Below are 135058 nucleotides of genomic sequence, written 5' to 3'. Positions count from 1 at the left end.
GCATGATTCCAGTTAAATGAGGTATCTAAAGTAGTCAAATGCTAAGAATCAGAAAGTAGAATGGTAGTTGCCAGAGGTTGAGGGGAAGAGGACGAGCGGAGCTGTTGTTTTATGGAGTTTCAATTTTCCAAGACAAAAATTTCTAGAGATCTGTTGCATAACAATGTGCATAGAGTTAACACTTAAAAATGGTTAAGATGGTGGATTTTGTGTTACAATAAAAAAAAAGCCAGATACCTTAAAACAAACAAACAAAGCCCAGTGATTGTATTTGGATGGAGGGCAAGTGTTCTATCTTAGTTGTTCTAGAGCTGGGGCCAGAGCTCTCCAGCTTTCCACCTTATGAGATAGGACCCATGTCACTCTGCTGTGGGCCTCTTGGGGTGGGGAAACAGATGTTTCCCAGACAAGCCCCTGTCACCCCTGGGTGAGGAGCCCCAGGACAGCAGGAGACGTGTACTGCAGGAGAATTAGGCCCGGGTTCAAACCATGCTCTGCACTGGGTAGGTTATGAGTCCCCTAGCCTCGGTTTCCTCCTCTGCACCTGTGGATAACATCCACTTTGCAGTGTTGTGAGGATTAGACGGCTAGTCTTGTCAGTAAAGCACTCAATAAGTGGTAGCTATTTTGACTGTCACCCTCAGGCAGCTCTGGTTTGACTTTCAGGGCCTCTATTAGCAACTCAGACTCTCAGTGGTCCCAACAGGCAACTCTGGGGGAAGTTTCTGGGGACAAAACTTAATGAACTCACAAGGCTGGCATTGCATTCCAGAGCAACCAAAAACAGGCCAGTTATCTGAATGGGCCTTTGAAATCTATTATAAAGGTGAGCAATCATCCCTAAAAGAAACATCAGAGAAAGAGCTCTGGAAAGCATCATTCATATCAGAAGGGCGCTTGTACTGCCTATTCTATCCAACAGAAAGTTATTATATACACTTCAGGGTCTATTGAGAAATCCTGTGAGTGGGAAGTCCCTGGCCTCTTGTAAAAGAGAGAGAAATTGCAGTAACTAATTAGTGACTGATCACTTTACACATATCAGGCAATATGATTTAGAGAACATATTATTTAACCCAGACAATACATTAATTTTTTGAGGAAAGCAGCTTTCACAGTCTGAAATATATATTTTATGCCTCAAAGATCCTCTGCAGCAAGTGGATTGCAGTCCTGGACGGCACTGTTAATATTAAAAACAAACAAAAATGACTCCATTCAATCTAATTGTAATTATTCAGTGGTTGTGTTTAGAAGAGTCAGAGAAGTGGGCATTTAGAATCTCAAAACAAAAGTTCATAGACAAGGATTCATATCATAGAACAAGATAAGGATTGAAACATATGCTATCTTATTCTCTCTTAGATTAGATATTCACTGTCTACATGTTTGAATTTCAGCAGTGCCATGATAAACGTCTGAGTCAACATGGGCAAACAAAAGACAAACTAAGAACAGGATGGAAGACTCCTAGAAGAAAACAGATTCCAGCATGAAGAGCCCTTAGAGATCAGATTGCTTTTTCTTCCGTAGACATTGTGACCTGACATAAAAAAGGAAGAGACTGTGAATATGTCACTAGTTTCATATTTAGTCTGTGGGTTTTTTTCCTCCTCCTTTGCTAATTTATCCTTACTCAGCTGATCTATAGTGCCTCATTATTATTATTATTTTTTAAAGCTTCTTCTTTTTTTGGCGGGGGGTGGGGGGGGAGAGGGGCGGAGATTAGCCCTGAGCTAACATCCAATGCCAATCTTCCTCTTTTTGCTGAGGAAGATTGACCCTGGGCTAACATCCATGCCCATCTTCCTCTACTTTATATGGGACACCGCCACAGCATGGCTTGATAAGCAGTGCATTGGTACATGCCCAGGATCCGAACATGTGAACCCTGGCCGCCTGCAGCAGAGCTCGGGAACTTAACTGCTAGACCACCGGGCTCGCCCCCTCTAGTGCCTCATTATTAACCTGGCCTGGTGTACCAGTTAGAAACTATAACGGGAAAGCTGCTTATCTTAGGAATTTCAGTGTTGTCTTTTTGTCATGCAGAAGAAAGTAGCCCATACTTCCCTTTAACTTTACCTTTACCTTTAATGACATGAAAAAACAATAACACAGTTTCCAATTTCCAAGTCTGTTGCTGTTTGCAGAAAAAAGTATACATTTTCTTCTAGATTCTTTTCTTTAATGTGAATAAGGAAAAAAGCCAATGCAAATTAAAGGTAATTATCTTTGTTCCCATTTCCCAGATAGATAACTGTTAAGAATATTCTAGAAGGAGGTTTAGCATTCAATGAGAGGTTATACTAGAATTATGTTTTCTCAGTTTAAGAATTTTAACACACTTGTGTCCAGATTGGGTGTAAAGCATGTAAAAGTAATTTATTTCTAAAAATCAGGTATTGAAGGTAATGAATGATTAACTTAAAAATAGAGAAGATTCGAGGTTATCCTTATAATATCCCTGTCACACATTGGAATTTCTATATCTTTTAAGTGGAGGAAAAGGGGTAAAGTTACAGTCCATGAAATGTCATGTGCAAGTATAATACTGAAAATGTGACCTGTTCTGTGTTTTTTGGTGGAAAAAAGGCAGAAAACATTGTATTTTGTGATTTCTAAGGCTCCTAAGGTTGTATAATTCTGTTAGAAGCAATAAAAAAAGCTTTAAAGAAGGCTTGAATCAATAGCCTTTGAACTGTTTGATTACATTTGTATTTCTTGTCTTAAACCTGTGATTTGGAGACATCAATAGTTAACCATATTTGGCTGTTTACCAGTATAAAACAAAGCCATTGATCTCACAAATGGTTGATTGGCCTTATCCATTTCCTTGTAAAACTACATAGTTCAAACGAAAGATCAGGTTTTATCAATATGGCTTTTACTTTAATTCTATTTGGGTTTATGGGGTGTCACACTGCCACCCTGTGGAGATGAGGCTTTTCAGCTCTTTGAGAGGTCTTTTAATTATTAACTAGTACTCCACCTAAAAAATATGCAGGGCCATCAATTGTAACAAATGTCCCAATCCAGCGGGGGTTTTTGATAATGGGGGAGGCTATGCATGAGTGGAGGCAGAGGGTGTATGGGAAATCTCTGTACCTTCCACTTAATTTTGCTGTGAATCTAAAACTGCTCCAAAAAATAAATAAATTTTTAAAAACTGTCACACACAGAAAAAGCGGGCCAAATTGTGTGTGTGTGTGTGTGTGTGTGTGTGTGTGTGTGTGTATGTAGTAATTTTGAAATTAGTATACATGAAATTTCTAGGCCTTGTTCACCATGTAGGAATTAAAAGAATCATTGTTTCCTACTAAAATGAAAGTATGTAAAATGATAGTTACTGCATAAGCCAATTTTTGAAAATATAACTGTACCTTCACCAGAAACCACAAAACTCATCCCAGGAAGTGGGCTTTTCTAGAATTGCCTTCTGAGCTAAGTCTCAGTCTAGGATGACCAACTCTCCCGGTTTGCCTGGAACTAAAACTTTTCCCAGGACCAAGGACTTTCAGTGGTAAAAGTGGAGAAGTTCTGGGCAAACCAGGAAGAGTTGATCACCCTAAGAATGACATACGTATTGCTCTCTCGCCCAGGGATTTTAGTTTTCGTTGTTTCTAGTAATTTGTCACAGACTTACGGGAGATCACAGTAACCTCTTTAGGGGAAAAGGAAAGTCTGATGACTTGCAAGTAAATGGAGCCAATGTTATTAGCAGCATTGTTCATAATAGCCCCAGAATGGAAGCAGTCCAAAAGTCTGTCAGCTGTTGAGTAGATAAATCAAATGTGGTATATTCATATAATGAAATATTATTCAGCAATAAAAATGAATGTAGTGCTGACATGCTACAATGTGGGTAAACTTGAAGACATTATCCTAAGTGATAGAAGCCAGGCACAAAAGGCCACATGTATGACTCCATTTATATAAAATGTCCAGAATAGGCAAATCCATAGAGAAAGAAAGAAGATTAGTGGTTTCCAGGGGCTGGACTGAGGGGGAATGAGGAATGACTGTTAATGGGCAGGGGTTTCTTTTTTGGATGTTGAAAATGTTCTCAGATTAGATAGTGGTAATGATTGCACAACTCTGTAAATATACTAGAAGCCATTGAATAGCACACTTTAAGTGGGTGAAATGTGTGATATGTGAATCATATTTCAGTAAAGCTGTTTAAAAAAAAAAGTTAGGGGGCCGGCCTGGTGGTGTAGTGGTTAAGTTTGCGCGCTCTGCTTTGTTGGCCTGGGGTTCACGGGTTCAGATCCTGGGTATGGACCTACACTCTGTGTATCAAGCCGTGCTGTGGCAGGCGTCCCACATATAAAGTAGAGGGAGATGGGCATGGATGTTAGCCCAGGGCCAATCTTCCTCAGCAAAAAGAGGAGGATTCGCAACAGATGTTAGCTCAGGGCTGATCTTCCTCAAAAGTAAACAGATACCCGGTGTCATGCTTCCACTGCAGCAGATGTCAGCAAAAAGGACAGAGTAGAGTGGAAATATGTGAAAAACTAATTTATGTGTAAGTTTCCATGATTAACTCCTTTCAGGTCTGTCAACTGTGGGATCAATTAACTTGAAAATGATTTAAGAGGGTAAGGAAGCCATCAATTTCAGCTGCAACCTTTGCCTGTGTAGAGATTTGGAGACTTAGTGTCAGATACATCTGGCTGTGCCTCCTAGCTCCATCACTTAGCTGATCAAGCCTGTTTCTTCTCCTGAGAAACAGGTTTGATAACAGTGTTCACTGAGTTGCGTTGTAAGGAATAAAGGAGTGTGGGTCTTGAGGGAGCTGTTTGGCCTCCTGAGGCAGGATTATCGTGGCTGCCATTCGTGCACATCCTACTTTCTCTATTGTTGTCACCCCAGGTACTGACCAAGCGCTGAGTCTGGGTGAAGGAGGGAAAGCCTCCCCTCTCAGGCCACATGGGGCTTTTGTCCTTTGGAGGGTGGCTGTGGTCTGAGTATGTTGATGAGCTCCTCAGAGCTGCCACTCATCAAAAATTCAAATCAGCAGATTGTTCCTGGGAGAGCTTTCCAGCCCAAGCTCTCTGAGAGAGTCAGGGCCCCAGGGTGCCGTGGACTTCGAGCAGCTCCTGGGGCCGGATGATGGACAGGCTGTGATGTTCTCAAGAACTTTCTTCCTGAAGGACCTGCTGCTTTCTTCTTACACCATTTCTTCCTCCTTTGTCTTTGTTTCCTTCTGGCCAGCCACTAGGCATGATTTCATTTTATGATTCATACTGCCATCTTTTGCCTTATATTTAAAATGCACTCATTTCTCTAATACTCCAATGCTTGGGTGATTAACAAAGGTTTTATTTTAAGTTTTAGTAACAAGAGGTTTCAGTTGACTTCTTTTAGCTTGTTCCTATTTTTCTCAGTGTCGTCGTCGTCTTTACCTTGCTTCACTAGACGTGGGCTTCATGAGGCAGGAAGCCCGTCCTCTCAGGCACTAGCTGTCACAGGGCTGGCACACAGGATGTGCCTGTTGGATGCTCACTTGAGGTGAGGAAACTATTTAATAACAATGAGCCGTTGGGATAGGGGACAGAATTTGATGTAGTATTTGTCATGTTCTCCTGTTACTGCCTTTCCCCATTCTCTTGGATGTTTTGTTCCCTCAATATTCCTCTCATCCAAAGTCTCTGAGGTGGTGAATCTGTGGGAGGAATAAAACAGAATGTTTTTAAAGTGCCTTAGAATAGCCTTAACTCAGATGCTTCAGACTTGGCATTGCCGTACCGCTAATTTTTTGTTGTGCTTGAATCAGAGGAGTTCTTTGGGGTTGTAAGTGTTTGGGGAGTTTGGACAAGGCATTTCTGGAGAGGGGCTCTCCAGTGACAGAACCAGTCACAGTCTTAAACAGTCAGTCAGCTTCAGGAGGGAAAATGAGGAAGGGCTGCTGGCCACCACTGTCCATCCTGAGGTTCAGGGTGGGAGTGCGGGAGGCAGTGCCAAGTCTGGATCTGGTCCTGGTTACTTCTTCCACAGGTCGGAAGGAAATCATGTAGAACTCCTGCAAGGGCTCCAGGGAGTTCAAGAGATGACTGAGCCAAATCTCACAGAAGGATGAAGAAAGTTCAGCTGAGTAGATAACTGATCTAAGATCAAAGCAGCGGAGGAAACCTGCTGAACTTGTATTTCAAATAGGACTCATTTTTGGAATTTGTGATTGTATTTAACTTTGAAAAATCTCAGTGAAACTTAATTAGCATACCTTAAGGATAGTCTTTTCATAACAGTTAACACTAATAACTGATCAAACACTTTAAGAAAGCCTAAAACCACAGTGAATGGTTTTTTAATGTATTTATTTAATAAATATTTATTGAATAGTTATTAGCTTGAATCATATGAAACTCACATGTTTTAAGGTCAAGATCTTCAAATATCAGCATTTCACATGGTTGAACGCATTAGCTAAAATAATTGTTCAAGGAATCAGCGGTGAAAACTTTTCTACTCTCAAAGGATTCATAATCTAGTGTGGATTATAGCCTTTATACAAACAATTAAAGAGCAATCAACAAATAATTACAAGTGTGCCAACTATGAGCAAAAAGACCATGCAAGGAGCCACAGGACCACGTAATGAAGAAACCAAACCTAGTCTGAGGGGTCAGTGAAGGTACTCCTGGGGAAGTGATGTGAGAGATGGGGAGGATGAGTCAGATGGAGAAAGGAGTGGGTCTTCCAGGCAGTGGAGATTGATGGAGGAAGGCCCACTGGGGAGGGAAGGAACCAGAAGGTATTCTGGTTGGCTGGAGGGTGATGGAGGAGGAGAGCAGAGGGAGAGAAGCCGAGCAGGTGGGCTGAGGAGAGTCTTGTAAACCACATCAATTTTAGGGATTTTAGATATTGAACTGTTAACAGGTAAACTGAGGCATATTAAAAATTTTAAGAGTTTGAGCAAATATCGGTTTGAATGTGGCAGCACCAAACCAGAAGATGTTAGGAGCACTCCCCCAACAGCAGCTAGGGAAAAGACTTTTATAGAGAAGAGGTGGAAGCAAAGAAAGAAAATTATCTGATTAGCTATAACTTAAAGCCTCGTTGGCTGTTGTGATTGGTTACACTTAGGTTTCGACTTCTTAACCTTGAGGCATTTACAGGCTTAGGTTTTGGTTTGCTTGTGTAAGGCACCAAAGTATTAGAGCCATTTCGGTCTAATGGACTTCTTGTTTAATTAATGTAACATTTCTAAGGGAAATGAGAAGGCACCAAAGTGTTTTAAGCAGGGGAGCAATGAATATTTGCACTGTGTACTGGTGTAGAATTAGTTTCAGTAGACTGTATTGTTGACATTTCCTAGCACCGCAGTAAGGTCTGGACAGAACGAAGTGGCCTGCAACCCAGGTCTTGAGTGTGCAGAAAACTGTACACCTGTCCCTGTAGACGGAGTGTCCACTCCTGACGAGGGCAGTGCTTGTCCTGGTGAACAGGGGGGCGGCTCTCTTGCCACAGCTCTCACTGCTGGATGGCTTGAGATTCATTTTACAGGCTCTCTTGTTCCTTTGGGAAACTGACTATTCAGTTTCCCAGAGGAACAGATGGAAGTAGAGATTCAGAATGGAGGTGGCATAAGGAAGACATTATAGTTCTCTTGTAACACTTGAAATAAATGGCCTGGGTGGATCAGCTGTTGAGAGGTCCCCTCAAAACAATTGAGGCGGGATTTTGGAGTGAATATTTCAATGAAAATTCAAGGCAGATATAAAAGCGACTGAAAAAGCACAATAATGACAACAGTAGCTGATCTGCTTTGTTCTATCACACTACACATAAAACTGGAACACACAGCCATCTTGACTGCAGCCAGTGCACTGTGGTTGGCTATGACTTTAATATTTGGGACAAACCTCACTGGTAATTAACATCCCTGCGCTTAATGAGGCTTAATGAGGACCCATCCTTCTCATGTGGGCGGAATAAGCTACTAGAAAAAATATAGAGTTCTTTTTCTGATTTTTTGACATTAAAATTTTTCCCATATGATACCAATATTCATCACCCACAAACATTTTTGTATCACCTGCAAGGTTCCGGGCTTCATTTTTATCTGTTATTTTATATTCTTCTTGTTTTTATTATAATGTATCAATTTAGAAGCTTTTGACTAAGAATCAGAATAACAAATTGAAAATATCTTAACATAAACACGATCTCACTTGAAGTCTGGAAGTAGGTGGGCCTCATGTTAATTCAATTTTTCACTGATTTTTTATATTAAAATTTGTTATAGAATAAAATCCTAAATTTGCATGAATTTTAAAGCCAAAATTGGAGGCACAAAGAAAATTTGAGCTCATGAGCAGCTCGAAGCTCAAAACTCAAAGCCCAAGTTCAGAGATGGGCATCATCCCCACTTAAGTCATTAACTCTCGTTTGCTGTCAGGATTCTCCCAGGGAGAAGATTTAAAAACACAGGGCATGGTTATCTTGTGAACATGGTGGTCTTCACGATTAGAATAATCCAGTGAAGTCTAGTTATTTCACACATATTAAAGGGGTTTAGTTGGATCAACTTTTTACAATTCTAGAGATCGGGGAAGAACAGTCTGATTAGTTAAACAGATTGACCAGATGACATGACTTTAGGTAAATAATAAAACCCAAGTTCAAGATCATAAAGATAATTTTAGTTCCCAACAAACCAAAGTTTAGTATACTGCCCAAAACCTATTCATTCTTTGATCTCTTCTTGGTAACTCCTTTAATATATAGGTAGTATCGGGCCGGCCCCATGGCTTAGTGGTTAATTGCGCGCGCTCCGCTACTGGCGGCCCGGGGTTCGGATCCCGGGCACGCACTGATGCACCGCTTCTCCAGCCATGCTGAGGCTGCGTCCCACATACAGCAACTAGAAGGATGTGCAACTATGACATACAACTATCTACTGGGGCTTTAGGGGAACAAAAAGGAGGAGGATTGGCAATAGATGTTAATGCAGATCCAGTCTTCCTCAGCAAAAAAAAGAGGAGGATTAGTATGGATGTTAACTCAGGGCTGATCTTCCTCACACACACACACACAAATATATATATATAGGTAGTATATTTCATATATTCTGAGAAATAGCTGGTACAATGTAAATTTACTTAAGGAGTGTTACTATTACAACTCATAATAATATGCTTAAAATATTGTCATTACCCTTAAGAGCTTTATTCAAATCCAAAAACCGGGAAATGATTAGTTACAACAACAATTGGAATGCAATCTTCTGTAGTTCAGGGATTGTTTCTCTCCTGTGTTTGATTAATGATTTTTTGGGATGGGGTGGAGTGGGTTGAGACTTTAAATTGATAGTGCTAAATAAAATACATTTTCTCCTTAAAAGGAGCAGAACCATTCTAATTAGATATTCCAGTCCAAAAAAAAAAAGAAAAGAATGCTGATGACCCACTGAGAACATTACCTGGCTAAAGGCAGTTTAATGTCAATGTCAATGTTAAGGTTATGGACTTTAGAGCCAGATAAATTTGGATTTCAGTCCCAATTCTGCTACCTCCTACACGTGCGAATCCAAGAAACTTTTTAAACCTCCTTAGGCCTCAATTTTCTCAACTGTAAAATGGGTATGCTAATAATTATTTTACTGAATCTTAAGAGAATGGAACTAGATAACACACATAAACCATTTCTCAGTGCGTAGGACACAGTACCCATTAGGTGTGCGTTAAGAGAACAGGCCTTACGTCTGTTTCACAACAGCTGTGGTTCTGTGTCAATCCAAAACTCATGGGAGAAGAAAACGACTAGAACCATTCTGAATTATATGTATATTTCAAAACAGGGAAATTAAACTTTGATATATAAATATAAAAATTCAAATAGCGTATCTTCAAAAATCCAATTGCAGACTCTCTTTTCCTGAATGATTATCTATTTAATAGGAGCCCTGATTGAGGCCCCCAAAGCAGTTTACCTCCCTTTCACAGGCAGATAATGGGCATGCAAGCTTCCTTGACAACATCGCAGCTCTGCGCGGAGCTTCACTCACTAGGCTGTCTACTATTCATATTCTGACACCTGTGTTTTGAACGAATCTGCCCAGTTTTCCAAGCTCAGTCTTCGAAATGGCAAAGTAAATATTATATTGTCCTATTGTAGAGGGGTTTTGCAATCATTTTGCATTCTAAAATTTCTTTTTTTGTATCGAAAAATACCATTGGAAACTTTGTCTGAAATGTATGTTGCAATATTTGCAAGTGCAGATCAGGTGATTTAATAAAGAAATACAGCTCTTTGCTAAATCTGTTCTTCACACTTTCTGAACGTAAACAGTACTTCTGTTATCACAATAGCAATAAGAACTTTTAAAGGAAATCTCTTTGCTCTCAGGCATGATCTTTAAGTGGTCAAAGAGCTCTCGTTGAAAGCATGTGAAAGAGATTGAGAAACCTCTTTTTTTTTTTTTTTTTTTTTTGGTGAGGAAGATTGTTCCTGAGCTAACATCTGTTGCCATCTTCCGCTTTTTCTTGAGGAAGATTGTTGCTGAGCTAACATCTGCGCCAATCTTCCTCTATTTTGCATGTGGGACACCGCCACACCATGGCTTCCTGAGGGCTGCGTAGGTCCACACCCAGGATATGAACCTGCGAACCCTGGGCCACCAAAGCGGAGGGCATGAACCCAACCACTATGCCACTGGGCCAGCCCTGAGAAACTTTTTTACTAAGTATAAATAGCTAAAGAAAACAATGTTTGTGCAAATGTTTTTAATTTGTGAGCAGATAGCCTTGTTATATTAGCAAATACTGGTTTACTGTTCCAACTAAAATGACAATTTTATATCTCCTTTAATAATAAACAAAATTATATAGAGTTTACATAACACTATAATATCTAAATTAGCAACCTGCAGACTTAGTCCTCTACCCCAGCAAAGCTGTCCTTCTTTCTTTTTAGAACTTATTACCATATAATAACTTAGTCCATGTTTGGCTTGTTTATGTTTGTTTTGTCTTCCCCTGGCACCTACCCACATGAGGACAGGGATTTTTATCTGTTTGGTTCACAGTTGTCTTCAGAGTGCCTTGTATGAGCTTTGACAAATGGTAGACACTCAATAACTGTTGAATATTCGTTCAACAAATCATGATGATTATTTTAACCTTTGACCCGAACAACCTAAATATCTAAAATGATAAAACTCTTAAACACGTGAAGAAATTTATTAAGATTCAGTACGTGGGGTAGGTACTAAAACTTTGAGATTGAAGCTATTATTATCTCCATTGACAGATGAGGAAATTGAGGCAGACAAAACTTAAGGAACTCCTAAGGTCCCTTGGCTCGTAAGTGGAGCCAGGATTCGACGTAGGCTAATATGACAGTCCATGTTCTAACTACTGTACTGTTTCTAGGAGGCAGAAAAGTTGAGAGCTTTGGCGAGAGAGATCTGTTGTGGGGGATAAAGAGAAATAAAATGCGTTGAATCCTGATACCATGTCTACGACCTAATAAACTCTCTGTATGTGTTAAAACTCAAGAACCATTTCCTGATGTACCAAGAACCTCTCTTTACCAGTGCAATAATTTTTGAAGCAAAGAAATCTGAAAGATTCCCATTCTTCTCTTTCCCAGGTGAACTTGGACGTATTCTTGGAAAGAAATTTTTAAGTCTGAAGTCAGTATTCAAAGCTAATTGGTTTTGTGCTCAGATTAATTCGTTATAAATGGTAAACAATCAGAAATGATGTAATTAGTTATTAGTAGGGTTTCCTTTTTTTATTCCTTTTTTATTGGTTTCTTAGTATCTATAATAAGGCCAATGTTGGAGTTTTTCCCCTGTCACTCACAGTCTAATGATTACAAATATGATCACACATTTCTTAAATTGTGTGACTTCACTGAAAGATGAAAGTCCTGGGCTTGGTTCTCATGGGTCAAAGTTTCTGCCTCCTTCAGCTGCTCCCTTCTCCCATCAAGGTTCCTGCCTCAAGGAGCTCCATCTTTCCCTGCCCTCTGCCCACCATCTGTACAGGAAAGTTGCTTTGTTTTTTCCGCCTGTATATTTCATGCCTGGAGTAAGGATTTGGAACAGCAGCAATTCTGGCCCAAGAGAGTGGTGGTGGTGGTGTGCGTGGGCTGATCTGCAAGGTCATTGGTGATGCTATGCGATACTGTGGGATTCCTGGGCCTCAGCGCTTCAGGGTATGGAGAAACCGCATTAAGAACAAAGGTTGGGGGCTCTCTTGAGGGAGAACAGTGAAAGCCCTGTTGTAGCCTCTGGCTCCTCTCTATCTGGAGGCTGGGAGAAGAGGAAAAGATTCAGGTACCTGACTTTCCTTTGGAAAACCTCTTAACCTTATTACTAAAGCGGTTTTCACTTCAGGGCTAGCTTTAGGTCAAATGTTTAGATGGTCATCCAAAATCTGATCTCAATCTCTGGAAATATCTTCCATGAAGACGCAATGTCTTTTAGTCTACAATTAGATTTTTTTTTTTCCTGAGGAAGATTCGCCCTGAACTAACGTGTGCCAATCTGCCTCTACTTTGTATATGCCACAGCATGGCTGGTGAGTGGTGTAGGTCCACACCTGGGATCTGAACCTGTGAACCGGGGCCGCTGGAAGTCGAGTGCACTGAACTTAACCACTACGCCACAGGGCTGGCTCCAACAATTAGATTTCAAAGGCTCAAAAATTGCAAATGCTTGGGAGAATTAACAAATAAAAAGAAGTGCTTTTGTTAGGAATAGGAGTTAAGAAGGCCCTGGATGCCTGGAAGGAGTGATGGTAGGTCGTCTTAAATCTATAGACAGCAAGATCAGGACAAACCGTGGGGGTACCAGTATGGAGCACACAAGTGTTAGCCTTGGGGGCTAGTGGATCTGCCAGGAGAAAATTCAGCCAGGTGCCAGTGCAGGGGAACCAGGTGTTAAGAAGTAGATTATTTGTGAAGATACAAACTTAAGAGATGTCTAGCAGAAGTTTATGGAACTCCAGACTCCGGGCAGAAACTCAATAAATAGAAGTTAGTCACAAGTTTCAAGTGATTAATCCAGCAAAGTTGACTCAGTGCAGTCTTCATCTATGCATTGAGGGTGCCTTAAATTCTGGCCAGTGGTAGGATCAAGAGCCCAACGGGTGAGTCAGCTGTTGAGGGGTTCAGCTGAGAGAAGTTGGGGGACATGGGCACAGGGGGTCAGGGGATCAGGGGGCGACAGGGAAGGTGCTGTGAAATGCATATGAAGAAACTTCTCAAGACTAATGGAAGTAATACATTCTTATTGTGGTGTATGTCTCATAGACAATATGTGAAATACCGAAAAGTATCAAGAAACAGAAGGGTTTCTTTTTAAAAAAAAAATACCACTCGGAGAAAAATACTTAGGTATTTTTTCTGTTTTATTTTACATAGTTAAGACCAGTCTCAGAATACATTTCCAGTTTTATATGTCTTTCGACTCTTCATTGGGCTGATTTTTAATAACTGTTGAATAACTCATACAAAGAAGGAGCAGCCACTTAAAAGCCAGCCTTCTAGAACTTGATGCTTCTGAAAAACCGCCAGACGTGGAAGCAGCAGGGAAAAAGGCTCCAAACAACAGCAATAACAATAATTATAAAATAATAACAACGATAAAAATAAAATCCCCTGAGCACTCAGAGGTAAATAAATATTTGAGAAGAGCCAAAGAAAGACCCCAAATTATGCCTTTCCAGTGTGATTTCATCTTTCATTATGCCACGCAGAAAGCATTTTGTTTTTTTTCAAAGATTTTATTTATTTAATTTTTTCCCCCCAAAGCCCCAGTAGATAGTTGTATGTCATAGCTGCACATCCTTCTAGTTGCTGTATGTGGGACTCGGCCTCAGGATGGACGGAGAAGTGGTGCCTCAATGCGCACTGGGGATCTGAACCCGGGCCACCAGCATTGCAGCGCGTGCACTTAACCACCAAGCCACAGGGCCGGCCCGAAAGCATTTTGTTGATTGATCCCATTTCCATCCTTAGGCCTCAGGGAAGGAATGCAGAGAACAAGAATGTCCAATAACCCACTTTTGCATTTCGACCACCAAGATCCCAGGCTAACATAAAATTTTGATTTGATAATTATGTAGCACAAACAAATTGCAGACCAGAAACTGAACTTTGTGTTTTTAGCTTCTGTTCCTCTAGGCTGGGATCTTGGTTTTGAAACTCAAAAGCTGATTATTTAATATTTTCCTTCTTTGCATTCTGTGGAATCATCCGTTCTCTGAGGCATGAAGATGAGATTCTGGGTACGAGGAACTTGAACGGGGAATAATGGCCCCCCAGTTGATATTACCAAATATCCCACAAGAGAAATAATTATTGCCCTGGTGATGAGCAGTGTATCCATCTTTTGGCCAATTTCAAGGTTCAGTTGATATGCTGTGGGAGACCATGATCAGGCTTCTAGTGGGCCTGATAAGGCAGTAAGAGAAAATGACAGAGGTATGTGCTTGAGTAAGAATTTGCTTGCATGGCAAATTCTTAGGCATTGAATGTTGACATGGCCCCTCTCCAGCCTAATAGTATAAAAGGTCCTTGTTTGGGACTCCTTTTGACGACTGTAAAATTTCATTTCCCTGGAGTTATATGATGCTGATAGAGTACAACTGAGTTTGAGGATGTACATTTTATATTTTCAATAAATATAATTTCAGAACTCAAATATATTCGATCGTATCAAATCTATTCTGCTGCTAACCAATTGTAGAGTTTATTCAAATGAAGCAGGATTAGAATACGGGAACATTTTAGCTATTTCTCCTTTCACAATGCCACCTCACTGATTCAATCTATGAACCAGGCCATTGTTCCAGCATGTGATCTCTTTTTTTAAAAAATTATTTTATTGAGGTCATATTGGCTTATAACATTGTGTAAACTTCAGGTGTACATTATTCTATATCACTTTCTGTATAGACTGCATTGTGTTCACCACCAATAGTCTAGTTTTTGTCTGTCACTGTACATATCTGATCTCTTACTTGAAAATTTGATCCCATGAGAAAGTTGATTTATTGTAGGGGATTTTACAGGAGTTTCAGTCTTATATGTTAGGATAAAAATTTAACACATTTACCTAAAATGTTGTTAAAAGAATTTTGGAGGAACTTGTTTGGTCTGAATTCTTGTCACATATTTAGAGGATCCTATTCTAACTTGAGATAAATTTGGAGGCTTGTAAGTCCTGTACTATCAAATCCTAGTGCAGAATATTTTAAAAATTATTATTTTTCGAATCTGTAATATGTGCACATGGTACAAAATTCAGACATTACAAATGGGTAGTCAGTGAAGAATAAATCTTTCTTTTTCTCTCGTGAGGAGACAACCACAGTTGCCTGTAAACTTGACCCCCTCATCCATAGGGGCTTACTATACAGACAATCCTTGTTTTGCAAGGTAGTGCAGAATGGTAAAAATGACTGTGCAAGCTGAAACTGTACAAAGTGATCTTAATAATGAGTGGGAAAAATTATGATTGTTCCTTGCAATCTTCTTCTCATCCTACAACTGATTTCAGAGAGACTATCTTTTCTCTGCCTTGGCAAACTGCATACTCCTTTCTAAGTTTGGATCAGGCTCCAATATACCATGCTTTGCATTTTCAATGTCATGAAACATCTCCAAGAGGTCCTTTAATGTGAAGTTTTTTTTTGCCAACGTTACTTCCTCTGGAACATCTTCCTTTTCAATACAACTACTTTCCTCATTTACGTCAATAAATTTACCTTCACTAAGTTCCTCTTGCTGCATATCTAGAATCTGTTTAATGGTAGCAGTATCAACATTCTCGTGATCAGTTATTTCTTCTATAAGTCCATTCAAATTTTTTTCCTGTTGAGGTATAATTGACATATTGTATTAGTTTTAGGTGTACAACATAATGATTTGATATATGTATATATTATGGAATGATTAAAACAATAAGTTTAGTTAATGTCCATCACCACACATAGTTACAAATTTTTTTTCCTCATGGTGAGAAATTTTAAGATCTACTCTCTTAGCAACTTTCAATTATACAATGCAGTATTGTTAGCTATAGTCACCATGCTGTGCATTACATCCCCAGGACTTATTTATCTTATAACTGGAAGTTTGTATCTTTTGACCACCTTCACCCATGTCCCCCCCCCCAAGCCCACCAATCTTGGCAACCACCAATCTGTTCTTTGTATCTATGAGTTTGAGATTTTTTTAGATTCCACATATAAGTGATATCATACAGTATTTGTCTTTCCTTGTGTGACTTATTTCACTCAACATAATGTTCTCAAGTTCCATCCATGTTATTGAAAATGGCAATTTTTAATTGCCATTTTTATGGGTGAATAATATTCCATTGTCATGTGCCACATAATGATGTTTTGGTCAACGATGAACTGCATATATGACTACGGTCCCTTAAGGTTAGTACCATATAGCCTATGTGTGTAGTAGGTTATACCATCTAGGTTTATGTAAGTGTACTCTGTGATGTTCGCACAATGACAAAATCACTTAACGTGTTTCTCAGAATGTACTCCTGTTGTTAAGCAATGCATGACTGTATTACCTTTTCTTTATCCATTCATCCGTTGATGGACACTTAGGTAGTTTCCATGTCTTGGCTATTGTAAATAATGTTGCAATAAACATAGAGGAGCAGATATGGTTTCAAGTTAGTGTTTTTATTTCCTTTGGATAAATACCCGGAAGTGGGATTGCTAGATCATATGGTAGTTCTATTTTTAATTTTTTGAGTGACTTCCATACTGTTTCCCGCAGTGGCTGCACAAATTTATATTCCCACCAATGGTGCACAAGGATTCCCTTTTCTCCACATCCTTACCAACACCTGTTATTTCTTGTTTTTTTTGATAATAGCCTTTGTGATAGGTGTGAAGTGATATCTCATTGTGGTTTGGATTTGCATTTCACTGACGGTTAGTGATGTTGAGCATATTTTCATGTACTTGTATTATTGCCGTTTTAACAGGTGTGAGGTGATATATCATTGTGGTTTTGATTTGCATTTCATTGATAATTAGTGATTTTGAGCACATTTTCATGAATCTGTTGACCATTTGTATGTCTTAGTTGGAAAAATGTCTATTCAGTTTCTCTGCCCATTTTTTAATCGGATTGTTTGTTTTTTTGCTATTGAGTTATATGAGTTCTTTATATATTATGGATATTAACCATATATAACTTTTTAGTTTGATGTAGTCCCACTCATTTGTTTATGCTTTTGTTGCTTTTGCTTTTGGTATCAAATCCTCCACTTACATTTGATTCAAATTTCACTTCTAGTTTTATCACTTTTCATTTCTTTGCTGCATTTTTATCATTGTTGGCCACTTCCCTATTTCAATATCCATTTTTCTAATGTTATTTTGTAAAATGTGTTGTGGATTTACCACTGGGAGACAAGGAGGCAACACAACTACACACTTCGTTGTCTGTGCGAGAACTGAAAAACAGATGTTCAGAAAGTGACCAATTACTGACAGACTTTGAAAGGAGAGACGTGACTGGCTCTGATCTTGATGTGCATCTATTACTTATATCTGATTTGTGGGCTGCAGAGATAGTGGAGAGGTTTGTACTTAATGCAATTACTCACAGTTAATATATTGTGGTAAGTGAAATTTGAACGATGTTGTTTGGGGATGGGTATTATTTAACTAAACTGTGGTAACTGAAAATTTCTGCATTTCAGAACCATGCAAACAATGACTGCCTACACAGTGACAGATTGTATTCTTCAAAAGTGGTGCAACAATCTCTCCCCTCCTCCATGTTCTTCTAGAACCTTGCCATTCCCACATCAAGAAGTGGGGTCTACTTCCCCTCTCCTTGAATCTGAATAGTTTTGTGACTATCTGGTAACCAATGAAATGTGACAAAAGTAACTGCATGATTTCTAAGGCTGAATCATAAAGACAATACAGCTTAACCCTGGGACACTTTCACCAAAGCTTTAAGCCACCATGTAAGTAATCCAATTGCCTAGAGACCATCATGCTGTGAAGAAATCCAAACGAGCCCATGTGGAGAAATCATGTGGAGAAGAAATGTGAACAGATTGATCCAATATTACATTATTGGACTTTTAGGTAGTTTCCAATCTTTTGCTGATATAAATAATTTTGCCACAAATATCTTTGAACACCCCATTTTTCATGAATGGTTAAATTCCAAAAACCAGACTAAGCACAAAATCTTGAAATTGGAAGAATATTTCTTTTACATATCCCACTAATAAAGTTAGATCAAGTGAGATAAAAGAACGTACTTAGGTTTTCAAGGAAGTACTAAGTGGTCCATTGTGTTAGCGAAATAAAAGCTACAAATATTATTTCTGCTAATGAGGGAAAAGGCAATGGTAGCACAGTGAAGATAAATTTTATTGGGGTGAGAAAATCCCTTAGGCAAGGTAGTTTATGCTCTGCTTTAAGAGTGTATTTGATAGAAAGATGGCCGTATTCCTCTGACCAGGAAATCAGATAGCTGTGTATTCTTTTAGCTACATTCTTTAAAATGTAGAAAATGAACAAACAGCAAGTCAACAGTGGGGAATTTTTTCAAGAAAATGGTTTTAGGGGTCAATTCTGGAGTCAGTACCATTCATCTTCATGTTGTATACCAGCTTTCTCAACATTTACCAAAAGGTATTCAGCTCAAAACAAAACCTCATGCATGTGTTTCTCACAATGAGAGCCTTATGCCATTAAGTAAAGGTTGAGTTACATTAGCATAATTCATTTAAGAAGACAAGGAAATTTATTTGATACTTTAGATTGTCATAAGAAATAACACCAGCACAGAAATATCTGGCCTTAAAGAGTTAACCCTCAGCAATTTAAAAAGTAGGTCTTCAGAATGACTCACTTCTGCACCTTGCAGATCTCAAATTCTTTGTTTTAGGCTTCAGCTTAACTTTATCTTGATGCTAGGCTAATTGAAATTTGTACAGTATTTCCTTTTCCAGACAGCTACACTTGTACATATCTTAGGCCTCTATGGTGGTTAGTTTCAGCTCTCTGTCTCAATAGACCTGATAAGGCAATATTTTAGTTAATATGTAGTGAAGTTCTGAAAGCACTCTAACAAACTTCCTTGTCTTTAACTCACCCACAGAGTTAGTATTACTTTCAGCTTTATTTGCTTTTTAATCTTAAAATATGTATTTGGTTTCAAAGGGTTCTGTTTGTACTCTCTGCTGCATCGTTTGTTTTAGGCGCTTCTACTGTTCCGATAATTCTTTATTGTAATAGTACTACTGTTTGCTAAGGCATGGATGATCAAAACCCGATTTCCTGCGTTGCTGAACCAGCCTCAAAGAAATGAAGTGGTGGATGATCCACTGAAGTGTTCCGGTTTCAGACTGTGCACGTGTCACATGCTTGCTGAAATGCAATTTGTGTTTTCTACTTTACTTAATTTCCACGTGAAGCGCTCTTCTAAGACCTAACCCTTAGTCAGTGGGTGCCTCTGTTTATGGGAGTAAAAGGAAGCTAAGTTATGAAATAGCTGTCATGTGAATGTTACAAGCTATCTGGGATTCAGAAGTCTAAACTAAAAGGTCTAAATATCACTTTAAAAGGCAAAGACATTCTAACACTTCAAAACAAAAACAAAAAATCCACCAGCCACTCTTTCAACCGAAGTCATGAAACCCAAAGAATTCGTATAGCAAAATGGAGGAAATTAGAAGAACTGTCATCTAAAAATCCACCATTGGTGAAGTGATGAAGAACGTTTACTGGCTTATTCTGAAACTTGTCAGTTTTGCAACTCTTGGCTGCATATGGATTTCTGTGGTACAATGTACAGTTTTAAACAGCTGCCTAAAATCATGTGTAACAAACCTGGTAAGTTTTACTGGTCTAATGTTTGTCTTTGCCAGAACTAGAACATGTAGAATTCAGCTTGTTATAAATGATTGAATTATTTTCTCTTTATGAGAAGTTTTTTCATGAGAAATAGTAGCAGATAAGAAAGATTCTTCTTCCAAAATAAGTTAGAAGCATTTATAATTACGAAGATAGGGCAGAGCTATTTTATTTTTTTAAGATCTGCTCATAGATTTTTTTGGGGGGGAGGCCATGGGATTTGGGTAAAGGAGGCTTAAGTGGAATCAATTTTGCACTCTTTAAGAAATATCAATTCAAACTCATTTATTACAAAATCATTTATACTTGTCTTGAAGTATGAAATAGATTCAGCCACAGGGCAATGCCTGCTAGTTGCAGACAGCGGTACTATTTTTATTGTGAATGGAGGATTGTATTGGGAGGTGGATGACCCAAGGGAGCAGATGCAGGTGCCATATAATCAACATTTTATTTTAAAAGCAAGAGCAGTTTGTAAATTCCTTTATTTCTATCTGTGCATTTGTAATTTTTTCAGTAATGAATTTTTTGACATGGAAATTTATATTTTCCTTCTCATTTCTGGGTGTCATCCTTCCCATATGTATTGTTTTGTATCTTTTCAGTCGTTGTAACTTAGTTGTGCTTAAAACAGTCACTGAATCAACTTTAAAAACCAAATACATTCTAGCCAGGGAAAGGCACAGTCTTCTAAATACCAAGTAATAGTGTAATAGCTTATGTGTGACACTACTTATAGTCATACTTTTTAAGATAATAGAAGTACCAAATACAGTACTCATTATTATTCTAAAGTATTGGAGAAGTCTGTAGCAGATTAAAAAAGAAATTTACTTGTGATACACTCTTTTGGTTTAATTTAAATTATGGTTTAAAACACTACTTAGGCTTACTATGAATAGTGGCACTTTTTAAAGAAGTTTGGTATTTTACATAAATCTTTTCTGAAGACTTCATTGCCATTAATGTAGAATTGTAGGCTTTAGGTTTTTACAGTTGTGATCCAAGCTTAAAAATGGAAGAATGGGACTATTAAATGTTTTTTTCATTAAAAAATTTAAAAATGTTCTCTGATTCTAACAAGAATACATCTTCGTTGTAGAATATTTATAAGATAGAGAAGAAATAGAGAAGAATAAAGGGGAAAACCTTTTAATTCCACCACTATTAGACTCTGATTGTATTTTCCCTTCAAACATGTGTAAAATTTCACACAGTTGTGCACCCAGCTTTTTCATTTAACATTATATTGTGATTTTTTTTTTTTTTTTTTTTGTGAGGAGGATCAGCCCTGAGCTAAGATCCCCACCAATCTTCCTCTTTTTTTTATTTGCTGAGGAAGACTGGCCCTGGGCTAACATTCGTGCCCATCTTCCTCCACTTTATATGGGACGCCACCCCAGCATGGCCCAGCGGTGCATCAGTGCACAACTGGGATCCCAACCCAGGCGACTGCAGCGGACCGTGTGTGCTGAACCACTACGCCATGGGACCGGCCCCACCCCGAAGTTTTTATGGAAACAGGATCTTTAATATGTTTAGAATATTCCATCATAGGAATGTAAGACCATGATGTGTTTGTTAATTTCCCCTCTATCAAAACGGATGCTATTTGTTTCCATTCTTGTAGTCTCCATTTTATTTTATTTTAGTTTTGAGTTCAGATTAGTTTCATCTTATCTTCTTGTGTTGGCTCCTTGAGTTCAGGGGTTGGCAGTAGGAGTAGACAGTTTGTTTCTTTGTTGAGTTGCCTTCCGTTCACCACCTACAGAGAAAGGCACAGCTGATGTGGAGACGACTGCAATTGACACGGTCTGCCAATCCGACCAGTGACTGTAATAATGTTTTCCATCTGGGCCTCCCACATGGGGCTGGAGGGACAAAAGCCAGGTGAACGAACAATGAACGTAGCCATAGATCAGGAAAAAGGATATGTAAAGTGCTCAAGTTTATTATGCTGTTTGAATTTTTTTTCTGCACCATCCTTTTTAGCCTGGACATTGGCTGTGAAGGTCCTCTTTGATTTCACTGAGTGGTTCTTGATATTGAGGCATCTTTGCTTTTTAAAAAGAAACACAGAAGAGTCTTGTACAAAGGAATGTTAGAATTGCTGTCCAAAAATGCACAAATCATAGTTCTATGCCTGAGCAAGGGTATTTTATGTTAATTGAGGGATCTGTATTATGAGTTGAGTGTAATAACTGACTTAATATTTTTGAATTATATATGCCATGTGCTGCAGAGAACACAAAAGAATTAATGTTGTTCAGAACACTAGCATTGTGAGATCTTTTATGAAAAAGAAACAGAAGAGATTCATGGTCAAAAAATTTGTGGAAATGCTTTTTGCCATACCCTCTTTTTGTAGATCCATAGGGCACCATAGCATTTTATTGGCTTTGTTTAATCACAATTTTCTGATATTTTTGGCAACAAAACCCTTTTGGAGCAACAAATCCCAACAACTGGGGAACTAGTGTTGAGAAGTGCTCTGTTGGAAGTATCAATTCAATGAAAGACTATTATTTTTATTTTTCATTTTTTTGTGAGGAAGATCAGCCCTGAGCTAACATCCATGCTAATCCTCCTTTTTTTTTTTTTTTTTTGCTGAGGAAGACTGGCTCTGAGCTGACATCTATTGCCAATCCTCCTCCTTTTTTTCCCCAAAGCCCCGGTAGATAGTTGTATGTCATAGTTGCACATCCTTCTAGTTACTATATGTGGGACGAGGCCTCAGCATGGCCAGAGAAGCGGCGCGTTGGTGCGTGCCCGGGATCCGAACCCGGGCTGCCAGTAGTGGAGTGCGTGCACTTAACCGCTAAGCCACGGGGCCGGCCCTCAATAAAAAATTATTAGAAACAATAGAGTTCAGAAGGTTGTCCTGTTAAAAAATATATACAAACATCAGTACTTTTCTTGTATACCAATATGTAACTTTGTAACAAGATAATGGAACAAAACCATAATCCAAAAGTTTCATAAAATATCCAGAAATTAGGACAGTTTGTATTGGTGTAGGAATAGACAGGCCAGTAAGACAGAATACAGCCCCCAAATAAAAGTATGTACATAAAGGAGTGTGGAATATGATGAAGATGACAATTCAAATCAAAGCGGGGCTACCCATTCAGAATGAAAAATAACTCCTTCCTTCAGTAGGTGAATGGATAAATAAACTGTGGTACATCCAGACAATGGAATATTATTCAGACCTAAAAAGAGATGAGCTATTAAGCTATGAAAAGACATGGAAGAACCCCTAATGCATATTGCTAAGTGAAAGAAGCCAGTCTGAAAAGGCTACAAATTGTATGATTCCGACTATATGACACTGTGGAAAAGGCAAAACTATGGAGACAATGAAAAGATCAGTGTTTGACAGGGATGGGGCTGCGGGTGGGGAGATGAATAGGTAGAGCATGGAGGATTGTTAGAGCAGTGAAAATATTCCGTATGATGTTATAATGATGGATATATGTCATTATACCTTTGTCCAAACCCATAGAATGTACACCACCAAGAGTGAACCCTAACTTAAACTGTGGACTTTGGGTGATTATGATGTGTTGGTGTAGGTTCACCTTTAGTAAAAAATGTACTATTCTGGTGAGTGATGTTGATAATGGGGGAGGCTGTGCACATGTGGGGCAGGGGGTATATGGGAAATCTCTGCACCTTTGCTGTAAACCTAAAACTGCTCTAAAAAAATAAAGTCTTAAAAAATAGTTTAAAACAAAGGATTAAAAAAACCCAACTCCCTACATCACTACTGGATTCAAATAAATTCCAGGAGGTATTTAAAAAAAAGGTGTGATTTAAATACAAACAGACAAATAGCAAAAACAAAACAAGGCTTTGCCCCATAAAAATATTAGAATAAATTAGGGGTGAATATTTCTATAATCTTGGAGTGGGAATGTCTTAAGAAGCCTGATTCGAAAATCCATAGTCCTTAAAAGAAATTATTAATAAATTTGACTGCCTAGAAACTTAATCTATAAGACAATAAACAGAATACAATAAAAACAAAGCCAAAAAATGGAAAAAAGTATTACATATGATAAATAAAATTTTATGAACCCGTATATATATAAAAGTATTTAAAATAAGTAAAAAATAAGAAATATAAATGGCTAAAAAAGCATGTGGTAGATGTTCAACCTCACAGCAACCATAGAGTTGCACAATAAAAATGAATTATCAATTTTTCTTCTATCAGATGGGCAAAGATAAAGACATCATAGTTGGCAAAGTTTGGATAAGCTGGCGCTTTCATATACTTCTGGTTAGGATGTAAATTGATAGATTTCTAGAAAAAACTGGGTTAATAAAAATCAAAATTAAAAGGGAAACCTTTAACCCTGCACATCAAGAAATTTATCTGAAGAGATTATTGCATAGCTAACTAAAATATGTCTGCAAAAGGCTGTTTATAGCAAGTTTGCACTAATATTAATAATAGATTTCTAAGTGCCTGGCACTGTGCTCTAAAAATTAATACATTATTTAATGGAATCCTCACAGAACCTCATGAACTAAATATTATCCTACAGATGCCTCGGAAGAGAATACCAAGTTTAGACAGCACAGGTAACTTTTAAAATATTACATAGGGAGCAAGTGTCATCTGTGGGATTCAAATGCAGATCATTCTGCTCTGTTTCATTTATTAGGGGAGGAAGTAAAGAATGAAATTAGTTCCTGCTGTGGTGGGCAGGATAGAAAAGCTTGTGCCAAGAAGTAGGTGTTGGGTTAAGAGGATTTAAGATCCGGAACTGAGATTGTGTGTTTTAAGGAGATAATTGAAGCAGATAGAGCTAAAGTAAACCAGTGAGGATCCTAACTCTAAAGTTAGGAACGTGAATTTGGTGTAGATTACAGGAGGCAGCTGTGCTTTGGTTAGGAGCACAGGCTCTGCAGGCAAACCACTCCCTCCCCCCCCACCCCCCCCACCCCCCACTTCAAATCCTAACTCTTGGGCAATTTACTAAACCTCCCTGTGTCTCAGTTGTACAATGGAATTAATAATGATGCCTCCAACAGGGTTGTTGAGATGTTGAATGATATTTAGTGTAAAACACCTTGCAGAGTGCCTGGAACCTAGGAAACACTCACTAAGGAGGAGGAGGATAGAGAATGAATGGGGATTAGGGAAGAGTGTTGACAAAATCTACTGCATCAGAACCCCATGAGACCTGACTCATGAGGCTACCTTGCCCAAGACCACTTGATGGGCACTCCATTCAGCCTATTAAATTTAATCTTGAGAGCTGCCAACAGAAGGACTCAATACTGTTACAATGTGACTTTATGGTCATCAAGAAACATTTCTGTTGACTTATTGTTTAAAATGGAACACAAAAAACTACTCAGCTTTTATGAGCTAACATAGATTTTTTGAAGGGATAGGAAAAAATTCAATTGCAAATTCTCTATCTTACACTTGATTGTGTATGATTGTGGTTCAATCATATAAAGAGAATCAAAGCTTCATTTTGAACAAAATCATGGAAACAATGTACTATGAAGCACATCGTTGCACAATTAATCTAAAAATACAGTTCTTACTCTCTAAGTACTTATTATCTAAAAATAAAAACATATTAAGCATCCTTCTCCTTTCTCTACAAATATGAGTGATTAGGGAATGGAGTTTAGAAGAATCTTCACACATCAAATGAGAGGAAAAAAGGGCAACATTTGTTTTTTGGTTCATGTGTCTGATTATTTGTTGAGTAAAGCCCCACAATGCTAAGCCACTGGATGATGCTTCCAAGAGACAGAACTTCTGGAGCACTCCTAGGCAGTAGAACATCTTGAATTCATGGATTTATTCCTTTAGTATATATTTATTGAACATCTTTTTTGTGTGTGAGGAAGATCAGCCCTGAGCTAACATCCATGCCAATCCTCCTCTTTTTGCTGAGGAAGACTGGCCCTGGGCTAACATCCATGCCCATCTTCCTCCACTTTATATGGGACGCCACCACATCATGGCCTGACAAGCGGTGCGTCGTGCGCACCTGGATCCCAGCCCGGGCTGCCAACAGCGGAGCGCGCACACTTAACCGCTGTGCCGTGGGGCCGGCCCCTATTGAACATTTTTATTATCCATTAGACACTGTTCTAGGTGCCAGGATAGAGTGAAGAGAAAAATGGATGGTGCTTACAGAGAAAGGAGAGAGAGTGCTCAATGAGTTTAGTGATGAACATCTTTTCTTTTCCCTCTGAAAATCACGGGCTGTTCAGAATCCCGTAACAGATGCTTAAACCACCTCCTGAGCCCCTTTTGGATTTTCTCTCATCTCCTGGAACATATCTTGCTTGTAGTGCTGGGTCAGCCAAGGACAGATGGCATGCCCCTTGCTGGATTAATCACCTCTGTAATTCAATGGTTCAAATTCAGCAACTTTTAGGGGGAGGTTCTGAGCAGTACCAATTAGATTACTGGAAATATTCACTTAGTTTTCCTTTACTCATAATTCTAAGTCAATCAGTGAGGCAGGTTGATGATTAGATCGTATCTATGTAACACTGTTCAGGTTCATACCTGATTACCATAGCCCCAGTATTGCCATCCTTCGTAAACTTTTCTGTTTGTGAAGGACTCCACTCAAATAATGACCTGGGAAAGGATGAGCAATTTATAGATTTTTTTCCCTCAGTTCCCATTTCTTTTCTTTTCCCCCAGCACCAAAAATTCTTAAAATTTGTGAAAATTAAGAAATAAACAGTAATCTGATGTTTTACTATATGTAAAATTCTGCATTTGCATTTTTTTCTCTATTCTTAATAAGACTGCTTTAAAAAAAGAAAAGTCTGGGGGTGGATCCGGTGGGAAGTGGTTAAGTTTTTGCATGCTGCTTTGGTGGCCCGGGGTTGGCCAATTTGGATCCTGGGCACGGACCTACTCAGCCCTCATCAAGCCATGCTGAGGCAGCATCCCACATAGAAGAGCTACAACTCTACAACTATGATACACAAATATGTACTGGGGCTTTGGAGAGAAAAAAGAAAAAAGAGGAAGATTGGCAACAGATGTTAGCACAGGGCCAATCTTCCTCAAAAAAAAAAAGAAAGAAAGAAAGAAAGAAAAATCTGAATAATTGGTCTCTAATCTAGGAGTCCTTTGACTTGATTTAATACCGTGTGAGAATCTCTCCATTGTCCTTAACCACTTTTTATAGCCACACTCCCACTCCCACCTTTATCATTTCTGCAGAATTCTTGGACATTACATCTTATAATTTGCACTGGCATTATGTCTGATTTCATGACTGACTTAATGACTTTAAAGCATTTGGTTTCACTTTACAGTTAAAAACACTGAAGAGGCGACACTATTCCAGGAAGCTTTTTAAAAACAGGTGTGGCAGTTATGCTGAACATAGTGTTGGTAGCTGGTGTTTATTACCTCCTTCTTCATTTCAGGGCAGACAGCTTGACACGGGCACACCATATAATCTGAGTGAACCGGTGAGTAATCGCTTCTACTGTTAAGAACTTTCCAGTGTTTGCATTGATACAAAAGGGATAGTAGTCAGATTTTTATTACAAGAAGACTAATTCCTAAGTAAAATCTCATTTACTTGTCCCTGCTGGAGGAAGGTCAATTGAAAATCATGAAAAATATGAATTATAGAATATTCAAAAATGAAGTCAGGGCAAGCGTGTTGAAAGAGCACAGGACTGATCCAAGTCCATGATTTTGATTCTACATAGCTGTGTGGCTTTGGGCACATTAATTAATATTTCTGAGACTTAGTTTCATTATGTGTTGTCTGAAAGGGTTGGATTAGATTATCTCTAATGTTTCTTCTAACAATTACATTAAGGTTTTATTACTTTTCTGCACCTGTATCCATTTATTCAACAAATGTTCAGTGACTCAAAGTATGAACCAGGCACTGTGCCAGGTAATAGAGACTTAAGAATGAATAAAATAGGGTCTCCGTTTTAGAGGACTCTCAATCTTGTAGGAGAGACAGACACAGACATAAAACCATGGCCAGACAGCATCGTGAGAGCCAGAATAGTGGTGTGTGTCAGGGGCAAAGAGAATACACAAGAGGAAAAGCACCTCACTTGCCTGCACGGCTTTTGAACTAAAACTAGAAAGATGAAGAGTTTTCTAGAAGAACTAGAGGCAAAAGGATTCACCAGGAACCTTTGTGCCAAGACACAAAGATTTGAGGTAGCCCAACTTGCTCAGGAAAGTAAAAGTATTTCAGCTTGCTTGGAAAACAGAGTACGTGTGTGGAGGATGGGGAGGTAGAAGGCAAAGTTGGCAAGTTAGGCGGGCCCGCATTGTGGGGAGCTCTGTATACCATGTTGGTAATTTGGTTTCAATTACACACAGAGTTTTAGGTAAGAGAAAAGTGTCGTTAGATTTTGTCTTAAAAAGATCACTCCTAATGTGGAAACAAGAGCGGTCCCTCGTGAAGCTGTTGGCAAGTGGTGGTGGGCACAGAGGAAAAGCAGGGGCAGCGAGTGAGTGAGGAACCCGGGTGGATTTCAGTTAAGGAAGAGGTGAGTCAATAGGATGTGGTGATGGATTGTCCATGGGAGGTGAGTGGGATGAGAGAAGAAGATGCCCTGGGTCTTGGCTCCGGTAACTCAGAAGATTGAAGCATATTAATGGAAGACACAGGAGAAAGAGCAAATTGGAGGGTAGAAAGTGAGGAACTTAATGTTTCACATGTGAATTCGAGGTGCTTGTGGGGACTTAAACGGAGATGTCTAATGAGCAATTGGAAATCTGGGTCTGCAGCTCAGGAAGGAGCCTCAGCTGAAATTCAAATTTGGGGGCTATTGACATCTAGGGTGGCTGAAGCTGAGATGGTGGCTGAGCGCACTCTTGGAGAACTTGAAGGGAAGTGAGAAGGGAAAAAGCTGAGAATAGGACACAAATACAAAAGGGGTGGGAGAGGAAAAAAGAGACGGAAAAGAAGGAATTGAGAAGAAGGGGTAGGGGTTCCAGGTGTCGTCATGGCCTGTGGAATCACAGGCACAGACAAATCAAGTGAGGGAAGGAGAAATGGGTGGAATCTGCCCAATAGGAGGCCAGGGCAGCTTTGAGAGAAGGCTCAGGGCAGCTGTGGAGTGAAAGCCGGCTAGTGGGCAGCAGATTTCCCAACTGTCCACCTACTTAGGTTTTGATATGCTGCCTTCCGATGCAGTCCCTGGCTTTGAGCTTTGCTTGTCGCGTGAGGATTCCCCATGGATGCACGATACGCTCGATGCCAGGCTGTCCTGGACCTTACCTGCTGCCATACACCCAGTGGACAGTGTGCCCCCTGAAGGTCGGGGTCTCTGGGTTCTAGGCCTGCCCACCCCAGGCTGAACTCCACTCAGCAACCCCGCCGCCCTGCAGTGAACCATGCCAGGCCCTGCTCTGTGGGTACATATGACAGCTCTGCTGAGAATCCCAAAGGTCCTGATCCCTCTAAGGCCACAGACTCCTGGTAGATTTCTATTTCTAAAACATTTTTTGTGATTATGTTGTGCTTTCAGGTGACAAGAAAAAGTCACACTTCTTCAGTCACCATTGTCTCTTCTCGTCTCTTGCAGTGCATCCAAGGATGTCATTTATGGAACTCTGTAGATCAGGAAAGCTGTGCTTTCAAGTGTGTAAGTATTAATTATGTTTCTGTTTTGATACTAATGTTTCCCTCAAGAGAAAAGTTGTCTAAGAGGATTTCCATTTGAATTTCCATTGGCTTTCAATTAATTGGCTTGACTCTAAAGGAAAAGCGTGATAGACTGAGTAATACATAGTTATGGAAAAAAAATTGAGATCAACATTATTAATGCAACTGGAGACCAAGGGAGGTCAATGCAAACCATGGAACCCAGGGATGCCCAATGGCTCTGAACTATAAAGGCCTTTTAACAGAATGTTAGGTATTTGTTAAATTTCTTAGTCCTGCACTTCTCAAATTTTAACATGCAGTTATCTGGGGGTCTTGTTAAAATGCAGATTCTGATTCAGTAGGTCTTGGGTAGGACCTGGGCTTCTGCACTTGTCACAAGCTCCCAGGTGATGCGATGCTGGTGGTCTCCAAACCACACTTTGCATAGCAGAGCCCTAGATCATGTTCCAAGTTTCTCTAATCCAGAGGTCACAAACACCTAGGTTTAACCCACTTTATGTAGGAAATACTTCCCCCAATACTTTATTTTTCATTTTTAAATTATCTCGGCTTTGCCACTTAATGTGTGACCTAGTTAAGGTACCTAACCCTTTGGTACTTTACTTTCCTCATAATAAATTAGGATAATAATTGTCTCCCTCCTAAGAATGTGCCTGATACACTGGAATTACTCCGATCTCATGGATAAGAATTTTGTAATTTAAAAGTGGGCTACTTTGTTCAGGTTGTTCAAGTCAGAGATGAAATCAGTAAAGATCATGGTAACTTTGGGTAATATTTTCTATTAATGACTCAAATTATAGTGTTGAGATTTAAATAAGGACATTAACCTCTTCTCATAGCTTTTCTTGTATAGTGTGTCCTCACAGATCTCTATCATGGGAGTTCCTTACGCCCACTCTCTTGTTTGTAACTCTGTGCTTCATAGAATGGACGTTACCAAAATGTGGAGCAGATGCTATCTGGACTTTCAAACTATTATGCACACTAAAAACACTTTACCTCTCCTTGGTAGCACTCCTTACAAAGTGCAATTTAAATCATCATTTGTCTAGTTACGTGTTTAATATCTTTTGCTCTGACATGTCAGCTCCTCAGGGCAGGATGCTCTCTGTCCTGTTCACACTGTGTCCCCTGCACTGAACACAATGAGGGGCACATAGCAGATGCTCAGACGACACTTGCTGGCTGAATGAATGGGAAGTGACTTTTGTTGCTGGAAACAGTCCAGGATGCAGAGTGGACGCTGGAGCGGCCAGTGAGGGCGGGGGAACCGGCTGGCCTTTCCTAGCCAGAGCTATTGGTGGTTTTCATTTCAGGTTCTGTCTCCCCTGGGCATCTGCCAGCACCCCTTCATTCTCTCGTCTGGTCCATCATGGGTTACCTCTTAGTTGACTGAGATTTTCTAGTGGATGTCATGCTCCCCCGTTTTTCCAGTGCGGAAAACAATGTAATTTTTTACGGCTGTTTGTACAGTGGCCTTCCTGGACAGGAGGCCCAGTGCTGGGCTCCCTGGCTTTTCATTGGTGTTATTGGTTGTTTGTCAACTGGTGGGACAAGAAATTAATTTGGAAGAAATATATAGCTAAATGTCATTAAAATTATTTACAACTTTAAAGATTTTAAGTAATTTTACTCTCCTTTTTTTTTCTATGCAGAATGATACCTATGCAGCCATTTGTGAGGTGAGTTGACAATCACTTACAAAAAAGATGTCACCAACCCCCATGCCTTTAGCTCTTGTATTAAAAAGCTGTTTAGGAATGAAGAGACCTGAGTCATTCTCAGTGCACAGACACATTCTTCCTGGGAGTCCTATGACTCTAGAATATCCTAGGATATTCCTAGGATAACTTATCTCGGCTGATTTCATTTTCTTCCCCATAAAGCACGTACTCTCTCATTAAATACAACGCATTAAAACAGAACACTTTAGTTGCAATCTACTTCTTTATTCAACAAACTCCTTTGACAACATTTTGAAACAATTTTTTTTTTCCCTGCCATGATAAAAGGGACTTCATGCTAACTCTGGCCACCGGGGTCTCTTCTCACTTCTCGCCACCTGGTCCACTCCCCTGTGCCTGATCTTCTCTCCTTCAGAAAGACCTTAGGATTTCCGTCTTTTCCTACTCAGTCTTCTTCAACTAAACTCACCTGTCTTGGATTCCACGCCCTTCAGAATTCATTTTAGGTTATTTGACAGTAGGTATTTATGATGAAGCTACGTTATTTCTCAGTTTCAAATCTATGTTGTATTCTATCTAAATGTCCTTGAAACCAGAGAGCAGAACTATCTTATCTTGCCTGAGGAAGGAGTACAAATTATCATCCGTTAGTAAAATAGAAAAATTCCCTTTTAATAGAGGATAAAAATAAAAACCAAAAAATTAAATTGAAATATTTTCTCAATAGTCTGTGATTACTTTGTACCTGACTGAGTTTTCCTTGGGAGTGGATGGTGGTGGGGGTTGGCTAAGAAGAAATAAAACAGAGGGGAAAAGTTGCCGCATATGTAAATAGGCAAAGATCTTTCCTGATTGAGATTAAAAAATAAAACACAACTGCCTGAGAAAGCTTTTATGTCATTAGAGCAAAATTAGCCAAAAAAAATCTCTTCTTTGCTATTTATACTTTACTATTTCACACTTTAAAATATTACACTTTAAATAACATAGAACTAAACAGTAATACATGCTTTGTAGACACAGAGATAGATACATAGATATTTTTAACTCAGCTGCCTGCACCTTTAAGAAATCAAACTCTTCAACAATTAATGCTTCAACCTAGGAAGCTTGGAATTTTTGCACATGTTCCTTGGAGAAAATAGTCTTGGAAGTGATAGCTAAACAAAATATAACTTAGAAAATGACATCAGCAAGTGAGAGGGCTTATCCCTGATAATTTAAAACACAAATTAGATTATACTGTTCCTAAAAACTTTTTTATGGCTTTTCATTGCCTTTTGAGAAAAATTACAAACTACCAACATTTGCTGGCTCCTCTGCCTCATCTTGCCCCCCTCCCTTGTTCTCTGTGCCGGCTACACTGGCCTTTTCCTCTTTGAGTATACGAGGGGCATTCCTGACTCAAGGCTTTGGTCTTGCCCAGAGTTTGCAAGCCCAGCTCCTTCTAATCACTCGGGTCTTGTCTTGAGGGTCCTCTCTGCGTGGTTCTTCCTGATCACTCTAACTAAAGTAAGTCTTCTTCCTGCCTAGTTATGCCTTATGCCTTTGGCTTGTTTTATTTTCTTCATAGCACTTTTCATTATCTGAATGTATTTTATTTTTAAAATTTGTTACTCTGTTATTGTTCATTCCCTTCTAAGGGAATATAAATTCCATGAAGGCAGCAAACTTACCTGTCTTGCTAATGGCCATATCCTTAGAGCCTAAAACAGTGTTTCGTGCATAAAAGGTATCAATAAATACTTTTTGAATGACTGAATGATTTTTTAGGAAACGAAGCCACGATTCATATGGAGAGGCTGCACTAGGGACATTCCAGGAGGGTGGTGGGGTATGTCCTCCTTGTGTTACAGGAGTGGGAAAAGGCACTGAAAGCATATGTGCCAGTCTGGGAAACACAAGCGTGGAGCCAGAGGGACAATGATAAAGATGCTCTTACTACTATGGACAAAATGGGATTATGGATGCGAACAGAGACAGCAGGGTGATGTAGCCCCAGGAAGGATAAACTTGGCTTCTGCAGTGGGAATGGCAGCTCAATTGCCTGGAATATGCTGTATAAATGCCCCATTCAGGGGCTTGGGGTCCAGAGTCTGTGAATTCCTTAAATCCAACCACCTTTAGATTCTCTCTAGGCAACTCAAGCTTGAGAAACATTGTATAACTTCATTTGAAGTCCAATATTAGATTGGAAAGAGAGAGAGAGAGGCAGACAGATAGAGAGGAAAGGAAAACCTAGTCGATAGCTTTGCCTCCACTTGAGATAACATTTAAACTCCTTAGAGTACAAACTTCCAGTTATAAGATTAATGAGTTCAGAGGATCTAATGCACAGCATGGTGATTATAGCTAATGATATACATTATATACTTGAATGTTGCTAAAAGAGTTGATCTTAAATGTTCTCACCACAAAAAAGAAATGCTAATTATGTGATGTATGAAAGTGTTAGTCAGCTAATGCTAGAGTGGAAATCATTTTGCAATGTATAAATGTATCAAATCAACATGTACAACTTAAACTTACACAATATTTTATGTCAATTGTATCTCAATAAAGCTGAAAAAAAATACAAGCCTCACAAAAGTAAATAAAACACTTAAACTACTAGATAGATCAGAATTTTATTATCTATGTTCCCCTGAAAAAATGCAGGACAAATAAGCCCACAATTTCCCCAATAGTCAGGACTAGCTATATTTTCAAGTAAACATTATTCCATCTCCTTTCTTCTTTCTCAGTTTTCTTTCTTGAAAAACAAATCACACGTTACATGATAATTTTGCCGCCACTTGGTATATTTATTCTCTCCAGTTAATGAGCGTATTGAATGTATTTTACTGAGACCTGCAAAGAAGATGTGAAAAGTATACTAAACCCTTAAGTTAAATAATCCTGAGCCCAAAATGAGGTATTTAAATTAATCCTTAACTAAGCAAACCTGGGCTTATCGGGCTCCACTTCCTTTGAGTGCACAGATCAAACATTAGCCAGTATTTGCAAACAACAGCCCTTCTCTACCTGGGATGTTGCGGGCAAATGCATTGTGTTGTGGTTTCCACTATTCTTATGAGAAACAATAGCATGTTGTTTTAGGTATTATCATTATAAATTGAATGAGAGCAGGAAGATTGATCATGATTGCATTGTAGTTTTACAATGTGTGTCTTTTCTCCAAGGTTTTTTTTTTTTCTGTAACTAATGTTAATGCATCTGTTAAGAGTTGCAGGAGATTTGTGTCTCAGTCATCAAAATGTTTACTGTGTTTTCACTTAATGAGATAAAATGTTGATCATCACTAGGTTTCTGTAGACCTTAAAATTTAACATTGGTATTAAGATATCCACTAAAATATTCAGTTACTATAAAGTTTATAGTCAGTTTTTGCTTTTTCAAGGAAGGCATGGATATATGAAATAAATAGTCATCACTTCAGGCTAGAGTTTTAGATTATTAGCTCGCTAAACCTTTGACTAAGATGGCAAACAGAATTGCATTGTTGAGCTCAGTGTCTTTTCAGACTGGGGAGTGTCACCCATTAGAAGGTTATGAAATCAACTTAGTAAATAAACAGTCACAATAAACAAAATGAAATAGAATAGAATAGAATAGAATAGAATAGAATAGAATAGAATAGAATAGATCAGAACATATAAGATTGCACCACAGGTATGGGATTTCTTTTTGGGATGAAAATGCTCTCAAGTTAGATTGTAGTGATGATTGCACAATTCTGTGAGTATACTAAAAACCACTGAACTGTGTGCTTTAAATGGGTGGTTTTTATTGTATGTGAAATATATCTCAATAAAACTGTTAAAAAAGAAAAAAAAAGTAAGTACTCTTTCAAGAATCTTTTTTTTCCCCAACATGTATGTGTGTACTGAGTTGTTTTGTTAAATGTATTTGGAATTTGGGACAGGGTCAAAAAGTTTGAAAGGTGCTGTTCTAATCCTACTAGCAAATGGGGACTTTAAATATTACAGTTGAAATAATTGATATACAGGTACACCTATATATCAGGCATGCAGATTTCAAAATTTAATGGAAGCTTATCAGCGAAAGCAGTAGAAAGGCTGCACTGACTGGCATGCCACCTGTCTTCCCTAGCGAGAATCCTGTGAGGTCGGCTGCAGCAGTGCTGAAGGTGCATATGAAGAGGAAGTGCTAGGTAAGCAGACACATGCAACTCTTATTGAAAGTAATCTACAAAGCTCTGGAGGCCTGTGCTTGTGTAAGGACAATGAGCCATCTGTAAAATATCTAGACTTCTATATCTCAATATGATCTGTCTGTCATTACCTATCTATCTATCTATCCATCCATCCATCTATCATCTATCTATCTATCTATCTATCTATCTATCTATCTATCTATCTATCTATCTCAACAATTTCAAATGTTGAAGCCATTTTGATAGTCAGAGACTCAGCGAGACGCTTCTTTCAGAGCAAAACAGAAGAAACACAGCACATGACTGATGTTTAGAACTTGAAATTTTGTCCTCAGTTTGGTAAATGCCATCACTTCTATCTTAATGAGGGACAAATGTGAATCCTGAGCCAACTTGATGTCAGGAAATGCCACTGTTTTAATGAACTGAAAGTATAGCAATATTTTATTTAATGTGCATTTTATGATTGAGCTAACACTTATTCAATAGAATAGTTACTATAGGGATGACTCCCTACAAGACTCTGGGAAATTTGCAAAATGGATAGAAGCTATGTTTTTCAGTGGTAGAATCTGAGTAAGTAAGGAACTTGGCTGTCCATGTCTCCAGCTTCCTCTGCCTGATTTCAGAGCAAATTGCGTGTGTCTAAGTGGTTTAACCTAGTGTCTTAGTTATCTAGTGGTTTCTGAAGGACCAATGCTTTGATAAGTCTTAGCCTCGATGTTAGAAACTATCTTCCAGAATTCCCCGGGGTCTCCTCCCACTGAGAAATAGACAGTTCCCTCCAGACTGAGAGGTGATTGGCTCTGAAGTTGCAGTCCTTTGTTCAATGGCTTGCTCCTTGCTCTCAGAGGCTGATGGGATTTGGAAGGAGGATCTTGCCTTGCTGTCTTGATTTGCCTCTGCCCTTTAGTGTCCCACGAAAGACCTATTTCTGTGGAGAGGTAGTGATATTACATTTTTTTTTCCTTTTGTGTAGTGGGAGTTAGCTCTGGATAAAATGTACATTCTGTGGTTTCCAAACTGTGCACGAAGATGCCCCAGGGCATCACATCTACCTCGCAGGGAGGCATGGGCATTTTAAATATTGAGGGAAACCCAGAGATAGTCAACATCTGTAGGACACTGCTGGAACCAATAGCTGGAGGTAGTTCACAGTGTAAACAATGGATTGCACTACATTCCTTTCTATGACATCATATCTTTGCAATGCTGGGTTTTTTGGTGATTGCCGTGACAAAAAGCAAGTACCATGAGAAACTCAGTGTGGAAGAGGAAATGAGGATGGTGGTGCCCAACCTGATTACAATATTGGGGAAGTTCTGCAGTGCCCACTAGACAGAGATCCCATTGGTGTGCAATTATTTTTATTTAAGGATGAAATAAATATATAATTCTGTCTTTTATGTGTCTTTTTTTCCAAACATCTACTAAGTTGTTAGGACATGCCTACTTATTAAGTTATAATACTTATTTTTTTTTTTTTTTTAAAGATTTTATTTATTTTATTTTTTCCCCCCAAAGCCCCAGTGGATAGCCGTGTGTCGTAGCTGCACATCCTTCTAGTTGCTGCATGTGGGACTCGGCCTCAGGATGAACGGAGAAGTGGTGCCTCGATGCGCACCCGGGATCCGAACCCAGGCCGCCAGCATCGCAGCGCGCGCACTTAACCACCAAGCCACAGGGCCGGCCCTTAAGTTATAATACTTAATAAATGGAACTGTTAGGTAATTCTTTTGGTCCAGGGAGTCATGAAAAAATTACTGAGAAACTAAAGATGCCAGAGCTGAGAAAATTTGGGAAACTTTTATTTACGTCCTTTTCTTTCTTTTTTTTTTTAATGAGGAAGATCAGCCCTGAGCTAACATCTGCTTCCAATCCTCCTCTTTTTTTGCTGAGGAAGACTGGCCCTGGGCTAACATCTGTGCCCATCTTCCTCTACTTTATATGGGACGCCACCACAGCATGGCTTAACAAGTGGTGCGTCAGTGCACGCCTGGGATCCGAACCTGCGAACTCCCGGCCACTGCAGCGGAGCACGAGCACTTAACAACTGTGCCACCAGGCCGGCCCCTATTTACATCCTTTTCTTATAATCTAAAATTATACTACCAACTTTATACAATTCTGTTAGAATACATGTGTAATCAGTGCTTTATTTTAAATTTCTCATTGGCTCTGGATCAATGTCCATGCACCACTAACAAATGAGATGTACCAAGTCTAAATAAAGACATTTGTGCTTACAGATCATATCATTAGTTTGTTATAACGAATCATTTTGCCCACGCACCTGAGACTTTGTTTGTCTCTAACATACCTGGTACCTTGTCCATTTATCTGTGGGCCTGCTATTTTTCTATTTTAGATACTCTCCATGTTGCTTTTCCACATGGTAGGGAATGATAATAGCTAATAACATTTTATTGAAATAAAAATAGCTCTTATGTATCATTCATTTATGACTCATTAATTTATAAGTATGTAATTTAAGGTAATTAAATAATTCTAAGTAACTTATATGTGTTAGCTCTTTTTGTAGTTGGAGGTATAAATACTATTATTATCCCCATTTTACAAATGAGTAAAATGAGGTACAAAGTGTAAATATTTGCTGGGGGCTGCATAGCTAATAAGGGATGTAACTTGAATTTTAACCCAGCTATCTGATTCCAAAGCCTTTTCTTATTCTCTCTGCCATGTACTCAAAGTAGTAGGTAGCTCAGTTCAGCTTCTCTTTCTCATTTGGTTCACTCTTGTCTTGATATTTTAGAATAAACCTACTTTACCTCTGTTTTTCCATGTGCATCACCATGGCTTTGAAACATATATCTATATTTAGCTATGAAATTTACATTTACTTGTACTTACATAACTCTGATCCCTTCTGCTCAGTTCTCAACTTATATCTTTTCTGAAGCCTCCTGGTTCTTCTTCCTTGCTCTGCTGACAACTCCATCATTGGACTCCTCTTCAAGGTATCCAATAGCATATTTGCATCCCTGTCATTAAGCATCTTACATCATAAAAGAGGGGAAAAGTGGAACTGTGTTTTGCTTGTATGTTATAATTAGCCAAAAATGAACCAAAAATAGAAGAATCAGCAGAGAAGGGTTGTGCTAAGCCTCCCTGTGGGCTAGACCCTCAGATGACAATGGCCTTATTTTTTTCTGGGTCACAGAGTATTTTAATAGTATGGACTTTAATTCATTCAGATTCAGTGTCTATAGTAATCAGAATTGTGTCAATTTTTCTTTTCACCAGAAAGAGTGAGGTCATGGGAATTTGTATTTAACCATTTTAAGCTCCTTACAAAATTTACCATTTTTCTCAATCAGAGTAGTGATTCTTTTTCTATAAAAGAGAGCTTATCCTCTAAGATCAGGGACAAGGCAACGATGCCTGCTTTTGCTAATTCTGTTCAGCTTAGTACTGGAAGTCCTAGCCAGAGCAATTAGGCAAGAAAAAGGCATCCAAATTTGATGGATCCTATAAAAGGCATCCAAATTTGAAAGGAGTACGGAAAATTATCTTTGTTTGCAGATGATATGATCGTATATGCAGAAAACCCTAAAGATATCACAAAGAAATCTGTTAGAACTAATAAACAAATTCAGGCTAGGAGTGGGATACAAAGTCAACACTCAAAAATCAACTGCATTTCTACACATTGATGATGAACAATCTGAAAAGATTAAAAAAGCAATTATGTTTACAATAGCATCAAAAAGAATAAAATACTTAGGACTTATCAAGGAGGTGAAAGACTTGTAAAATGAAAACTACAAAACATTTCTGAAACAAATTGAAGAAAACATAAATAAATGGAAACACATCCCCTATTCATGGACCGAAAGACTTAATATTGTTAAGATGTCATACTACCAAAGTGATCTACAGATTTAAAGCTATCCCTATCAAAATTCCAAAGATGATTTTTGCAGAAATAGAAAGATCCATCCTAAAATTTATATGGAATCTTAAGGGCACCCAAATCCTGAAAAGAAGAACAAAGCTGGAAGACTCACACTCTGATTTCAAACCTACTACAAAGCTATAGTACTCAAAACAGTGTGGTACTGGTATAAAGACAGATAAATAGATCAATGGACTAGAATAGAGAGTCTGGAAATAAATCGTTACATGTATGGTTAAATGATTTTCATCAAGGGTGCCAAGACCATTCAATGGAGAAAAGACAGTCTTTTAAATAATTTGTGCTAGGAAAACTGGATATCAGCATGCAAAATAATGAAGTTAGACCCTTATATCATATCATATACAAAAATTAACTCAAAGTGAATCCATGACCTAAATGTAAGACCTAAAACTATAAAACTCTTAGAAGAAAACATAGGGCTGAAGCTTCACAACATTGAATTTGGCAGTGATTTCTTGCATATGACACCAAAGGCACAGGCAACAGAAGAAAAATAGACAAATTGGACTTCATGAGAATAAAAAAATTTTATGCATCGAAAGACACTACCAACAGAATAAAAAGGCAATCAATAGAAAGGGAGAAAATATTTGCAAATCCTATATCTGATAAGGGATTAATATCCGGAATATATATAGAGTACTCTTAAAACTCAACAACGAAAAAACCAATCAATCCCAATCAAAAATGGGCAAAGGGCTTGAACAGACATTTCTCCAAAGAAGATACATAAATGGCCATCAAGCCCATGAAAAGATGTTCAACATCACTAATCATTAGGGAAATGCAAATCAAAACTACAATGAAATTCCACCTCACACCCACCAGTTTAGCAACTATAAAAAAACGTGTTGATGAGGATGTGTAGAAATTGGAACCCTATGCACTGTTGGTAAGAATGTAAAATGGTATAGCCACCGTGGAAAACAGTATGATGGTTCCTCAAAAAATTAAAGATAGAATTACCATATGGTTCAGCAATTTCACTTGTGGGTATATACTCAAAAGAATTGAAAGCAGAGTCTTGAAGAGATATTTGTACACCCATGTTATATACCCATATTGAATTCAGAATAGCTGAAACATGGAAGCAACCCAAGTGTCCGTTCATGGATGAAGGGATAAGCAAAATGTGATATATACATACAAAGGAATGTTATTCAGCCTTAAAAAGGAAGGAAATTCTGACATGTGCTACAACGTTGATAAAGATAAGGACATTTTGCCAAGTGAAATAAGCCAGTCACAAAAAGACAAATACTGTTTGATTCCCCTTATATGAGGTACGTAGAGTAGCCAAAATTATAGAGCTAGAAAGTGGAATGGTGGTTGCCATGGGCTAGAGGGAGGGGGAGATGGGGAATTATTGTTTAATGGGTAGAGTTTCAGTTTTGCAAGATGAAGAGTTCTGGAGATTGATGGTGGTGATGGTTGCACATTATAAATGTATTTAATACCACTGAGCTGTATGCTTAAAAATGGTTAAGATAGTAAATTTTATGTCATGTATATCTTAGCACAGTAAAACTTACTGAAAAAAAGGAAGGTGAAGCATTAAATTAGTCACAATTTTGGAAAATAGAAAAAGTAAAGTAAAATAATTTCATCCCAATGGTACATACCATACAGAATTCAGCCCCTCATACAGAGCCTGGCAAGTAGCATCAATAAACATGAGCTTCCAATTGTAATGTCGCTAATGTTTAGACCTCGTGAAATATTTTACAATACAAAACAGCTGAATTTAGAATCCTTTGGAGTAAAGACAATTACTTGCACATATAAAAATAAATTGTTGACAAAATGGGCAATAACAGCAGAATTATAGTGTAAAATTTCAAAAATGTCTTGAGATACATGCCCTTGACAAGGGATGGTTCTGTTGTACCCCAGACATGCCCTTGGCACCCACCCTGCTTCCCTGTACAGAAGTGGTATTGCAAGAGAAATCTAGACAGTCTCAGAACACTCCATGTGTTCTTGCCTATAAAAAAAAGACTATCTTCAAAGATAACAGTGAGTTCTATGGGGAGAAAAACTGCCAGACTGACTGATTTTTAACAATAAACCAGTTGACTATGTCCCAGTTATTGTCCAAGTATTGTTCATATTGTGGCAGGAGGTAGTGGTAGCAAGAGAATGCTGAGAGCACTGGATGCAACAGGCACATTCTCTCCTGCCTTGACAGACAGGGTGCCTGGTGAATGAAATCTTGTCTTCTCCCCAGAAAATACAGACTTCCCCACTGCACCCTTTGCTTCTTCCATCGGAAGCCATGATGTGACATTACGATGGAAATCTGCCAACATCTCTGGAGTGAAATACATCATTCAGTGGAAATATGCACAACTTCCTGGAAGCTGGACTTACACGGAGGTATGAAAACCTGCCTATGTACCTAAACACGAACTTTTTTTTTGTTATTAGATGTGCCAAATTACTATATATGAGTATAGGTGTAAAGACATTCTAGAGAAGATTCAAGCATTAAATGAGTGGTTGGATTAGATGAACTTTAGTCTCTGCTCCTCTGTAACATACTAATGCTAAACCCCTCATTTTTGAGGAAAATAGATTATTGGACATATATTTATTTCTTCAGCACAGCATCATATAACCAGCTACTCATATCATTGATTGTTATTTTCCCATCCTGTTTAAAATGATTCCACTAGGATGGAGGGCAGGGAGGTCATCCAGGACCGTCCTGTTAGGAAAGCTTGAGGAAATTCAGAGAAAAATAGTTCCAAGACACCAAGTATACTACATAGCAAAATGAAAGTAAAGCCTTGAGGTAAATGCCAAAGAATTGAATCCATAATTTTGCAATTTTGAAGCAGGAAAGCATTTCTGTGTGAATTGTGCAGACTGACATTCTGGATGCCTCGGCTCTAAGCTCCAGCCTCCCTTTCATCTGGTCTGGCAGGCTCTGGGTCACCCCATATCCGAAAGGCCATCCATCTTCTGCAAACTGATCTGTGCTCCTGAGTCACAGCGTACGGTGGTGATTCTGCAAATGCTGATGATGGGTCTCTCATTGATCTAGGCCGTGTCCAAGCTCTCATACGCGGTGGAGCTGCTACATCCCTTCACTGCGTATGTTTTTCGAGTGGTTTGGATCTTCACAGCCCAGCTGCAACTGTATTCGCCCCCAAGCCCCACTTACAGGACTCACCCTTCCGGAGGTACGGTGTGCACACGTTTCTTACGAAATAAGGAGATTATTCCAAAGCTTTGGTTTAGTTCGTTTTTATTTTAAACAATGAAATAAATGTATTCCTTCATTAATTGATCCATTCAGCAATTATGTACCTGACTGTGTGCTAAGTAGTGTACTAGGTGCTCGCCATATCTCTGTGATCCAACAAAAAGCCCTGCTCTGGTGGGGCTCACATTTTGGTGGAGGACAAATACTCTAAGCAGTGAACATAATAAATAAGGCAAGTATTTGTAAGTGGAAAAGTGCCGTGCGCTATGGTAAGAGGAACATTCTGAGCAAGGTCTATCCTTTAGGGGCTTGGAAATGGGCGGTGGGGGGGAGGGAGGGTCAGGTTGCAGTAAAAATCAGGTGGTCAGAATAAGCCTCAATAAGCAGTTAGGAGTTATGGAAGGTTTTAAAGCGGAGGAGTAATTGCTACACGTGCTCCTTAGAAAGATAATTTTGGCAGCATGCGTAGAATGGAATGAGGGAATGAGCGAGTTTAGAAAGTACGGGGTAGAGAGACCAGCTGGGAGGTTTTTATAATACTTCAACATTTTATCAGAGATGATGTAAAAAAGTAGTACATATATTGGAGCATTTTCTGCTTTCTTCTTTTGAAGATGCGACTTCTATACCAGGAAAAGGATTCAAGCCTAGAGCCTTTTAGGGAGGTGAATGTCTGGGGCAGACCCTCAGGGAGAGTTGTCTGGTGCCCTCAACCTCAGAGTTAGTTGAGGGGACCTGGGAGGACTTGCTCCAGGCCAGATGGTAGCTGTCCTCACCCCTTAGTTCTGGAACTTGAGCTGTGTGCAGAGACCCTCAGATTGAACTAGGCCTTGGACCTAAGCATAGCTGGACAGCTGATGAAGTTGGTTGGGGCATTTCCCCTTCCCTGAATAGTGCCCTCTTCTTGCTTATCAGATTTTAGGGTATGTGTGGTCACCTCTGCTGATTTATAACCTGACCATCCTTAGAACATCAGGTCAGACACTGGCCTCGGGCCATGTTTGAAATGTTCCAGATCAGAGTAGAATACATGGATCCTTCTTTGTTCAAAGCAATGCCTCGTGTACTCCAACAGTGCTGGAACATTTTCCAGGGCTGGAGAGACACCATGGTCCAGGGCCCACAGCTAATCAAATCAAAATAATGAAGAAAGCAAATTTTTCTTTCCATTTCTAGGCCTTTCTCCTGATTATACAAGCCCACATACCTTCCAAGTGTTCCAGATCTTGTACTAGGTGTTCTTTCCATGGATAGCATCTCATGCCTCAATTCTTTCACTTTTCTAGTCACCTCAAAACTTATAAAGTTGTCTGTTTTGTGTTCCATTGCCTCATGGTTCTGTTCTCCTTTAGCTATGGGAAATATATAATTTTAGATGGTATTATTGCCTTTTAATTGGAGCCCTTGTGAAGATAATTTCTTAACCAAGTGGAATGGCTTTTAGGCAAATGCCTCGCCTAACCTGACCAGCCTTTCAGGGAATATTTTTGTGGGGGAGATTTGGACAATAATCACAGCTCACCATGTAGGTGGCATCTAACTTGCTTGAAGCGGAGCAGATCATGTCTGGGCGTTGACCCTAATGAGTTAGGATTTTTGAGATCCTGATTCTAATTCAGTGGAAGATGACTCCTACTTCCCTGTTCACCAAGGTGACTGGATGGAGCAGAGGAGTGATGCAATGATGATTGTGTTTGCCAAAGATGAGTCTGAGAGGCGACAGGAACTGTAAGAGAGAAAGACTGAGAGATGAGTTAAGAGCCCAAAGATGAGTCTGAGAGGCGACAGGAACTGTAAGAGAGAAAGACTGAGAGATGAGTTAAGAGCCTTTAAAAAAACTCATCAGTGTGAGGGCTGAACTGTCTAATTTCTCCCAACTCTAATGAGTCAGGGGTGATGTGGAGCATCTGCCAAAAGTGTTCAGAGGGAGAGAAGTCTACTCAAGAGCAAAGTGAATCAAAGTATGTCTTTCTCTGGAAAGAGGAAATGAGAGTGTGATTTCAGGGGTTGGGAGGTATGAAAAGTAGGTGGAGACACAGGTGGAAGACAGGCTGTTAGATCATGTGTTTTCCTTTCTGTTCTTTGCCACTCAGGTAGCTTCTAAAGTCTATGAGTGAATGCTTAATTAATTGATGTGTGCTTTTTTAATCCTTTGCAAAGGAAAGAGTGCTGCTAATGCGCAATTAACCTGGATCCCAAGGGACCTTGGGAGCTGGGGGAAGGAAGGTATAGTCTGAGTCAGCAGAGCTGATGCCAACAAAAGTGGAGCAGACTGTTCTAATCAGGCTTATTATCTGAACCCCTATCTTTAGCTGGAACTGCTCAGGCCACAGCACTCTAGCGAGTGAAAAGGCCCCAGGACTGCCTTCTTTCAACTCCTGTTAATCATTGACTCCAGCTTTGTTACTGATTCTCTTCTCTTTCCTAAGCTGGTTCCATCCCACGTTTCAATTCATTTAGGTCTCTGGAGATTTTTGACAACTTTTTTTTTTAGAGCACTTATCCTGTTTGTATACTTCCACATTTAATTTTATTTCACAAATTAGAAGTGAGGAAAATAACATTCAAAAGAGCCATTTAGGAAAGCAGCTAACTGGTATCATTGAGGGATTAAGAGTTTCTTCTCATAAATATCTTACCACTTTCTCTCTATCACTTATTTTGAATATTAATAAAAATATTTCATTTATGCTCTTTCCAAAAAACAACAAATTTTCCTGTCCTATTTACATTTTTCCCTGTACGTTTTTCTGCTCACTATGCCTCGATTATCTCTTCCAGTTCCTGAAACTGCTCCTCTCATTAGAAACATTGAGACCTCAAGTCCTGACACTGTGGAAGTCAGCTGGGCTCCACCTCAATTCCCAGGTGGACCTATTTTGGGTTATAACTTAAGGCTGATCAGCAAAAATCAAAAATTAGATTCAGGGACACAGAGAACCAGTTTCCAGTTTTATTCCACTCTGCCAAATACCACCTACAGGTAAGAATTAAGTGGTGCAAGGGAAGTGTAACCAGCGTGGCTGCAGGCATGATAATTATTTAAGAAATATGGCTGAAAAATAGTTTAACTGTATTTTGAGAAGTCCCACTGACTTTGTGCTGTTGGCTTAAAGTTATTGTGGTTTTCCACAAGTTTGTATGTTTCTTAGATTACACCATCCTAAGCAAAAACTTTCTCAAATATTTCTATTATATTCAGAGGATCCTTATAAATATAGGCTAATAAAGACATCATAAACAGCATGAATATCATTTCTTCATTTAATCCAACATGAAAAAAGTAAGGAGGTGAGATTCTGTTAATGGTATTTTTTTATTAACCATTAGGGGGATTATTTTATTATTGTTAGCTTTCCTAGGATTTACTAAGACCTCTTTAAATTAGGGTAGGAATGGGGGTCACGCAGATAGCAGAGTTCAGTTTTTGACCTCAGTGACCCTGAACTGCTCTATGGGGAATACAAACAAGGATGTGATTGATGGTCGTTTTAGTGCTCAGCATTGGCACCAAGTAACTAGATACGTGCTTTGCCACATTGTCCTTTAAATAGAAACGTTATTGCTCTTTCTATTTTTATCTCATGTTCACACCATGCCATGTGAAACCCATCTCTCTAATTTGTTTTTGGAATAGGTTTTTTATTGCAGCAGTAAATGAAGTTGGTGAGGGGCCGGAAGCAGAATCTAGTATTACCACTTCGTCCCCAGCAGGTACGGCCCAAGGATGCCCCTTCTGTTTCATGGGAACTGAGGGGTGGCGAGGGTGGGTTCAGATCTTAGAGGTCCTGGGTCATCTGGTATTCCTCAAGACCCCACCTTTTTGCCCAGATGAACACTGTCTTTTGGGTACTTCATAAGTTTTCGATTTTAAGTGAATCCCAATATTTGATAAATAGAAGTTAAATTGTGAGATCGAAGGTTTTCACATCAGAATTTAGGACTCTGAAAATTAGAATAAAAAAATTTAGGGATTTAAAAAATATGGCCTCAAACAAATCTTTGATTTCAGTAGAAATGACTAGTGAGAATGACTTGCATTTACATACTTAGGGGGTCCATATAACCTTTCTGCCCTAACCCCCATTTTATATTATGCATCGTCATTTAATACATATCAGATGTCTTTTTCTTCCAGTCTCCTTAAGGTTTTTAAATATATCTGGAAGTAATAATTTACATTTTACCATAGTGAATATTCAAGCTACCAAATTCGCTTTTGTTGTTATTCTGTAAGTACCATATTTTTGGCTTTGGCATTTTAACTATTGCTCTGAGAAATTGAATACTTACTGCCTGATGCCTATGTGGGCAAAATAATAAATGAAAACGCTTTCTAAGAAGCCCCGAAATATTTTGGGCAAACTAGCAAAAGAGTTTTTGAATAACACCCAAATATTCCAAATGCTGGGTCTCTCTTTTCTATTTTCACTAGAATTTGCTGATTTCAACATCCCTTACCCCAATATGCCAGTGGGTATGGAATGTTATCTATCACCAGCTTTTAGTTTTTTTTGGCTGTTACTAGACTCTAAGAAAGGAGAGGTATTTTTGTTATGTAAGAAGCATCCAGAGGGCAAGTTCTATATAGAGGAGGCTGAAGGTTTTTGTTACTGTGATTATTGCATAACATTTATTAATTGCCCTAAAAGTGTTCATCAATGCACATGGCATCAGTCTCCAATGGAACAGGACATCTAGCAGAGTTCTGCAGACCTCAAATTCTATTCCTCTAAGGACTTTTCTCCTGCCTCAAAGGGAGAGATAATTGAAGACAAAACAGAGACAACCAATGTCTGTCTATACGTGTGTGTTTGTAACAACCCGCTCTGGCCCGGGCTGGACCACCCCCACCATGCAGTCAAATTCTCATGGCTGAGGATAATGAGCTGAGTTCCTGCTGGGGCAAGGCTGTTGAGAACGGTGATACCCCATGTGATGTTATTTGGAGGGCATTAGGGGCACATACACATAAATTCTCCTTGATTGACACTCTACTTCTTACCCCAATCATAGAATAGTGTCACTTATGCTGCAGCCGAAATGCCCCAGTGCCTTCAGAGAGAAGCTAGCAAGGCTCTTTCAAGTGCCAGTCCCCTTGCTTTGAAGGGTGATCTTGAACTTTTTTTGTGTTGATGTGCATATGGTTGGTCTATCTGTCTCTAAATCATGTTGTTTCAGTTCAAGAAGAGGAACAGTGGCTCTTTTTATCCAGAAAAACTTCTCTAAGAAAGAGATCTTTAAAACATTTAGTAGATGAAGCACATTGCCTTCAGTCAGGTGCTACACGCCATAATATTACAGGTCAGTATAAAAGAGAGAAATGTTAGTGTAAAAAGAAAGATCCAGGTTGACTTCCATTTTACTCTCTTTATTAAAAATTAAAGAAATAAATTCTCCTTCTTGTAAGTTTTTTGTCTGGTTGTTGTAAAATAACACACATATATCTGCATGGCTCTTCTAGGAATATCAGTTCATGGCCACCAGCAAGTTGTTTACTTCTCTGAAGGAACTCGCATATGGGTGAAGAAGGTTGCCAACATGTCTGATGTGTCTGACCTGAGAATTTTTTACAGAGGTTCAGGATTAATTTCTTCCATCTCTGTAGATTGGCTTTATCAGAGAATGTATTTCATCATGGATGAACTGGTTAGTCTGAGAATTTCAAGTGAATAACTAGATATTGATACTCATATGTGTATCTTGGTATATTTACAAGTAAACACAATTCTTTCTTTCATTCCATAAGTACTTATTGAGTATTTACTATGTTTTAGACACTAGGTTAGCAAGGAATCATAGATCTAGTCTATAGGAGGGTCTAGACCATACCTAGTGCTAGTCCTGATCTACCATTAAATCATCTCTATGATTTTTCAGAGCCATGAGTTCATACGGATGATAATTCACCTTCCGTAAGATAGTGGAGGTAGCTGTGTTATCGCTAGGTGAGACTGCCAGTCGTGATCAAGGTCAGCTGCAAGTATTTTAAGTTATTTCATGACCAGAGGTCACTTTACTAGGTCCTCTGAAAATAAAGTATTACTGAAATCTCTGAGAAGACACAGTCTTAATGCGTTTCAAATTTCCTTCTTTGAAAGGGACAGTCTTATTGCAATCACTATGCCTGGAAACCCATAAGCTTGGACCTGGCTTAAATATTAAAAATAGTTGAGTGCCTCCACAGCCACGAAAATGGTCCTTGTATTTCATTGATGTTAGTAGGATATAAACTCATTAGGATATAGGTTATAAAACTGACTTTTAAGGGCTTTGTTATGTTTTCGAAAAGTGCTCAGTGATTAGCATAATTCTAAGCCCAGAACAGATGCTCAAGAAATACTTGTTGGCCAAATTGAATATAGACAGACACTAATCCTACTGATGTATTTTTGATCCTCTAGGTATGTGTCTGTGATTTAGAGAACTGCTCAAACATTGAGGAAATTACTCCTCCCTCAATTATGGCACCTCAAAAAATTGTGGTTGATTCCTACAATGGGTAAGTGTTGGCCTTTTAAATATGAATTCTATTCCATTGGCAAGAACCTTTGGGAAACTTGCTTGCTAATGAAACATTATAGTACCAGATGAGCCAATCTATGTATCTTATTTCAAATTTAATTAAAACCAGGCAAAGTTTTCATTTTATGGAGCCAAGAGGAAATATCTTTCAAACTTGATCCAACTTTCTTTCAAAGTTAACATCTAACAACTTCTCTACTTAAGTAGTTTTTCTTCTCTCCTTCACAGTGAAATATGGGTATACTTGAAAGACCTCTTGTCTAGGACCCAGGGGCCTGGATTCTAGCCCTGGATTTGTCACCATTTTGGGGCACGACTCCGGGTCTCCTTGCCCCCTCAATGCTCCCTGTGAGAAGCCCTCCAGCCTCTGTTTTCTCCTTTCATCACATGGTTTCTTTTACTGAGCAATTCAGCAGCAGTTCATTTCTCTGGTCTGGTTCTCACAACTATCAAGAGGCTGGTTTAGCGAGAACACTGCTAGCAACCACCTAGGAGACAGGAATTGATGGTTAATAACAAGTAAAAATTTTCCTTTACAAATAACTATTTTTCCCCTTGCCACAAATGAAATGGACACGTTTTAGCTTAGTTGTGCTGCTAAATTGCAGTAGGACCTGGAGCAAGTAACATCATTTATTTCATCCATCTATATGGGGAAGACAATAATACCCAATTGGGTTATTTTGAAGATGAAATGAGGTATTCACCGTGAAAGTGTTGTGTGATCTCCAAATGCACATAAAAGAGAAGGATGAAAACATGGAAAGTTATTTTAGAGTTATGATTTATTAAATATGACCAGATAATTACAGGTTAGTAACTAATAAGCAAGGCCAAAGTTTGTAAGATTAAACTTTTTTCTTTACTATAGGAATAAAGTTTTTTTATTTTTATAATTTTATTTATTTATTTATTTTCCCCCAAAGCCCCAGTAGATAGTTGTATGTCATAGCTGCACATCCTTCTAGTTGCTGTATGTGGGACGTGGCCTCAGCATGGCTGCAGTAATGGTGCGTCAGTGCGCGCCCGGGATCTGAACCCGGGCTGCCAGCAGCGGAGCGCACACATTTAACCACTAAGCCATGGGGCCAGCCCCAAGTTGTTTTTGTTTTTAACGAAAAAAATATAGTCCATAACCCTTTTTATTTTTCACGGATTGATCTTCTTGAAAAACGATTGCTCATTATTGATTTAAAATCAAGCTTTTCTATTCATATTCATTCATAATTTACTAGATATTTATTTTACCATCTTAGGTTTGAAGGAATTACTGAATTATAGAATATTTTTTTAAAAACCCTGTGATGTAGAGCAAGTCCTTTGGACTCTCTGGATCTTATTTTCCTCATTTATAAAAGTCTAAATATCCCATGAAATGTAATTTTGTTGCTGGTAATTACACAAAATGACTCATTCTGAAGATAATGAACTTCACCCACTAAATCAGTTACTCAAAGTGCGTCTCATTGAGGTCTTTGGTGGCTCTTTTTTCTGTGACGATAAAATTGATTTGTGCTTAGATTTTGAAATGTGACTAGAAATGATAATGATAATTAATAGTTATTGGGCACTTAATATATGCTTCTAAGTGCATTACTTCCAGTAATTCATTTAATCCTTGTTCAACTCTGTAAAGCAGATACTCTCATTATCCTGATTTTATAGATGAGGAAATTGAAGCAAAGTTTGATTTAGTAACTGCCCAAGATCACGCAGCTATTTCGTGATGGAACCAGTATTTGACTTTCTACTCCAGGGCCTGTCATCTAATCATCTCCCTATACAATGACAATCAGATAATTTTTAGCAACATTTTGTATGTAGTATTTCTAAAGAATTCCAGATGTGTGAAGTAGTTTATTCTCCTGACATTAAAAATGGTTTCCTTTATGCTGTTATTTTGCACCATTGAATTATTCACTCGCTGAGTCTGTACTTATTATAAACCTCTACCCCTTCTCCCCCAACTCCTGCTTCTTCCTCCTCTCACCTCCATCCTTTTCCCCCCACACCCATGCTCTCCTTAGCTTTCTTCTCTTTTTCTTTCCCCTCCAAAGTGGTGATGAGGGTTGAAGACATGCACTACCCTCTGCTTCAGTATAAGGATTGTAATCTTCACCCCAGAACTTTTTCCTTTTATCTACTCTGAAATTCCTCCAAATTCCCTTAATTATTTTGAATTTGGGAAAGAAAAGGAGGAAGTTAAAAGCCAAGTTATTTCTGCTATTTTTTTTAAAGTTATTTCTTCTTTCTGCCTTCCACAACCTTTCCTTAAGAAAAAGAACATAGTTTCATATCTCAACATGGTGTTTATACATCAGGATATTATTCTAGCACAGAAGTCTTGAGCATATTGATAAGGATTTGGAACAGTCATCAAGGAGAACAAGAGCTGGAGTGAATAGGACAAGGAAATGATTTGACAGTTGCGAGGAAAGATTAGAATCCTGCCAATCCATGGGGTTGTGATGAGAAAGATTTACTAAGCAAAAGTGTACTTTTGTTAGCATCTGTCTCCATGATCATGAATTCTAAATTAGCTACATCCAAATTAATAGTTTTATGTTTTAGTTAAAATTCTGTTTACAGATTTGATTTATCAATGAAATATTTGGGCGGTGTTTTCTTTCTCATTATTAAAAATTCACCTGCATCATTATCATGATATTGGGCTTCAAATTAGATATTTTTTCAAAATTCTTCATTGGCTTCTTTCTCCTGATTGCTGGGTGGTCCTTCCCAGCTGTTTTGTTCACTTGTGGGGTATTTCTTCATGATTTGTGAAATGGTATTGCCTCACTCAATTGTAAATACTATTTGAAAAAAGCTCAGTCTACTAAAAATGCAAAGCAGTTTTACTAGATGTTTATAGCAAAATAATAACGGTGCAGTTTAAAAAAGAAACGGTTTAAATGTTTTTGCCTTCTTCCATTGTATCATTCACAACACAAGGGAAAATTTATTAGCAGAATTAGACTTAAGAATTTGTGTATTTTGGAGAAAAGTGTTTCGTAATAAATAACATGTTCAGCCATGTAATGTTTATATAATATGCTTTCTTTTAAGAGTAGACGTCATTAGAATATCTTTAAACACCCTTTCTGTTCTTAAACTTGGTGATTCCTTAAAAAGTCACGTATAATAATTAGAAGACTAAACATTATAAATGAGGCTGAAATTTTCCGATGTTCCAAGTTCTACCTTAAATGAGAAGAACATATCCTTAGTAAATACCTTTACCCTTTGCACCTTGGGAAACCCTGTACTTATTGACTCTGGAGACATATGGTTCTGATTGCACAACGGGATAAAGCCGTGGACTGAGGAGGTTAGTCATCCACCCTCGAATTGAGTCACATCAGGCTTCTTTTTTTCCTCTGTCAGGTATGTCTTTTATCTCCTGAGAGACGGCATTTATAGAGCAGATCTTCCAATGCCATCTGGTCACGACTCGGAAGCCATGCGTATTGTGGAGAGTTGCACATTAAAGGACTTTGCAGTAAAGCCACAGTCCAAGCGAATCATTTACTTCAATGACACCGCCCAGGGCTTCATGTCAACATTTCTGGATGGCTCTGCTTCCCATCTTGTCCTCCCTCATGTCCCCTTTGCTGATGTGAAGAGCTTTGCTTGTGAAAACAATGACTTCCTTGTCACAGATGGCAAGACCGTTTTCCAACAGGACTTTTTGTCTTTTAATGAGTTCATCGTGGGATGTGACCTGAGTCACATAGAAGAGTTTGGGTTTGGTAACTTGGTTATCTCTGGCTCGTACACTCAGCTGCACCCCCTGCCGGGCCGCCCACAGCAGCTCTCGGTGCTGTTTGGCTCCCACCAGGCCCTTGTTCAGTGGAAGCCTCCTGCCCTCGCCATAGGAGCCAGTGAGTGCCCTCTCCCCACCGTGGTCACTGGCCCCTCTGGAAGGAGAGGAAAGCTTTAACTTCTTGATGTGACTTAATTTTGAGAGCCCATATGTGATTATTCAGTCATCAACCAGGAGTACTTATCTCCAAAAAAAAGTGTTTATACCTTTGCTCTGCATTTATTAGGTTTGCGTTAGGAGGATCTCTATATTTCCCACCTATATCCCAATAGAATGTTTTGAACGTTTGTTCAGTGTCTACTAGGATCCAGCCACTGGTATTCCAGTCTGAGTGAATATATTAGCCAGGCAGATAGAGCGTTGGGGTTGAGATTTTGTACCCATGGAGATCTTGCATGAATTTGAGCAACTCTCGAAACCTCTCTGAACTTGAACTGCCATCTCTGGAGAGGCAGCATGTGTGCTGGGCCAGCAGGTGGGCTCTGGAGCCAGCCTGCATGGATTCAAAGACTAGTCTTGCCTTTTATTAGCAGAATGACCTTGGGCAAGTTACTTAACCCCTTCGTGCATTGTTTTCCACTACTGGAAAATGAGAATGTTAATTACATCTTTCTATGGGATTGTCATACAGATTAAATTAAGATGCATAAGTAGAACACTTAGAACAGTATCCAGCACAGAAGTAGGCAAACTTTTTCTGAAAAGGAAGGACCAGATAGTAAATATTTTCAGCTTTGTGTGTTATGTGGTCTCTCTCATAGCTACTCGGCTCTGCTATTGTAGTGTGTAAACAGCCATAGATAATATGTAAATGAGTAACTATGGCTGTGTTCTGGTACAACTTTATTTATAAAAACAGGAAGTGGGCCAGATTTGGCCTGTGGGCTCTAGTTTGCCAATTCCTGGTCCCCCAGATTATTTAGCAAACATGGGCTATTTTTTACTTTAAGACTAAGTTAATTATGCCTGTTTGCTGTATATCTCAAAGATGCCTGAAAATGAATACGCAATATTTTTTTGTATTGTTTAGGCTTCTAGGAGGAAGGTGCTATACAAACACTGGGAATTATGTTAGAGATTCATCACTAAGCATTTCTTTATTAGGAGTATGGTTACACCTGGTGGTGTAATAGAGCATCCTTGACAATTCCACGCAGCCAATCATGCACCTTTGACTGAGGAACTGTATCCTCTAATTTGTTGGGAATGACGGTTCCTTCGATGGGGCAAAATGAGTGGCCTGGGTGGAATGGGCACTGTCCTAGTCATATCATCAAATTAACCTTGATGATTAGTGAGGTGACAGGTATTATTGCCCAATTACCTTCCTATTCAAGGTGAGGCTGTAGACAAATTTACTGACAATCCTGTTTGCCCTTTCTGATGTCATCCTGGGCAGTGATATTGTTTAACTCTTCTGATTAGGCCCTTCCGCTTGGCAGAACTGGACATATGAGGTGAAAATGTCAACCCAAGACTTGCCTGAAATCACTCATGTTTTCTCTAACATCAGTGGGACCATGCTTAATGTACCTGAGCTGCAGAGTGCTACGAAATACAAGGTTTCTGTGAGAGCAAGTTCTCCCAAGGGGCCAGGCCCTTGGTCAGAGCCCTCGGTGGGTACTACCCTGGTGCCAGGTGAGAAACTGTTCTTGATTTAGGGAGTGATTCTGACTGAAAAGTCTTACTCCCTGTGTCCTTTGAAATTCCTCACCTCCAATTGGTAAAGAAATTGGAATGAGGGTTCCTTGACCTCTTGAGTATGTGTTTATTATCTGAGATTAGGATAGCAAACAGAGAGCACTGTGTGATATTTAATTTAAGTTTCTAACCTGCTGTTTTAAACTTTCCAAGATATTTTTGAGGAAACAATATAATTTTCTTCTTCTTCATGGCTTTCTTCTTTCTCATGGTTTATTAAGCCATAATAATAATGAACTCTGAAGGTTGTGGTGAGAGAAGTTGAGGGGCTGTGAATTATGCTGAGTTCCATCCTCTTGGCTGAAAAGAAATGAGAAGATAATGGTACTGTTTATACTGCTGTTGTTATCACAATTGCTTCTGGGTGCTCTGAATGGGATCATGGCAACAAATAGCCAAAGCGAAAAAAAAAAAAAATTCTGTCGTAGCCATGTGGTCACATCACCACACATTTCTCTTCACATACAATTTGAATATTTACATAAAAATCAGAAAGTATGTTTAATAAGATAGATAATTCCATTAAGCAGATACAATTACTCATATCCTTCCATGTTTTTTTTCCAGATTTTGATATTCTTTTACTTTATAAAGGAAATCTTAGAGTATAAGATGTGAACCTAAAAAAATATGCTTTTTGTGATATTTCCTTCAATTTCTGTTTTCCCAAACAGCTACAGAACCACCATTTATCATGGCTGTGAAAGAAGATGGGCTTTGGAGCAAACCATTAAATAGCTTTGGCCCAGGAGAATTCTTATCCTCTGATATCGGAAATGTGTCAGGTAAACGCCAAGTCTTTGTACACTTGGATGGCAGGTTTTTACTCATAAGACTTCCTAAGCTAGTCAATAAATCAAAAAAATTGAGTGTTTTGGTATTAGATCAATAGTGAAAGGAAAAAATATTGACTGAACTATATTGCCCATGATACTATTAAGAAAATGTCTGTTCTCGAGTAGGAAAGCTATTTATTATTTCACACACTGTGAGGTTATTTATTGATTTATGCCCATTTCAGGAAGGCTTTCATATGTTTCTCATGTATTTCAATCCATCAATGTTGTCTCACAGTAACAGCTTATCTGTTCCACTAAGACAGCTATACTTAAGTAATTTATTATAAGTTTGCTATGAGACAGGAGCACAGAATGGCTGCATGAAGTTCTAAATAAAGTGTAAGAAAGAATTTTGTGACAACGAGGATTATTAAGTAGTGAATGGGTAATTTTGCCTGGAAGTCATTAGAATGAAGAAAAGTCTTCATTCTAGGATGGTATAATGGTGATCTTGCCTGAAGATGGCATCTTCTATATTCATCTAATTATTTGATCTATTTGCTTGGCCATTAAAAGTACAGCAGCATTTCTGACCAACACAGGAGCTGGACTTAGGAGGTAGCGTGGTACTAATGGAAAGAATGATGCTTTGGAGTTGCCTTGAATCGGGGCTCTCCCTCTTTTCGTCTGTGAGACCTTGGGCAGAATAATCTCACTGAGTCTCCAGTTTGCCGTGTCAAAAATGGGTATAATTCCTACTTCGTAGCTTTGTTTTAAGAGTTAAGTGAGATATGTAAAAGTGCCCAGGACAATGTTTGGCAAAGAAGAGATGGGCAATGAATATTAGCTCCCCTCTCTAGTTCCAGGGGTTAAGACTTTGGGGTAGCATTATTGAAATATTCCTGTCAGGTCGCTGAAGTTCTAGTGAATATCTATGTTAGTATATGCTTTAAAATTACATTGAGGCGCATGTGTGATGTGTCGACTCGCCATGTTTATGGCATCCATGAAAAAATAACTGCTACCAATTCCCTTTGTTTTGAGACATGGACTGGTATAACAACAGCCTCTACTACAGCGACATCAAAGGCGACATTTACGTGTGGCTGCTGAATGGGACAGATGTCTCAGAGAATTACCACCTTCCCAACATTGCGGGAGCAGGGGCTTTAGCTTTTGAGTGGCTGGGTCACTTTCTCTACTGGGCTGGAAAGACGTATGTGGTAAGTTAAAACCTGGCATTCTGGATGTTCTAGAACAATGCCAACCCACTTCAGTGACTTGAATGTCATGTCCATGATTTTTGTCATACTTGTGTACCACCCATGCTATATTTTATTTGCTATTTGTCTCTAAACCTACTCACTCTTTTATTAAAATGCATTTATGTGTAAAGGAAATTTTATATCACTATTTGATATACTAATTATATATTTTCAATAATATCTTAAAATAAATATATTAAATTGTTCACCCGTGATGAGTCAGTGTCCTGGAGGAAGATGGCACACTCCAAAGGCCTGATTAAAAGAAACTAAGTGCAGGGATTATTTTCAAAGGTGTAGACAGGGCTAAGGAAAATGAGCAAAGGATGGTGAAGCATGCCCTGGGCTAGCAAGTGTGGGAAGATATTACGACCTCCAGGCGTAAAGGGGCAAGAAAGGGAAGGACCTAGTCAGGGCTGTAGCTTTAGGACAGTTGCTGACATGAAACTTAGCTACTGTCAAAACATACGGTCTGGCACAGAGCGATCTTGGGGAAGAAGTACCCCAATCCCTCTTTCCTTCTGGCCTCTGATCTTCTGCCAGGGCGTCCACTGGCTGAACCTCACTGGAAGGCAGAGAACAAGGGAGCTCAGTTGATGCAATCCGTAGACGTCAGCCTCCGGGGGCACAGAATAGGGTGGAAAGTGGACCTGGAGGCAAAATGAAGATATCCTGTTTATTTATGTAGTGGTACACTTTGAAGAGAAGGATGGTTAATGATGAGAACCCTGGTCTGACAGATCAAGAAATATGGTACTAAAATCATTTTCTAATCAAGAGGGTGCTTGTTGTACATTCATTTATTCATTCAACAATTATTTATCTGTTACCAATGTGTTTAGAGCCTTGAGAATAAACATAGTAGGGAACATAAAGAGTAAATAGTAGACATGTCCCTGCTCTTCTTTTAAAAAAATCAGCTTTATTGAGATATAGTTCACATAACATAAAATTCACCCTTTTATTGTGTAAAATGCAGTGGTTTTTAGTATGTTCAGTGTTGTGCAACCGTCACAACTTGCCCCTGCTCTTTTGATGAGATAAAAATACATACATGAAATAACAGAAGAAGCATACAAAGCAATGCATTTAGAGGCAAAGCACTATGGTACAGTCTGAATTCATAAGTGCCAATGACATGTAGGCAGAATGTAGTTGAAGGGGATTAATCAGAGAATGTTCCCTAAAATGGGTTAGTTTGAAAATAGTTTTGAAGGAGAAAGTGGAAGAGTGGATATAAAACTGGTTTCAAATATTTGCTCTGTCTCTTATATTTGCTCTGTTTAACTCCAGGAAAAAATTGCTTAACTTCTTTGAACCCAGTTTACTTGTGAAAAAGTAGGGAATAGAAATCCTTTATAGGCTTAATATGAGGGTTTCAAGAGCTAATATTTTAAGGAAAAAAAATACAGTGTCTGGCACATAACAGGTACTCAATAATGGCAATAATTAATATTAGGGAAATATACTGATAGAGGAGCAAGGAGAGGTGTCATCATTGATCAGGGTATATACATCTTCCTTGGGAGTCCAATCAAATACGTTCTTACTCAACAGTGTTTCTACTGTCTGGATGCGTTATTAGGAAGAGCAAGTATATTAACTGAAAATAAATTTAGCTCCCTTCTCTTTAGAGACATGAAAAGAGATAAGCTCCATGAGGGCAGGTACCATGACTGTTTGCTATGTTTCCAAGGCTTAGCACACTACCCAGCACATGGTGCCAATAAATATTTGTGGTTGAATGGATGAATGGATGAATGCAGCAATTTACTAATGATTGCAATAGACTATTCAGGAATAATGATGTCATTTGAAAATCATTAACTGACTGTATGACTATGTTTTGTAGATACAAAGGCAGTCTGTGTTGACAGGACACACAGACATCGTGACTCATGTGAAGTTGTTGGTGAATGACATGGTGGTGGATTCAGTTGGTGGATATCTCTACTGGACCACACTATACTCAGTTGAGAGCACCAGGCTAAATGGGGAAAGTTCGCTTGTACTACAGGCACAGCCTTGGTTTTCTGGGAAAAAGGTGACAAATTAAAAATAAGATCTGATCATTTAATAATACTAAATAGTGTTATTGTATAGTTATGATAATACCATTTCTGCTTATTGTGAGTAGTTAAGGTATACTCTGAAAGGAAATACTGTTGCAGTAAGATCTTAGTATAACCAAAATTTATCTAAGTCTTATTTGATTGTCATAATTGATTAAATGAAAATATAGTATGGAGATTTTTAGAGTTTGCTTTATCTTGAATGGACTTACACTCAAAAGATCTTAATTTCTGACTGTATTTATATTCTGCAGGAATTCTATTGGATATTTTAGAGCTTCTTTTGAGTGGTGATTAGGTATTTTCTTATTTTCAATCAGTTTTAGGTACTGACTGCTCTAAAAGCTGTGTGAACCCCTAGGCAAGTTCTTTGACTTCTTTGTCTAGGTTTCCTTATCTGAAAAATAGGAATATGAACAATTGTCCCACCTCTTAGGGTTGTGTGAAGATTAAATAAGATACTTTATGGGAAGTACTGAGAATGGTTCCAGGCACATGGTAACTGCACATTAATTAAGCTCTTATTATTGTAATTCAATCTGAAAAACATATCTGATATAGGAATGTTTTTTTTTTGTTTTTTTGTTTTTTTGTGTGAGGAGGATTGGCCCTGAGCTAACATCTGCCAATCCTCCTCTTTTGGCTGAGGAAGACTGGCCTGGGCTAACATCCATGCCCATCTTCCTCTACTTTATATGGGACGCCGCCACAGCATGGCTCGACAAGCGGTCTGTCGATGCGCGCCCGGGATCCGAACTGGCGAATCCCGGGCCGCCGCAGGACAGCACGCGCACTTAACCACTTGCGCCACTGGGCCGGCCCCAGGAATGTTTCTAAAACAAATGTTGTTACTTCCTCAACTTCTAGAAATAATATTTATTTTTCTTGATCCTGTTTAGCTATACTCTAGCTGTCCATCTAAATTTCTGAATTTTGTTTTTTCTGATCATAATAGTAATATATGTTTACTGTAGGAAATTTAGAAATTATAGAAAAATATGAAGAAGAAATAAATCATTCATACTATTTCTACCTAGGATATTCCTTAATTTTTTCTTAATTTTTTTAGTCTTTTTTTTTCTGTTGATTGAGATAAAATATACATAATACAGGTATACCAGATCATTTATAAACAAACAAATTGTTGAGTCACTTGATGCTGAATTCCATAGGCTATATGGGTAATAATTCCTAACATATTTAAAGAGACCTGATTTGCATGTACTGATTATAACACAGATGTTTAAAAGCAGTAGAAATTTGCATACCATATTCAGAAATTAATCATTCCTGTCAAGTAATGAAAATCCCTGATTCTATTTTGGAGCCACTTGAGTCTGAATATAAAGAAAGTATATTTTTTATGTCTCAAATATAAATGCTAGGGGAAAGCACTTTCATTTTGGTAAAAGTATATTAAAGATAATATTATCTCAGGAGTAACTTCCTCTCCATCCCTAAGGCTTTGTCAGTAATCTCCCCACTGCCCTGATCTGGTGGTTTGAGATATTTCCACTCAAGAGAGTTCTGGAGTGACCCTGGGGACTTTTCCATAAATGAGTGAAGTCATTAGATTTCTCAGCATATGTGGGGAAATACACTTTTCCTTAAATTCCCACTCCAAATCCTCTCACAGGCTGGCAAGTGGTGTTGCTGCTTGTGCAAATTTGTGTTCCAGTTCTGTGGGTTGATGTCTTATCCATCTGCCTCCATTAATGCTAGTGGGTGTTTTGAATGTAACACGTTTTGCACTGAGTGAAGCTCTCCGTCTCACTGTCATTCCTTTATATGTCACTCACAGACTTATCATGAAGTCATAAGATACTTAGTAATCACCAGGTATAATAAACTACAGGCTGCCAATTATTTGTAGAAAGACTTATGGCATTTGTGTGATGAAAAGGGAGAATGAAGTGAGATACTCGTCTCAAGTGAAAAGATATTTTTTACAACATCTGATGGGTCAGGCTCATAGTATATAGTACATTTTACCACAAGACTAATCTTCAAGGTTTTAGTTTAGACCAAAGAGATTATTTCCAAGGTATGGGTGTTATTAGGCACAATATTGGCTGCCAAAGATTTATGGAACACCCTCTGACTGTTTAAATTTAGGCTCAAATGACTGATGCAAAGGAATGGAATAATGACCTAACACCTGAATTTTACTTGAAGTTTGAATAGTTGTATTCCAGCAAAGGGAGTTGTAGAATCCCCTTTTTTTAAGAGATAGAGTTACTCTGTAATTTAGAAAACTCTAGTGCATTTCATTATAGATAACCAAACAAGATTAACTTGATTTCACTTTAAGTGAAAAAATAATTAATACATTTCTTTTAGCCTGAGGCAAGGATATGATTCAATTTCCAAAAGGCTTGGAATTGCTAGAATAGTTTATCTTTTGGGAAAGGAGTAGGTTGAGTTTTCTTGAAGACGGCATGATTTGTATGGCAACTGAAGGTTCGTGCAGTCCTGTGCCCTAAGATTATTTCTTTGTAGTAGGCTTTGGGTAACCCATCAGCAAATATTTTTAGTTCTTGGATACCTTATTGTATTCTTTTTACATTTTTCACTGGCTCATCATTTTGTTCATATGCTGCTGTATCTTGTAAAGATGTAGTCATCAACTTGAATGCTATCTGATGCCTCTCAGCCTCTAGATCTGCTATTGATAGACTCCACTACCCTGTGGGCAGACTCCCGACAATCTTAGCTTATTTGAAAAATACCTACAAAGCCAAAGAAAGCAAAAAAGATCCCTTGGATTGTAACTTCTGTCTCATGCACTCTGTTTCATAGGAGAAGCAGTCTTCCCTCAGTCCCCACCTAGACAACTGGACGTAAAATTAAGATATGGACTGTAATAAAAAGACAAAGTGTAGTAAGAAGTGGTTTTCAGATGTCAGCTGGAAGTAGGACCTTATATACACGTTTCTATCCAATTATAACACATATCCAATTATAACACAGTGTTTTTATCCCTATGTGTATTATATTTTTTAAATGTATCAGGATGTTTTTGGTAGTAATTAACAGAAAATATAATTCAAAATAGTTTAAACCATTGGTTCTCAAACTTGGTGGCACACTGGAATTATCTGGGGAGTTTGAAAACATACTGGAGACTGGGTTCCATCCCTGGAGATCATAATTTAATAGGCTGCAACCTGGGAATTGAGATTTTTTTTAAAAACTCCACAGCTGATTCTAATTGCAGCAATGTTTGAGAACATTGATTTAAACAACTCAATTCATTGACTTATGTGGCTGAAGAGTCTAGAGTTAATAGCTAGCTTTAAGCAAGGCTTGACACAGTGGCTCAAAGTTCCTGATTTAGTAGGACCTTGGAGCATGGTTGAGAATTTATATTGGTAACAAATTCCCAGTTGATGCTGGTCTGAGAATCATACTTTAAAAACCACCAGAGCTAAGAATATAAAAGTAAATAATAGATCGTTCCTGCTGTTTGGGGATTTTTAGGAAACCAGTGCTTATATCCAAATTATACAGATATATTCACATAAATTTTTTTTTTTTTTTTTTTGTGAGGAAGATCAGCCTTGAGCTAACATCCGATGCCAATCCTCCTCTTTTTGCTGAGGAAGACTAGCCCTGGGCTAACATCCATACCCATCTTCCTCTACTTTATACGGGATGCCACCACAGCATGGCTTGACAAGTGGTGCGTCGGGTTGCCCCGGGATCCAAACCTGCGAACCCCGGGCTGCCGCAGCGGAGCGCACGCACTTAACCGCTGCGCCACCTGGCTGGCGCCTCACATAATTTTTATATTCAGTGAAAGGCAAAAATCTCTGAATTTATTATTCCAAAGAGGATGTTAAAAAGAAATCTATAGCTTAAGTGTGACTTATTCACAAAGGTATTCTTCAAACATGTGTGATACATTTTCTTGCCTTATTTTCTATTTAGGTAATTGCTCTAACTTTAGACCTCAGTGATGGGCTCCTGTATTGGTTGGTTCAAGACAGTGAATGTATTCACCTGTACACAGCTGTTCTTCGGGGGCAGGGGTAAGTAATATCCCTCAAAGGCAATTGATTGAGAATAAGAGAATGACTTGCCCCTTGGTTATAAATGATAATTCATGAGAATTCATTCTTTCAATGCACATTTACTAATTATCCACTGTCGCAGGCGTTGTGCTTGTGGGGAAAGACAGTTTGTAAACAATAAATTACAGAAGACTGTGGTAAATACTATGATGGGGTCTAGAGAGTGCAGTGGAGATGCTGAGGAGGATGCTCCTCGAGAGCCCAGGAAATGGATGGGTTTTTCTTCTTCCTAACAAAGTAGAATGTATATTATAAAGTTAAGACAGAAACCATCTTATATGTCAGACATGAAAACTGGAGAGGAAAGGAACACATGATTTTTCTTCTTGATCCTCTTGATCCTTCTTGATCCTTTGAGGACATATCCTCAAACTAAGCCCCCTGTCCTTCTCTTGTTGGCATCTCCACATCTTCCATATTAGCATTGTCAGGCATTTTTTTTTTCTAGTATTTTTTCCTATGCTTTGTTTTCCACTTTTGCTTTTTTTTTTTGTGAGGAAGATCAGCCCTAAGCTAACATCCATGCTGACCCTCCTCTTTTTGCTGAGGAAGACTGGCCCTGGGCTAACATCCGTGCCCATCTTCCTCCACGTTATGTGGGACGCTGCCACAGCATGGCCTGACAACCTGGGCCACCAGCAGCGGAGCGCGCGCACTTAACTGCTACACCATGGGGCCGGCCCTACACTTTTGCTTTTTAAAATTAAGGATAATATACATAATATGAAATGCTCAGACCTTCAGTGTTCTATTATTACCAGTTTTGCTGAATGTATTTAAAGACAGATATATCCATCATCACAGAAATTTCCCTGTGTCCCTTTTCAATCAATCCCCCCTGCCCCTGAAATATGTACTTTTTGTGTTTGGCTTTTTTTGCTTGGCATAATATCTTTTGGGATTCATTCGTGTTGTTATGTGTATTAGTTTTTCCTTTTTACTGCTGAGTAATATTCCATTACATGAGTATACCATAGTTTGCTTATCCATTTTCCCCTTGATGGACATTTGAATTGCTTCCCAATTTTAGTTATCATGAATAAAATTGTATTTATATTCATATACAAGGCTTTTTGTGAACATATTCTTGGATAAGTACCTAGGAGTGGAATTGCTGGGTAATAGGGGAGATATATGTTTAACTTCTTAAAATTTCCTGTTTTTCAAAGTGTTTATACCGTTTTACATCCCCACCAGAGATGTATGAGAGTCATGGTTGTTCCACATCCTCCCAGGAGTTGGCTTTGGCAATCTTTTGCATTTTCACCGTTCATTGGTGTTTGTATTCATTGTGCTTTTAACTTGCATTTCAATGGTGACTAATAATTTTGACCGCTTTTTCATTTCTTGTTGACCACTTATGTATTTTTTTTCATGTTGTGGCTGTTCAAGTATTTTTATCATTATTTAATTGGCTGTATGTCTTTTCATGATTGAATTGCAGGAGACTTTTTTGAATTCTGTATATAAGCCCTTTGTCAAATATGTGTGTGTATTTTGTCTCAATGTTTGGCTTGCCTATCTATTTCTTGGCAGTGTGTTTTGATGAGTAGAAGTTTTAAATTTTGATTAATCCAATATATCATTTTTTTCTTTTATGGTTTGTGCTTTTTGTATCCTCTGTAAGAAATCTTTGTGTATCCCAAGATTGTGAAGATTTTATACTATGTTTTTTTCTATTGTTTTAGCTTCCATGGGTAGATCTATGATCCATTTTAAATTGGTTTTTAAATATGATGTGAGGTTGGGATTAAGGTTCTTTCCTTTCTATATGGATATCCAATCATTCCAGCCCCATTTGTTAAAGAGATTCTCCTTTGATTATTTAATTGGGTTGATGCCCTTGTTGAAAATAATCTGACTGTGTATATGTGGATCTATTTCTGGACTCTCTATTCTGCTCCTTTGATATATTTTTCTAGTCTTTTGCCAACACTACATTTTCTTGATTATTGTAAATTTAGAGAAAGACTTAAAGATAGGTAAGATTAAGTCCTCTAAGTTTGTTTTTCTTTTTCAATATTTTTATTTTGGCTATTCTTGGTCCTTTGCTTTTCCAAATAAATTTTAAAATCATCTCACTAATCTCTAGAATAAAGCCTGTTGGAATTTTATATCTCTTATCAGTTTAGGGAGAATGAATATCTTAAAATATTGAGTTTTCAATCAATGAAAATGGTATATCTCTCCATTTATTTAGGTTTTTAAAAATTTCTTTCAGCAGTGTTTTATAGTTTTCAGTGTTAAAGTCTTGCACATCTTTCATTAAATTAATCCTTTAAGTATCTGATTTTTTGATGCTTTATAAATAATATTTTTATTATTATTATTTTTTTTTGGTGAGGAAGATTAGCCCGAGCTAACATCCATTGCCAATCCTCCTCTTTTTGCTGAGGAAGATTGGCCCTGGGCTAACATCTGTGCCCACCTTCCTCTACTTTATATGTGGGACACCTGCCACAGCACGGCTTGATGAGCTGTGTGTAGGTCTAGGTCCAGGATCTGAACCTGGGCTGCCGAAGCAGAGTGCATGAACTTAACCACTACACCACTGAGCTGGCCCCTATAAATAGTATTTTTTAAAATTCCATTTTCTAAATGCTCACTACTGGTATGGAGAAATACAATTGATTTCATATATTGACTCTGTATGTTGATCCATTGCTAAAATCACTTATATCTTCTAGTGGTTTTCTTGTAGAATACTTTAGTAAACCTTATAGTGGTCTTATTAATGAATTAGGATGTGTTCCCTCCTCCTCAGTTTTCTGAAAGTGTTTGTGTAGAATTGATAGTAATTCTTCCTTAAGTTTTGGTAGCATTCACCAGTGCATCCATCTGGACCTGAAGTTTTCTTTGTGGAAAATTGTTTGATTATACATTTAATATCTTTTAAGGATGTAGGGTTATTTAGATTTTTATTTCTTCTTGAGCCAATTTTGGTAATTCGTGTCTTTCAAGAAATTTGTCCATTTTGTTTGAGTTGTTTAATTAAATTTAATAATAGTCCCTTATTATCATGTTAATGTTTGTAGGGTCTGTAGTGATGTCCTCTTACACCTCTGATATTGACACATTTTTTTTCTTGGTCACTTCTGTTCAAGATTTATCAAATTTATTAATCTTTTTAAGGAACTAGCTTCTAGTTTTGTTGATTTTTCTCTATTTTTAAATTTTTTATTTCATTCCTTTCCAGTCTTATTTTTATTATTTCTTCTACATATTTTACATATAATATCCTCTCCTACTTTTGGCTTTTTAAGATGCGAGGAGAAGTCATTGGGTTCACATCATTCCACCAATATTTTTTTTTTTTTTGGTGAGGAGGATTAGCCCTGAGCTAACATCTGTTGCGAATCTTCCTCTTTTTGCTGAGGAAGATTGTCCATGGACTAACATCCATGCCCATCCTCCTCTACTTTATATATGGGATGCCTGACACAGCATGACTTGGTAAGTGGTATGCAGGTCTGGGCCTGGGATCCAAACCTGTGAACCTTGGGCCGCTGAAGTGGAGCACATGAACTTAACCACTATGCCACCAGGCCAGCCACTCCACCAATATTTTTCTTATATTGGCATTTAAATCTGTGTTTCTTTTAAGGACTATGTTAGCTGTATTCCACAAATTTTGATACTTTGCATTTCATTATCATGCAGTTCAAAATATTTTCTAATGTTCTGTATTACTTTTCTTTGATCTATCTGTTTTTTAAATGTATGTTGCTTAATTTTGAAATATTTGGGATTGTTTCAGTATTATTTCTATCAATTTCTAATTTAATATTATTGTGGCCAAAGAGCATACTCTGTATAATCTCAATCTTTTAACATTTATTTAGACTTATTTTATGGCCTTCTTATTTATAGGGTATATCATGGTGAATGCTCTATGTGCACCAGAGAAGAATGTTTGTTCTGTTTTTGTTTGGTGAGGTAGTCTATAAGTGTCAAGTAGGTGTATTGGTTGGTAGTGTTAAAATGTTTTTGTCTACTTATATTATCTATCTCTAAGAAAGAAGTGTTAAAGTCTCCAACTATGATTGCAGATTTGCCTAGAGTTGTCTTTAGTTGATGTATCTGGGTGCTTTGTATTTAGTATTGTTATCTATATACTTGATTATACTGCCTTTTTATCATTATAAAATACCATTATTAATCTATGGTAATGCTCTTCATCTTGAAGACTACCTTGTTTGATGTAAGTATAACCATAGCAGTTTTCTTATGCTTAGTGTTTGCATGGTACATTTCTTTCCCTCCCTTTACTTCCAATCAATTTTTGTCTTTACAAAATTTGCTTGAAATGTGTCTCTTGTAAAAAGTATATAGGGTTTTGCTTTTTTATGCTGTCTGATAATTTCTGCCTTTTAATTGGGGTGTTTGGTTCATTTACGTTTAATATAATTATTGATATGTTTGGATTTAAGTCTACCATCTTGATGTTTGACTTCTATTTGTCTCATCATCTCTTTGTTCCTCTGTTCTACTTCTCTGCATTTTTGAGGGAGAATAAAACACTTTTTAGTATTCCATTTTATCTCCTCTCATGACATTTTAATTATGTCTATCTATTCTTTTCTATAGGTTTCTTTAGAGAGTAAAATATGCATTTTTTTTACATTAAATGTCTTCAACTTATCACAGTAAATATTTAAAATATTCTTACTTCATGAATGATTCAAAAACTTTGTGACAATATATTTTCAATTTTTACCCTCCACTCTGTGTTATTGTTGTCATATATTTTACTTTTATCTATGCTATAAATCCATGTTTGTTAATATTTTTGATTTAAACAGCCAATAATTTTTAACTTTATGGGAGTAATTACGTATCTAAAATTAACATATAGGACATAAAATCATTAGAGAACAGCATTTAGAGGGAGAATTTAGAGATCATTTTATCTAGTAAATGAGGAAACTGAGACCCAGAGATGTGCATAAATTTGCCTATGTCACATGGTTAATTAGAGAGATGGTCAGGAAAAGGTTAAAGTAAAACAAAAGGTCATGCCCTAGGACAGAGATTTCTAGTATTGGATTTTTAGACCCCCAGGGAGTTCATAGAGGGCTTTAGGATGTGTGTGAGTGTTCTGAAATAGAAGATTCATACTTTTCATCAAGTTTTCAAGAGTCTAATCTTACAAAGGCCAAGACCTCCTGCTTTATGAAGACAACGTCAAGATTGTCAAGATTAGTTTTAGATTAAAAAATTCATGTTTTTTGGTTGGTGGAAAAACTCTTAATCATAGAGACTATGAAACAGAAGTATACATATTTGTATATAAACATATAATGCACATAAACATATACACAACAAATCTGATTAGTCAATCATTTTATATCAACTATGGCATACAAGTCTGGCTAGTTTCCCACCTGTGAACCATGAAAAACTGATTGTTCCTGTCCCTTGAAATGTATGGTATGGGCAATCTGATTGCCAAAAGAATCTGTCTGTGAGGTATAGACAGTGTTGAAAGTGACAGTGTCCTGAAGGACATGGTCCATTCTCCATGTCTGTACATCCCAGAGGGCTGGCTAGCTGGCACTCTTTGAGAGCCCAGCTCCTTAAGCTTCCAGAGAATCAATGTCATTGGACTGAGCGGGTGGAGGAAGAAAGTTTCTCCTTTAAAAGTACATTTCCTCATCTCAAAGTTAATAATGTTTCCTTGTATGTGTGCACAGTGGAGTGCAGCAGCTCTTGGCAAGGTTACACAAAGGGCAAGCACACATGCTCTCCAAGTAAATCTTGCCTTTTTATGACATCAGGGAAAAAAAAGCTGTACAAAGAGACAGGGATTCCAGAACCACCTTACAAGCAGAAAATTTTTCCTTATATATAATCAGAATTCCTTCTCCTACATTTTAAATTTCTTGCCTTTGGTCTAGATCAGCACTGTCCAATACAAATATAATGTGAGCCACGTATGAAACTGTAAATTTCCTGGTTGCCTGGTTAAAAAAAGTAAAAAGATACAGGTAATTTATTAATGAGTTATTTAACATTCTTTTCTCATATTAATTCTTGGATATCCAGGCTGTATTTACATATACAGCACATCTCACTTTGCGCACTGAGTTTTCATAGGAAATACTTGATCGGTATTTAGATTTTAGAAAATTTGCAGTTGAAAAAGTTGATTTACATCCCCAAGTTTTTACAAAATACTGAAAGTTTTCTAATAAATCATACATATGGTTCATAATATATGAATAAATATTAGTTTTGAAATGTAACCTAAATTAATTACAATTAAAGAATATTAAAAATTCAGTTCCTCAGTCGTACTAGCCACATTCCAAGGACTCCATAGTCACATGTGGCTAGTGGCTACTGTGTTGGACAGTGTAGTTCTAGCTTGTAGAACTACAAGATTAGCTGTTTGCTGTCACTCAACGTGTTCTGAACTTGACAACTGTAACGGAGCTGCCTGTCAAACTGCTCTCCCCTCTCCTATGTACATCTATTCCCTTTAGTTTCTAAAAGAGTGAATCTAATACCAGTATAACCACATATCTGACTTGGAGGTTGAAAAGGTTGCACCTGTCATAAAAGTTCAGGCATATTTAGTTAGGTTAAGACTGACTATATTGCTCCAAAGGAGCCTACTCCTTGCTGTTCCCACTGCCTGAAAGGCCCCCCGATTCTGGTTCCCTTGGTTAATTTGTGTTCAATCTACATGGCTCAGCTTAAACATCATTCTCTAAGAGAGACTTTCTCTGACCAGACCGCATTAGGTCTCCTTGTTAAGGAACCCATTCTACCTTTCCTCTTACAATGCCATTCAACAGTGTAGTTATTTACTCATTACCTGCCTTTTTGGCTAGGCTGTATATTCTATGAAGGCAGGGGTATATTTGTCTTATTTGCCACTGTGTTCCTGGTGGCTAGCACAGAACTAGACACGTAACGTTTATTGAATGAACGAATGAATAAATGAACCCTCTGTAGAGTAGCCTCAACTGACCTCTATACATATCTCATGCTTCATAGAAGGGTTTACATTGTTATGATTTTTTTGTTGAGCTTTGATTTAAATCCAGCTTTACCTGTTGCTGAGGACTGAAGTGTTTGAAGTACTGACTTCCTGAAAGTGAGGAGGTTGTGCCGAAGTTGTGCTGAACCCCAGAGGTCAAGATTTTTGGGTCAGGGGGCTGGCCCGGTGGTGCAAAAGGTTAAGTGCGTGTGCTCCGCTGCGGCGGCCTGGGGTTCACTGGTTTGGATCCCAGGCGCACACCGACGCACCACTTGGCAAGCCATGCTGTGGCAGCGTCCCATATAAAGTAGAGGAAGATGGGCATGGATGTTAGCCCAGGGCCAGTCTTCCTCAGGAAAAAAAGAGGAGGATTGGCAGATGTTAGCACAAGGCTGATCTTCCACACACACACACACACACACACAAAAAGATTTTTGGGTCAGCCCAGGAGATTTTCACTGGAGAGGAGTCTTCAGCTGGAAATGAGAGGCAATCCAGGTTAGTAGCAACTAAGAGATATCCAGTCTCACCAGGGAAATCTTCTGTCGTGGGGACTGTTCTGGGAATGCTGGGACAAGCAAGCAGCCCCGTGAGCAAGACTACCACGAACACATTCACAGGATGGATGTAGGCTGCAGTAGCTCTGTGGGTGGTCCAGAAGGGCCAGCCTTCTCAGGCCAAGTGTCCTGCTTGGTGAGCTTCCTTCCACCTGGAATTTGGTTTTGTATATCTCACAAGGTCACTGGAAACTTCTAATGAGAAGTGAAACAACAAAGTATAAAATTAGACAAGTGGGTGAAAGTCCAAAAGACAAACCAGATGCTGTTTTCACAATTAAGTAAGTGTGAATAAATAGTATTTTACTAGAAAAAGGACTATGGGAATAGTACCAGCGAAAATAATTCTTAATAAGGTTCACAACGCCCAGCTATGGTCCTCTGAGGTACTTTCAGTTTTCGCAAGGAGGTATTGTAAAAGTCTCAAAACAAAACTTTTATTTATTTTGATTTTAAGTGTAACCCTTTATACTTTTCTAAAGAGGGGAATGTCAACACTTTCAAGAGATTTAGAGAAACAGTTAAAAAAAAAAAAGTCAAACCACCACTCCAAAAGTCGGACAATCATTGAGATAGTTTTTGTTGAGTACTAGGCAATTGGAGTAATTTTAGAAACAACCAAGCAGATTTTTAAAGTAAAAATTATTGAAAAATTGCTTGTCATTGAGAAAAAACTCTAAAAGCAATTTAAACAGTAGCAATTAAAACAATACTTGAATTCCCTGGTCTGAAAAGGAACATTTTGACTAAGCTATAGAGGTTGATAAGTATCACTGAAGTAACAGACAGTTGTGAATAGTATAAAATGAAGGACCAAACAGGCTAAAATAATGAATGGTAAGTAAATACGATGACTAACCAAGAATAAGTGGGAGGCAAAAATCACAACTATTTATTAAAACCTGCGCAACACTCTTGCCATTGCAATATCATATTAACAAGAAAAGCCCTAGAAAATTTGCTTTAGGTATACTTTAAGAAAAATGTAAAAAATCAACTTAATATGGAACTAAGAATAGTGATAATTATTGTCGCAAAGTATTTCCTCTTTGTTTTCATATACACAAACACACACACTCACAAATACACATTCTCTCCAGTACTTGACTGTACCAGCCCTTCCCCCACTCCAGATATACACACTAATTGGTGTCATGTTTTAGCAGCGTTGGGAATACCACCATCACAGAATTTGCAGCCTGGAGTACTTCCGAAATTTCCCAGAATGCACTGATGTACTACAGTGGCCGGCTCTTCTGGATCAATGGCTTTAGGATTATCACAGCTCAGGAAATAGGTCAGAGAACCAGTGTCTCTGTTTTGGAACCAGCCAAATTTAATCAGTTCACAATTATTCAGACATCCCTCAAGCCTCTGCCAGGTATAATATTTTCTTCCTGTTTACCCTCTCTCCTCCCTACTTTCTGTTAAATAAATGTTTAGGTTGGGTTTTTTTCTTAAGAATTATGTTTTAAGAGGAAAAAGACTTTAGTAGTTTCTGTTGGTTTGCTTGCAGTCAGTTTACTCTTAACTCAAATTTACTGCCTGAAACAGTCAGAAAAAGATGATTTTCAGGATCTATTCAAGGAAAGGAAAATTTTGTTTTGGTGCTAATTATTAGTAATTTCTATTAATTTTCCATGTTTTCTATGATGATTGATAATCCTAAATTCTTTCTCTCTCTATTCTTTCTTTCACCCCCTAGGGAACTTTTCCTTTACCCCTAAGGTTATTCCAGATTCCGTTCAAGAGTCTTCATTTAGGATTGAAGGAAATGCTTCAAGTTTCCAAATTCTGTGGAATGCTCCCCCAGCAGTAGATTGGGGAGTAATTTTCTACAGTGTAGAATTTAGTGCTCATTCTAAGGTATGGTGTTGGTTCTAGTAACTTCCATTTCTCAGACTGTACCATCCTCATCAGCCCTGCCTGCATTGATTTCTGCTTTCTTCACTTAGCCAGCCCATCTCCTTTCTTGTTCCCATAGTATTTGGTTATTAAGATTATTCCTGAGAATCTTTGTTTACAGCCAGTCTCTGACCCCTCTGTGGTTAGTGTTAACAACTGGTATATTAGATACGCTTTAGCTGGTCTATATGGAACTTACCAACATTAGCACTTCCAAAATTGCAAGGTTTGACTTTACGTGTGAACCCAAATTTGGAGATTTTAGTTAATTAGGAATAAAAGATTTTATGATTCTCTCCCTAAGAAAATAATGTTTTGTCCTTATATTTCAGTTCCTGGCTACTGAACAACAGCTTTTACCTGTATTTACTGTGGAAGGGCTGGAGCCCTATGCCTTATTTAATCTTTCTGTCACTCCTTATACCTACTGGGGAAAGGGCCCCAAAACATCTCTATCACTTCAAGCACCTGAAACAGGTACAGGGGCTAAAATCTCTAAAAAAATTACAAGGCAGAATCTCGTGTTCCATGATCTAGAATGGATAGTTAATAATTTTTAAAAATAACTTTCAGTTTTATAGATGTTTTTAGATTCAATACCCTTTCAACGACTTTTTGGAAATTAGAGGGACATCATTAAAATAAATCTGGATAATTTATTCCAAAAGAAGATTTCAAAGATTTCTTAAAGACTGTTTCACTTGATTGTAATGGTATATAAGAAGCAGAAACCTGTTTCGAGTAATTTGTGAAATGCTCCATAAAGAGAAAATGGGCATTTAAGAGAAGAGAGAGTTTTGTGAAAGGCAGGCTTATTGGGAAATGTTCTCACAGATGGTAACTCAGAATCTTCTGTAGGTGAATAACTGATGTCTAAATTCAATGTTTTTCTTTAGAATATATTTTTTAAAGGATACTAGCCATATTTTTACATGTGTATATTACTTTAAAGTGTACAAAGCACATATATATGTATCACTCCTTTATTAAACATTTATTACATACCTAGCATGTGTCAGAAACATCATTTTATTTGATCCTCACATAGCTCTGAGGTGGGTAGGACAAGTGTCATTATCTCAATTATGCAAATGAGAAAACAGAAGCCCAGTGGTTGCCCAATGTAAAATAACTGGTAAGTGGCAGGGCTGGGACTTAATCTGGACTTTTCATGATAGTTTTATCAAATCTCCATTCAGTTGTTTTTGCAAATGTTGGCAAATAAGAGTATCATATTCCTTTAATTTATATAAACTTCCTAGCACAGGACCTGGCAGGTGGTAAGAGCTCAGTAAACATGGACATCCATTCACCACTGCATTTTTTTTACTGTTAAGATTCTTTCATCAATATTTACCCGTGAGTCTCATAACAGGAACATACCAGGAACATAACAGGAACATAGCCTGGGCAGGTTCTGATGCAATTAGCATTTGGATCCAGGTATGCTGTCTTTGAGATTGTCTCGGGATGTCAGCTTTGGTTGGATTCTTCTGTGGAAATGGACTTGACTGCATCCATCAGGGGATGCACTGGGAGCTAGGCTCACCAGCACGCTGCTGGCTGTTGGGGGCAACAGGAAGAATGATAAGATTTGGCCCTTGCCTTCAGGAAATTTACAATGTAGTTGGGAAATTACTCTAATTGGCAAATATTTATTAAGCACTTACTGTGTGCCAGTCCTATTCTAGATTTGGGGGGATTTAACAAGGAATAAGAAAGGGTGCTTTCTCTGATGGAGCTCATAAGACAGTAGAGAGAGAAACACATATGCTGCTAACAATAGAAGAAATAAGACAGTGAGAACTGAGTAGCTATGACATATGTAGCAACAGATAAGACAATGGAATCTTCACCTATCTCAAGCTGCTCAGCGTTCTCGGGAGAGGGCAATGCGACAGACTAGTATGGCCAGGTAAGGTCTTTGGGGAGTGGAAGCTTTAGCTGGGTTCTGAGGGATGAAGCAAGAAGAGGTATCCCATGTGAGTACAATGTAAGAAGACCTGGAGATTGCATAATTAAGGGAGTGTTGAACATTAAGAAACAATGTAATTGGGAGGGGGAGGGGACCTTGTAGAGGAGTTCTAAGACAGAAGAGGGATATCTTGGATGGAATGACTTGGAAATCAGGCAGAGGAATTTCTCTTGATTAAGAAAGAGAGAAATTAATTAAAGGCCTGGGAGAGACTAAATTGCTTGGTTTGGATCTAGAATAAATGGTGACCCCCAAACCATACTCTCGGAGTACTTCTTGCCTCCTGGGAGAGTTCAAGGTGAGAGGGCCTGGACCCCTGATACACTGTATTTTACACTGTGAACTGGCTAAAGGCTGGATAGAGTTACTGCCTTCCTTCCTGGTGACTTTGTCAGGATAAGAGTAAATACCGTATGTTTTAAGGAAAACCAGCCACCTTCCATCTATACAGGGCACAGACAAGAAAGATGTGCCTAGGTGATAGTAAGAGGGATTTGGGTTGGAGATGAGGAAGATTTGCTGAAATATCAGGATTTGGGTTCCTGAAGAAATCTATGGAATATTCTCTCCTGAAGATCTTTAAGAATATGATAGATGTACCTCAGGTGTCTGGAATGAGAAATATTTATTAATAAGTTGCTCCAGACACCCATCATGAGTGGTAAAAGTCAACCTTACATTCTTTTCTGCCCCGTCTGTGTCTTTGCTTTTCAGTTCCATCAGCACCAGAGAATCCCAGAATATTTATATTACCAAGTGGAAAATACCACAACAAGAATGAAGCTGTAGTGGAATTTAGGTGGAATAAGCCTAAGCATGAAAATGGTGTGTTAACAAGATTTGAAGTTTTCTATCAAATATCCAACCAAAGTGATGAAAACAAAACATTCGAAGACTGGATTGCTGTCAATGTCACTCCCTCAGTGATGTCTTTTCAACTGGAGGGCGTGAGTCCTGGGTACACTGTCGCCTTCCAGGTATGAGAGTGAAAACAGGGATATGCGGGTCATAATAGTGCAAACGGAAGGTGGATTAAAGAACTGGGTTAAGAATTCTGCCACTCTGTAAATAATTTGAGGTACAGTGTGATCTCAGAGGTCAAGTGGGCAGCAAGAGTTACAGAGGGGAGAGGGGACAGCTGGGGTAAAGGACATCTTGACAAATTTCTTACTTTCAGATTCAGAACAAACCATTATCATTATTATTTTATTGAGGTCATAATAGTTTATCACCTTGCAAAATTTCAGTTGTACATTATTATTTGTCAGTCACCACCTATACGTGCCCCTTTACCCCTTATGCCCACCCCCCAACCCCCTACCCCTCTGGTAACCACTAATCTGTTCTCTTTGTCTATGTGTTTGTTTATCTTCCATATATGAGTGAAATCATGTGGTGTTTGTTTTTCTCTGTCTGGCTTATTTCACTTAACATAATACCCTCGCAGCCCATCCATGTTGTTGCTAATGGGACAATTTTGTCTTTTTTATGGCTGAGTAGTATTCCATTGAATATATATACCACATCTTCTTTGTCCATTCATCAGTTGATGGGCACTTGGGTTGTTTCCATGTCTTGGCTATTGTGAATAATGCTGCAATGAACATAGGGATGCATAAGCCTCTTTGGATTGTTGATTTCAAGTTCTTTGGCTAAATTCCCAGTAGTGGGTTAGCTGGGTTGTATGATATTTCTATTTTTAATTTTTTGAGAAATCTCTATACTGTTTTCCATAGTGGCTGCACTAGTTTGCGTTCCCACCAGCTGTGTATGAGGGTTCCCTTTTCTCCACATCCTCTCCAACATTTGTTATTTTTTATCTTGGTGATTATAGCCATTCTAACAGGAGTAAGGTGATATCTCATTGTGGTTTTGATTTGCGTTTCCCTAATGATTAGTGACATTGAACATCTTTTCATGTGTCTATTGGCCATCTGTATATCTTCTTTGGAAAAATGTCTGTTCATATCTTCTACCCGTTTTTTGATTGGGTTGTTTGGTTTTTTTGTTGTTGAGTTGTATGAGTTCTTTATACATTTTGGAGATTAACCCCTTATCTGATATATGATTTGCAAATATTTTTCTTCCAGTTGGTGAGTTGTCCTTTATTTCGTTCCTGGTTTCCTTTGCCTTGTAGAAGCTCTTTAGTCTTGATATAGTCCCATTTGTTTATTTTTTCTTTTGTTTCCCTTGCCTGAGTAGACATGGTATTCCAAAAGATGCTTCCAAGACTGATGTCAAAGAGTGTACTGCCTATACATTCTTCTAGGAGTTTTATGGTTTCACATCTTACCTTCAAGTCTGTAATCCATTTTGAGTTAATTTTTGTGTATGGTGTAAGATAATGCAAACCATTATTTTTTGACTTGATCACTATAGGCCATTACCATGGTAGGTGCTTTTATATCCTTTATTTGATCTCATTTGATCCTCATACTGTCTGTGAAGAAAAAGCCATGTCCCTGGGTGTATCAGTGAATTACTGAAGCTGCATGGGTAGGAAGTGGTGTGCTGTAGTCCAGCTTCTAGAATCCTTTCCACCATATCACATCACTGCTGTGAATCATCTGGATGCCCCAACTCAGAGCTCCCAATGGAAATGAAAACTGAGAGTCTGGGTAGTTGACATCTCACAGTTATCACTTAGCTTCTGATAGAGGAGAAAGTCAGAGAGAATAGGAGTCAAGAAAAAAATAAACCTACTACCACCCTCTTTTTAGCATTTTAAATTTAATATGCAATAGCTTTCCTCTTATGATAGACCACTTGATGATTTTCATATCCTCATTAAATATTAGGCTTGTGTCAATGTTGTACAGATTTTGAGTTATTTTCCATTTCTTTTGGGGGAACATAATGTTTTGGAGAGTGATTTTAGAGATTTGAGTCTCCTAAGGATCTGTTTTCTTTTTGTAAAATTCTAATTTAATAATTATTTTGATAATATGTTAGGTCTACATATACTAATCAAAAAAGTTGTACATACAAGACAAACGAAACCAGAATCAAGATGAACAGACAACCCACCAGCTGGGAGAGAATATTTGCAAAACATATATCTGACAAGGGGTTGATCTCCATAATATATAAAGAACTCACACAACTGAACAACAAAAAACAAACAACCCGATCAAAAAATGGGCAGAGGAAATGAACAGACACTTCTCCAAAGAAGATATACAGATGACCAATAGGCACATGAAAAGATGTTCAGCATCACTAGTCATCAGGGAAATGTGAATCAAAACAACACTAAGATATCACCTCATGCCCGTTAGAATGGCTATAATCACCAAGACAAAAAACAACAAATGTTGGAGAGGATGTGGAGAGACAGAAACCCTCATACACAGCTGGTGGGAATGCAAACTAGTGCAGCCTCTATGGAAAATGGTATGGAAATTCCTCAAAGAATTAAAAATAGAGATGCCCTGTGATCCAGCTATCCCACTACTGGAAATCTATCCAAAGAACCTGAAATCAACAATCCAAAGAGGCTTATGCACCCCTATGTTCATTGCAGCATTATTCACTATAGTCAAGAAGTGGAAGCAACCTAAGTGTCCCTCGACTGATGATTGGATCAAGAAAATGCGGTACATATATATACAATGGAATACTACTCAGCCATAAAAAAGACAAAATCGTCCCATTTGCAACAACATGGATGGGCCTGGAGGATATTATGTTAAGTGAAGTAAGCCAGAAAGAGAAAGACAAACACTGTATGATCTCACTCATATGTGGAATATAAACCAACACATGGACAGAGAAAACCGTATTGTGGTTACCAGGGGCAATGGGGGTGGGGGGGCACAAGGGGTGAAGGGAGACATATATGTGGTGATGGACAAACAAAAGTGTACAACCCAAAATTTCACAATGTTAAAAACTATTAAAACATCGATAAAAAAAAGTTGTACATAAAAGTTAAAGATAATACACATTCTTATTTGTTAAGAGTTATGTGAGTTCTGGTTAAGAGTCTCTCTCTATAGTATATATAGTTTCAAATCTCAGTCACCACAGAACTGTGCAAAGTGATATGCATGGATGTGCATTAGTTTTACCTTACATGGTCCTGTGCAAAAGTGAAGACTGCTTGATATACATATGCACCGTGATATATATATGTAATATATATATACACACACACACCATACACAGATAGTGATATATAGAATATAGCAAAATGTGTTTAATACTAGAAGTATAATAGAAATAATCCAATATTTTGTTGATTGAAGGGCACTTGAGGGTCTATCTTTCAAGGCCATCATTATGGATGTCAATTGTCTTTATAGATCATTGTACATATACAAGAATCAGAAATGGAAATGATTTATTATACAATAAAAGACATCTAATAAAAATTGCTTAAAAAAACTTTGCTATTAGGATGCCACGTGGCTCAGTGAGAAGAAAAGTATACAGACCTCAGAAGACTTGGTTCTTATGTCAGTTCCTACATGTGTCATTGTGGATAAATTACTTACCTCAATTATGATCCTTGTCCAGTTTCTACTCTTAATAATTGTGAGGATCAAGAGATAATGTGTGTAAAAGTAGTTTGAAATGTAAAATTCATTTTCAAATATAAGGTTTAATTATTATTTTCTTTTTATAAATCTCCTTTTTAAAAAGTACATAAATTTATTTGAGACTTCCAGTTGTTGAATTCAAGATAAGTGGAAGTTTACCATAATCTGTATAGTTTTATTTCTGTTAAATGTTGTATGTAATTTAATTTTGGAAATAGCTGAAGACATTTTTAGAAATTTGAATTTTTTGCTGTAAAGATTTGTGCCAGTTTGACTTTTCTAGATAAGAAAACCCATCAATATGAGTATCGGGCAATATTTTTCCTCTTAGTGACTTATTGATATATACTTAGATGTAAATAACTATTTGAAACTATTAATAATATGTGTCAGGAGTGTGAAATGAAACACTCAATAATTGATCTGTCTCAGAACTTAATTATTGCTGCTGAGGACACTGTTGAATGCAAATTTTTTGTATTCGCTTCTTTCTTTAGGTTCGGGTCTTCACATCCAAAGGACCAGGACCATTTTCTGACATAGTAAAGTCCAAAACATCAGGTATCTGTTCTCTAAAATCTGTGCAAATAATAATTAGTGTTTTAAAAACATTTTTGATCCTTGGTATTCTCAGGGATGTGAATGCTGTGTCTGAGCTGAAGTTAAAGTCAAATAAAATAATCAACTTTTATCATCACCAAACATGCTTAAACAAAGCTAGGCTTAGAAAGCCTAGACAGTCTCTATTGAGGTGTATCAGATGAACCCAAAAGGGATCCGTGAATTTCAAAACAGCCTGATATTGAATCAAGGGATTTTACTAAACTAAACTTATTTTTCTCATAAACATTATCAACTTGTTTTTTGTTTTCAGAAATCAACCCATTTCCGTATCTTATAACTCTTTTTGGGAAGAAGATAGTTTTGTCAGATATGGATCAAAATCAAGTTGTGTGGATGTTTTCGGCAGAAAGAGACATCAGTGCTGTGGGCTACACAGCTGATAATGCTATGGGGTATTATGCTCAAGGAGACTCGCTCTTCCTTCTAAACATGCACAATCGGTCCAGCTCCGAGGTATTTCATTATGTAATTCTCTCTATGTAAAGTATTTGCATATTATACTACCCTGTAATTAAAATGACTGGCCAGTGATTGAGCCATTAAGATTAGAATGGTTCAAAAGGGCAGATGTATAATTAGTCACAAATGAATACAGATTAGATTTTGGGCAAATGTCATTCAGGATTAATTTAGCAAACAGTTATTAGGCTTAAGGTATTGTGTTAGTTCCTGGGATATAGATAAAAAAAATCACAGTCCTTGAACAAACCCAGTCAAGTTTGAGTCTAACACTAGGGAGACAGTATTGATAGTGACTAAGTGGGTGAGGTTTGGAATCTAACAATCTAGAATTTAATTCCGGCTCCACCACTTACTAGATCTCTGACCATCAGCGAATTATTTAACCACTATGGTTAGGTAGTACCTCATCATAGGATTCCTGTGAAGATTAAATGAGATAATCCAAGTAGGGCACTTAGCACAATGCCTGGCATGTTGTAGCATTCACTGAATGTTAGCTAGTAGAGAAGACAGACAGAAGAGAGGATAAATGCTGTCTATGCTGAGGGCAGGATGCAGTGGAATCACAAAGAATGGATGCTCAATCTGGGTTGGAGTGGTGGTGGGCGGTGTAGGGAAAGACATCTTGGGTACAAAGAAGATGTGCCAGGTGAAGGTGGGGGAAAGCTGATGGAGTAGGAAGTGCAAAGGCAGAGAAAGAAGAGAGCCATAGCATGTTCAGGGAGCTATAAATAGATGGAGCTTGGAAGGCAGGTGGGGGTGAGGGTGGATGAAAGGCAGGTGGCAAAGCTGGAGAGGTAGACAGGAGCCTGAATATAATGGGCTTCCTTCACCGTGTTGAGTCGAGTGTCAATCTGGAAGCCAACATCAAGCAGTTAAAGAAATTTAGTAGGTCATTAACACGATCAAGCTGTGTTTTAGAAAGACCTCTCTGTTAGCAGCATGAGTGATGACTTGGAGAAGGTTAAGTCTGAGATAATTAGGAGGCTTTCGCAGAAATCCAGACAGGAAATGTTAGGCAGGAAATGAGAGGCAGTGAGGTGAGAAAAGAGAGGATAAATTGAGGAGATATTGAAAATGGGACTAATTTACTATGGGTAGTAATGGGAGGAAGAAGTCCAGGATGAACCACATTTGTCAGGCTTGCTGCTTGGATGAGTGTTGGAAATCCATAAAAATAGAAAGTGCAGGAGAGAAGGAGGTGTGGGGGGTGGGGTGATGAGTTCTGCTTTCTGGAATCACCCGTATGGAGGTGTTCTGTAGGCGGTTTGATGTTTGACTCAGTTACTCAATGAGGGATCTACACTGAAGATGTGGGTTTGTAGCACTGGTCTATGGATTATAGTTGAAGCCGTGGTAGTTGAAATTAACCAGGGAAAATATACAACGTGAGAAGAGAACCAATGTTACAATGGCACACAATCCAGAGTTATTAAGGTTTTGGATTACAAAGAGAATTGTGGTAAAGTAATATGAGTGATTACAGAAAATTCCTCAAATATGAAGAAAATGACCACTATCTTCGTGGCTGTGTTTTCTACCTATTGTTAAGATTTTCCGAGATGCACTGGTTTTTGATATCACAGTTATTACAGTTGACTGGATTTCAAGACACCTCTACTTTGTGCTGAAAGAATCCCAAAATGGAATGCAAATATTTGATGTTGATCTTGAACACAAGGTGAAACATCCCAGGAAGCTGAAAATTTGCAACAGAAATTCAACAATAATCTCTTTTTCTGTATATCCTTTTTTAAGGTATGTTAAGTGTATCTGTTTCTATTGTGATGAAATAGACATAGACATTTAATGTAATATCTTTGGTTTAATATTAAAAGTCAATGATGGGAAAATAAGTGCTTAGGGTTCTTGACTCATTATATTAACCTGTAGTAAGTAATTCTACATATAAATTATGAGCCCACAACCACAAATATGTAAACTTAATCCATACTGACAATTCGGCTAACCTAAAGTTAGATTAATTACCAGCAGGAAATCAAAGCCGATTTTCATACCAATGAATTTAATAATGTTCTCAGCTGATAAGGACAAGAAGGGAATTGAGGTAGTGGCGGGAGATGAGCAGGATAGACGGGCAGCATGTCTTGCACAGAAAAAGCTATTCTGGGCTCATCCATCTTTAATTAATGTCCACACAAGGTGAATTTTAAGGCTTCCATTCAGCAACTGAAAAGCAGTTTCTCAGGCTGGAAAGATATATTTTGTTTGTGCCATAGGCATAGTTACAGTTTATTTTGAAACTAGATTGTTAGCTAGTATTAAGAAGCAGAAACAAACTTGAGAGAAGGGGAATGGACACAGGTGTTGATGAAAAGTATGCAAATATATTTCATATTCACAGCCATTAATGAGCCATTTAATACAGCACCTAAGGTCATTATAGTCCAAGGCTTTAGTTGTAAACACATTTATTGAGAAATCATTGGAAAATGCTACAATCTAGACTTCTTGTGACATTCTGCATCTCAAAACAAGGTTGTTGGACACTCGGACATGTTCTCTCCAAAGGCTGCATTTGTCCCCCAATCATTAGGAATGATTCATCTTCATTAAAAACTAATATTTGCAATGATATGTTTTACTCACTAAGTTGGAGAGTCTTTTTTTTCCCCTGTAGTCGCCTGTATTGGACAGAAGTTTCCGATTTTGGCTCTCAGATGTTCTACTACAGTATTATCAACCAGACCTTGCACCGCATTCTGCTTCCCACAGCCACAAACCGTCCAAATGGAAGGGGCCAATGTTCTTGCAATGTGACTGAATTTGAGTTAGGTGGAGCAATGACTATTGATACCTCTGACCTGAAGAACCCACGGATATACTTTGTCAAAGGGCAAGAGATCTGGGCCATGGATCTGGAAGGATGTCAGTGTTGGCAGGTTATCATGGTGCCTGCTTTGCTGGGTAAGACACCCGTGTGTGTACATAGATCTTCATTAGTAATGGCAGCCCTTCCTGTCCCATTAAAAAGGGCTTACATTTCACATATACTTGGAAGAATATATACATGGTATTTGCTCTGGCTCATGCCAAATGTTCTTGTAGAATTCAAGTCAAGTTGTTTCCAGGCAAATTGTATCTAGGCATTCACATAATTTTCTGGATCTGTGGGTTGTTTTTTTTGTTGTTGTTATTTTATAATTAAAAATAGAGCTACAATTTATTGAGCTTAACTGTATATTCTAAGCATGCTACTAAGAATGCTACTAAGTGCATTATCTCATTTAATCTTCAAAATACCTTGATGAAGTGGATACTAGTATCCTCATTTTACAGATGAAGAAACTGAGGCTTAGAAAAGTAAGGTAACTTGTCCAAAGGGCCATAGTTAGTTAGAAGAGGAGCTGGGGTTTGAGACTGGGCCTTCCTAGAACATCCATGATCTTACTGGCAGTCTTCTGCTTTTCTTCTGTTTTGATGATCCCACTGATTCCACATTCAGCATGAGTTTGTCAATACTTGACAGGTCTACCTGTTGAAATTCACATGCTTGTGGAGGAGGAAATATTTGAAAGTCTGAAGTGATTTGGAAGTCTCTTAGTTAGGAGTAATTGCAACAGAAAAAAATACACTCTAAATACCCCCTTATATTCTTAACAGTCTGCTCCTCACTATCCAATATAGTAACTGCTAGTGACATGTAATGATTTAAATTAAAATTAATTAAAATTAAATAAAATTAAAAATCTAATTTCACGGTCACACTAGCCACATTTTAAGTACTCAAAAACCATAAGTGGCTAATGGTTACTGTAATGGGCAGCATAGATATAAAATATTTCCATTATCAAAAGTGCTATTGGGCATTGCTGGTCTACATACTGAAGTTTTGAAATTGCCAATGTGTGTGTGTGTGTGTGTGTGTGTGTCTGTGCATGTGTGTTATAACTGCACATATGGTTTTGTTGACATGTCACCCAGAGCCTTTTAGAAACATTTCCAATGTACTTTCAATGGGCTTGAGAGTAGAGATAACGTTTTGAACTTCTCTTATTATGAGAATTACTTGTTTCTGTTGAATCTATACAAAGATTCTTCCCTTGATCAAACTTTAGTTAGGCTTCTCTGAGCCCTTTTCTCAACTAAGGCCTTGACCTTGGCCTTCTGTGTCCATCCTTGCTGAGTCTAGTTTTAGCAAGAATCCCGCTAAGTCAGTTTAGAAATTATCCTCCACCCCCAATATCTGATCAAGTTCTTCATCTCCCACCTTTGATGCTCTTGGCCTGCCTTTAGCAAAAATCCTAATAGGCCAGTTTACCAAGAATCCACCTACCCTCGATGTCTCCTCTTAGTAATCTTCTATCTACTAACCCCTCACTCTGCTTTTTGGCTATAAATCCTCAGCTGTCTTTGTTGTATTTGGCGTTGAGCACATCTCTCTCTGCTATTGCAATAGTCTTGACTAAAGTCTTCCTTTCCTTTTAAACAAGTGTCAGAAAAATTTTTCTTTAACATCTGATATATGAGAATTATCTAATGGGTCATTATTTTATAGGTACATATAGACTGACATACTGGTCAGTCTTTTATGAACCCATAATTGACATCCATAATCCTAAAATTGGAAAATTAAAATGACTTTATAGATCATTTAGCAGACGTGATATTAGAAGAAATCTTCTCTATAAAAACAGCCTTGCTTGAATACCTGTTTATAAAAAAATTTACTACTTTATAAGGAAGTCTGTTTAATTTTTTTGGACAATTCTAAATATTAGATTTTTTTCTTATATTTAGCCAAAGTTTTCTCCCCATTCCTTCCATTGGTTGGTCTGAGTTCTAACCTTTAAATTTACAAAGAATAAATCAATCACTTTCTGCATGATACCAGGCAACTATGTCGACATAGCTGTCATAGCCCATTTTAATCATTTCCTTTAGAGGAAAAATTCAAGCATCTGTAACTACTCCTCAGGTGAAGTGGCTTCTAGATTTTTCTTTGCCCTAGTCGTCCTCCTGTGCTTAATATCCTCTTAAATGTTACCCCCATAATGTCCCTCCATGTCCTCAATGTGTTCTGGTCAGTGCATGGGGCCTCTGACTGCCTAGATCTTCTTTTAGAGCAGCTAAAAGTGCAGCTATCAGGTCTTTGGACTCCCTGTCATTTGAAAAATTCAGAGTCTTTTTCATGTTAACTATTATCAAGCCAGATTTCTTTCATTTGTTAATTTCTAGAGTCGATCTTAAACTTGAATTTAGGATATTACATTTGTTCCTAGTAAATTTCAATCCTTCCCCTGACTATTGTGATATTTTTGAATTTTAAGTCTGTAACTGAGCCTGCTAGTGACAGTAAGAGTCATGTATTATCTGCAAATTTGATGAATATGTTTACTTTGCGTTCATTCCAAATCATTGATAAAAATATTGAACAAGGCCCTGAGCCCTGTGCCCATCATCTACCTCCCTTCAGATGGGATTGTTTGACGTGGAGTCACACAGGTAAGCTGTAAATCCTGGCTCTGCCCTTGATTAACTTTGTGGCCTCGAGGAGATTATGTAACTCCTCCAAGCCTCAGTTTCTACTTCTACAAAATGAGGCTAATAATAATGATAGTTACCTTATTGCTTGATATGGAGCTAATGCTTTGCCTAATGACATAAAATAAAAGTCTTATTTTTTCATATTGAAATAATGGAAAGATTCGAAATTTAGCCATTATGATACAGAAACAGGATTCCATATATTGTTTAGAGTAGAAAATGTAAGACACATATTTTGTTTTTTATGTTCTTTATTTTATATTTTTCATCAATAGGAAAAACACTTGTTAGCTTAACTGTGGACAGGGAATTTATATATTGGATTGCCACAGCGAAGGATAGCACACAGATTTATCAAGCAAAGAAAAGCAATGGGGCCATTCTCTCCCAGGGGCAGGCCCTAAGGAGTGAGCATATCCTGGCTTACAGTTCAGTTCTGCAGCCTTTTCCAGGTAATCAAGTCACGTTCTTAATCGACTTGTTCTCCCAGTTTAGGGTATGAAGTCTCATAATGTCTCCTTCTCTGGGGCTGTCCTTCCAACTCCTTTGTCACACTCTCAGTGTTGTTCCAAACTGTCAGGATTTGCTGCACGCTGTGACTGCTGTTTGCCCTGGATTGCAAGTTCTCTGTGTGTATCCATGGTTCAAGCTGTGGTAGGCAGCTTTAGACGTGTGAATCTTTTATCCTGTCATTCTCTCTGCCTATCCTCTTTCTCTTCTCAGTCCCATAATTTCTCTTCTTTCTGTCTTTTTTCTCCTGTGACAATATTTTAGACCTTTCAGTGATGTCACAAAGCTTTGCATAAAACTTCAGGTCTTTTCCAAGGGAAAGTGCCCTATTTCTTATAGTATTACGCATGACAGCCGTTTAATGTGTACATTTGTGCTACCATTTTTATTAAGGTCCTGTTTTTTTTTTTTTTACAGTGTGTCACTCATGAGGTTTGTTAGTGTTGTGCCCCTAACTCTATTTTCCCCATAAGCTCTGTGGATTTTATTGAACGATTTTGCATAAGGCAATGACTTTTAGGAAGGCATGTATCTATCACCTTATGGCAGAACTGACAATATATTTTCTACTGAGAGTTATAATAAAAAAATGTTTGAAATTGAAAAACCAGCCAACCAAAAACAAAAACAGCATCACATAGCCTCATGGGTGATGTTCAGACCTAAAGTCGTTTCTGAGTTTTTTCTCAAGCTCTCTCTGCCATTAAGGTGACAATTGTCATTCTAGATTAAGATTCCCTCTTAGAGAGGGACAGAAATGAATGAAACAAACTCTCTTTGCTTAAATATATTCAGTTACAAAAACATGTAAGTTATGCAATGTGAAAAAATGGAAGAATTTATAAATAAACTGAGTGCATATTTTGGTAAAATAATTCATTTTCTACTTTGAGAAATTTAAGAGATTTTAAAAGTTCATGGACTATTGAAGTTGAACACACACACACATACATATTCCTAAAAATAAATGTCCTAAAAGTAACATGAGTTTTCATAATTGGAATTCATTTAAAAATATAATTGATAGAACGCTCTTATTACTTTCTTCAAAGTACAAAAAGGGCCAACTTATTTTGCTACTGTCTAGGTACATTATTAAGGGTACTTTAGCTCCATCTGCTGGAAATTTTAAACAGTTATCGGTTACCTTGCTCCCTTTTTCTGAGGCTGAATAGCATTTACAACGCTTCAATATATCATATTTATAAATTAAATAAAAATAAAAGATGATATTACCCTAGATGTCAAATAAATCTGCTGTTCCTCTCATATGTATATGTGTATATATTTAATCTTTTTCTCTTATTATTTTAGATAAAGCATTTCTGTCTCTAGCTTCAGATATTGCAGAGCCAACTATACTTAACACCACTAACACCAGCCTCACAATCAGATTACCGCCTGCCAGGACAAACCTCACGTGGTATGCCATCACCAGCCCTACTCCAACATACCTGGTTTATTACAAAGAAGTTAATGGCGGAACAAACAGCTCAGAACTGAAATACAGAATGCTGGTAAGATTGGAGCTGGTGGTCTTTGTCTTTTCAAAAGATGCTCTCTTTTGATATAAAATTCTCAGTCACAGTAAAGTATTTTCTATATTATGCTCTGAAACACGTTATTATGCAACTTTTTACAGCGGAGTCGTCAAAACATGTTGTGTTCTAGTCTTTTTGTCTGGGAGTAAGTTAAGCTTCAAGGAAGTATATTAACTCTGACCAGTTGGTAGATTGCCACAGTAACAGTTTCCTGAAAGAACTGTTTGTTGCCTTCACTAATTATCTAATTATCCCCAGAAAGTGATGGAGGCTTGTTTTTGTGGCCTATGCAGCAGATTATAGATTGAGAGGTAAGAAATGAATTGGACAAAAAGAGCACTACTTTATACTTGTTCTTCATAGCATATATCTAATATAAAAGTTGTACATTGTATTTTTTGTCCTTTATTTCCTGTACGTTGTAAAATGTGCTGTTATACATGGACTATGTCTATTTTTATTCATCATTGTATTCCTAGCACCTGGCATAGTACTGGGCATTATATAGGCATTCACTAGATATTTCCTGAATGAATGAATGAATTGGCACAATTCATTCCATCACTGGCATTCGTGTTTCAGGTGTCCTTGTGATGGAATCATATGTACTGAAATTTTGCTTTGTGCTTATTATTTAACTAAGTCAAAAGGTGAAATTGACCATCATCTATTGGACATTAAGCACTTTATACTTTACCAGAAAGTAGACCTGATTCTTGTTACTTGCTTTATTTTGTCTATTTTACCCTTTCTTTACACATTTCTAGAAGGAGTTGTTTCAGAGACAGATTGGATTATTTGTCTGACCAAGATTGGGCTTGTGGCATTGGACATTTCTGTCACCAGAGCTCATCCATCTTATTGTTTTCACACGGATTAATATGGGTCAAAGGCAGTGGTTCTCAACCTTGACTGCTCACGGAGCTTTTAAAATCTTTGGGCCCATGCTTCACCCCAGACCAACGTAGTCAGAATCTCTGGGGGCGGGACTCAGGCACAGGATTTTCTTAAAACTTCACAAATGATTCCAATAAAACAAGTTGAGATCCATTGGTCTAAGGAAAGTCTTTTTACTTTCTTAAACTTTATTTCTACGAGTGATTAGATAATGTAGCTTAATCTTTTATTGTATTCACTTACGTGTCACATCCTTACAATACCGTCTTGCTGAATTTCAAACACAGTGCTAATGAAATTGTATCCTCCTCTGGGAGTTTAGCTTCCTATGTGAAATGAGTATGCCACAAAATTGACTGACGGCTGCCAATCATTTGGCATTTGTTCCTGGAGATACTAAATAACTCAGGGCAAATTAGGACGGTGAACATTGTCACTCATGATCCAAGATTTAAAAATACATTAATTTTTTGAATCTTTTAATTATTTTCTTCCTTGATTAAATAATTTCTCCCCATTTGAACAAAAAATAAGAATCTGATATTGATTTTTAAAAAATTAATTACAGGAATTTCAGGAGAGTATAGCCCTCATTGAAGGTTTGCAACCATTTTCAACATACGGGATACAGATAGCTGTAAAGAATTATTATTCAGATCCTTTGGAACAATTACCTCTGGGAAAAGAGATTTGGGGAAGAACTAAAAGTGGAGGTGAGTTATGGGCTTGGTGTGGGTTTCTAGGATGCAATTTTGTGATATATCTGATGTATTTGTCCATTTTGTTTTTTTGTCTCAATGCTAAGTAATCTTTATCATGTGAGCTTTCCTAAATTTAATAAGAAAAATGTATTTGTTGAAAAATACTTCGATGACTTGATTTTTGCCCTAACACCAGAAGGTGATGAATAATATTCCAACAAAATGAAAAGCAACTAGAAAATTAGTATTTTGGTGGTGAACATGATGTAATCTATGCAGAAATAGAAGTACAATGATGTATACCTGAAATTTTTACAATGTTATAAACCAATGTTACTGCAATAAACAAAAAATTAAAAAAAAAAAAAAAAAAAAGAAAATGAAACTTCAGAATCAATAGTTTGACCAAGAAACACATTCTTTGGTCTCACCACATGGTGTCACCTTCTTCCCATATATTCATAGGTCTCTGTCCACGTGGCGAGATAGGAAAAACCAAGACTTTCTCTATGTGAATTCTACTGAGGCCACTGAGATTTAAAGTAATGTAACATCATTGCCTTAAAGAAAATGGGTCTAGAATCTAAAAAGGTGTTCTAAGAGGTGGCGATTATTATGAGGTGATGCCATTTCTTTCAGATGTCTTTGATGACATTCACAAAACTCATCCGAATTGGGTTATTCATCATCATAGGCCGTATCCTTGAGCTGGAGTCAGAGAATGATTTAGTCATTGGGCAAAAATAAGCTAGAGCCTTTCAGGCAGCCTGTTAACTTACTATTATATAAGCGGCTGGCTTTCCTTCAGGATGTCTGTCATTCATTCTGCTCACATGATATGATTATTCCTCAACCAAGACCCCACTGCTTCTTTCCATCTTGCAGTGCTGTTGCAACATCCCTTATCATGTGTTGCTATTTATTTCAGTACCAGAGGCCGTTTGGCTCATTAACACAACCGTACAGTCAGACACTAGCCTCCTTGTATCCTGGAGAGAATCTCACAAGCCAAATGGACCTAGAGAGTCAGTCCGCTATCAGTTGGCCATCTCACATCTGGCCCTAATTCCCAAGACTCCTCTAAGGCAAAGTGAATATACAAATGGAAGGCTCGCTGTCCTTGTTACTAGCTTGTCTGGTGGAAAACTATATGTGTTAAAGGTAAAGTCAGTGTATTGGGCACTTTTATTGCCATTCTCAAGCGCAAGGTTCTGAAAAGGTTAAGCAATTGTTCTTTTTTGCAAAAAGGTTCTGGCCTGCCATGCTGAGGAAATGTGGTGTGCTGAGAGTCATCCTGTCACTGTTGAAACGTTTGGCACGCCAGAGAAACCTTATGCCTTGGTTCCAGAGAACACAAGTTTGCAATTAGATTGGACGGCTCCATCTAATGTTAACCTCCTCAGATTTTGGTTTGAACTCCAGAAGGTAGATCTCATCATACGCTTTTAATGCAAATCTTGTGTTTTATGCTATAGAATAAATTGGAAGGCCTTTTTCAAATCTCAAGAGCGTTCTCTTGTATAAGGCAACAATATATTTGACAACATTCTTTGATTCAGGTTTGGCATATCGAAGCAGTAAGCTATCTAGACTAATTTCTTTCTTTTTTTTTGTGAGGAAGATCAGCCCTGAGCTAACATCCATGGCAATCCTCCTCTTTTTGCTGAGGAAGACCAGCCCTAAGCTAACATCTATTGCCAATCCTCCTCCTTTTTCTCCCCAAAGCCCCAGTAGTTAGTTGTATGTGATAGTTGCACATCCTTCTAGTTGCTGTATGTGGGACGCGGCCTCAGCATGGCCGGAGAAGTGGTGCGTCGGTGCGCACCCGGGATCCAAACCTGGGCCACCAGCAGCGGAGCGCGTGCACTTAACCGCCAAGCCATGGGACCGGCCGTAGACTAATTTCTGATGGAAAGAATTCCCAGAGAGATTAATTTGCTCTTCAAAGGCTCAGTGTAAAAGGGTATAAATTATGGTTTACCGATTTCATAATATTTTACTTATTTTAGATGTTATCAGCATAGTTCTCTGGTTTAATGTCCATAGCAATTTGATGTTTTCCATGGAAAAAAAATGAAAGAAATGAACAAACAAAAAACCAAAACCTTGTTTAGAAATATTCTTTCAACCATTTAAGGGCTGTAGAGCAACAAGAGAAAAGTAAAATATAAAACCAATTTATTCTGAACTAATTTGATCTTGGCTCTTAAACTTTAAATGGTTCCTCATCTAAAAATCTTCATGCTTTAACCAATATAAAAATATCCACTGAATTTCAAAGCATCAATTAATCTAGTTAATTCACTGCTATGGAAAGTCTTCATTGATTTTTATATTGATACACTTAGAATGGATTAAGTTTTCATAATTGCTACATTTCATTTTCACTATTATATATTTGTGTGTCCACATTTGTACAGATTGGTTAACAACATTTTGTTCAGTGGTAACTTAAAGACAAATCAGTATAGTTGTGGCCTCACTTTTCTTTAAAAATGAAATTGCTTCCCAGGATGGTTTAAAATTTTACTATATAAGGTATTTTTTTATGATCTTGTACTTTTTAGATAAAAACTATGAAAAATATGAAACAGTGAATATTGAGTTGATAAAAGCAAAGGCCATAGTTTCATTGGACTTTTTCCATTGAGCATGTTTGTGATGATTTGTTGCCTATTTAAAAAATGGCCGTCTCATAAAAATACAGCTAAATTGGAGAAATTGAAGGATCATCCCTTTTTGGACATCTTTTTAAGTAAGCTTAATGCAGTTCAGTTTAAAGTCAAGGGGACGGATTAAAGTTCATTTCCTAGATCAAATAAATGAAATGGGGAAGGGCCTTAGAAATGATGATGCTCTAGCCTCTCATTTTACTGATGAGAAGTCAGAGACTCAGACAGGCGCCACGGTGAGTCAAATATCACCAGCCAGGCAGAGGAGGACCCTGGGGCTGACTCATCTCTACAGCAGTCCTACCTGGGTGCTATCCAGGGAAGGAACATGAGTCATTAAGTCACCCACTCCACTCTTCAAAGTTTGAGAGGACAGCAGACAGGGACCACGTGGTTCAGTCCTTATGACTTTCTTGCAAATTTTTGGTTTCAAAACTTCCTCTACACAGGTTTCAGGTAGAGCATGTAGAAAATCATGAAACTGAAAATATAAGATACCCTAATTGCTACATGTGTGACCATTTATAAGTACTAATTGATGAGCACAGCAGAAGGCTGTGTTCTGAGAGCGTTGATGAGTGACATCTAGTCAGAAAGTTCTGTCTCTTGAGCAACTTCAACCTACCTCATAATGGTAGGACAGCTAGGAATAATCCTACAATTCCGTATTGCAACTCTGAAGGGTGAGTGATGAGGGTGAATGTGTGTCTTTTTAATTAATAATTGTTTTAGAAAGGAAAGAAGGAGAAAAGGGTAAATTTCCAGTCTTCATCTTTTCTGCCAAAATTTCCTCATATGGAAAACAAGGGAATTAGAGCACAAGGCTAGATTTCTATATAGGTCTTAAATTCCATAGATTCTTTACTACAACAGTTTATAGAAGAAGAATATATTCAATTTAAGATTGAGGAGAAACGAGTAATTTCACTTTGGTAAATCTTTTCTTTCATGGAAGTCCATTAAAATTGTATTTTTCTCTGCTGTCCAGGGAAATCCCTACAAGAACCAAATATTTGTGAAGTTCTGGTTTCTGAGACATCACAGTCTGCACCATTTCCCCCACACCCCCGCCCAAATAATTTGAAAATCCCTCTGTGGTAGCCTTCACCCCTGCACTTGTTGGCCTCCGACACATGGAAGGTCCTGACTCTTTTGTGATTTGCTGGGGTAGCCTGTGGCACCTCTCCAAGTTGGTGGTCTGCCCAGAACATTTGTTGCTGTGGTGAGGTCAATACAGTTTTCCGGCAGTACCCCTGGTCAAACACCTCCCTGACATTCCAAGGAGCTCTGATAATTTCTGGATGGTGTGGAATATTGGGCCATCTAGGCTATTCGCTTAAGGTAGTTTCTATAGCAGACTATTAAGGGGACAGGACCAAAAATTGAGCCAGGAGTCAATATTTCTCTCTCTCTCTCCCTCGGAAGGTTCAGAGTAAATATTATGGATCCGAAGCAGCTGTTTCTTTAGACCTTATGTCTCAGTGGGATTGATACATTTATGAGTTTACCAGGCAAGGTCCCTGACATCAGCATTTGTTTTCTTTAATTCCTTCTGTTTCCCCTGTCCCATTTCTTTTTTGTAACAAAGTGTTCTACTTCCCGAAGGTGCTATAGAGAATCATTCCTAACTGAACAGAAAACTAATATAAAGTGTCCATCCAATGAAATGACATGACCTTGTGAGTTGCTAAATGAAAAAGGAGATGTAAAGTAAGGTTTATTTATGGAAACTGACCTTCTTAGGAAACTCTACTGGGGAAAATACACTAAGAACCTTTGACAGAATGCCACATCTTGTGTCTTTTCCGATTGGTACATTGAAAAAAAATCATCCTTTTCAAATAAGATATTAAGGGTCCAAATACATAGAATTTTTTAAAAAGCAATGTCACAAAGAAAGAAGTTTATGATAGCTATAATTAGAGGCCCAGTATCTAAACTGGAATGAAAGTAAGATTTCTTATATTTAATTTCTAACCTTGCTACTTAGTGGCTAAGTGATGGTAGGCAAAAATTTACCTTCTTTTAGGGAACTAGGATTTCTATGTATAAAAATAAGAAATGTTGGTTAGATATCTGAAGAGAGTTTTGGGAGAAAAAACTAAATGTTTTAATTTATAAGTCATTGTGGACTTCTTCAAAGAATCAAAATATGTAAAAATATTATTATTTTGAAATTAGCAAATCCATGGAATTGAAAGTACCATTGTTTTGATCAATCATTCTCCCTCAGTTGTGAATTTGCATTCTTAGCCATCCTGATTTAATGTTGGTGTCTAGGATTAGGGATAAAAGGAAGTCATGCCCTGAGTCTTCCCCGATGATGTATAGTCAGAGGTGTATGTCCTACCTTGGACTTATCCTAAGAACCGTCATTCAAGTCAGTTACAGCTTGTCAGAAAACATAAAATGGCTGTTGGTGGTGAAGATAATGTTTGGGATCAAACACTAATAAAGAAGCTCTTATTTTTTAATGGAAAGTAAACTTTATGTTTTAATTGCTTGCCATAGGCTTGTGAATTTCTGTGTATAAGAAAGTTTTCTTAAAGAAACAAAAATGTTAATTGAGACTTCGTTTTCTAGTGGAAGTACCATGAGTTTTACTATGTTAAAGCTTCGTGCAGCCATGGTCCTGCTTATGTCTGTAACATCACAAATCTACAACCTTATACTTCCTACAATGTCCGCGTAGTCGTGCTTTATAGGACAGGAGAAAATAGTACCTCACTTCCAGAAAGCTTTAAGACTAAAGGTGAGTATTAATATGCTCAACACTCAGAAAACTCTACAAGTTTCTCAATTCCTTTGTCATCACTTATTTCACCAATCCTAGAGGTTGAAATTTTTCTTAAAAGAGTAAATTAGTATTTCTAGAGCTTCAGTGAAGAAATTGAAAAGAGTTAGGAGTCCTTATAGGCAGTAATGAGATAATACTGACCTGGTCTTGCAGGATCCTGAACTGAGCAAAATTATTTTGCCTTTTGATATTCTGATTTCCTGTCTAGCTGGGATATTTTGCAGTGAGAACTAAATGAAAAGAGTTACTGAGTGTTCAACAAATATTTACTCGTTGAGTACTATATTCCAGATGCTAAAAATAAAAAATCTAAAAAGTATATTAAATTAACTAGTATTCTAAAAGGTATACAGAACTCCCTATAAGAAATCCTATAAGAATCAAGGGAAAATTCTCCAAAACTGATAATAGTTTTCTTTATTTCCTTCACTTATTTTGTGTCAAGCAAAAATATATTATTACTCCTATCACTAATCCATCTAATCCATTACTAATAAAAACTTTAGATGCTCATTTAAAAATATGCACAGAAATGAGAATATTTCTGAATATTTCTTTAATGTATTTGGCTTTCCCCTTAGCAAATATATTCAGTAGAAAGACGTTATGCAGACTATTTTATACTTCTAACATATCAATCAGTATTTTCTTTTGTTTCCAAAGCTGGAGTCCCAAGTAAACCAGGCATTCCAAAATTATTAGAAGGGAGTAAAAATTCAATACAGTGGGAAAAAGCTGATGATAATGGAAGCCGACTTATGTACTATATCCTGGAGATCAGGTAGGTCTGTTGGAAAAAGTGCTTTGTAAACTACAAAGAGCTAAGCCATTAATTTTAAGGTATTATTAGATCAAAATTAACAATATTTATGAACGTGTATTTGTAAATAAACACGAAGGATCTTTGGTTTAAGGACCTTGCGTGCATCAGTACATTCTTTGCTCAATTCCTAGCAGTCAGCCTTGGCACTCAAATTATAAGGCAGATCACATCATTCTTCAGGGAAATCTGCAACTACTTATCAAAACTTGATGGAAATAATTCAATCATTGGCGCATGCAACTAGTATTTACTTAAAATCTATTCTGTTCAGGAGGCTGAGCTGATGTTTGATGTTAGATGTTGGTATACGTGTGAATTTCTGATAATAATTTGTTTTAGTAAGATGAATAACGTCTAGTGAGAATTGGCAATAAGCTGGGTGTTTTCCAAAAGTAAAATCAGGTCAAAGTCTGAAATGGTCTGAAGTGTAGAGGTCACACAGGATTCTCTAGCTTGTGAAGATTACAGTTCGCAATGTGTTCCCGGGGACTGAAAATGTGCCTTCAGTGGAAACCACGCAGCTGATGAAAATATGCAACCTCAGATCCAGCCAGCATGGGGAGCTCTGTGAATCATAACTGGCTCAGATGAACTAATTTCATGCCAACTTGAGGGGAGAATTCCAAATTCCACAGACACTCCCCTCACGGGACTATGAAGCCATCTTTTAAGACGCTCCAAGGACAAAAGTCACTTCCATAATTATAGTCCTGGCAACTTGAGCTTTACATCTATTTTTGCTTCATCTTGCTCTGGCATTCCCATAACCTTAAGAAATTTTCTTGCTCATGCTGGAGAATTATATGGGCCACATTTCTAACTGAAACATTGAAATTTCTGTTCGTGTTTTTCATGCAGGGTAAAATACACTCTGACCTGTAGAATGGTCTTGGTGGTCTGTGAATGTAATTATGTTCATCAGCCAGGCCATACCACAGTCTTGCTAGGACCCCTTTAGTGTGTTCTCTTCTGTAACACCTTAGGTGCATCACTCCATAAATACTTTGCGTTACCTTGCCTCAAGTCTCTAGTGTCAGGACAGGTATTATGGGATAATAGAATGAATTTCTGTACTTTCAGTATCTCAAAGTAACTTCTTCAGTCAGGACACTTTAGTTAGTCCCAGTGTACTTGCTGATGGTGCAAAGGTAGTGGTTGTGCAAAGTGCAAGAACTTGGAAGCTAAACAGACTGTGTTAGTTTCCTAGGGGTGTTGTAACAATGTACCATCAACTGGGTGGCTTGAAACAATAGACATTTATTCTTTCAGAGTTCTGGAGCCTAGAAGTCTGAAATCAAGGGATTGGCAGGACTGTGGTCCATCTGAAGGTGCTAGGGAAGAATCCTTCCCTGCCTCTTCTTCGCTTCTGGTGGTTGCTGGCAATCCTTGGCATTCCTTGGCTTGTAGATGCATCACTCTACTCTCTGGTTCTGTTGTCACATGGTGTTCTCCCTTTGTGTGTCTGTGTTCCCCCTGTGTGTGTCTGTGTCCAAATTTCTCCTTTCTTGAGAGGGCATTGGTCACTGGATTTGAACCTACCCTACTCCAGTATTGACCTCATCTTGACTTGATTACATTAGAAAAGACTCTATTTCCAAACAAGGTTACATTCCCTGGGTCTGAGTGGGCATGAATTTTGGGAGGACACTATTCAACCTGGCACCCAGACCATGTTGAAATCTTTGTTTTCTTCCTTTTTTGAACTGAAGCTTCCTCATCTGTAAAATGGGATGATGATCTCTACCTTTTTAGGTTGTTGTGAAGAGTCAGTGAAATGAAACAGCATATGAAAAGCACCAGTACGTTGTGTTGGAAATAGAAGGTGCTCAAGTAATGTCAGAATTCTTCCTTCTCTTCCTCAAAGACCAATAACTGTGAAGAGCCATTTTATAAACTTTTAAAGTTCTCTTTCTTTTGTATCACAGTTGTTTGGGTTGAACAATGGAATTGCCAATGCCTACCATGAGACTTCACAAAATGTACAAAAACACTATAAAGATTTTAAACACTATAAAGTCGTAAAACTTTATTCAGGATGGTTCCTACGATAATCCTTAGCTCCTGGTAACAGTTGTGACCAACTCTGCTGCCCTGATGTTCTTGCCCATTCCCTGTCCCTCAGAGGCTCAGCCTTTGCTGTCCTTCTTGCTCTTTCAGGATGACCACTCAGTTAGTAGGAGCAGAACTGGCTTCCTTTACATATCCCTGAGCTTCCTGTGGGTGGGCATCAAGTCCTAAAATTGTTGTGGTCTGAAAAGTTTCAGACTTGAAAAGTTCATTGTCAAAGAAGACGTAATCGGAAGGCCTTGAGCTTGCCTCCAGCCCATGATTCTGTTAAAAGCCATCCAGTCACGTCTTTTGAACCCAGCTCTTGAGCTCTTTCCATGTTTCATATGAAGAATAATGTGGACTGACTTTGAGGTAGGGTGGAGGCCAATACAAAGGAAGCAAGGAACCTTGGTATCTCAGATGTAACAATAACTTTGGTAGTTGAACACATTGCTATCAATTTTATGTCCTGCATTTTATTTTATCCAGATATGGTATATGTAAACTACAGATGGCATAAGAGACTGAGAATTAAGAAAACAAAATTTCCAGTTGAAATTTACAGAATTATTGTCTTCTGTGTTTGGAATTCTGAAGAAAGTTTACACATTCTGGTAGTAGGAAAAGGATCTTCAGTTTTCTCTTGGCCACAGATTATTCATTATTTTCCCCATAGGCTGAGTAGGTTGGCTCCATGCATTGCTGGGATGACTTTATAAGACGATGCTGTGTTCTGTAGCCAAACCATGTGAAAGGAATGAGATCAAGGGTAGAGGTGCAATAGGAGACGCTCTGTAGTGCTGTCATTAAAATGATGTATGAGCATCTAGAAATAACACATATATTGTCTCATATATTTTCTGTATTTACAATTTTGCTCTTTCTTTTGCAGACAGGGTACTTCAAATGATTCACAGAACCAGACTTTAATGTGGAAGATGGCATTTAATGGATCCTGCAGTAGCATTTGCATATGGAAGTCCAAAAACCTGAAAGGAACATTTCAGTTACGAGTAGTAGCTGCAAATGCTCTAGGATTTGGTGAATATAGTGGAATCAGTGAAAATATTCTATTAGCTGGAGGTGTGTTACCATGTCTGTTTACTTACTAACTTATTACACAGAGATTCAGGGAAAATGATAAGTGAGTTCTTAACATTAGCAATAGATTGGGTGACTGTATACCTTATCTAAACTATTGAACTATTCATTTCATCTGATGTGATCTTCCTAAAACATCAATATCATCATGTCATTTTTCTCCTCAGTAATAATCAGCTGCTCCTTAATGCCTGCCACGTCAAGATCATGCTCCTAGATAGGTTTCCAAGGCTGGCCACAGTCTGGTCTGTATCCAGCCTTATTATCCTGGTCCTGGTACTCTCATCTTATACAAAACAGGCCTAAAACTATTCTTTGTCTCTTCTCCAATACCAACATTTTTCCACTGTGTATCCTGTTCTAGTTTATGATATATCATATTTCTAATCACACAGGCTAGAGATCTCAGTGCCATATTTGATTTTTCCCTCATAGTGACCAAGTTCTGTTGATTTACCATTTTGATTTCTGTGTGATGAGTTTCCGTCTTCTTATTTCCACTTTGGCTTTCCTAATTGAAGCTATCATTTCTTGCCTGTGCTCTTGGCTTAATCACACGGCTGACAGTTAATCTAGCTGAAGCACAAGCTGGATCACTTAACCTCACTTTGAAATGCCTGAAATGGTTCCCCATTCACTGCCTTCAGAATCAAGAACGAACTTTTGTGTGGCATTTAAGGCCTTCTGTGATTTGTCCTCCAATTGTGGTTCATCTTTCCCAATATTTTTTCCTATGCTGTGGCCATATCAGACTGATAAAAAGCTTTTATGACACAAAGTTTTCATCCTTAGTTTTCTTCAGCTTAAAATGCAGGTCGCCACCACCTACCATTTGCCCCTTAGCTGGGATTTCCTTTCCCTCGCTTTCTGTCAATTGAAATTCTTCTTATCCTTCAAGGCCTAGCTTAAATGAATCCATCATGATACTTAACCGATGTTCCTTAGGCAAACAAATTATTGCATTTTACACACACATAGTCCATTATTCTAAATAAAACTTACACCATTCTTCTTTGTATTGTAGTTAGTTATCTGGATGAAAGCCTGGCAAACTTTTTCTGAAAGGAAGAAAATAGTAAATATTTTAGGCTTTGTGGGCTACATTCGATCTCTGTAGCGTATTCTCCTTCTTCTCCTTTTTTTAAAAATAGTACTTTAAAAATGTAAAAATCATTCTTAGCTCATGAGCAGTACAAAATCAGGCTGTGGCCAGATTTAACCCACAGGCCATAGTCTGCCAAGCACTGGTCTACATGTTTGTCTTCTCTACTTAACTGAAACTACATAAGAGAAAGTACCATTTTTCCATGTTTATAGTCCTCAGTTTAATACCCATGGAATTAAATGCATATGAAGATGTTATGGAAGAAATAACAATCCCAACGATATACTATATGAATACTGAGACTTCTTTGTCCCAAATTAATTAAAAAGATTATACATGTTTCCCCAGTCATTCCAAAGTGGAAGACTGGGTGGGTACATCCCAATGATGTGTTGGTAAACTGGCTCTTTGGGGGGAAAAAAAAAATCAACCTTGATTTTGATTTCCCATGACGTAAATACTTTCACCATAGATGATTTCAAGCTACATGGTTTAACAACTGGCTTGCAAAAATCTAGTAGGAGCTAGCTCTGGTATATCTGGCATATCACTGGGACCATCTAGCTTTATTCTGTGAGTTAATTTCTTTTTCTCATTTATTTCATTAGATGGTTTTTGGATACCAGAAACAAGCTTTATACTTACTATTATAATCGGAATATTTCTGGTTGTTACAGTCCCACTGACCTTAGGTAAGTAAAATAGGTTTTTTAAAAACAGGTAATAAACAGTTTACTTGATCATACTAGTTGATTTATCTTAGTTTATTTAATCTCCCATATGAAATAAATTTATGAAATTTGCAATGTTACCTTTCACTATACTTTCATGACCACTAATCTCTGTGAATTGTTCTCTCGATCTAGGGGGAACTATTTTATGAAAAATATATCTGTAGTTACACTTCATGGTGTACTTTAGATGAAGCTGCCAGCAAGGACACTGACTCTGATTTTCTTTAAAACAGTATTTGTTTCTGATTGGCTATATAACACGTGTTTTGAGGCTTATAGTTTGAAATAAATAAAAGAAAAATAACTCTGGGTGTAAAAACAGTGTAGGATTAATGAGAGACCGTGACAATCCTTGGTCAGGATAGTTTGGGTCTCCAGGCAGACAGCCTGGTTTGAAATAAGCAGGGCCTCTTTTGCAGAAGATCCATTTCTGGCTTATAGGATCCACTCTTGCTTTCAGACAACTGACTTGCTTATTTCAAATCCCTGCTCATTTATAAATGACCAAGAAAGTAGAAGAATTAGGTTAGGTAGATAGAAAACTGGCTATTTCCCACTATTCATTTTATACTAATGTGCTAGTCCTATAAGTCTTTTCTTTCATTCAAGATTTAGTTTAATGATGAGAAAATACAGTGACAACTCCAAAAGGGTTGATCAAATATTGGGCCTATAGGGTTATCATAGTAATCATACATCCTGGTTCATTCCTGTTGTTTCAGCATAAACACTAATAGCACTTTTTTTCAATCCCTAAAATGTCCTGGTTTGGATTATAAGATATACGGTCACCCTATCATTATTAATGAGTGCCTGACATGCTGAAGCCTTACAAGAAAGGCATGATACTTACCAGAAAAGAACACTCAAGCACATATTCAGGAAACCGTGGCTTACTTTTTTCATAAAGAAGAGAAAGTTTAAGAAAGAGTTACAAACATGAAGTTGAACTATTTCAGGATAAAGAAAGCCAATATTTCACTAAATGTTCTGAATGTTTATTCTTTCCCCAAACCGATAGGAGTCATAAGTTATTAGAGAACATGTTGAAACTTGAATTGAGATTTCTTTTCACAGATTCCACCCAGATAATATATGGAACTCCTCCAGCTAACTTGGAAAGCTAAAAATTTCAGCTGACCCTGCCAGGATTTTAACCTGTGGTTCCAGAGAGTCTAAGTATCGCACAGCTGATGTTTATGCCACTAAGCCAGCCCCTCCAGAATTACCCATAGGACTGCAGTATATTTGGCAGTTGGCATATAGGCTTGACTGCTTGTCTGCTTTCCTACTGGGAAGGAGCATTACGTGAAGAATCCTTCATCTGACCTTTGCTTGCCTACTTGTGTATCACCATTGTTTAAACCCATAACTCTAGTGGATGAACATGAGATAATTTCAGACAACCTATTGTGCTCTCAAGACATCCTATGGATAGCTGACTTTCTCAGGACTTGAAGGTCTTTATTTTCTTTGGAACTCCTGGATTTTTGAGTGCAGCTAAGCTAATTTGGTTATTTGCTATTATTAGCAGTGCATGTGGTTTTACTAGTAGGAGTGTGCAAATGCATGAGAAAAGATTGAGTTATTAAAATAATGAAAAGTAGCAATTGTTTTAAAATTTGTGTTGTGCTGAGGGCTCTCATCAGTCATACTTATAAATATAAAGTTGAAACAAGAGTTTAAAAATAAGCATTGACAGGCTTTGCTTTGGTGCGTGGTCATATGTAGTGTGCGCAATTAGCCTTGCGCCGGGAGCAGAGGAAAATATAAGACAGTAAAATACAATTGCTGACCTTGGGATCTTGCCATTTAATGAGGGAGGTAAGACATACCCGTGTGGAAAGATAAATAGTGAGATATGTGTTAAACAACAATAAAAGGTAGTAGTGTCGGAAACGTACACGACAGTGATATAGACGTGCTCACTGACAGCCACAATTGGTCTTGTAAATTCAGAGATGAGAGATCAGCAGAGGTTACAGGGGTCTCAGAAGGCATCACTGAGGATGTGGGGCCTTCAGCTGGGCCTTTAAAAATAAAGAGGGGTAGTGAGAGCATTTCGGGTTTGAAAATTGCACTAGCAAAAGTGCTTAAGATTTTCCCTGTGTGGTCCCTCGATGGAATTTCACTTGAATCAACTCTAACCTGTTGGATACAGAAACTCCTATGGAATAAAGTTCAAATTCTAATGATCATCTCAGAAAGCATCCTTGCTGTTTTCAACTTCTGAGCCAATATTCTATTATAGATGGGTGATCTTATTGACATAATTGTATTTTAATCTTTAAAAAATATTGTAGTTTTTATATTTATAAAAGTAATATTTGCTCATTGTATGAAGAAGACAATACAAATCTCCCATGATTCCACAACTAGGGAGAACCACTGTAACATTTGGTGGGTTTCATTCTAATAATTTTTCTGTGTATTTCAGTATGTGTATATGAACAACAACAGATACACACTCTTATACTCTGCCTTTTTTAATGAAACTGTGCCATTATATTGAAAGCGTTCCTCAGGCTTACTGAGGCGTATAACCTGGACATATCTGGACTCAGAAATGAATTCGTTTCACTAATAATTGTTATGCAAATTTGTTTTGGTTTATTTTGACTCCAGTTTATGGGTGATTTTGAGAGATAATTTCTGATGTTAAGATACTTCAACCTGTTTATAACAGCAATAAGAAATATATTAAACTACTCTGAGACATGAGATGGAAAGTGAGGTGATATAAGTCATGTGTTTTTATATGGCTCTGTGCCTGAATTAATTAGTTTTTCTATTATGGACATATTTTTCAATCAAATTCTGTTATTCTACCAATAGTATTCTTACATATAAGCTTTTAAATTGTATTGGCAACATTTCCTAAAGGAAAAAGGAAGCAATGTTTTATTTTGTAAATTATGTCCTTTTTTCTTTATAGTCTGGCATAGAAGATTAAAGAATCTAAAAACTCCCAAGGAAGGTCTAACAGTTCTCATAAACGAAGACAAAGAGTTGGCTGAGCTTCGAGGGCTGGCGGCTGGAGTAGGACTGGCTAATGCCTGCTATACGATACAGTGTGTAACCGGGGCCATCATTGTGGGGCACCTAGATGAAGAGTTGGTGACTATCAAGAGTGTACCCAGGGATCTTTCCTAAGGAAACAAGGAGATAAATACTATGTTGAAGAGAGTAGATGGTAACCTGATTGGTTCAACTGGAGGATACTGGAAGATAGGAATTCCAAGGGTCTCCTGCGTGTGTTATTGTCAATCTTGTTCCGTTTTCTTAAGTTGTATGGTGATTGCCTACAAAATCTCTTTAAGATAGATGAGTTTTGAACTTCTATGGTCATCATAATTTAAGAAAACATTTAAATATCTTTTTATACAAGATCCTATATTATAGTGTATGTAAAAAGGAATTACATAGTTATAGGCCTTGAAATTTATAATTCAAGATGTAAAAAGGAAGGATTTGAAGTAGAGAGGTGATCTAAATTAGCTATTTGGAGGTGACTTTCCCTTGAGAAATTACTCAGTACATCTGATATTCAAGATTCTCTTTTAAAAACTCAAAGCATTTTCATTGCAGATGCAGTTTTTTCCCTCATAATATTCCAAGTGAGAAGCTTGGCTTTCTAAAAGTTAACCTGATGGGGATGGAGTTGATTTTTGTGGTCATAGTAAATTCTGTTTTACATAAGAGATCAGGTGTGTGAATGCTTTTTAGCTCATAAACCCAGATGTGTTTATTGCTAGTTTGCAATAGCTTTTTACACAAATTGGTAACCTGAAGGAATCGATAACTTTAAAAAACAAGCTACAGCTGGGGCTGGCCCCGTGGCTTAGTGGTTAAGTGCACGCGCTCCACTACTGGTGGCTCGGGTTCGGATCCTGGGCGCGCACCCACGCACCGCTTGTCCGGCCATGCTGAGGCCGCGTCCCACATACAGCAACTAGAAGGATGTGCAACTATGACATACAACTATCTACTGGGGCTTTGGGGAGAAAAAGGGAAAAAAAAGGAGGAGGACTGGCAAATAGATGTTAGCTCAGGGCCTGGTCTTCCTCAGTAAAAAGAGGAGAATTGGCATGGATGTTAGCTCAGGGCTGATCTTCCTCACACACACAAAAAAACAACAGCAAGAAGCTACAGCAAAAAATTCTTGAGGCAATGTACACACAGGCATGTTTCTATCAAAATGAAGGTGACTAGAAGCAAAGTGACATGCTCTGGCTGGATTTTGGAATAGGGAAGGAATATTCTGGATGGTAGAATAGGGGAGAAATAGGAACGCAAAATTCCACATCCATATATCACATAGAATGCACTACAGTATTACAAAGCCATGAGATTTCTCTCTCTCTTTCTCATACTCTTTGTCTCTCAAACACTAACACCAACACCAACACGTAAACTATATGCACTTTGGGAGACCAAAAATATTATTATTTTCTAGCACTCTTCCGACCCAAGAGGAGATTGAAAGTCTTCCTGTCTTTCCTCGGGAAAAACTGACTCTGCGTCTCTTGTTGGGAAGTGGGGCCTTTGGAGAAGTGTATGAAGGGACAGCAGAAGACATCCTAGGAGTTGGAAGTGGAGAGACCAAAGTAGCAGTGAAGGTAATGTGGATCTCTTAACTCCTTGACATGTTGCGTCAGCATATTTACATGCATACAGCTATCACAAAAGATGAGTGATCTTGGGGCTGGCCTAGTGGCATAGTGGTTAAATTTGTGCACTCTGCTTCAGTGGCCCAGGGTTTGCCAGTTCGAATCCTGGGCACGGACCTATGCACCACTCATCAAGCCATGTTGTGGCGGCATCCCACATACAAAATAGAGGAAGATTGGCACAGATGTTAGCTCAGGGACAATCTTCCTCACCAAAAAAAAAAAAAGAAAAAGAAAAAGAAAAAAGATGAATGATCTTAATTGAAAAGGGAACTGGTGGAAGGTAGAAACCTATTGATGGCTACAGAAATCACAATTTTTTCTTCCATTTCCTATGTAAGTTCTGTAATTAATAGTTACCTCTAAAGCTACTAATTAGCTAAGGCCTGACAGACAGTTTTTCCCTTCAAATATGCTATAAGAGAACCAGGGTTGTAAAGCACATTCTCAAGGAACTAGGTACTAGGGCAGATAGTAAATATTTTAGGCTTACTGGCCATACAGTGTCAGCTGCAATTACGCAATTCTGCAATTGCAGTGCAAAAACAGCCATAGTTGATATGTAAATGAGTGTGATTTGGGTTCCAGTAAAACCCTGTTTATGAAAACTGAAATTTGAATTTTATATAATTTTCATGTATTATGAAATATTATTCTTTTTTTTTTGACTTTTTTAACCCTTTGAAAATGTAACATGTCAATTATGCCTCAATAAAGCTGGAAAAAATAAAATAAACATATAACAACCATTTTCAGATTGTGAGCTGTACAAAGATAGGTGACAGGCTGGAATTGGTCCTTAGCTGTAGTTTGCTGACCCCTGTACTACACAATTATTCATCATGGTACATTTAATGTAGTTTTAAGGAAGCACTGGGTATAATCTCACACTTTTGTAAAGCTTTCTTTTAATCAAAGGATGATAAATCTTTTATGTAATTGAGCAATACGCTGAGCACTGCTTGTTAGGAATTTATTGCTTTGAGGGTGGGCTATACAACCAGAAAAGTTGGCAAAACTCTCCATTTCCAAATGATATCATCTAAAAGTCCTTTAACTTAATCCAACCTCAACTAGTTTAAACAAGTGTTTGTTTTTCTCATTTAACAAGATGACTGCTGGCTTTGGTGCAGTACTGTGTCAGGTCGGAGCCAGTATATCTGAATTCTCTTGACTTTGTACGTGAGTGTGTCTCATGGGCCCAAGATGGTTGCCAAAGAATCAGGCGTGACATCTTCATTCAGGCCCGGAAGAGGGGGAAGGATGGTGTTAGATGTACGTGCCCAGGAAAACAGTTTTCTACAAGCCCGTCTCCCCCTTAGCAGTTTTTCGCTCACATCTCGTTGACCAGAGCTGAGTCACATGACCACCTCATTTGCAAGGGAGGCTGGAGAACTGCAGAACACAATTTTCATGATTAGCTTAGACAGATTTTCTGGGACCAAGTGCCTTGTCTCTAAGAAAGAAATTAGAATATTGTTAGCTAGGAAGCAGTGAGGAACAGATAGAAAACTGAAAATTAAGAAATTGGCCTAAATGCCAAATTTGGTCCCTTTTTAAAATGTCTACATTTTGGAGGGACTTTGTGTAAATGTTACTAGATCTTTTATCTATCAGATTGTCCTATTTGAACACTGGCAATAACACGGGCTAACTTTTGAACAGGTTTACAGAGCATGTGTACATTCGTTACCCATTATCCACTTCCAGGTTTCAGGGCGGATATTACAAAACAAAGCAAAGATTGTTTACATTAACCCACTGAGCTCACAGAAATGCCTGCCATACTGATTCCCGGCTTGTTTTTATGTTGCACAGACTTTGAAGAAGGGCTCCACAGACCAGGAGAAGATTGAATTCCTGAAGGAGGCACATCTGATGAGGTATCAGGGCAGCTCTGAAATAGTTTTCTCTTGGTATGGGTAGGAAGCTTTTACATCTGATTAGTGGGTTAAAAAATTTTTTTTTTATTGAAGTATAATTGGCATACAATATCATGTTAGTTTCAAGTGTACATCGTAGTGATTTGATATTTATATACATTACAAAATGATCACCTCGATATGATTGGTGGATTTTTAACATTCAAAATGACCTGACATAACAGACTGTGCCCAGAATAAACATGGCTGAAGTCTGAAGGGAAATAACTCTGCAGTGACAAGTGTTGCATAGAAGCCAGACTTCCAAGCCTGGGTGCAGGCAGTCCTCAGGCGAAAGGTCTTCCTTTTACCTTCAATAAGAAGCATGTTTTGGGCCGGCTCCGTGGCTTAGCGGTTGGGTGCGCGCGCTCTGATGCTGGCGGCCCGGGTTCGGATCCCGGGCGCGCCCCGAGGCACCACATCTCCGTCCAACCCGGGGCCGGGTCCCGCGTACAGCAACTAGAAGGATGTGAACCTACGACATACAACTATCTACTGGGGCTTTGGGGGGAAAAAATGAATAAATAAAATCTTTAAAAAAAAAAAAAGAAGCATGTTTTGCAAGTGACTGCTGAAGCTGTTCAGCTTTAAACACGCTTATGTTCTGCTAAATGTGTCATAACAAGTTAAGCAGACAAAGTGTGGGAGCATTCTCTTAAATACAATCACGTCAATGAAAATATCTCTTGTCTTGGTAAACTTGTCTTCAAGGTTAGAGTCAGTTGATGGTCATGAAAACTATTCAAAGACATCTTAAAGGGAGGATGTGAGGCAGTGGTGGATGGGGTCCCGAGCTGTGGATTCTAATCATTAGATCGGGGCTTACTTGCTTTGCTGTCTTGAGGAAACAGTTGTAGCCAAACCTCCATGTCTGAATTGTTTCTGTAAAAGGGAGAAAATAATATTTCATATTTGTGATGACCAAAAACATAATGTTATCAAATATCTTTTGAAGAAGGATATTAATTAAAATTACTTTCTTTTCTAAACCATAAAACGTTTAATATAAACATTATTTCTTGTAAAACTCACCCTGTTCTATCCATATGCATTGGCCACTAGGGGTTGCCATATTACCTCTGTGAGGCCAGCCAAGCACCTGGAAAAGGAGGCTTGCATTTATTGGAGAAAAAAAATCAGAGGTTTTGAAGGAAACTATAGATGAAGAATTGCTCTATTCTGTAAAGACCCTCAGCTAGGACTTCTGTCACTGTCATGTCATCCTGCTTGTCTCTTTCCACCTTCTAGCAAATTTAATCATCCCAACATTCTGAAGCAGCTTGGAGTCTGTCTGCTGAATGAACCCCAATACATTATCCTGGAACTGATGGAAGGAGGAGACCTTCTTACCTATTTGCGTAAAGCCCGGATGACAACGGTAGGAAATGGGGTCCATAGTATTGGTTTTGTAATGCAAATGTCCTATAATTTCCCTTAAATTCAATAGTCTGCAGTTTTGGCTGATAGTAGAAGGTTCTAAGAAGACTTCTTATATTTCCTTCATGTTGGATTAGGATAATTAGAACCCTGGGCTAATTTCTGGCATGTTCTGGTTATTTGAGCTTATCTTTAGTGTTTAATGGGGAAACAGGTCCCTCATTGCCAGAATCATGATTTCTGGAGAACAGAGATTGTGTGGAGTTGGAAAAGGCACATCTTCCTCTGTACTTACTCTATGTGCCTGTCTGTCCCAAACTGGTATCTCCAGCCCTTATGTCTTTACTGAGTAGTAGACTTATATATCCCTACCCGGTTGACTTATCTGTTTGGATTTTAACAGGCATCTCAAACTTATTTTGGCCAAAACAGAACTCTTGATTTCATACGTGCCCCTCCATGCCATCCATCCGGCTCCTTGCTTTCTCTTTTCCTACAACCACGCTAACAAGTCCTGTCAACTCTACAGTTCTGCCTACAAAATGCAGCCCCAGTCCATCCTCCCTCCTCTCCCCAGTGCCGGGCATAGTGTGGACACTGGAAATACTGTGGAATGAGTGTGGAATGAGGGCCGGGGGTGACAGCTCCTGCGGGAACCTACGTTATATCTCAGATGAGAAACACATGAGACATGTGTGTGATGATGGGTTGTAATTAGTATTTTGGTGGTGAACATGATGTAATCTATGCAGAAATAGAAGTACAATGATGTACACCTGAAATTTTTACACAATGTTACTGCAATAAACAAAAAATTAAAAAAAAAAAAAAAAGAAACACATGAGACAAAACAAGAAAGTAAAATTTAAATCTGTAGATTTAAAAAATCTGGTTTTATTTCTGTCGAAGTACATTATTATATAACTAAAAAGTTGAAATATCTGACAAGGTTTATAGTGAAAAACAAGAGTCTTGTGCTCTATTTCTTCCCAGGCCTCCACACATTTCTTCTGGTATTTACCTCCATGCTCCTAAATACTCTGCTTGTACTGCTGCACGTTGATTTTTCAATCTTGGGGGAAATCTGTTAACTGCATACTATAAAAAGCGAGGATTAACTCTCTTAGAATTATTCATGTGCCAGCCCAAACCCGACCAGCTCTATACACAGAGAAACTTTGCTTCCCCCATCCTCTGACAGTTATCACAATTTTCAGGTAAATCAATACTGCAGGTTTATGTTACTAGGACTCTTTAATTATTATTTGTAGCTAAGTTACTCAAATGCTATGATTGTGTGCTTTTTTTTGCAGGGGGTGGTTAGTATAATAAATGCCTCTTTTTTCCTCATTTGCTTATTTTTCTATATACCTAAACTCTCTGATGGAATTGTAACACTTTCTCAACATGGTTAAATATATCAGATAATCCAGCACCTAATGATTTTTTTTTCTGGACGCTTCCCTCCGGGAGCCAATGCGAGTGCTTGTCCTCTGGGCTGTCTACACAGCTGTCATCCTAGGGCCTTCCTTCATGTTCCCCCTGGTAGTTTCCACGTTGGACATTCGTTTCCTCAATTCTGTGACTTCTTTGTTCTATTTTAGTAAAGAGAAAGCATGAGAAAACATGCCTGTGAGGCAAAAATCTCCTTTTTTTAAATTTCTCTTTTTGAGAATATGTTCTTTACTCTTCCCTCACACTTGATTAATAATTTGGCTGGATTCCAGGTTGAAAACCCTTTTTCCTCAAAAGTAAATCTGCTACTTCTTTGTTTCCAGCTTCTACCATTGCCTGTAGGAAGTCTTACGCCATTCTGATTCCTGGACTCAGGATCAGTGACCTGCTGTTAGCCCCTCCCCTTTGGGAAATTTTAGGAACGTCTCCTTATCTGTGGCATTTTTTACCCATCTGCATACTCAGCCTGGAAAATCATCCCTTTCAGTTCTAGGATTTTTTTCATATTTTTTCTTTGATAGTAAATAAAACTCTATTCCTCTTTTTCCTCTATTTCCTCATTCTAGAAATCCTATTAGTTGGATAATTGACCACGTGGTTTCATCCTTTTGTTCTGTTAGCTATTTTCTCCTATTTTCCAAGTCTGTGTAGTTTTGCTCTCAATTCTGGTAGATTTATTCAACTTTTTAATAGAATTTAAAATTTTAATTTTCCACAACTCATTTTTATATTTTGACTGCCTCTTTAAATAGTATTCTGATATTTCCATACATGCAAAATCTTATCTTTCCTAGGATACTAATGAAAGTTTTTTTAAAGTGTTGATTTGCTTCCTGACCTGTCCTGCTTTCCTTTTTCCTCTTTCTTTTGGGATGTGTTTTTAATGTGAGAAGCTTTTCTCAAATGTTTGATGATTTGTGGCTGGTCTTCATCTGTAATAGCGAGGCCTGAGAAGCTGGTCGGAGCCTACGTGTCTGTGGCAGCTTCCTTTGGGTTGTCAGGTGGGACCCTGATGTTCCGTCGAGGATCCCATAATGACAGCTTCTGGATGTCTTCCCTGGCATATGCCAGTTTCCTACCAGAGAGGAATCTACTGGTCTCCTGCCCCGGGGAATAAATGCCTGAGCCTGAGTCAGGGAGTCGAGAAGGGCGAGGGGGTACAGGTCTCAAGGCTCAGTATGTGGACGCACATTTAATTCCCTTCTCCTTTTTCAGCACAATGCCTTAGTATAACTGGTATCTTTGAACCTGGAGTTGTTCTAGTTCAGTTTCTGTGTGTGTGTGTGTGTGTGTTTCCCATAAAGGAAAACCTCCTGCAGTGTTGGGGGGATCCAGGATCTAGTTAGCCCTTAAAATAAATTTTCAATCATTCATCTTGCTTTCAGTCCTGCCCCTCACCCCTGCATTCAGAGATACTTGCTACCTCCAATTCCAGAGCCTTCATGGGGTTCTGTAGTGAAAACAGCTCAGTTCTCATCTTCTCTCTCTGCAGGCAGGCCGGTTTCTTCTTTCTTGGCTCCACGAAATTATCCCTCCTCCATCTGCTTTCCCTCTTCCAAAATGTTTGTATTCTCCTGATCTATCTGACCTTGTGAGATTATAAAATTTCCACTGCATACCCTGTCATTTTAGTAAGGTTTGGGGGAGAGTGGAACTAAAAATGCATGCATTTGATCCCCCGTCTTTAACAAGAAAGTTTATCTGTAGGTTTATTGTTGTTTTAGGGGGTAGGGAGGAGAGGATGAAGATGGACTGAAAGAAAGCATGGAACTGCTATTTCCAAATGATTCCTATTAACCAGGGTCCTAATGGTTATAACCACTGGTTCTCAAGTGCACTTCCGTTCTTGGCACGTCCTTCCGGCCGCTGCCCAGGACGGCCTCCACGCTTCAGCCCCCTCGCCCCAACGGTATAGGACAGGGTGCTGTCAGGTGCCGAGTGCCGGGATTAAGGTCTAGGGCCCGCAGAGGAACACCACAGGCTCTAAGCCTCCATCAAGCTAAGTTCATTTGGGGCCAGCCATCTCTCCACAGAGAGTGCTCAGAGGCTTCTTTCCAGAAGAACTGGCACAAGCATCCTTCTCCCTATACCTGCACCGAGACTGTTTTGTTGGGTTGAACGCACAAGGATTGACGGCACAAAGATTGACCATAAACCTTAGTCTAGTCCTTCATTTTCAGAACCTCAGTTTCTGCATCCATAAAACGAGATATTGAATCAAAAACTCTCTCAGGTTACTTTTAGCTTTGATATTCTAAGATTGTATTAAGGTAGAAAAAGTAAAAAAAAAAAAACAACCTAACAAGATAGTACAAATATATAGCCAGATACAATTTAATTTATCAAATTTTTGCTGGATGTTTATTATATGACAGTGAAGGATGTGGCTCTTGATTTCAAGGACCTTGCCACATGGGAGGGAAGTAAGTCACATATAAATAACTCCTTTAAAGTAGAGAGCGGGAAGCCCCATTAGAGTGGAGTGGAGACTATACTGCTGAAGCGTAGAGGAGAGAGAGATGAGGTCCAACTAAGGGGACCTGGGAAGGCTTCGTGGAGGAAGTCTTCTGTTTGGGACACAACCAAAGTGGGAGATGGAACAGTCTCTGAAACTACACCCATGTGAGTCATGAAAGGCTTTGACTAGGGACAGAGCCATATGGAGGTTCAATATGTCTGGAGAGTTTGGCAAGAGATGCCAGGTGGGAGCCCAGGGCAGCATCTGTAGTCAAAGAGGCCCAACATAGGGTGATGAGGAATCCCAATAGTTTGTCATGGGGGCTGTCTGTAGCAAGTGATAGTTAGAGATCCAGGCAAGCAGGCAGGCAGCATTTGGGAAATCTGTCAGCAGGGAACAGAGCACTAGCCACCAGACTGAAGTTCAGGAGCAGGATTCTCTGCAAAGAGAGTCTTCACTAGTAGAGCAGGTTTTGCCAAGACCAAAGCAGGCTTCCACTCACAGAAGAACCAGTGAACCAGTCAGGAAACCCAGCTGAGACTCAGGCCAGGAGACACGCATCTAGTGGACCTGATCAGGGCTGTAGAGGATAGATTCTTGGGAGTAAAGTTGAGCCTAGTTATCAGATCCAGGTGTGGTTGAGTGGGACCATGGCAATGTTGAGTCCCAGAACATCAGGATTCTTCCTGCTTTTGGGACAAGACATGAGCTTGTCAGGGGAGGCAGAGGGAGCAGCACTTAAGGGCACCCATCTATGAGGAATTGAGGGATTTCAAGGTTGGGAATCATTTGAGATGCTCAGTGAAGGATGTGGATGGAAATCAAGAATAAGGAGGGCATTCCAGGAAACAATGATGGCAGGAATAGAGAAGAGAGGTTGAGAAACGCAGAGCAGGTATAAGGAATTGCAGGTGGCCCAGTGTGACCGAAACACACGTTGTGAGAGTAGAAACCACGGGAAATAAATGGACGTAAAGAGAGGCTGGTGTGGCCTGGGACTGCCGTGGAGGTTGTGCTCAGGAATCTGTAACAGATTCTACAGGCAGTGGGTCACAACGAAGTGAGCTAATGAAAGCACAGGAGGTCGGAGACATGGGAAGTTTGGGATGTGTCCAATAGGGATGATAAAGGCCTGACACAGGGTAAATGCAGGGAAATGGCAAGAGACAGACAGACTATGGATATAGCCTCTGCGCGGGAACTTTGAATTTTCTCCATATGATCCCAATAAAAAATTCAACTGGCTTTTTTCTTGTAGAAATTATTGCAGCCAGTACAGGCTCAACTCTATGCTGGCTTTCTTAGATGAGAGGAGTAATCTGTGACCTTGAAATAGAGTATTGCTATCAATTTATTTGGGGCTTACATGAGGAACAAGCCTATTGTAATGACTGACATTATAGCATGGCATTGGGCCAATAATTAAATTAGCTAGCACTGATTAACTGATCATTATTACTACTTATGAGAACAACTACTGTTTGTTAAGTGCCTGTTACGTACCAGCCAGATTACATATTTTATCTTGAATCCTATGCAGTCAGTATTATTATTCTCACTTTACATATGAGAAAGTTGCTTTGTGAATTAAGCAACACGAACAAGTTCACACAATTAGTAAGTAACAGAACTAGTTTTCAAGTCTTGGTCTGTCTGCTCTGATATGCTGAGATCTTCCCAACAAAGATCTCATATTGCTTCTGCTTACTAAATACAGTCTTATTTACGTATATTTGGATAGAAAGCATGTAAATTTAGTTCTTTTCTTCTTTGTTTGAATTCTTGTAACCATAACTAAAAATTTCTTTAAAACATTAGATATATGTGTGTGTATATGCATATATATGTAGCCATATATATACATATATACACATATGTATGTATATATATATATGTGTGTGTGTGTGTATATCTACATAGCTATAGTGAAAAATTAGTGCCTGTAATTTTTCTTTCATTTCTTACAGTTTCATGGTCCTTTACTCAGCTTGGTTGACCTCGTAGACCTGTGTGTAGATATTTCAAAAGGCTGTGTCTACTTGGAGCAGATGCACTTCATTCACAGGTACAGTGATATTCAAGATACAATGTTCTTAGGGATATTGGCACAATAATCACCTGTAGTTTGGGTAAAACATAAGATAATTAAACATTTTCATTCCTTCAAAATAGCAATAATTTGTGTAAAAAGTCTCTCTTGTCTACAGGCCTACTTGTGTTACTTGTCTGATCTCTGGAACTTTATTATTGTTATTATTATTATTACTAAATATGGCTTCTGCTGTAGGGATCTGGCAGCCCGGAATTGCCTTGTCTCTGTGAAAGACTATACCAGTCCATCACGGATAGTGAAGATTGGGGACTTTGGACTCGCAAGGGACATCTATAAAAATGATTACTATAGAAAGAGAGGAGAAGGCCTGCTCCCTGTTCGGTGGATGGCTCCAGAAAGTTTGATGGATGGAATCTTCACTACTCAGTCTGATGTATGGTGAGCTTAATAGGACACAGAGAAATGTGGGCAGAACCATCCACCATCAGAGCCATAAGGGATCTTGGAAGGTCATCTAATCTTGTTTTTCACATGAGAAAACAGAAGACCAAAGAGGTTAAGTGATTTCCCTCAAGCTAAATTGAAAGCTAGTGGCCAAGGTGGGCCTATTCCTGGGTCTCAGCAGTTTACATCCCTCCCTCTATCAGTTTGATCCTTTATCTCACTAGTGTATTGAAATAGATACCTTTACTTCAGGTATTTTGTTACTCTCCCAAAGTGTAAAGGCCATGATTAATAGGAATGGGTACCGATGAATTGATGTCCAAGTATGTGTCCAAATGCCTACTATTTTAGGATGTTTGGTCGTTAATTTATAAGTAGACTTTAAATCGTGGATCTCAAAAGGATTAGGACATTGGGGAGGTTTAGATGTCTCTTCATTATTTGAATAGGATGCCTCATTTTTGCTTGTTGTTCCCAAACTTCTGATTAGAGCTGCTCAAAATGTAAAGATGTGTCCAATAACTTTTAAGCTGGACTGGCCCTAAGCAAAATTGGGGATGAGATAAAATTGGTCCTCAGTGCTGCCAGTTTTTATTCATGCCTTCCCTCTCCATGTTTACTAGCACTCAAACTCAGGAAAAAAAAAAGGTGAAATGCTTTGTTGCTTACTCCTAGATGTGTCTGCGCATTGTGGCTATAAAAGATCACGGAGGTCTGGAGTGCAGGTTCAGCCAGGGAGGAGGAGCAAAATGTGTGTATGTGTGTGTGTGTGTGTGTGTGTGTGTGTGTGTTCGTTCCTGCCCCCACTAAGCTTTCCTATCACCTTTAAAGTGTTGCTAGTAGGCAGTTTCTTGTTCTACTTTTTCTTGTGGTCAACTTGTTTCTAAGTCTCCCATTCTTTGCCAATGATGTCAATCACAAAGTAGACTCCCAGAGCCCCGGGAACGATTAGGTTGGAGAAACTACTGTAAACATGTTTGTAATAGGTATAACTGAAGCAAACTCTTTAACGTCCTTAGGTCTTTTGGAATTCTGATTTGGGAGATTTTGACTCTTGGTCATCAGCCTTATCCAGCGCATTCCAACCTTGATGTTTTACACTACGTGCAAACTGGAGGGAGACTGGAGCCACCGAGAAATTGTCCTGATGATCTGTGAGTTAATGTTGTTAACATAAGCACCCCAAACAAAAACATGTGCACGTGCAATCTTATGCCACATTGGTACAGTATTTTAAAATAAAAACTGAGATTTATATATTTGTATAAACTACATAAAATGTAAATTGATTGTGGCACTTAATTTACTAAATACATGATAGTTTCTTTTTATTTATATATACACATATTATTTCACTTCAGATACAAAATTTAGAAAAGTAAAATATACTCCTGATTAAGTGAATTTTAATAAATAAATAAAAGCTCTGTGTGTGTGTGTGCACGTGTGTGCATGTGTGTATAGACACACATATTTTTTATGGAAGATCTGATTTGGCTAATATCTTAATCTGTAAATTAAAAGATTCTATTAAATAGGAATATATTGTTTAAAAGTTGGATTGCCTTTGTTGATGTAGCTGATATTGGGATATAGTACATGTACTACTAAAAATTGTACAAATTATCTATTTATGAACTTACACAAAGTGACTAAGTATTAGTGACTCTATCAAATTGCTCCTGGCCACTATTGAATTCTAATAAATTTGTGATCCTCAGAAAGTAGGTGATTTTGATCTAATTATAAGAGAAAAACAAGCCAAGTAATTTTGCCACGTACTAACCTACCTTCTTGTGAACAATCTCGGCAGAAATTTTAAGGCTTGAGTCTTTCTCCAAGAGGTGTTTTACCCAAGAAGTTTCTAAAAGAACATATAATCAACAAGTGTCAACTCCTCTGTCATGTGCATGATACCATGCTGAGGATTATATGGAATACAGAGGTGTTTAAACCAGGGTCATGGCTCTTCAGCATTTCAGAATATATTTTGAAAGAAAAGACACACACATGGAGCAGTTGGATCACAAGCCAACATATAATAAAGTGCTAAACTGTGTGGTACACACAAGTGCAAAAGGAATTAGCAGTATGCGGATACACGCCATGGTTGTACTGCCTTGACTATGCTGTGTTATTCAGACTGGAGCCAAAAGATGATTAAGAACTGGGCACCTTGGTTGGATGCTCTACTGGTGAATGTTTTTTGTATTATTTAAATCTTCCAGTTAGAAGAAGAAGATTTGAATCACTGCTTGTTTCTGATTTAGCTTTTATAGCCTCTGGGATATTGACAGGGAGCTCAGATATACACATACCTGAACAAGTTTGGTGACAGTGCTTAAAAATATGATTCATGATCCTTTTGAGGGAGATGGAAAAAATTCTGTAAGTTAAGGGTAAGAAATTACACAAAATTTGAAAATCTTTGATCTAAGGCTTCAGGGAGAAATGCCAGCATACCTAAGTATGAAATACATTTTTATTAAATAGTTAGCAAACTAATCACTGTTGTGCATCTCTTACACCTCTATCAAACACTCAGAAATTTTCCCCAGAATTTCATTGCACAAAATTGTCGTTGTGCTGTTTGAATTTTATCTGGCATAATGGTAATTATGGGTACCATAATTACCCATAGGGGGTAATGTACCTCATCACAATTATACAATGTTTTTGGATAGGCACTTTAGTGATCAATCACTGAATTATACATTTTGACTGATGTGTTCATTTATTTCGTTTAGGGGGGAGGAAGGTGGGTAATTAATTGCCTGGTTGTGGAGCAGAGAATGTAGGTATGTTGAATTTTGCTCTATCCAAAGGTATCCAAAGACGCAACTAGGAGGAGAGGAAGGAGTGTTAGAAAGGTGCTAGAAATATATTCCTGATTATAAGCGGGAAAAGATAATTCTATCTTGAATAATTATTCAGTTGGATACATTATTGCTCTAATTTTATAAAAACATAGTTTCCTTGAAACCAAACTTTTCCAATGGTGGTTTTGAAATGCGTTTGCACATGAGTGATTAAAAAGTAAATGGTGCTCCAAGCCCTCCAAGGGCTACATGCTCTCAGAGCCCCAGGAAGGGTTAACCATCTATTGCCAACGAGGAAAACAAGCTGTGCTAGGAAATGGAGCTCTCAGCGAGGCCATTCAATCTGGCTACGGCCTTAAGTTGTCATGATCAAGATTAACTACTCTCCTCAGAGTACAGAGGGAGCTGATTTTTATTTGAAGCAGTTCTCTGAGATCACAGGCCCAGCTTAGAGGGTTGAAAGTCTGCGTTGAGCCGTGCTGCACCTTCTATTCACTGCTTAAATACCCAGCACCTGGATGCACTCTGGGACAGGTGAGCCCGTGGATGGCTACGCTGTGCTCAGCTATTAATGGAATGTGGGGGCTCCGAGCATTCCTGCCCTTCTTTCCATAGCCTGGGATGTAGGATGGAAAGCCCAGTCCTCAGTATTCTCTTCAGCTTTTAGTTTGCACAACCACCACCCCACTCTCGAGAGGAAACGGGGTCAAAGGGCAATCTTCTTCAAGTGAGAGCTCTTCGGGATTCCCTGACAGACCTATCACAGTGGCAACTGGAATGACTGGAGAGTCTCTCAAATGCAGGAGGCAGTAGTGGGAGACATGGGGGTTCGCTATCTTATTTTTACCCCTTAAAAAATGGGTACACCTGGATGCTAATTGGATCTCTCAGGATTGGGTATAATGTGTAAGGGAGTTTGTAAAGTCTGTATTTTGTGTGCTTTGTTTAAAAACCTAGAGAAACTCATCCCCTTAATACTGAAAGATGCCATGCCATTTTCATCCGTTGAATTTCAATTGCTTTATGAATTCAAGGACTTTACTCATAGATACTAAAAATGAACATGGTTAATGAGTCTCGTGCTATTTTGAAAAAAAAAATTGAGGCAAAGAGGAGTAAAGTGTTGGCATGGTGGATGGAGGAATTTGAACCCGAACACTTAGCTAAATAGGATATTTCAAGTATAATAAGTGTGTATGTGTTTAGAGCTAGAACAAGCAGTCCGGGTAAATTTTAACAAAAGTGAAGAACCTGTAAGTTTATTTAGAGTAATATGCTTGAATATTTGTAACTATAACTTAGTGCAAGTATCTAATGTGCAATATTGAATCGTGACAAGTGTGTATGTGTAAGGAAAGACTCCTATGCCAAAGATATAGTTGTTGTTATTAATTTATCTGAAAGATGTAAGAAATGCATTTTTTAGGATTGTTAAATTCTTAAAAGACTATTTTATTCCATTGCCAGCTTAATGCTGTTTAAGAGCACAAGTTGTACTCTCTACTTTTTTTTTTAAATAATTTTATTTATTTGTTTTTTCCCCCAAAGCCCCAGCAGATAGTTGTATGTCATAGCTGCACATCCTTCCAGTTGCTGTATGTGGGACGCGGCCTCAGCATGGCCAGAGAAGCAGTGCTTCGGTGCGAGCCTGGGATCGAACCCGGGCTGCCAGCAGTGGAGCGCGCGCACTTAACTGCTAAGCCACGGGGCCGGCCCTGTACTCTCTACTTTTAAATGACTATTGCTTTATAGAGCTCCTTTTTTCTTAATCTAGGGCAATTCTGTGCTCAGTTTTCCTGGATGGTGGGAGAGAACAGTTTTATATGCTACCAGGTCATCTATTTTTGCCATCAGAAAATTAAGAATGATGATTGGATTCAATGTAAATTAAAGCCTCCACATAGATGAAAAAATTAGGAACGTTTGCTTAAATAAATTACCTGGATTAATCAAGAGGCTGAACTTTGGAGGGTAGTGTGAATGGGTGAGGTGCACAGTGACTAAGTGACCACTCTAAGTATGGCTTCTCTCTCCTCCCTCCCTCTCTCTCCTCTCTTTCCTCCTGCCTTCTTCTTTTTTCTCTCCTTCTCTCATTCTAAATAATCCCCATTAAGTGTCTTGAATGAGGCAGGTTATAAATGTAGAATGAGGTAAGTTATAAATAGATAAAATAAGTGAAAACTTCATAATTGAAATATGGCAACTCTTGAGAGATTCTCTCTTTTCTTTGGCAATGTCTTTGAATCACAACCCTATTTTCAGAAAGAGTATGCTTCCTGTGGAGAATTATACTTTACTTTCTCCTCTCATCTCTTAGGACAACCCTTAGGTTAGTCATCAAGATTCTACTTTAATTATTGGTTTAAATTCCATGATCGAGTGTCAGTTACAAGATTTTATTTCAAAGTCTAATTATCCTTCATTGAGATCTTTGTATAATCTTTGTTTCTAAATGCCACGGGTTATAAAGAAATGTGTAAAAGATTAGGTTCTCAGCTATGATTCTGATTTTTAAGAAATAGAGCCAAGTTTGGCACTCTATATCCAGAATATAAATTCCTCATAATATATGTGAAAAGTCATCAGGTCAATGCCGGAAAATAGACCAATATTAGGTTTCCCCATAATCTTCTGATATTGAATACTAACTCTGACTTAAGGGGCTTGTCAAGAAATGAGAGAGAGGGAAGTGGAGTTTACAGTCCACATTATAATGGAATATCCATTATAAGGAGATTCCATTATAATTCCTAAAATAGGTACTAGCTGTTTTAAATACAATACCTATAATGATTTCTGGGTTATTGTCGCCTAGTGATTGAATATATCCTTGCCCTAGCTTCATTGTCATTACCTTAGTCCAAACCATCATTATGTCTCACCCAGTCTTCTTTAAAAACTTCCTTGCTTCCACGGCCTCTCTATAATCCTTTCTTCGCATATATCAGCTAGAGTAATCTTTTAAAAATATAGAGATCATGCCTACTTAAAAACCTTCAACAGCTTTCCATTACAGTGTCATAAAATCCAACTCCTAGCCTGGTCTATGAGACCTGCATGATCTCGCTTCCTCCTCTGACCTGTCTCTTATACTCTCCTGCTCAACGACTGCTCTTCAGCCACACTGGCTTTCTTTCAGATGCTAAAATGTGCCAACCTCTTTCCAAATTTAGAAATTTACACATGCCTTTCCGTCTTCTAACTGTTCCCTGACTCCTATCCCCACCCTATTCCCATGACTAGCATCTTATTTTCCTACAAAGTTCTTTGGCTTAAATGTCACCTCTGCAGAAGGGCCTTCTGTGAACAACTTACCAAAAATGTTCCATCTCTATCAGATCTCACATTTGGAGTTTTCTTAGTACTTTTTAAAAAACATAATTTGTAATTGTGCATTTGTCTGTTGATATAGTAATACTAATATTTTTAAATACTTCCCAACTTATGTTTCTTTATCAAGTTCTCTCTCCCTGCCCCCAATCGGCCTTATAGCTTCAGAAAGTTAAAAAAGAGAGCAGGTGCTTGACCTTTTTAGAAAATCAGTAGACTTGAAAACCAAGCCTGGAGGAGAAAGGGTTATCTAGAATCCTTTAGCTCCTTGTTAGTGTATTAAATGCCAGATTTGAGTGACTAGAACATGCAATTCTCTGTGAGGATAATCTAATAAAAAAGAGGAAGTGACTAGAACCCTCACTCCTTCTAAGCCCTGGAGAAGTGTAGGAAGAAGAGATCTTGACAGATAGAGGTAGGAGGGTGAAGATGTTGGATATCTAGGTTTGGAAACCTCCTCTGTAGGCTTCAGTTAGATTAGGTGTGGGCAACACCAAGGGCATGGAGCAACTGCCCACTCCCTCCCCGTTCCAGAAGATGGCAAGGAAGTCATTGAGCAGGGAACCCCCTCCATTGACACGGAGACCCGGCATCCTGAAGAAGGTAGAATGGCAGCTTCAGACAGAGAACATCTAGCTTGCACTTCCAAGCCTCCTTTGTTTCCCATATGGTGTGAACATTTTGTTGAAACTAGAGATTCAGCCAAGGAGCACCCTTTGGGCACGCAACAGAAGAAGGAATGGGTTCCCTGGGCCTTGTCAGCAGATGTAGGACATGCTGCAGTCTCAGTGAAGCCTGCAGCTCGAGAGAGAAAAGGGAAGATCATCAGTTCAGTGGGGAAGGGACAAAAGAAAAGAAGAGATCACAGACTGCAAATAGCAGCCGATGCCCGCAGGATGGACCAGACCCGTCGCTCTGAGACACTCTGAGTCTAGCAAAGATCTGGAGGGCACAGTGGGCTCCAAAGGATCCTTCACTGTGCCACTATAAATCACATAAGACTTTAACCCAACGCATATCCTGACACCATCTTGGAGAAGAGGACAGAAGGAGTAGGAATAACCGAAAAATAAGGGAGACTGAGTTGTTATCCAGAAAAGACTGAGAATTAACTTAAAAGGATTGTTTAAAATATTGGATTGGACTAGGTTTTAAACTACATTGTACTAAATGAAGTTAATTTTCTTCCGCTGGGTGGTGGCTCTGAGAAAGACCTAATTAGTTACAGGCAATATAAAAGAGCTACATTTTTTTCCTGCTCGTATGAGTCGTAGTGTGATAAATTTTGTCACCCTCTTACATTTACTATATGTATCCCCTACAAGGATAGGAGCCACACTGCCACATCCCTAACTCGTGGTATACTGCTGGTATATAATAAGTACCCAACAAATCTTTGTTGGATGAATGAGTGAACACTAGTTAAGAATGCTACACAGACAATTCTTAGACAACTATTAAAGAAAAGATCATTTTTAATCAACTAGCTATTAATGTCTGGGAAACTGACATTAATTAACCTGACAATTTAATGAAGAATAACAGCATTAGAATCAAATCTGGTTTCTGTCTCTAGTTCTGCCACAAAATATCTGTGTGGCTTGGAGTAAATCTTAGATTTTGTTTTAGATATCAACGTATGAATGTCAAGTTGTTTTAATCTCAGCTTCTTCAATAATTTTTGTAGCTGTTCATTCCCACGTGTGTTGAGTAAACATTTCCAACCATCTATTTATACATCTATTTATTTGGATTAATAACTGTCAATGTCAGCTTTTCAAAAGAAACATGTTATCTAATAAAGGTCGTAATATTGCAAGCCACTATTAAATAAGAAACCACAGCTTTTGTTCTAGTTCAGTTATATTAACTATGGAAAACTGGCAGTAACTCAAATTCTTTTCCTGTTAAAATGGCCTAACCTGGGTCATCAGTAATGATTGCCTAATGATTGTTTTCCAATCACCATTTACTCTCATGTCTTTACCCACATATCCAGGTGGAATTTAATGACCCAATGCTGGGCTCAAGAACCTGATCAAAGACCTACTTTCAATAAAATTCAAGACCAGCTTCAGTTATTCAGAAATTTATCTTTAAATAGTATTTCTCACTGCAAAGAAGCAAACCCCAGTGGAGTCATAAATGAAGGCTTTGAAGGTGAGTTTGATTCTTCTTCAGAGTTTTCTGGTTTTCTCTCCAGTGTGAACTGAACAGGGTTAAAATGGGATGTACACAGAAGATAATTTATGGTGGGTAAGAAGAATAATATACATGCACCATCCTCATATTTATTGTTTATTGTACTTCTCTCTGAAAATAATTTTGTACTGTGCACAATTAAAAAAAATAGTGATATGGTCCCTGGGTTTCTAATCTAAGATACTAAGCAGGAGAATTAGCATTTAGACTACGTTTTCCTGAGGTCTACTCTCCTCCCCCTCCACCTCTCACACCAGTTTGGACCTCAAGCACAGAGTTGAGTTAATTATAGACTGTTAGGTTTGTGGTACATTATCAACACTGGTCTATGCAGGGCTTCTCTTTTATTTTGTTTGTTTATTCCCTTTATCTCCATATTCCTCTCCTGTTCTACTTCCTCCTTCCCTCTGCCAGGCAACCATTCTAATGTCTTTAATGTGTATCTTTTTATTTGTATCTTGTCCTGCAAAATGTGTATTGTATGCATGGATGCAATTGCATTGTGCAATGCTTCTTTTCTTTCTTTTTTTTTATTAAGCATCATGTTCTCAAGAGCCATCCAGGTGGCTATGTTTATATCTAATCTGTTGCTTCTAACTGCTGAGTAATTTTGCTATGATTATTATAGTGGGTCATACCTTGCTGAAGTCTCGTGTGATTCCACAACTTCAGTATTTTGGTCAATAAGACAATAATCTTCTGGAACCATTCTACTATGATAGACAGACTAAGCCTTTTAGTTCAATGAAGAGTATAAAACAGAACTAAAACATTGTAGTCACTTAATTCCTTTCCAAAATCAGATTTACACTACATTTGCCTAATTGACTGCAGAAAAATGAATTTTAAAATGGTTCTCTCCAGCTGCTCTAGAACTCCTTCCTGTTATTAAAAGTTCACGGGGCCCATTGTTTTTTTTTCAAATGCAGACATTCTTGCTTAGAAATAAACCTGGCAAGATGGACCATGACTCAGAATCTCTCAGAATTAGGCCTCTTGGTCTGTGCAGTGGTTGATTATAAAGTGGCCAATGGCTGTCCTGGAGTCGTCTCTCTACTATAGCCCATGGCGAGACCTTCATCATGAGTGATGCACTTGACTCATAGCAGGGAAAAATAAGCCCAAGGAGGAATATCTGCTTGTCTTGTTTGCTGTGTTTCTGATTACATATTTGAGTAACTTTGGATCCATGACATGAATGGAGATAAGACTCTGATCACGTGACATCTTTAATATAAACAGCTAAGTGACAGACTGGAAAGGGCTGTGCTTGCCTTGAGCCTGCATCATAATCCTCATCAGAATAAGCCTTGTTAATAGTCTCACGTTGGCTCTACCTGCCTTCTCATCATGGAACTGAGCTGATTCTAAGAAAAGTGCCAATGGCTGAGCCCTTAGGAATTGCTACCCCATCCTTTTGGAGGTTCTGTACATGCACTTGGCTGTGTGAAGATCTCATAAGATAAAAACATACCTGTAAGACATTCTAGATACTATAAAGTCCTTCTCATTTTCTTAACATTTGCTTAATGTATTCCTCTGAATGAGATTTCTATAAAATTTTTTAAAAATTATTTCAACAGAGACTTACTGTCTTGTGTAGGGCATAGTGTTAAGCACCTGAATTTAACGTGTTGCTTTGGGCTGCTTTTAAGAAAAAGAAGCAGTGAGAATATTTCTTTCCCTTGAGAAACTAGAGTCAGTTTCTTTAATTTTGTATGTAAAGTTTAATAGTAAGCTCTGCTTCTACTAGTGATTTTGAAAATTGACCTTGTCATAGGACTATGTCTCTAACCACAGGAAAGATGTGTGTCACCAGTTCACTGTTAAATAATCCTGTTTTGCTCGAGCCGTTGGAACCTGCTTCTGCTTAGCTTGGTTCTTATTTGTTGTAACCACACATATGGTAACTGTAGAGGAACCACAATCTGGGATGGTTTTCCCATATGTAAAATGAAATGAAATCTTTTGTTCTTAAGGTAGATAAATGGCAGTAAATGGGTTGAGTTGAATGTGTAGAGGAAGGATGCCAAATCCACACTGTGTGGCAGAGGGGGAGTCAATAAAAGCCACTGGGAGGAGGTTAATCTTGAGCTGAGTTCTGCAGAGATGAGGAAAAAAAGTGTATCAGGATAGAAGGAGCAGTATGTAGAAAGGCAGAGAATAATAGAGAGTGGGGTGTTCACAGAACTGCATGCAGTTTATCACACATGAGGGTGGGAAATGGCAAGTGGTGAAATTGGAGGGATGGTGGTCACACTAATCAGTAAGAAATTAAAATTAATGCAAGCTGAATTAATGAATGGTAACAGACGTAAAGAGAAGGAAATGGAGTCCAAAGTTACTACAGAAGTAGATGCTATAGGACTTGGCATCGAACTGGGCGAAGAAGAGAGAGGAGAGAATGGTGAATTTGAGGAACTAGGTGAAAAGTAATGCTCTTTCCAAAGATGGGGAGCTTAGGAGGAGGAACAGCTTTCTTTGCGCATGTTTGGTTTGAGTTGGCTATGGGATAAGTGGAGAAGCCAAGTATTCAGTTGGAAGATCTGTCCTGTAAGTATAAATAGTTGAAGTCAAGGGTGTAGATGAGGTCATTCAATTAGAGTGTATAGAATAAGAAGGGAAGTGAACAGTGGATGGAACGCAGAAAACAGCCAATATATGAGAAACTGACAAAGAAAGATGGTGGACACACAGAAGAGAAGCCAGAAAGGGAAGAGGAAGGTCGTAAGAGGGTATTGTCATGGAAATCCAAAGGATAGAGGCTCACGAAGGAAGGAGTGGTTAAATGCTGCACAGGTATAGTTCCATAGGGATATAAGGATTTTACAGTTGACTTGTAGCATATTTTAAAATTCAACTCTTTGCTCATGGCATCCTTTCCTTCTAATGTGTACAGATGTTTTATAAAAATCACAGAGGCTGCCATAATGGGTGTTTGAGGGCCTAAGAGCTTAGCTTCACCTTAGTCTCTACCGGAAGTCTCCATGAATGCTTAAGAAAACCTTTTTACCATGTTGCATTACCTAGTCCGTCTATGAGTCTGAGATGAGTAACAAACAGTGCTCACACTAAATATACAGAACAAAACCCTTTTTGTGAATTGCTTTTCATGGCAATATTAGCTAATTTTATTTTAGTACTTTTTTATGTGCCGTTCATAGTGCTATGTGGGTTAACTCATCAAATCCTCACAATAGCCCTATGAAGTGAGTATTATTATGTCACCCTTCGACAGATGAAAAGACTGAGGTATAGCAACTTGCCCATGGTCGTGCTGCTGAGATGGGGCTGGACTATAAGTCTATTCTAGAGCCTTCGCTCTCAGCCTTCACAGAGACATGGCTGTGGTAAAGAAACTGCCCGCACCTTCTCTCCACTTCGTTACCAATTGTGTGCTGCACAGCTGGGTATAGTGAAAGAACTTATTACTCATGGCCTGCTAGAAAAGATCCACCAATTTGTCCAGGTTATATCAAATTTATTTAGGTGCCATGTTGTTGGCTGACTACATTAAAATTCTAAATAATATTCAAAAAAATAAAGAAGCAGACATAAATATGCAGAATAATGATGCAGGAAGAGTTTAACAGGGAACATAATCAAACTTTGATAGTTTAGATAGAAAGAAGCAATTCTGTGCCATGACAGGAATATAATTTTAGTAAAGGAGAAATTCACATTCTGTTATTTACAATGAATGTAAATTCTGAAGGTAAGGGATGGAAAGAGACATGAGAATCACTGAAAATTTTGATAATTGCTATGTGACTGAACAAAAGAAAGAGAGAAGAAATAGAATGAAAAGCAGAGTTTACATATTTGCCAAGGTTAGAAATCATGGAACAGCGCCTTCAAGGCAAGCTTAAGCTTAATTACCTTTTTAATCAAAGAGAATGTGTTTAATAATAGTTTGCTGCATTGCAGACTGGTAGGCATATTTAGGAAAACAGGAAGATATCTGTCTTTATTTTTATTGTTGGAGATGTATAAGAAGATAAGAAAGCCATTGGGAGGACTTTTTTGGAAAAAAAATAAAGGGCATTAGGATTACAGAGAGCAATAATACCATGCTTCTCCTATGGTCCTACTGACCTAATGGGGTGGAGAGGGGATAGCGAGAGAAGATTAGTAACATATCTGGGCATCTAGTAAAAATATCCCAGTGACTTCATCCAAACATTTGTGTAAACATCACCTCATCGGTCCCAGAGAGTTCTACAGGAAACAAATCTAAATGCTCCTCTGCTGTTCTAAACATAGCCAGTCAGCCGGCATATGTCTCGTCTGTAAATACCCTGTCTTACTTGGAAGTCTTTATTTTAATATTTTCCTCTTAAATTGAGAGTTGTTGAGTGCATGCTGTTCTTACTCAGGATCACTGCTCTAATGACCTAAAGGCTTTCTATTCAGTCGTTTTAAAACAAAAATAAACAAACAACACTCCCCTCGCCCCCCCCATTTCTCACAAGTTTTTTATGCAATAAGAAGATGTACTAATTGCTAAAAGCTTGCCAGGGTCAAGTTACTAAATATTGCTCTAAGTACTATGAACCAATGAAGTAGTAAGCTAATGATTTTTTTTCTGATCTATGGTGCCAGAATTTGTAAAAAGAATTTATTTGCCTTATATAAAGATTCTAAAAAAAATAATTCAACAGCAAGCAAAAAAAAATTAAAATCATGTTTCAGCAGAAAATTGCCCAATATGCTATTTAATGGCAGTGAAGCAGCTGATAACCTGTGTAGTTAGACCTATATTGTAGATTTAAGTTTTCATTGAAATTCTAAACTCCTTTAATTTAATTTCTCTAAGGCCTTTAGGATTATCATCCTAATTTCCTCAATAATCTGGGCTACTGGATTATTTAATGTTAAATGTCCTATTTCTCCTTATCACTTTTTGACATTTTGTACTGTTATTGTCATATATAGTATGTTATTCTTATGAGTTTCTAGATGGCTACCAGTACATATTGACAATACTCATAACAGTTGGATCCTTCCCTAGATATTCAGCCCTTAGGTACTAACCACACATGGCATGTGATAAAGTTAATTTTATGGGGGAGATATTTTACAACACAGTTTTATGCATGTGGTTTGAAATATGCTATAATGATGTTTGAACAATGAAGAGAAACATGAGATGATGCCCAAGAGCCTGTGCACCTGTAGCTTGGCCATCTTGTTCTTTGGCAGTGGGGGAGGGTCTGCAAAAGAAATGAGCACCTAATAAGACAGAGCAGGGACAGTAGTTCACATGCTCTTATAATAAAATAAGCTTTGTAGTTCAGGTTTGGAGCTTGGTAAATAGGTAGATGCATTAAATTCCATCAGGAAAAAAATGGGTACAATGATGCTTCCCTTAGCTCTTTGAAATTATTTGATTTTCCCCATATTTCAATTTAAATACATTCCAAATGAACCCAGCCTGGTTGTATGCCAGGGCTAAGTGCAGAAGGCTGGCAGCCCAGCAGGCCTCATCCACACATTTTGATGCTCTTATGCTTATGAGGAGAAAGGGAGGGACCACTGTCTATTGACTGAAACATATCTGATTTGTAAAATATGATACTTTATGAAAGGACAATCATATTTCTGATCATAAATTTTTCATCCAGGTAGTAATGGCCAGAGATTGGAAAACATTGGTAAAAAACAAATCATTCCCTGGGCCAGCTCTGATGGCCTAGTGGTTAAAGTTTGACACTTTCACCACTTTGGCAGATTGGGTTTGTTTCCCAGTCTCAGAACCACACCACCCACCTGTCAGTTGCCACGCTTCTATGTGGCAGCGGCTCACATAGAAGAACTGGAAGGACTTACAACTAGGGTATACAACTGCGCAGTGGGGGGCTTTGGAGAGAGAAAAAGAAAAAAAAAAGAGGAAAGTTAACAACAGATGTTAGCTTAGGGCGAATCCTTCCCTGCAAAAAAACAAACAAAAAGACAAATCATTCCCACAATATACATTTGTGTATTTATCTTTTAGATTACCTAGAATTTTGTGAAATGTTTTAGAAACTCTGCTATTAGGTTTCAACAAGAATTCTTATACTTTTCTAAGTAAGGTCAATCTTTAAGTAAAGACAAAATAATATGAGCATGATTGTGAAGAAGGTCGATTACCCTCTGGTTGCCCAGTTTTCTACTGTCACACACCACCCCAACCACCCCAGTGCATGTGTGTCCAAAGTCTGTGCTTCTCAAGGACTCCCGTAGGGCTCACTGCCCACCCACGTGGCTCTTCCTCACACAGCACGGCAGACTCGAGCCAGATAGTTTGGATTCAAATTCTAGCTGTGTGACCTTGGGCAAATTATTTAACTCTTGTGTGCCTCAATTTCCTTCTCTGTTAAATGGAAATAATACTAATACCTACTTATAAGTATTAACAACAACAATAATAATAATTATTATTATATTTCATGTCACTTTCCTTCTTCAGTGCTGCCATTAAAACTTTCCAGGCCTGTGTCCGTTCCCTATCAGCCTTTTGAGGTCATACGCATGCTAGTTTTAATTTATTTGCCAATTGGTGTTAATGATTTCATGTGCTGCTTGTCTCAGGGAGACAGCGTAGGAGGCCCCACTACACTGGCTGCCTAGCTGTTCCTCAGTCCACACCCAGCGTGCTCCTGCCTCAGGACCCTTGTTCTTGCTCTTCTCTCTCCCTTGAATCTTCTTCCTAAGATATTCACATGGTGAATTCTATCCTTTAATTCAGGTCTCTACTCGAATTTTACCTCTTCAGAGAGGACTTTGCTGACATCTCATCTAAAATAGCAGCACCCTTCAATTACCACAATTATTCTCTTCTCCTTTTTCTGCCGAGTTTTCCTTCCCAGTGCTTGTCACCACCTGACATACACTTAGTTGTCCGCTAGCTTATTGTCTGTCTCCCGCCATTAGAATGTAAACCCCGAAGAGCAACAAGTTTGTTTTGTTCATTGCTGTATCATCAGTACCTAGAACACAGCCTGACACGTAGTAGGCATCCAATAAATATTATCTTAATAAATGGTTAAATTACTTAATCTAAAGCAATACATCTTTAAAGGTAGATATTTTAGCTGGTATGCAGGATAAAAGGGTAAGCACTTTAGACAAAAAGGGGCATCCTAGGGCCATTTAATTCCTGTCATGAAGACCATGGCCTGTTCTGCCTGTTACGGCAGAGTTAACCACCTCTGTGCTCTCGCCATGTTTTACATATTCCTTTATGACATATAGCACACATCACCTTCTATAGTTACATTTCTGCTCCCCTACTAGACTGCAGCAGCCTCAAGGATAGGGAGCATGTCTTGTTTATCTTTGTATTTCCTTAGTGGTCATCATAAATTTTTGCCAAACCAATGTATATGGTTGATGTTATTATAATTCTCATACAGCCTGTATATTGCAAATAAAGAAACTCGAATTAGATGCTACAATAACTTTTATTATTTTTTGCACAGATGAAGATGGAAATGTGATTTCCTTGAGTTCAGATGATAATATGTCCATTGCTTTAATGGAAACCAAGAACCAAGAAGGGTTAAATTATATGGTACTTGCTACAGGATGCAGCCAAGGTGAAGAAAATTCTGAGGGTCCTCTAGGCTCCAAGGAATCTGAATCCTGTGGTCTGAGGAAAGAGGAGAAGGAACCACATGCAGACAAAGATATCTGCCAAGAAAAACAAGTGGCTTACTGCCCTCCTGGCAAGCCTGAAGGCCTGAACTATGCCTGTCTCACTCACAGTGGATATGGAGATGCATCTGATTAATAGCTCTGTTTGGGAAATGCAGAGTTGAGATAAACACTCCCATTAAGTAGTTACTGAAAGAAAACCCTAACAGAATGATGTGTGGTGGTCTATGACACCGAATTAACACTGGGAAGTTCCAGAATTATAAACTTGGTTCTGAGATCCATTTGGTATCAGTTGTGACAACCCTCATGCCAACTGTCTAACCTTCTGCAGAATTCTGAGGTGAACCTCTAAGCATTTGGAAAGCTTAGGAAGACTTATGAGTCTGGAAGGGAAACTGCTCTCCTTCGCCCTTGAGGTCTCTTAAACCATTGCCCACCCTTCAGTCTAGGCTGTAACAGAAACATCTTGGTCAGATGTTTAGAGACAAAGTAGGTGTGTTCAGAGAGCTGAAGGAGGAGGATGAGAAGTGTGCTCAGGGGGCTGACTGAACTATAGATTATCCCAAAAGGGACAGAGGAAATGACTAAACTACACATACAGAAGGAATCAGCTCCTATGACCTACAAGAGGTCATTTGGAAAGCTATTACTTCAATAAAATATTGTCTTTAATTATAACTCTAAAATATTTTGTATTTTGGAGGCTTGGAACAGCAGCTTCAGTCATATTGAAAACAGGACCATGAAGATCTCTACATCCTAAAGTTTAGCAATTCCATTATCTCTGGGTTGTGTAAAAATTGCTCTGTGACTTGTGTGCTTTTATGGAAATGAGCTAATATAAAGATTGTTTTTATTTCCCGTTTCTGTTTTATATATAAAATACTTAGGATTACATTTAATATTAAATTGTCCTTAAAATTAAATATAAATAATTATACAATGTTAATTCAAGCTATGTGATTTTTAGCAACCACCAGATATAATAAATACGTGAATGAGAACTATTTAAAAATTCTTCAGAGAAGCACTCTGACTGAAAGCCAGTCATTATTGATGCAGTTGCCCCATTAAATCTGAAAGCCTCAACTGCTCTAACAGCAACACTAATGAAAGCATTCGATGAGTTATTCAGTTGCAATATACAGAATGTTCACTAGATATAAAGAACACTTTGATTATGACATTTGCTAAGAACTACTGTGGAAGAGGATCACGTATCTATTTTCACCTTGGATAATTTAGTTCATTTTTAGACTTGCCCACTACCTGAGAATCTGTGCAGATGATTGGCTGTGTGGTGAGGAACACAGAGAAGTCAATGTGTTAGTTTTGTGACGAACAGCCCCCAAGGTCCAGGATTTGTGGCCACTCTGCTACATCTGTTGTTTTCCTGAACAAGGCGGGGTGTTTCCTCTCTGATTTTTGACCTTCTAATGGGCATTTATCATTCTTTTTGATAGCGCAGCCTATGACACACCTTCCTATGTTGGAGAATTCCTCTATCTTTATCTTCTGGGTGGGAGCTATGTTCCATTTGCCTCCCCAAGATCTCTTGCAGCAAGAGCCCTCACGACTCAGACACACCCACCACAGGCTTCTAATTGAGAGCTAAGGAGGCAAAGAAACAGAGACCACAGTAAGTCTTCTCTGGTGATGGTGGCAGCTGCAGTTGGTCTGGCTCCTGGCATCCAGCGTCCAGGGCCAGGAGAGTTGGCAGAGCAAGGCTGGAGCCTGGTGCCTCTGGCTGCAGGGGTAGCCAGACTAGACTGGTTCTGCTGTCTGCTTCTAGCCAGTGCTCCCATCTCCGTAGCCTCTGAGTCTGGTTCTCAAGCCCTCACAGAGATTCTGTGAGTTCTCCTATATCCTCTTTATTTTATTTTTTTTTAAAATAATTTTATTTATTTTTTTTCCCCCAAAGCCCCAGTAGATAGTTGTATGTCATAGCTGCACATCCTTCTAGTTGCTGTATGTGGGACGCGGCCTCAGCATGGCCGGAGAAGCGGTGCATCGGTGCGTGCCTGGGATCCGAACCCGGGCCACCAACAGTGGAGTGCACACACTTAACCGCTAAGCCACGGGGCCGGCCCTGAGTTCTCCTATATCCTCTTAATAAATGATTTTCTTTTAAATTAGCTAGAGTCAGTTTCTGTTGCTTGCAACCAGGACTTTTGCTCCTCCAGTGCCAAGAACTTTATTTTGGAATACACAGATGGATCAGAAGTGTATAGAAGAACTGGATTTCCAGTACAACGCATTTGCATTACAATTTGGACAATAGAGAATTTTATAGAATGTCTGAGGGGAACAGCCCATAAAATATCATGTTTCAGCCAGGATATAAGTACAAATCAGTAGTTTTTTAATAATTCATAGTGAACAGTATTGGTAGAAATATTTAATGCAAAGTAAAATAGACAGTGGCTAAAATCTCACAGGTAAAATTTACTATAGATAAAAGTAATTGATGAAATACAAATGACTGATAATACTGAAAACTACAAAGCTAATTCTGGAAAAAATGGATTTTGTAGTCAAGAGGGAAGAAATTGGCAATGGCTAAAAATGACACTTGTTAAAATGTGTTTTTCACTAAAAATTAACAGAATAATAAAATCTTATTGATAATTTTTTTATCTGCAAAATATGACCTGGAAATATGAGACTTGGAAGAAATAATGGCCCCCAAAGCCAGAAGTTTTGGTAAAAACAAAACAAAACAGTACAAAAGCCGATCAATAAATCTAACCTTCATGTTAAATTATTCAAGGAAAAGAAATAACCCAGTAGTATTATTAAGTAGTATTAAGAAAAGTATTTAAATTGAAAGTGAAAAGTATTGTTTATGATTTAACATTGCCAACTGAACAAAGATTTACCTAGATAAAATAAATATATTGATATAATTCTGATGAAAATGCTTTATTCAAAACATCCTTGAGAAGAGAGCCTGTCCTGGGCCCAGATGCTCTCTGTGTTTCTTGCCCATACTGGTGTTTTCCCTGGCCTGATGGAATCTCCTCACCTGTTCTTCTCTGCTTATCTAAATCCCACTCATTGTTTAGGATCAGCTCATCTTCCAACTTTTTGGGAAAGCTTGCCCCAACTCCCTCCCTTCTTCCTTCTCCAAATTACTGTTTCCTTTGCTGTCTTTACATCTCATTTGGCAGTAACCACATGTATTTCCAACCCTGTTTCTATGTATTTTACTTACTTGAATAAATTTTAAGCTTTCTGAAGACAGGGTAATGTCTTTTAACCCTTTGTATCTTCTCTAAACCAAAGCAGATATTCATGTTTAATGGATTAATTGGCTGATTTTCTGATCATTTGTTTTCAATACATTTCACAAGTCTTCACTTGTAGCTCATAGAAGGGATGCCAGAAAATTGGTCTAATGCCAAGGGGGACTCAAGAGGGTCCTTTTGATCCTGAGTTGTCTCTCGAGATCTAGACAGATTATAGTTGGGGGACAGCTTTGAGGTTCAGATCAGTCTTAGGTGAGGCCTGAAATTCTTAAAGCTGTTGAAATGATGGTGAACATATGCTAAAGGAGGAAAAAATTTATTTTATCATTACCAGTTTCTCCCCTGTCTTAAATCCACCCTTTATCCTCAGAATGGCCTTTATGGATGTGGAAGCAATGTTAAGGTGCCCTTGACTTCTCTTTGATCTTCTCTCCTTAGTAGAAGGAAGCCCATCCGATTTTGCTTTTTGCAGTTGGTCAGGGCTATGGGGTACCCAAACCAGGTGACCTATCCCAATCCTTCTAGGCTTCTTCACAAGCTGAAGAATCAAGGTGCCAAAATATACCACCCAAACTCTATTGTAACTATTTTAGGATATTTCCTTCTAGCTGTTTTTTGGTTTGTTTTTCTTCCACAATGTGAGATTATTTTCACAGCTAGAGTGGTTGTATCTGTCCTGTTTTTTTTTTTCACTTAACATTATTGCATATGTTTTCCTCTTATCATGAAAAGTTATTTGTAAATGTTTCTAATGGCTGCATAAAATCCCTTAGGATGAATATGCTGTAGTTTACTGCTCCCTTGTAGATCTACCCATTCATTCGTTCACTCATGCAATAAATATTTACGGAACACTTACTATGCAGCAAGAATTGCACTAGGAATAGAGCAATAAACAAAGCAAAGTCTGTGCTCTGATGGAGGTTACATTCTAGCATTCTAGGAGGGGGAGAAGACATAATAAATAGACAAAAATGTATATGAGAATACATTAAAAAGATCATACACCATAATCAAGTGGGCTTCATTCCAGGGATGCAAGGAGGGTTCAACATCTGCAAATCAGTCAATGTGATACACCACATTAACAAAACAAAGAATAAAAATCATATGGTCATCTTAATAGATGCAGAAAGAGCATTTGATAAACATCAATTTATGATAAAAACTCTCAACA

The 135058-nt window shown here is 38.2% G+C and overlaps 1 protein-coding gene across 2 annotated transcripts; it reads left to right on the top strand.

Annotated features, from left to right (window-relative positions):
• The first annotated feature begins 19727 nt into the window (after positions 1-19727).
• On the top strand, positions 19728-131166 carry ROS1 (ROS proto-oncogene 1, receptor tyrosine kinase). Of its 2 annotated transcripts, none has more exons than XM_014781190.2 (44): positions 19728-19850; positions 27303-27347; positions 29442-29501; positions 31183-31209; positions 35326-35386; positions 41557-41705; positions 42376-42514; positions 45319-45520; positions 46175-46251; positions 47719-47841; positions 48002-48186; positions 48942-49039; positions 52447-52943; positions 54311-54523; positions 55261-55371; positions 56410-56588; positions 58483-58674; positions 62633-62733; positions 71484-71698; positions 72023-72183; positions 72555-72699; positions 74912-75174; positions 79236-79299; positions 79613-79815; positions 81377-81582; positions 82466-82752; positions 85608-85784; positions 87157-87359; positions 88849-88993; positions 89910-90142; positions 90230-90406; positions 94237-94405; positions 95114-95231; positions 98215-98405; positions 100137-100220; positions 103198-103333; positions 104719-104881; positions 106751-106815; positions 108103-108232; positions 114112-114209; positions 114432-114635; positions 115661-115795; positions 122790-122950; positions 130456-131166. In XM_014781190.2, exons 1-44 carry the CDS (start codon positions 19728-19730, stop codon positions 130764-130766), a joined length of 7026 nt encoding a protein of 2341 aa, XP_014636676.2. In that variant the 3' UTR covers positions 130767-131166. The 2 variants fall into 2 exon arrangements, with proteins under 2 accessions (XP_014636676.2, XP_087299880.1); XM_087443754.1 differs by having other exon boundaries at positions 71481-71698.
• The last annotated feature ends 3892 nt before the right edge of the window (positions 131167-135058 follow it).

This window comes from Ceratotherium simum, chromosome 19 (assembly GCF_057802395.1).
Source record: "Ceratotherium simum simum isolate JZ-2026a chromosome 19, ASM5780239v1, whole genome shotgun sequence".
NCBI lineage: Eukaryota > Metazoa > Chordata > Mammalia > Perissodactyla > Rhinocerotidae > Ceratotherium > Ceratotherium simum.
The sequence above is the reverse complement of the archived record's forward strand: the minus strand, read 5'-3'. Positions and strand labels throughout refer to the sequence as shown.

Excerpts from the sequence above, each read along its gene's own strand:
- ROS1 (XM_087443754.1), top strand. The coding sequence starts at position 19,728 with ATGAAGAACGTTTACTGGCTTATTCTGAAACTTGTCAGTTTTGCAACT. Across the intron at positions 72,184-72,554 it reads AATTTAGTGCTCATTCTAAG|TTCCTGGCTACTGAACAACA; the intron begins GTATGGTGTTGG and ends CTTATATTTCAG. Across the intron at positions 114,636-115,660 it reads ACTACTCAGTCTGATGTATG|GTCTTTTGGAATTCTGATTT; the intron begins GTGAGCTTAATA and ends TAACGTCCTTAG.